The sequence below is a fragment of the Phasianus colchicus genome, chromosome 4 (assembly GCF_987193195.1).
Source record: "Phasianus colchicus chromosome 4, bPhaCol1.hap1.1, whole genome shotgun sequence".
In the NCBI taxonomy this organism is placed as follows: domain Eukaryota; kingdom Metazoa; phylum Chordata; class Aves; order Galliformes; family Phasianidae; genus Phasianus; species Phasianus colchicus.
Window position 1 is genome coordinate 53,812,650 of NC_143439.1, and position 144,179 is coordinate 53,956,828.

At 34.8% G+C, this 144,179-nt stretch overlaps 2 long non-coding RNA genes across 3 annotated transcripts; one reads left to right on the forward strand and one right to left on the reverse strand.

The window, feature by feature from the left end:
• Positions 1-14,626: 14,626 nt before the first annotated feature.
• On the reverse strand, positions 14,627-20,370 carry LOC116226032 (uncharacterized). The gene is made up of 3 exons (XR_004166207.2): positions 20,153-20,370; positions 15,978-16,182; positions 14,627-14,879 (listed from the first exon to the last, which is right to left on the reverse strand). It is a non-coding gene; the product is annotated as an uncharacterized LOC116226032 (long non-coding RNA).
• Positions 20,371-20,396: 26 nt separating this feature from the next.
• On the forward strand, positions 20,397-117,090 carry LOC149918261 (uncharacterized). 2 transcript variants are annotated; one of them, XR_016466485.1, is made up of 4 exons: positions 20,397-20,477; positions 25,136-25,182; positions 108,507-108,631; positions 116,974-117,090. It is a non-coding gene; the product is annotated as an uncharacterized LOC149918261 (long non-coding RNA). The 2 variants fall into 2 exon arrangements; XR_016466486.1 differs by lacking the exons at positions 108,507-108,631; positions 116,974-117,090 and adding an exon at positions 73,990-74,376.
• Positions 117,091-144,179: the final 27,089 nt, after the last annotated feature.

The following is a 144,179-nucleotide window of genomic DNA, read 5'->3' on the forward strand; positions in this document are numbered from 1 at the left end:
AGCTTTTGTTCTCAAGCATTTTAATAAATTTCACAGCCAACAAATCTTTCTCTTGGAATACATCTGCTAAAATGGGCACAATGATTGACATAATTATTTTTTTCTTCATGGGGAGGCTTTAACACTCTTGCGTGTAAATGCCTCCCTTTCTCCTACTATAAATATATTTCACCATTTGTGCTTCTGACAAACAGTATGTGTGCACCATCAGTAAAAGCATCTTTTTTAAAGGTCTGACATTACAAACCTAAAACTTTCTAGAATAAATTACACACATAAGCAACTATATGACACAAAAATATATGCTAAACACTCAGTGTCTTAGTAAGCTAAGGACATGAGTAATATTTTATCTGAATGACAAAATGTACAATTACACATTTTAACTTTTAAATATGTGCTGTGAAAATGAGTTGCCACATATATGGATAATTGCATTTAAATTTGAAACTAGTTAGCACTTTTGATAAGTAAGGCTCCCAAATGTTTAAGTACTGCACTGTTTTATATAAATAAGAAGAATGAGAAAAAAATGTCATTACATACATTAAACATATGCTGCAGTAAAAAAGTGATAAATTATTAAAATGTGCTTTTTTTTAGAGGAAACCAAACTTTAATTTTCTTATTTCCATAGAATTTTAGTATCATTCAGTTTACAGACACTTGAAGATGTTTGCTGACCTAAAACTTGTAGCCAGTCAAAAACTTTGAAAGATTTCTTTATTTCAGTTTCTCATACATCACAGACTGTGATGTATACTTCTGGTCAAATACTTTTGTAGGTTACATGAAAAATTCTGCTTTCTCTTCCTCTCCAAAATATACCCATCATATTCTTATCTGCTCATAAAACATTCAGTAAAGCAAACAGAATGTTCAGGTAGTAATATTCTATGTTATGTTTTATCTGGTTTGTAAAGAAGCTTTTTTATTTTGATTTATGTTTGATTGCCCCCTGCTGTTTGATAAAACTCTATTTGTTTATTTATTTATTTATAGTCAAGATCTCTGTCTATTTTCTTCATTAGTGGAAAAGATGTTGGATTTGAAACCATCTTCTGCTATGGTTATCAATACATTTAAACTATTGAGGCAAGGCAAACAATTGAAGAAAGTGCATTCAAGTGTATTTCCTGCCTTGTAAACAATATTGAAAAATGTTAATTTCATTTTCATATCCAATATATTTTTCATTTTTATTTACTATCTTGGGATAGTAAATACCTCAGATGTCCTTGAGAAATGAAAGCTTTCCTTGAATACACAGCTATTCTATTATTTCTTATTGCTCAAGAAGGATTCTCTTTTGGGTTAACCTTTTCATTTAGATCATCTCATCACTTATCTGAACAGAATTCCTCTGTTTTTCAAAACCGTTATCTAGTTGAAGTTAAAGGCATGATTTTTTTCTTCTGGATGTTATGGAGGCACCTTGTACAAGTTATAGTTGTTTGTTCACAAGGAGAAATTGAAGGGGGGGGCAGGTACAGAATACCTACAAGAGTTCTCCTGTGGTACCTGATACAACAAGTATGGAATGCGTCCATGAGCAGGAAATCCATGCACCTTGTGAAGTATTCCATTCTTTAAAGATCTTTTCTGCTAGGGAAGGCTCTGCTGTGTTTTTATGAATGACTGAGATACCTAGGTTATAATAGCCAATCTTGGCCAAAAGCTTCCAGAAATCACAAAATCACATCAGTGTTTTTGGGGGAATTGTGGGACTGCAATTATATGATTGCTTTATGAACTGACAACTTGTAGGTCTCTACCTATGCGAAGTATAGCCTGTAATATCTGGTTTATTTCAGCTGATGTACCTGGCTGAATTAAAAAATCTGGTATCTGGTTGTACCAAACTGAGAAATCATGTCTTAAATTTTCATTGAGATATCAATTCACATTGCATTTGTCAGAGATGAGCAAAGAACATGGCCAATTAATTAGCTCAAGTGATTTTGATGACATGGTCATTTGTCTGAGCCCTGAAGCTGCTTAGTAAATATGCTTACAATAGAGTAGAGACTGGTATTCCCAAGCTAGATTAGATATTCTATAGATGTGTTGCATCAGTATAGACACATATTTCTATACAAGCTAATGGCAATCATTCAATGTTTTAAGAAAGAAGTAGCTACAGATAGAGCCAAAAATGTATTTCCCTGCTTCCAATGAACAAGAATCAGAAGTGTATTTTAGTTTTGGAACAGATTAACTTCTATTAGTTTACACCCTAGAAGAATGATGAACTAGTTTAATCGCTCAAAGAATTAGTAATCCCTCACATGGCCAGCATGTATGAATGTCCAGTCTTCAAAAATGAGGAAAGAAGCTCAAGACAGCCAAAAAAAAAAAACCAACAAAAACAAATACAGTAAGCTTTTGAGGAGAAGAGAGAAGGAGAAGAATAAGTATTTTGTCTGATGGAAGACTATAGGAACATATTGGTAGTGGATGAATTATGAAGATAGATTTTGGAGAAACAGGGAGACTCAAAATTTGAGAGAGAAAGGAAAAAGCTAACCATGCATATAGAGGAGTCCCTTACATCCTTAGGAATAGAGAAATAAATCACAGTCCAACGACTAAAGCTAGAGCCATTGATAACAGTGCTATTATAAAGATAATGAATCTGTTTCTTTTTCCTGTAACCCATCGCTTCAGACATCCATGTCCTCATATTCCAGCTTTGTTTGCAAACTCACCCCACTGGATCTAAAACTCATATCCTTAAAAAGGAACTTCCACAATTTTTGGTCTCGTTTGCTTTTGCTTTGATTTTCTCTGTTTATTTAAAATATTTTTAAAATGAATTATTACCAAGGAAAAGTTTGTTTGCAACCTTGTCAGAATCTGGAGATTGTTGCTTGCAAAGCTTGAAAGGACAAATTATTTGTGTTATTTAAATAGAAAAATTTTGCTTGTTTTTACAAATCGATGTTTTTCCCTTAACATTCTCTGTGCAGCATTTATTGTTTTGACATCTCTTGACTCTTAGTTTAGAGTTCTGGAATTTATTTATGCAAGTATTTAATGGTATAGCTATTGGCACTAGAAACTTAACAAACTTGCAGAAAGCTTTCCTTTTGGTATATTTGCAATTTACAAGTGAACATCATGCTACACACCCTGAGATAGATGTGCTTTTCCATCTTTGAGATAATTTTTCAATTAATGTACCTTCTCAGTAAGTCTATGACACATTGCTCTAATCTTCCTGGACATTCTGAATCAGCTTTCACAGAATTGCACTTATATTTTTTCTTACTTTACTGGCAGAGAGACAAACAAAACTCCCTCATTTTCTCCCCTGATTCATAGGATACATATTTTTTTCAAAGAATGTTGCAATAGCTTACAGTTAATAGAATTTCCTTCTGTGTTTTCAAGAGTACAATGAAAGCAGAATGAATTTCTAGGATACAGAAAAATTATTTCTAAATCACAAATAAAGTAGAAAAATTATACTTTCAAACCTAACCATAAAATTAAAATAAATAAATAAATAAAGGTAAATAATGAGAAGAAGAAATCCTCAAGCCTTGTTTTTCAATGAAACCTAGGCATTAAGACTTACAAAGACCAGAACTTGGAATTATAGACCATCTACTAGTGAAGAAATGTACCCGCCATGATTTTTAAATATTCAAAACTAATTGCCTTCCAGATTATTTCTTTTGTCTAGGTCTTCCCAGGTTTGGTCATGCCATGATCCCATATCAACTGGAATACAGTTTAACGATCTAATACAGTCCTTGATAAACTCTTTTTCTGGAAAAAATGAAGAAATTAAATATATGGAAACCCATATGTTTTTTAATTTTAATTTTTTTAAGCACCATCTGATAAAAACCAATAAGAAATGTGTTAGAAATGTTTAAATCTTTCAAAACATGTTAGAAATGTGTAAATCTTTCAAAACATATTAGATTTCCTGTCTGATTTTCTTCCCTAGTCATTTCACATCTTTCCTATTTTCTTAGGAAAGATCTATTTGTGTCATTTTAACATTCTAATATTTCTTTTTTGCCTTTAGTAAGGCTTTGAGTCTGTTTGAAGAGCTGTATATCTTATCTTTACATGCTAACTTGCTGTTACTGTTTTAATTAATTCTATTTGATAGTGTAAGAATCAGAGAACTTTCCCTTCAACAGCTATATAGAAACTAGAGAGATCCGATATTTGTTAAATCTGAGGCAAAACTGTGTAGGCTTACTATCCATTCACAATTCACAACACTATGAAGATTACAGATTAATTTTGTAGATATAAAGGAATATAAGCAACAATTTTCTTTGATAGTAGCTGAAAATACTCATTTTCTAACATACCCTCTTGAATGAAGTAGAAAAGCTTCCTAGTTTCTATAGAAATGGAAGAGTTAATTGGTAAAGTAGATTCTGTATTTGTTTCATTTCTTTCAGCTACATTTTGCATTAAGCATGAGGTTCAATAATCTCTGACAAAGCCAATTGTTACAGGATATTGGGTTGCTTGTGGAAACAATAACAAAGGCTGTTTTTGGAATGCAACTTGGTAGAATATTTAATTATCAAAATAATTGCACAAGAATGCTCTTTATGTACTTATGAGACATAAGGCCATATCTAGAATATTTATAAGCATACATAACCTATTCTCCAAGCATAAAATACATACAAATATTTGTGTTATATAAATGTGTCAAAAAAGCTTGATGCTGTACAATGATAACACCGTAGTCTAGGCATGTTATATTTGGTATTGCCAATTAGAAATTTTTGTAGTTTATTCCTATTATTTATAGTAGAAAATTTAGGCATTTCATTAAGACAAACAGATGTCAAAACAGCTCACCATAGTGATAAGTTTGACATAGTAGGCTGAGAATACACTCGAGCCAAGTCTGAAAGAGGTCTGTGTTAACATTGGTTAATTTACACCTTTATTTGATAAGTAGAACTTTAATATAATTAGGGATGTGTCAGTGCAAAAGAGTTTTCAAATTAAAATTTCACAAGACCAGAAAAATATGCCAGTTGGAATATACCAATGAGTATATCTTCAGAAGATCTCTATTTTATTTAGGTGAAAAATCCAGTACACCTTGATATCTTGATAAAATGAGACAAAAAGCAAACACGCAATATTATTTTGGCTTTCTAAAAATTTGGCTCTAATCTCCTAAGAAAACTGGGCAATTATTGAGAAATAGTTTAGGTTTTAACAGATCATAATATATTCAACAATATGGAAAAAAAAAAGAACCAGAGAAAATACATTGTTAGTAGTGATATTAAAGAGAAATAATCACATAAAATCCCACAGAAAGTTGAATAGAGTAATATTTTATTTCTAAAATGGATTCAAGCCTGTGGTTAACCATAAGTTATACTTATGCAGGAGAAAAATAATCAGCCTTCTCTGCATACTAGGAAAAAAAAAATATTGCATGATCTATTTGTCTATTTTGTGCTTGCCTCCAGATATTTCAGTTCTCCAAAAGAGAAACTATTTCCATTTGTAGAAATTAAAAAATGTATATTATTCCAAACTCAATATTGCCTTCTCCATATGCTTTTTTTTATTATTATTCTATTTTATTTGTTTCTCTCTCTTTTTTTTTTTTCTTTATTTTTTTTCCTCACCTATGTGAGAAAAGTAGGAATATGAGCAGTAGGAATATGACCCAGTACATGAAAGACAGAGCTGTTGGAGAGGGTCCAGAGGAGAGCCATGAAGATGATCAGGGGACTGGAGCCTACAAACTACAAAGGGAGTTTGTAGGCTCCCTTTAGGCACCTCCCATACGAAGACAGGCTGAAGGAGCTGGGTTTGTTCAGCCTGGAGAAAAGAAGGCTGAGGGGTGACCTCATTGCAGCATTTCAGTGCCTAAAGGGAGCCTACAAACAGGAGGGGAATCAACTCTTTGAAAGGGTAGATAACAGCAGGACAGGGGGAAATGATTTTACATTGAAGGAGGAAGATTTAGGTTGGATGTTCTTTAGGTTAGGGGGAAGTTCTTTACAGAGAGAGTGATGAGGTGCTGGAACAGGCTGCCCAGAGAGGTTGTGGATGCCCCGTCCATGGAGGTGTTCAAGGCCAGACTGGATGGGGCCCAGAGCATCCTGGTCTAGTATTAAATGGGGAAGTGGTGGCCTTGCATGTGGCGGGGGGGGGGGGGGGGGGTTGGAGATTCATGATCCTTGAGGTCCCTTCCAACCCTGGCCATTCTGTGATTCTGTGAGCAGCAAAAAAACTGAAATAAACCAGTCCCAACTCAAAAGACAAAAATTTTGAGGGAGAATGATTCCTTACTTAGGGATAGTCTTCACTGGATGACAAGTAGATATTCCAGATTTTCAAATTTAACTCAGTGAGTTTGGTTTTAAACTAAATTCAAGGTTAAGGTTTAAAAGTCCATATTAACAAGATTAGTGTTTAAACCTTTGCTAGACTCTCTTTGTAATATTTTCAGCAGTGGAAAATGTGAGTTCTGGCAATATTTGAATCAGAATGCTCTGTCAAGTCTAGCCATGAAGCTAGAAGATGGAAGTCTTTTCAGAAATCTCTGCTTCTTTAAGGTTTACATGTTTTGGTTTTTTTTTCCTAAGTTTCTCTTCTGTGTTGTTTGTTTATGCATTTGACAGAGGTTATGTCTCAATCTTGGGTAGAATTTTGTTATTGATGTTTATTTTGGATTGGAGTGGAACCCTGATTGATCTCTTTCTCTGGAAAGTGTACTAAACAGACAGCCATATTGTGTGTGCCAAAAAAAGGAAGGATATTTGCATACTTTACATATATATGTATAGGTATATATATGTATGTGTGTGTGTAAGATCTGTATGTATGTAGATCTGAAGATATATTATAGATATATATAGGTATTTTCCTGTGCGTGTAGACTCATGTAAAGTAATGGAAACATGGTTTCTATATAAATATAATAAAGCATGTAATAAATAATGAGAAAGCCAGGCAGCTGAATAGTGTTTCTCATTATGTTCACCATTCAATGCATAATTCTAACATGCATTTCTGTATGGTGTCAAAGGTCTACCCTTAGTGGAGAAATATTATTTTATTCATGAGATTCTCTTTTAGCATTATATTATGTGAAGTTTTTCTATATCTTCTCTGCATTATAAAATAATATTGATACAGAAACTGGCACAAGCTTTTTGCAAACTCATTGCAAGAGTGAGAATTAGGCTTCATGAATGTCTAATTCCTATGTCTTTATTCTTCAAACTGCTAGTTGCACAAATCACTGGTTATACTCATTGGTTACATTTGCTATTATTCAAGAAAATTTCTCTTAGTATTCATCTAGGCAAAGATAACATAGATAGGATTTGCTAAAGTTTTTTTTTTTTTTTAGATTACTTGACTAGCAAAGATACTGGGACACTGTTTTCTTTCTATTTGATGTTAGCAACTGAAGGTGTTTGTTAGTTAGCTTTTGTATACTCTACATTCCATATGCAACTTTTTAGCTTCCAAAGCAAAACTTCCAGTACTTACAAAGTCATGTTGCCTGTATCTTATTTTATTCTTCTCTAGAATTTTCTGAGCATTAATTCCTGATACGATTCCAAAAAAACAAATTCTGTGATATTCGCTTCCTTTTTTTTTATGAATCTGATTGGTTGTACCTAGATGGAAACAAAACATCCGCCATGTCTTTAACTCACTCCTTTTTTTGCAGGGAGTCAAAACAACCAAAGGAAGGCAAAAATACTCAGAGATCAAGATAATGATATTTTAATAGCAAAAGTAAAATCACTTTCCTGGAAAGTGGGACCTCAGCATCCATAATAATTAGGAAGAAAAATGCTGTAATCTTCCACGTTTCCTCCTTTCCCAAAGCTGTTATTGCTGAGAATTAGATCATATGGTATGGAATATTCATCTGCTCAGTTTGAGTGAGATAACTTGTCTGTATCCTCTCCCAGCTTCTTGATGATCCTCAACCTTCTTTCTCTAAGAATGAAAGAGAAAAAGCAAGCACCATAGCAGTTCTACAATAGCCAATACCCTACTGTGCTATTACCACAATTTTAGCCAGAAATGCACAGCACTATACAGACTACTATGAAGAAAGTACAATAAACAATAAAATCCATGACTAAATGTGATATGATATTCTACATTCCCAGAGACAGTGTTCCATTCACAGGAATTATCTTTAGGGTGTCATTTAAAATGGAAATGTGATGAGTCAGTCAAGATATTTATATTTAGAATCATAAAATCAGCCACTAGGAGATATTTTTCAAAATGGTAAAAGCAAGCAAAGACATTCTTTAAGTTTTGTTAGTTTAATATTAAAAAATTGATATATTTTCAAAGTTGCTGGTGATTCTCATAACAATAAATACTTACACTTACATGCTGCAGAATTGGTTCATACTTTTATTGTCGATATGCACAAAATTAGGGAAGTTACATTATTTTTTGTTAAGTGTGCTTAATAATTCAAATTTTAATCGTTTCATTGTTGTTTGCTGTTTGTTTTATTGTGAGATATGGAGATTTACTCAACCTTTAGAATAAGGAGAACACTTAATTACTATGTTGGATTATACATTTTTCATCATATCACAATAATTTGAAGTCTCACAGTTCTTAGAATTAAACTGATTTTAGCAGCTGGTCCAGTTTTTAAGTGTAGTTTTTGCTTAAGAATACTTTCAAGGTGCTGTCAACAAATATGAAGTATGAAAAATGACTTAAGGTAATAGTTGATAACAGTTGAACCTTTGATCTTCTGATGCTGTAGCACTGAAGGCCAATACAATTTCTGAGTTACTAAATTTCTAATCCCTTTACATGAAGATGAAAAGTAGGAATTCTGAAAGTCTATTCCCTCTGTACATTAAATTAATGAGACTGGTATGAGATCTGAAATCTTCAGAAACTGATGAGGAAACTTAGATAAAAGAATTATAGTAATTTGAAGTGAAGCAAATCATGTGTTATAGTAAGAAACCAAAGTATTTATTTTACATATAGGTGACTTGATCAACAGCTACTAGTACCTATAATAACCAAAGACTGCTGACAGCATGCTGGCTTTTAACCTACAAGAAAATAATTTGACAATACAACATTTTAAACATATTTAAATAGTATCTGCTAAATGAGAAAATATTGTAATTAGTCACTGAAAGAGCTTATCTGGGAATCAGTAGAATATACCATATTAGAAGACCTTACATCAGGATGTAGTGTAGCTGAGACAGGTGTTATAAGAAGGGCATGATACCAAAATTACTTGACATGGGTCAACAGTCTGCATAATTCAGGTCACAATTCCACAATTCTGACCACAGCAGATCTTTTTATCCTTGGAATCTCTAAATACGTGAAAACATTAATATTCCACCTGCTGTAAAGGACTTTAGCTTACATAGTTTCAATGCACTAAACAACGATTTGTTTTACTTCCAGTTTTCAAGTTTTGCAGTACTACAGCATTATTTTTCCAATGTTTTTGAAAAGAAAAAATTGTAGGTGACAATAAAATCCCACAACATTATATTCATTGACATTCTGAAGCTAGCCATGCCATTCCACTTCGTATCATATGTAATACACATACAGAGTGGTCTTCTCATAATACTTATACAGATCTCATTTGAATATATCACCATCTAATAGTCTCGTGTATTTTTCCCATTGACTTGGTGCAGCTCTCAGTGCTTTTTGAGTTCTTCATAAACCAACTCACCCAGAAAACATAATCAAATATACTAGTCCTAAATGACAGTTTGGCTGCATACCAAAAGTATATTTTCACCTTTTGCCATGGTGATATATTTTTATATTTGATTTCACATACAATCCATTTGATTTCCTCTAGTAAGTAACAATTGAAGTCACCTTAAGTTTCCATATGAAAGACAAACAAGCAGTTTTCACTGGAGAACATAACAGAAAAGGAAAAAGAAAAAAATAGATAGGCTGCATATTCAGGCCTAAACAAGCTCAGTCTGTTGTTGACCTTACCTTGGAAATAAAAAGCTAGAAAAAGCAACTCCAAAATCGTGTCAGAGTAGGGAGTTTTTGAGGAGCAGGCTCTCTAGAACTTGTGATATGCATTTGAATTTCCTGTATCCCTATACATAAGGCATGCCTACATGCATATCTTCAAACAATTGTTTTTCTTCCTAATATGCCTGATACATGTTCAGTTGATTACATGTGAGCCAGCTTTTTGCTGGAAGATACTTAAAATACCTTAAGGAAATACACAAGTGAGCTGGTACATCCTATGCCTACTGTTCAGCTTGATATTTTTTTAGTTGGGCCAAACTAGTTTTGGACTGGTTCTGGCTCATAGCACATCTAACTTGGAAGTATAACAGCCAGTTTCTTTGTTGTATTGCTTAGTCAGGAAGCTCATAATACAAGACTGGTACACATTATCTCAGTATGATTCTATGATGGCTCCTAGTATAATAATTAGGAGAAATTTCACTATGCAAATGTGGGATTTCAAATTCTAATGAAATTTGTTATTGATGGATCACTCTGAAATTCAAAACCAGGAGGTGCTCTAGAAATGTCAAGTGGTATTTTTATTCTCACATAGAAATGCTGAGGCTAATAAACAATACTTAAGCTACTTAATATGAATATCTATTGTGGTTAAAGAAAATCAATGTAATTGCTCAACCATTTTCAGACCTGTGTCCTGAGATATGTTGACCCAGTAATGATCTTCTGGATGAAACTAACTGTTTGATATTGTATATAAACGTGGGAAAGCATTACAACGTACTCTTGGCTTAAAAACACCCTGTATTCTAAACATGGACAAAACACAGAAAGTTAACCAATCCTACATATGCTTGTATATAATAACAAAAAACAAACAAACAAACAAAAAAACCCAAAGAAAAATCAAAAATTTGTAACAGTATGTAAAAAAAAAAAAAAAAAAAAAGTGGGGACCACCATTCTTTTTAGAGAGAATGTTTTGTTTTGTTTTCAATTGATATATTTGACCACCTAGTCTCTTTAGGGAAAAATTTCAAATGAATAAAAAGAATAGGAGAAATCAACATACATTTCCTTACCACACATAGCCATAAATGTTAGAGAATTTATGCTGTTGTTGCTAAACTTACAATGGTATGTTCTGCTAAAGCATTCCCAGAATATTTTAGACCTTCATTACAGTTATCTCTGTAGGAGTATGTAGAAAGTGAGTGTCCTCTCCTTTAAGAGTATCTGGTCAGGGATAATAAGAAAAGGATGCAGCAATGGGAACCAAACATGAACAGCTGCACTAATTGATAAAGAAAGAGATGAAATCTGTGAATATTGATTTAAGCAAGGTCGTCTGATTGAATATTTCTGGATCAGAATGATAAGAAGAAAAGAAGGGGGAACAGTAAGCAAAAACACTAAGACACTGACCTGATATAGCAAAAATTGAGGCATTGACAAGAAACAAACCTCCCTGTCACTGAGTCAGTGAGCTATCAAAGTACAGGTGCTGCTTCCAGGAAGATCAATCTGGACTTTGCAGCTACGATTATGAACCAGGGATGTCCTGGACTGAGAAGAAACTGCAGAGCTCTACAAACCCACGGAGGTATGAAGGAGAAAGTGTCATAGAGTTGTTTGAGTTGGAAGGAACTTTTAAAGGTTATTTACTCCAACTCTCCTGCAATGAACAGGGACATCTACAGCTAGATCAGATTACTCAGAGCTTGATCCAGACTGCCCTTGAATGTCCCTAGGGCTAAGGCATCTCTGTTCCAATGTTTCACTACCCTTACTGTAAAAAGCTTTTTCCTTATATATAATCTTAATGCCCTGTTGTATCTGCCAGTCTGAGGGGAAGAAAGGGACTCGACTCTGTCTGTTTTGTGTGACTGCTGTACATATGAAGCACATGGTTGGGGCAGTCTACATCAGTGACCGCTGTAGGTCTCTGGGATGCGCTCACATTGAGCTCAAAGTATTTTACTTATTAAGGTCAGCTTAATGCTCAAGTCCAAATCTTTTGTTTATTTATGCTGAGTGAACATAGAAACATTTTGAAGCATTTAAGGGAAGTTATTCTCAGAGTGCCATGAGACACCTCAAAGATTTTGCACCAAAGTTATCTTTTAGAAAAGAATAAAAAAGATCACTTGTTCTATGTCAATTCACATCTCACCAGAGATCTCTTCCTAACTTTGTAGGAAATTCTGTTAGTTGATGTTTGTATGGGAACTGCTGAGTCACGGCATGAACCTCTGATTAGTCACAGAATCACAGAATCACAGAATCACAGAATGACCTGGGTTGGAGGGGACCTCAAGGATCATGTAGTTCCAACCCCCCTGCCTAGCAGGGCCACCAAACATACACCTTTACTAGATCAGGTTGCCCAGAGCCTCGTCCAACCTGGTCTTGAACACCTCCAAGGACGGGGCATCCACAACATCCCTGGGCAGCCTGTTCCAGGACCTAACCACCCTCCTAGTAAAAAACTTCCCCCTAACATCCAACCTAAATCTTCCCTCTTTTAACTTAAAACCATTTCCCCGTGTCCTGCTATTATCAGCCCTTATGAAGAGTTTACTCCCCTCCTGGGAGTAAGTTCCCTTCAGATATTGAAAGGCTGCAATGAGGTCGCCCCGCAACCTTCTCTTCTCCAGGCTGAACAAACCCAACTCCCTCAGCCTGTCCTCATAGGGGAGGTGCTCCAGCCCCCTGATCATCTTCGTGGCCCTCCTCTGGACCCTTTCCAAAATCTCCATGTCTTTTTTGTACTGAGGGCTCCACACCTGAACACAGTACTCCAGATGGGGCCTCACAAGAGCAGAGTAGAGAGGGACAATCACCTCCCTATCCCTGCTGAGTCACCTGAGGCGAGCAATGAGTCAGCCCTGGGAGCACAGGTGAAAGCAATTCACCTGTGCTGCAGGAAGGGGTGGAGCCTGGCTCTACCTCTCCTAGACCCATTTAAGAGCTGACTAGCAGGGGGGAAGGAGCTCTCTCTTTGGAAAATCCACTCCAGTGGAGTTTTCTGAGTGAGCCCATGACATGGGTAAGCCTCCTATTTATTCTCTTTGTCTTGCTGTGCCTAACTCTCTTGCTTATTTCATTATTATAACATCTTAATATTATTAAATTATATAATATTGCTTTATATAATTTTCATTGATTATCCAGTGTTAAATAGGCAAGTCTTCTGAACTTCTTTCTGGAAGTATCTGAACTTTATGTGGTGTAGGAAAAAAAGAAGAAATTTTAATTAGCATGGATATAGAAGCCAAGAATGAGTGGGCTATAGCACATTTTCTCATTAAGAAAATGAGCTATGGTATGCTTATTTCTTAGACTTACAGAACTTTATGCAATATTACTTCCTTTGTTATCCATTCGCCAACTTAATATCAAGTTATTTGTCACCTATATGCAGAAGACACTCATGACACGGGTTTTTGAGGTGTGCATAGAAAACTTAGTAAGTTCCCTTGAACACTGAAAAGGGAACTTTCAATGCAGAGAAGAAAGTCTAAAAAGAAAAGCTTAAAAGGATGAAATATTTAACAGTTCCCTTTGACTTTCAAACAAAATGTAAAACCATAAAATTTGTAGTCATTACTGTCTTTCAGGAGAATAGTAGTAGAACAGCTCTGAATGACTGATTTATAATCTCTCTTGAGTTTAAACTAAAAGTGGCCAAGTTATAAAATTGGTTGGACTTGAGAGAGGAATATGATTTGGAATATGGTACTGTTAGTATAGTTCTATTGAGGTATTAACTGTATGCCACTTTGATAGTTTAATAGAAGATCTATCGCTTACATCCTTCTGGAAAAAGGGTTGTTGTTCAAGCAAATTCTGACTTAATTTAGCAATTTAAGATGCAGTTATATGGTTTATCTTATTAAGGAGAAGAGACTGGATTAATATAATGTTCCTTTACTTTTCCTAAATTTCAAATTTGATTCTTTGTCTGAGATTCAAGGCTATTTGTCAAAAAAAACTACTCCACTGTAGATTAGATGGTTTTCTGAAGTGCAAGCAGGGCATTTTTTTGATGTGATTATTAAAATCCATGTTTCCTCAAACATCCTGGAAAATTAGTATGTCTCATGGGGCTTCAAGTTGAGGCAGGTCTAAATCCTAGTGATCTAGCATCACTTCAGTTTTTTAGATTCCATTTTGATCATTTCACTTATTGAGAGTCAGCTATTTTATAGTGTTACACAAGTAGGGCTCAGACTGTCTATAACTCTTTGAAAAGTATCTCAACTTCTTGAGGGTTTATTTAATCATTAATGATTCATATTATTCTTCAAGGGAATCCTCGTTTCCCATGTTAACAAAGAACTTTGAACTGATGCTAATTAATATAGCAAAGACAACATATTATGACCTGAATTTGGTTAAAGTCTGAAGGCTTCGTAAGCAGTGTGTTAAAAGAAATGAGTTACTGGGGCGGACATGCTGTGATGATGCACACTGTGCAGAATATATCACTTGTGGCTTCAAGACTGTGTTAAAAGTTATTGAAAGCCTGGTCAAGGTGAAAACGAGTACTAGAGAAGTATTTACTGAAATAAGAATATCTTCATAGCATTTTATGTATGTTACACGTACGTGTTTTATTAACATATACTATTTTTTAATCTTTGTATGTATATTATATATATCTACATAAATACACAAAATTTCATTTTAATTAATCTTCTGAAGCAATACTTTTCCACAGAGCAATACACTAATGGTCTGTAAGTAGACTGCTCTGTTGCTGCCTGTTATGCAGCTAATAGGTGGTTTGGCTGCGCAGTCTTCTGTGTACCACAGTTGTTTTCTCTGTGCTTGGGCTGTCTTGTAATTGCCAGAACTCAGTTGACTGAGAGGCTTCATCCAAGATTTTCCTAAAAAAAAAAAAAGGTGAATTATCCCAGGTGCACTTAAGGATACAATGCCAAGTCTTCTATCACAATTTGCAGTCATTAAGTTTAACAGGCAGGCAGATACCTGTACATCTTAATACTAAATATTAGATACATCCAAAAAGAAAAACTTAACATGAACCAGCAGTGTTGCAGTCCAGAAGGCCAACAGTATCCCTGGATGCATTAAAGGAAAGGTGAACTTCAGGGGGAGAAAAGGGATTGTCTCCCCTTTGATCTGCCCCTGTGAGGCCCATCTGGAATATTGTCTCCAGGCCTGGGGCCCCAGTACAAGAAGTTGTGGAGCTCTTGGAGTGGAAGTGGATCCAGATGAATGCCACAGCGATGATCAAAGGGCTGGAGTAGCTCTCCTATGAAAAAGGCTGAGGGTGTGATTCTATGAAAACTGGAACTTACACATTTGGATTTCTAGTTCTAAGAATCTCTGAAGCATATGACTAGGAATTATCGTAATTGAACAAATTTAGTGATGTTTTCCCTTGATATGTTCCTGATTGGTCTTTTGAAACAGCTCTAGTGCTAACTTTTTGAAAGGCTTATACTGTATTTAATATTAGAAGCTAATAGTTAATGTTATTAGATTATTAGCAAAATGAACTATACATTTCAGTTTAGGAAAGCAAATGCTCCCAGGATAAATATTGTTTCTGTTAAAGCCCATTCATGTGACCCTTTGTTGTATGAAGTACTTGTTATGCCTTAAAGGAGGAGGAACAGATAAAAATGTTCACTGTGTCTATCTCATCTACGATGAAAAGCAGAGGCAAAAGCTAAATAGTGCTGAATTCATTTGCAGCGTTTTCTGTGTCTCTATGGAGTATTCTTAATGCAATGATAGCTCAGTTTCAGCAAGGTGATAGGTCAGATGAGAATATTATTCTTTATAAAAATAAAGACCCAAGTGCATGATCTTAAGGAAAGGCTGTTAGCATATTATAATTAGTTAAAAACAACAAATAAATATCTTCTTAATACCATAAAGAGGAACTTTTTTCCACCAGGAAGTGTGAAAGAATAGCTTAAAGAAAGAAAAAGACTTAAATTCTGTCATTTTTTTACCTCCACTGCTTCCCTTCATAAAGGAAAAACTGTATTGATCATTGACGTTCTTCTCTCAAGAGATGCTTGAAATGACTGTGTCCTTGCTATCACTTCTAATTTGATGTCTAATTAAAAGCCACATATTCATTCTTTACTTGCTTCTATTTACAATAGTTTTAGTGGTCAGCATCCAGCACATTAAAGTTCTTCATATTTCAAAAAACTAATGAGGAAAAAAAAAAAAGAACAATTAAGCTTTAAAAAAAAAAAAATCAACACTTGCCCTCTGAGAAACAGTGACAAAAATAAGTGGGAATATCTGCAAGAAGTGGAATAGTAGAACTTCAAATTAAATGAATTTGGATAAATTGGTACTATGCCCATGATGCTTCATTAATAGAAAATATAAACAAGCACTTCCACTGTTTTTCCAGAGTCTTTTCAGGTCAAATATTGCCACCCATCACCGCATACCTTGCATTGGATAAATGTGACAAGATATGGTTGAGGTTCAATAAGGCCAAGTGCAGTGTGCTGCACTTAGGTCAGGGCAATCCCAGGTATTTATACAAACTGGGGGAAGATCTCCTTGAGAGCAGCCCTGTGGAGAAGGACTTGGAGGTTCTGGTGGATGAGAAGCTGGACATGAGCCAGTAGTGCGTGGTTGCAGCCTGGAAGGCTAACTGTATTCTGGGCTGCATTAAAAAAGGGGTGGCCAGCTGGGAGAGGGAGGTGATTTTCCCCCTCTACTTGGCTCTTGTGAGGCCCCATCCAGAGTACTGTGTCAAGGTCTGGGGCCCCCAGTATAGGAAGGATGTGGAGCTCTTGGAGTGGGTCCAGAGGAGAACCACTAAGATGATCAGAGGGCTGGAGCACTTCTCCTATGAAGAAAGATTGAGGGAACAGGATTTCTTTCTCTTAGAGAAGAGAAGGCTCCAGGGTGACCTCACTGAGGCCTTCCAGTACTTGAAGGAAGCGTATAAACAGGAGGGGCAATGGCTGTTTACAAGGGTGGATAGTGATAGGACAAGGGGGAGTGGTTTTTAACTGAGACAGAGGACGTTTAGGTTAGATATTAGGAGGAAGTTTTTCACACAGAGAGTGGTGACGCACTGGAATGCGTTGCCTAAGGAGGTTGTGGATGCCCCATCCCTGGAGGCATTCAAGGCTAAGCTGGATATGGCTCTGGGCAGCCTGGTCTAGTGGTTGGTGACCTTGCACATAGCGAGGGGTTGAAACTAGATGATCAGGCCATTCTCTGATTCTATGATTCCATGATTTAGGCAGCAGTGGGTCTGCATGTATTAGTCGGTGAGAAGGAAGCAGAAGCTGTCTCATTTTCCTTTTCTGTCTGTGTAAATAGTTTTTATCTCAACCCACAAGTTCTATTTTGTTTCCAGTTCTCTCCCTCACTCCATCTGGGGTGGGGATTGAGCTAATGGCTGTGTGGTGTTCAGCTGACTGCTGGGTTAAACCACAACAGTCCTTTCAGTACGCAACATGAAGCCATTCTCCCCAGCCGCTGTGTAGAGCACATTTTTTACAACTTAAGTCTGCTGTGTTGCCCCTCACAATGATGACATCAATATATTGCAGGTGTCCAGGTGCTTTCCCCTGTTTTAATCTAGTCTGGATCAGCCTTTGGCAAATTATAGGACTGTGTATTCACTCCCTGGGGCAGTCAATTCCAGGTGTACTGGACAGCCCTCCCAAATGAAAGCCTGTGGTCTGCACTCTGCTTCCAGAGGGATTGAGAAAAATGCTTTGGCAATATTAGTTGTGGCACACCACTAGGAGCCTCTGGTAGAAAGCACCAGGGAAGACTTTGTGCTAGGGTTTTGGAGTTGGGAATACAACAAAGTCCATATATATATATATATAAGATATAATGTCACCATATGAAGGGATTCCAGCTGGTTCAGAAGTGGCTGGTACCAAAGCACAGCTTCACTTGGCACAATGAATGCCTGTGCTGGCCTGGATGTTCAAAGGGAGGGTCCCTTTCACGCATCGTATAACTGACTCTAACATGAAGTAAGTGGTTTGCACTTGTGGATTACACAATGAGCTTGAATAGGAAACCCCAGTTGCCCAGGAATCTTGCAAGTGATCATAGACTGGCTTGAAGGCAAAGATTTTGGAATACCGCCAGAGGAGGAAGTGACAAGTTCTAAAAGGGTTGCATTGACTACCGACCAAACTACCAATGAGTAAAGAGAAATATGCCCTGTTTACTGATGGGTCCTGTCTTATTGTGGGAAAGCTTAAGAGCTGGAAGGCTACTGTCTGGAGTCTGATACGAGTTATAGAAGCTGCTGAATGAGAAGGTGAATCAAGCCAATTTGCAGGGATGAAGGATATCCAGCTGGTTTTAGATATGCTTTCCTGTGTAACTTACTGTGGGGTACCTGTTTCAGCTTAGAGATTGTACTAGATAACCTCCAGAGGTCCCTACAGTTCTGTGATTCTGTAATCCAAACAACCGGCAGGTGGATCAGGCTGCTACAATTGAAGTGGTTTAGGTAGATCTGGACTGACAGTATAAGGGTGAATTGTTTCTACATTTATGGCCTCACAATGCTATCAAGAATGTGAAGCAACCTATAGACGGGCTTTGGATTGAGAGGCGGACTTGACCATGGATGCCACTGCATGTGTTATCAATGAATGTAAAATATGTGCTGTGACTAAGTGAGCCAAATGGATAAAGCCTCTTTGGAATCAAGAATGATAGCTGAAATATAAGTATGGGGAGGCATGACAGGTTGATTCTATCACACTTCCACAAACACCACAGCAAGCACCATGTGTTTACAGTATGGAAACAAACATCAAATGACTGGAAACATATCCTATATCCCATGCCACCACCTAAAACACTATGCTGGGCCTTGAGAAAGCTAGTCTTGTGGTGATATGACACTCCAGGAAGAACTGAATCAGACAACGGGACTCATGTTCAAAATAACCTTATAAACACTTGGGCCAAAGAGCACAGCACTGAGTAGGTATATCACATCTGCTATCATGCACCAGACTCTGAAAAAACTGAACTACTTAACTGCTAAAAAATACTCTGAGAGCAAATAGATTCTGGGACATTTAAACACTCGGACACACATTTAGAGTGGTAGCTAAAGCTACCAGGGATCTGCCAAACAAGCTGTCCCTGTTCAGTGGAAACTCTTACATACTACAGAAGATAAAGTCCCTGTAATACAAATGAAAAACATGGTGGATAGGACGCTCTGGGTTATTCTTGCCTCAGACAAAGGCAATCCCATGTGTGGATTTGCTTACTCAACGTGAGAAACACACTCAAGATAGGAATTTCTAATCAGGCAAAGATCTTTGTGGAGAGCAATTTATTCATTATTGCAATAATGGGCGCACGCCCCCTACTGACAGAGGAGAAACTGTGCGCCTGGTCAGTGAAATCCATTCCGTTATGTGCCCAGGGTCCGAAGCAGGAGATGCCTCTCCTGGTGCTTATTGGTTGAGCGTCTCAGGCTCACAATCTTACGGCACTGCTACGTTACATTTCTATACAGTGTCAGTTACCTAAACCGACTGTCTTTAGGTATGTTCTGTACTTTTTATGGCTATAGGAGGACACTTATTTTCAAAAATTAGCACACTAGTTCTGTCCTGTACCAGATTCTCTCCTACCGTATATAATCATCTTGCCTAGTACCTATGCCAATTCTGCCCAGGTCAGAACGCCCCAGTCTCAACCTTACTCCGTTCAGGAGCTTTCTTTGTGAAAGGCAACAACTTATCCTATGCTACATACAGAAATACTGGAAATTTCCACTGCAAAAGCGCAATCTACCTCACTCTCGAAAACCTTGGTGCGCTTGGTAGGTAATGCAGAAGGATGGAGATATACGGTGTGCAACTCAAGGGGCCTTGATGTTGGGTGAGAACGGCCAATAACCAATATTTAACCAGTTAAGTATAATCCAGATGATTAAACAAAAATGAATTCTGACATTTTTCTTTAAACCAGAACTGGCTCCAGCATGAAACAATCCATTGCTATGCATCTTCTCTTCTGCCCTGAAGAATCATTATGACAGACAAAGCCCAAGTCATGGACTAAATTAATTCCATAGACAATTTGAAGGAATGGCCCATAGACTACAAAAATGTTCTCTGTGTAATTAATCAGAATGTAAGGCAAAGTGAAATACCTGAGCATGATGCAAATGGTACAGAATAATAGGTGGATATCGTCCTGGTTTCAGCCAAGACAGTGCTAATAGGAAGCTATTCCTGCTGTTGATGAGCAATAAAAACACACTTAGTACTGAGGCAAACCAAGCACCCCAGCGGAGAAGAGTTGCTGCGTTTGTGGCATTGCAGCAGGGGGCAGGGCAGAGGCAGAGCCAGGACAGTTGTTCTAAGTCAGGCAAGGGGTTATTCTGTGACGTTATAAGGAAGGTCACCAAGCTGTGTAGCGTTGGCTGGTAGAGAGCCTGCTACGTGGGGATTGGCTGTCTGTTGTTTGGCAGTTTGGTGAGTAATTGCTTTGAGGATATTTGTATATAGTTAAAGTCATGTTTTTGTTTTCCTTTTCTGTCTTAGTAAATAATCTTTATCTCAACCTACAAGTTCTATTACATTTCTAATTCTCTCCCTCACCCTACTTGCTGGGTAGGAGTTGAGCAAGCAGCTGTGTGGTGCTTAAATATCTTCCAGATTATCACAACAGTAAGCCTTACATTTCTTGATTATTCCTATCAATTCCAGTGACCAGCAGAGTTCACCTCAATTAGTGTGAGCAACTGAAGAGATTCTATTGTTCCTGAAAGCCAACATCTGGAATGTGTTTATTTTAAAGAATTTCACTTCAGACTAGTTTAAATAGTTGAATACCTGTGATCGTTAGATGTCCTTCTAGAGCATATCTGTCTGTTTGTTTATTCTGAAATTAAAGGGAAAGCTCAATATACAAGAACCTTGACATGATCTTTGATAACGTCCTCCATAGAGAAGTTGTTGAAGCATAGTACAAATGAGCAGGCACTGAAGTGGTTAAAAAAAAATCAGATGAATGTCCAGGCCCTGAGGATAGTGGTCAGTGGTGCAAAGTCTTGTTAGAGGCCAGTACTGAACAGACTACCCGGGAGTTCAGTCCTGTTTAACGTCTTTGTTAACAATCTGGATGATGGGATAGAGTGCACCCTCTGTAAAAACTTGCAGGTGATACAGAACTGGTAGGAGTGGCTGATTCACAAGAGATCTGCCTGCACAGCCATTCAGAGGATCCTGACAGACTGGAGGGATAGGCTGACAAAAATCTTGTGAAGTTCATAGGAAGAAGTGCAGAGCCCTACACCTGGGGGACACAGCTGGAAAGCAGCTCTGCAGAAAAAAACAGGGGTTCTTGGTGGACACGAAGTTGAATATGAGTTGGTAATGTGCGCTTTCTACTAGGGAAACTAATACTTCTCTTGGTTGCATTAGGCAAGGTATCATTAGCAGATCAAGAGATGTAATCCTTCTCCTTTGTTCAGCACTGGTGAGGCCACACCTGGAGTGCTACAACCAGTTCTGGGCCTCCCAGTACAGGAGAGACATAGATAGACTAGAGAACATCCAGCGGAGAGCCACAAAGATGAAGAAGGAACTGGAGCATTTCTCCTGTGAGGAGAGACTGAGAGAGTTGGGACTGTTAAGCTTAGAGAAGAGGAGGCTCAGGGGAAGTCTTATCAATGTCTGTGAACACATGATGGGAGTGTGCAAGGAGGACAATGTCATGCTACTTTCAGTCATGTTCAGTGCCAGAAAGAGGAAATAGGCACAACCTGAAATACAGGAGGTTCCATCTAGGAACTTCTTTATGAAACACTTTACTATGCTTGGGAGTTGGACCAGATGACCTCCAAGGCCCCTTTCAATCAACTATTCAGTGATTCTGTTGTAGGAAACTTGCTTAAAAACTTGCTGATCTAAATTCAGAATAGGTACAGCTCAACTTTGAGAATGAATCAAACTTTATAGTTTGCTTTCTGGTGTATTCTGTATCTCTATTTTTTTTGTGATATGAAGATAATAATTGCTGTTCTTACATACCATGGGTTAGTTTGCAAGATAATACCAAAAATAGCATTGTTCATAGGATATCACAGAGGTGATATGATATTCTCCTCTCATCATTACCTAGGCAGTCTTAAAAGGCTTGAGCTTACCGCTGCAGAGACCCGTGCTCGTGTAATGACATTCTCCATGCTTTCTCATGTTTCACTTAACATTTGTTCTGTGGGCAATCTGATGTCTTTGATTACAGTGAAATTGTCATCTGTTTGAAGAGATGAATCTTTGCAACTGCAAATGGGCACTTACAAAAATACAAAATACCTCACTTTGATAGAAGACAGTAAAGTCTTTTACAGGTGAGGATGGTGAAGCACTAGAACTGGTTGCCCAGAGATGTGGCTCCATCCCTGGCGACTTTCAAGGCAAACCTAGATCAAGCCCTAGGCAACCTGATTTAGCTGTGCATATCCCTGTTCATTGCAGGGGAGTTGGACTAGACCTTTAAAGGTCCCTTCCAAGTCTAAGGATTCTTTGATTCTATGAAAGCTTTCTTTACTTGGTAGCTATGTACATATTAGATTATGAATGCAATTTTAACTGTATGAGTTTTCTTTTATTCATTCTATTATATTTTCAAGTGTTGTATTTTCTTCTTTTTCTCCTTTTAAGGGGAGTTCTCAAACACTCAGACTAAGGCTTTTTTTTTCCCTGTCAAATCTTTAAGTCTTCATTTGCAGTTAAAAATATAGAAACAAAAAAGTTATGCTGTTGAACTGATCCAACTATCCATCATCCCTCACAGTCAAATCTCACTATTTCAACTCTTACTTAACTAAATTCTTGTATTCTGTAAGCTTTATTGAATTAGTTTAGTGCTAAGTAAAATTTTTATAACATTTTTGCAAAGTATCTAGCAGTCTGCATCCAATGACCTTGTTCTGTTAACAAGAGACAATAAGTAAATATTAACAATGGATGCGGATCATGCATGGAAGACACTATTTGATACCTAAATATGCAGGAATGCTTTTTTAATGGGCAGATTTCTAAACATAATTGCTTCAGTGTTCTTACCTTATAGTTCTCTGAAGAAAGTTTATACTCTACTTCTGCTAGAGTCCCTTGAGTACCTTTTTCTTCTTTCAATTCCATCTGAATGGAAGGATTTACATACTGTTAATTTGTTGCTTGATTATTATTTTTTTTTAAGCCTTTTGATTCTCCCTGAACAATACTTCTCAAAGTAAAGAATGGAAAGAGTACAAATTGGCAGAGGTTTGGGAATCTTCTTCCAAAAATTAGACTTCGCAATAAAAGAACATAATAGAATATTGCCCTCAGGGCATAATATTCAAAATGTCATTTACTAGCATTATAAATGAATTAATTCTTTAATTAGCAACATGAAGTGTAAGAAAGAAAAGATTACATGATTAGTAACATATGATGGAAATAAAGTATGATTTTTTTTTTTCTGAATCAATATTGTTGATATATGAAAATCTGGTACTATAAGCTGTTATTTTTCTTGGATTCTGCAGCTGCAGGCTGATTAAAGCCCAGCAGGAGGAACTATAATAAACAAATACCACCTGCTGCAAGAACAGGTGTTTGTATCTTCATTTAGAAACCAAAGTAAAACAGAAGATGCCAAAGGGCTGAAGTAGATCAGTATTTGGATTGACATAATTTGTTAGTACTTGTCCTTGAACTTAAAAGCATATTATTCTGTTTTCAAGACCTTGTGATAGGGGTGGAACATGTGCTTTAAGTAATTAAGCAGCTTTCTGCATTCTGTATGCACCTGTCCATTGTCCATACTACCTGCATTCACTGAAAGTAATTGTTTCTCCATTTACCGGAGTGCAATATAGTGTCTTTGTCTGAGAACATTATAAATGCAAAAAAAAAATGCATTTAGTATTTTATTTAATTTTACAAATCTTATTAGTGATTTGTTTGATATTTGTAGTCCAAGCAAATCTAGGACCTGTTCCTTGATGGATTGTACATGTTAGCTAAAGAATTTGCATGTGTTTAAAAAACATACCACAGTAGAAATACAAGTCAAGGCTTGAAGCAGTGATTGAACATCTGTTGGGAAGGCAAGGCCAACCCAGGGGAGCTCAGGTGCATGCAATACACCTAACTGACCAGAGGGTTGGAACCTCTTTGCAGACCTCATTTAAGTGTTGGCAGTGAAGGCAAGGGTATCTTGCTGGAGATCCCTGGGTATCTCATGCTGTTCAAGGTTAAGCAGCGTCATTTCTTTGTTCACAGTTGCTGCATTAGAGCATATCTTCACCTGCTCCAGTTTATGACTTTGCTATCATGCAAATTGCTATGCTTTCTGTCATGTTACAGCATTACATGTACAAAACATTCTGCTTCTGGTACTTATCTCAGTGACAATTCTAACGCACTGAAGCAAATGAGCATTTTTTCCCAAAGTGGTGAAAAATTTATTAACTGATTTTCTTTCATGTTAACCATATCTTGATTATGATTTTTAACATGCAGAATACTTTATTGATAATAGCTTAAGCAAAAAGTTAAGTCATAGTTAACAGAGTAGCCATTTTCTCATAAAATGTCAAGCTATGTATTTGTTCTTGCAAATACACTGAAAAATGTAGAAGAGCACATCCAGATGCTTGTGATATAGCTTTAAGGAAACCTAGAATAAATTAGTCTGACTGGATTCAGTCTGTCCCCAAAAAACTACCAGGCAGTGTCTTTCATACTACAAGAAGTCTCAAGCTATGTGGTAAAATGATTTTTCTCTTCTGATACTATAATTTATCGTGGATGGCTTTAACATATTTAATGGGTAGAGATAATACTTACAGTTAGCGGGGAAATAACTCTGAAGTAATAAGTAAAGTTTCTAAGGGTTAACTTTTTTTTTCCCCTCTTTTGCAAGAGACATCACACACAAGTAAGTTCTAGAATTCCCATAATATCTAAAGCAGATGTAAAGAGTTACTACTGAGAATAAAAGCAATAACACAAAGTCACTTAAATCTGCGAACTGCCAGAAGAATGGATTATAAAAAGGAGAAGCTGAGAATGGAAAGCTGTTGGGAAGATTTCTTATATTTAAGGTGTTAAAATTACTTTTCTGTCTTATTTAGCAAGCCTGCATAGACTGAATAGGAGCCAAAGCAGCAGCCTGCCGAAGGTAGGATTACCTGGCTTTTGCTTTTCTTTTGAATTTCTGACCGTCTAGATGCTTAATAATCTTGGAGTTAAGTGATGTTTAAATCATTTCTAGAACAATATCCTGAGAGACAGTAGATAGCTTAACTTATTTTCCACAAAGGCTATAGAGTGTGTTTGACAATAGGGTAACTGAATTTCTCTTGTGCTATGGGGTACTGAAGAAAAACATCCCTCAAAGAGAGGAAATGGGCAGATCTCATTACGTGGGTAAAATCTACTTGCAATAACATTTAAATGATATTTTAAATCACATATTGTATATTAAATATAATATTTTGTTAAAAATGAAATCAGTGCATTTATAACACAACTAAATACCACTTCTAATTTTGTTCACAAAAAAATACTGGTGTTATAAATTCCTTATAATTTAACAAATGTTATAGTTAATAATGTAAGCAGTTTTCTTGGAGTGTTTTTTTGTTGCTAAATATAGTATAATCTAGGTGTCTGCAGTAACCACGTAATTGGTACATATTTCAAATCTAGAGTAATTTAGGTATCATTAATATTTCATGTTCTCGGAAATTGTGTTCATATGGATTTTATTTTGTGGTCCACTTTGTTAGAAAGTGTTGAATATAATTTTAAAAACATTAATCTAATGTTCATATTTTGGCAAATAGTGTGGAAGCCTCAACTTATGTGACCAGTTGAACGGCATTTAGTTAAATATGATAGCGTATCATGAATTCTAGAAGGGTTTCCAAAACCAAAGAATGTAGTGACTAGTAAGGTTTGTTGTTAAGGGAATTTCACTGAGAGGTTACTACAGTTGGCTGTGTGGCTAGTGTTCTAACAATATCACAGTTTTTTGTTTACTTCTAAGAAGTTTTATATATGTATACTTACCCTTCTAGCCCAGACTATTATCTTAATTAAAAATAGTTATTACTTGCTAATACTAGCTTATTGAACATTGGTCCTTCTTTTCTCTATTTGCCTCAACGATCATTATTTCCTAAGTATTGCAGGTGTATTTCTATTTAAACTTCAAGTGCCTCAAGTTTTAGCACTACATAATTATTTGTTTCATTTTCAAAATACAAGAGAAACAGTAAATCTTAAATAGATTTTTTTTGTTAATATATATAAAGCAGTAGAAATATATAAAATTTAAATATTTTTTGTTTATCATATGATATATAATTGTGGCTACATGTACATCAGATCCTACAAATGTCATTAACCAATATACCACAAAAATGTTACAGGGTTAAGCGAAAATATACTTGTAATATTAGTGAGGCTATTGCTCTAGATTTGTGCTTTCTGTGTTACATATTGAAGATAGAATTTAATCTCTTAATAGCATGTAATGCAATCAAATTGCAAGCATGATGTTTTAATTTTGCCATGGTAATGCAAAGACAATTGTTGCCCTGACTGTTATTGCTTTTCTGGAAGAACTCATTGTGGAGCTAATGATACAACATATCTTATCTTGTGCTGTGATGAGGGCTCTTGTGGAAGTTATTTTCCTGCTTGACTAATGAAAAGTTCTAATTTCTTAACACTTGGTATCTTCTAGTTCTTTGTCTTCAAACTCTTGAACATTATGCACTAGTCAAATCGTCAGTCCATACAGAGTGAAGGAATATTAGATGAAGAAGTCTCTGCTCATCATTCAATTTCCAAACTTTAATTGAGCACACACTTCTGTAGTCTACACTTTGAGAGCTCTTGAAGCATTCAGTTTATGGAAACGATCATTCGTTTATTGAGATGTATCTGCCATCTTTTGCTCATAGTAGAACAAAATGAATTGATGAATATACACACATCAGCTGTTTGCTAGGAGGAGGCTTTCTTGGTGTAATAATAGATTACTGCAGTTGAGTATGTCCTTATAATAAGTTTGGCTGCAATTAATTTGATTTTCTTTTACCAGTCCATACAGTGTTATGTTTTGTATTTGTGACTGAAACCACATTGGTAGCACATCAGTATTTTGGCTGTTTCTGAGTGGTGCTTGTAAGGCTTTCTTTCCTTCCTATTTTGCCCCTATAATACTCAACCAATGCAACTAAGCTAAAGCTGGGTGAGCAGTTGCAGGGGAACACAGCTGAGACAGCTGATGCATAATGATAAGGATATTCCATGCCATGTGATGTTACAGTCAGCAATAGCAGTTGTAGGAAAGAAGGATGTAAGGGATATGGTTATCTTCCTAGGCAACCATAAACCAATGCTGGGATTCTGCTTTCCAGGAATTGGCAGGAAATCTGCCTGGTTGTGAAAGTAATGAGTGAGTTCCTATTTTTGCCTTTTTTTTGTGTAGTCCTACCGTATTGTTATCTTAATCCACAATCTTCTATTTTTTCACAGCACTATGGGAGAGGGGAGTGTTTTGCTTGAGAATTTTAAAATCAAATGATTATTTAAATTTTGAAATATGAAACCTTTTTAAAAAACAAATTAAATTATGCTTGAACTGTTCAGTGGTTTTTAAATGTAAGTAATTGAATCATTCTACTGTTTGCTTGCAATCCTACAGGGACAAAAAAGCATCAAGCAGAGGTACTCTGAGCAGTTGCTATTATCTCTGTACCTGAAGTGGTATACTCACAGGAAGGAGTAACAGGAATAGAGTTCCTCTAATCACTTAATTGATAGTTTACCTGGTAGGATGTAAGGCTTCCAGGGAGAGCAGAAATAAGAAGATGGCAGTTATTTCATGCATTTCAGAGTGCCTCCTATATGGATGATCACTATCCTATAAAAGCCAGCAGCATTAATCCAAACAGAAGAGAAAAATAAACTGTAATAATTCTTTAATATTCTGTGTTAGCAGTAGAACAGGTCAGAGTAGCTCTAAATTATGTTAATTGTCAGTAGAATCCAAGGGACTGTATTTTCCCTATGGAAAGCTTAACTATGTTCACAGATGCTCCTTTTGTCAAGTCTGAATTTTTCTTGTGTTGGAATCTGTCCTGAAGCATTGATTGTCTTCCATTGGCTTTTTAGCATCAGTATATGTTTCCCCAAGGCTGACAAAAGCATAAAGTGACTGCAGTGGAATACTTTTAAGAGCTTGATGGATATTGCTTCCTGTTTATATGTGAAATTTGTATCAAGATCATGCTTATGCTAATAGGTAGTAGAGAATCAGTCTGAAAATCACATTGACTTCCTTCATAGATAAATTAAATATGACGTCAATACTTCGACCCAATGGAAAATTGTATTTAATCTTTTATAATCATGTTTCCTCTTCTCTACAATCAAAATTAGATTACAATAGCTAAAATTGAAGAGGCATTTTTACAAAATAGAGAATAACTACTGGTATCTGTAAGCAATGCAAACAGAAACATAATATATACAGAGTAAGGTAGATGTAGAAATATATCATTATCATGTATACCTAAAAAAATAGATAGCATAGCATTGAAATCAGTTATACAGAAAACCAATGTGCTAATGAAATAAAACAATGTTTTGGCCAAATTCAGATGTTTTTAGGTTTGTAGAAATTCAGATAGACAAGATGAGAGTTTAAGTGATCTGGTTAACTATGATTTCTGGTGGCATAAGGTGGCTGACTGGTATAGGTAATTTGGGGCCATGGTTAGTATACACTGGCCTTGTTTCTTGACTGAAATGATGTGACAAGTATGTTAAGAAACTGACTTGCAAAGATAATTTTTGACTAGGCCACTTTTGAGCATAACTTTCTTTTTTGTTGATAATTTGCTGATCATCAAAATCAATTTTGTAAGATAAAAAGATATAGTATAATATGATTGTCAACAAATGTTTTAGGAAGCAGGAAGTTATTTTCCAGGGACATTTTCTTTCTCAGCAAAACATTTACCAGCTTCTTGCTATCCTCTTTCAGTTTACCTTGAAAGAAAGGATTAATGATGTCTGTAGCATGGATGTATAAAACAGAAGCATTAACCTTTGGTGTGTTCTTGGTAAAAACAAATACTGGTTTTAGTTGCTAATATAACATTTAACATTTGTATCAAACATTACCAAATATACTTGTAAATTCTTTAATAGTTTGAATGAAAGTTCAAAGACAAAAGATTGTCAAAGTTAAATTACTGAATAACACAGTGAAACTAAGACAAATGGTAAATCTTAGATTAAAGAAGCAGGATTGTAAGAATTAGATTTGAATGCATTTTTCCAAATTAGAATCATAGTTGGAAGAGACTTCTGAAGGCCATCTAATCCAACTTCCCTGAAATGAAAAGGGATATGCACAGCTAGATCAGGTTGCCCAGGGCCTATTCAGCCTTTTCCAGAAAGTCTCCAGGGACGAGGCATCCTCTCAAATAATCATAACTTGGGTTGGAAGGGACCTCAAGGTTCATCCCCCAGTTTGTATTGGTAATGGGAGTTGCCTTGACTCAGGTGCAAAATTTTGCATTTGGATTTGTTGAGCCTCATCAGATTCACCTGGACCCACTGTTCTAGCCTGTCTAGGTCTGTAAGCCAATGCCTGTATGACTCACCTGTTGTGAGTAAAGCAGCTATCTACCCTGTTTTTCACTGCTTTTTTCATTGTCAGCTAGAAATTAACCTGACTTTATGAAATCTATCAGGTTAGCCATGTAATATTTTGTTTCTGATGAACAGAACTCAAGGAAGCAAAATAAATTGGGTGGTGAGTTTCAGCAGATCAGTCAGTGATGTGAAAGACAAGCCATGTTTCAGATGGCCATTTAGTTTATTACAAGAATGGCATGAAGGCTCTTGCTTATCACTTGTGAAAATGCATAGCTAATAGTAGCAACCATTAAAAGATTATATTTTGTAGATGAGATTTTGCTATACCAAATAGTGTTACTGTGCTCTTTATATCTGTCGTATTTTTCATGGAAATAAATAGGAGGCATTACTTCTTAAGTGACATGCATATATACGTGTTTAGAGCTGAGCAAAATTTCTTTCAAGGAAAACAGTTTTGTTTTGGATATTACTGGATATACTATCCAAGGTAATAAAGCTGTGATATATTCTGTGTTCACAATGTTGTTATTGAAATAAATGAGTGAGTAGTTTCCAAGGGAATTTTTTATGATCAGGAGAAAAGTTTTTATAAATGATCGCATGCAAAACAGTGGAAAACTATAAGCCATGTCTTTACTCTAGTCAAATATTAAATATACCTATAATATGTCCTTCCTCAAATTAATGAAGTTGGTTAAATCTCTAGTATCAAACTTCTTTTGTCCTACACAGTCTGAGAGCTAAGAAAGTGCAGGACATTTTCTGTGCAGAAAGGGATGCCTGAGCTCAAGCATGCCACTATGGGGAGAAGATGATTAAGTTTCTTATAGAACAAATCTAAAGTCTAAAGAGAAAACAGAAGACTGGATAGTTTTGATGTAAACATAGATTGTTGAAAAATGACTTTAAGCTGCTGCTGCCGCTGAAAATGTCTTTGGACACAGTATTACAAAAGTCTTTAACTTAAATATTTTTTTAAAAACAGACTGAAAACTCCTGGAGTTTGCTATCAGCATATCTTCTGTATAAATACAAGCTGCTTTATTCATCTGTCAGGTGGTTTTTGATCAATATCTGAATTGCTGAGATTCAGATATCTGAGTTTTTCATTGTCCACTTTCTTTGGCAGTGATGATCTTAGTGTAAATGGAAATAGAAAAATAGATGGGGGAAAGGGTAGCTCAGGTAGAGTCATTATTCTCCATTAACTTTTTCCAAAAGTATTTCAGAACACAGTAAGAGAACTGCTTCAGTTTAATGTTGTCCTAGAAACCTTAGTGGAAACATTGAGATGAGGCATTTCATTGAAAACTTAGGAGCTTGTGCTCCTAACTTTTTAACTGTTAAATACTTACTGATATGCCTGTTCTTGTATTAGATAGAAAGGGATGAATTAAAGCCCCATTAAAATATTGAAAAGTCTCCTAAACGTTTCAGTGAAACTTTGCTCAGACTAATAATTCATACATTGAACTGCACCAGGAATAATCTTCAGTGTAGTTGTAGAGCACCAAACCTTCAAAAAATAGGAAGTCTTGGCACTTGTGGCTAAATGGCTTTTCACTAGCATATTTCATACTTTAAAAGCCAGCGTATAATACCTTCAACTTCATTGCTGTTCTTATCCTACTGCGTTAAAATGTAAATTTTCTGAACGGCATAAAATATATTTCCAGATATAGGAAAGTCGAAAACTGATGCACAAACCTTGTATGCTGATTCTTACCCTTTCCAGTAGCATGTAATTTTCTCCTTCTGTCTATGTTGAATGAGATTTTCACAAAGTAAACATAAGTATAGGAATGCTTGTGGCAAACTCTAATATAAATATATTGTTTTCAACATGTAGAAAACATTTGTCTTAACTGGCAATTTAAACTCTTATGTAATAAATCATAACCAACTAGACTAAGATGTTTCACATCATCTTAGTTGTATTCAACCTAGTCATCTAATTTAAACATATTAATTTAAGGGGTCTCAGTAATTAAGTGGCAGAGAGGCTCTTTCAGGAGTAGTTTAATCCACTTTCCACAGAAACATGCACAGAATTGTAGGAGTTGGAAGGGACCTTTAGAGATCATTGAGTCTAAGCCCCCTGTTAAAGCAGGTATGCTACAACAGGTCACACAGGTAGGAATCCAGGAGAGTCTTGAATATCTGCACAGAAAGAGACTCCACAGCATCTCTGGGCAGCCTGTTCCATCACCCTTAGTGGAAAGAAGTTCTTCCACATGTTAATACAGAATTTCCTATGTTCAAGTTTTAGTCCACTACTGCTCCTACTGCTACACATAACCAAAAAGACCCTCATCCATTTGCTTCCCACCACCTTTACTTACAAACATTAATCAGATTCCCTTTCACTCTTGTTTTTCACCAGACTGAACACACCCAGGTTACTCAGCCTTTCCTTACCTGGAAGATGCTTCAGGCATCAAGAATTTAGAAGTATTCCTGGAATAAAATAGTCAATGAAATTAAGTAACAGTGGGCTGGAACTTAATGCACAATATTCAAGACTGCAGATTTAGCAATTGATTACAAAATAGCTTGTTTTATGTAGGATTTCATCATCTGGAAACAGAAGAGTTGAAATATCTAGTAAATTGCTAGCCACTCTCCTTGCTGCAATATGATAATAGGAAAAGTTATTTGTCCTGAAGTTTATCAGTTAAAATCTTTCCAGTATCCAAAGAAAGTCCCTATTCAGAAATCCTAACTATTTATAAATATATAAGGGCCAGGAGAGAAAGCAGTTTTCAAGAACAGTTTGTCAGTAATTTTTGCTGCAAATATGTCTATAGTTTATTTACTTCAAGGGTTGAGTCAGATGACCCCCAGAGATCTCTTCCAACCTCAACCATTCTGTGACTCTCTGGTCTTAAACTTGATTCTTTGGTCAGAATGCTTCCTTGAGTAGGAAGCATTCTTTCTATTACTTGAACAAATTTCAGTGCTTTTTGGTTTGGACTAAAAGGTGTCTCCTTACAGCCTCAGTTTCTCATTTGAATGTTAGACTACCACGAGTATATTTCCATATTTTAAACTGCTAGCTAGCATCAATGTTCATTGATGTCTTTGTAATGCAAAAATCATTAAAAAAATCTGATTATACATAATTCAGCTGTACTCTTCTTCTTAATTTTTTATTTCTCCCAGAAAGTCACCTGATTAAGTAAAATCCAAATTTTTTTAATGAGATTCTCAAAACGAGAGTTCTTCTAACAAACTTTAAGTAAACATATGTTCAGAGAGAAATACCAACCAGTATACATTTGCCTTTCTGCTCTTTTTTTTGTCTTGCTCTTTAGAGCTGATATCATATTCACAAGAACTCCAAATGTACTTTAAAGAGACTTAACATTTTTATTTGAACTCTCTTTGCTTAAGCTAGTATCTCTGCGCCTTTATAGCACAGCTTTTACAATATTTCCTGAGTGCTACTAAAATTATGTAAAATAGCTCCACTCTCTGAAATCCACTTTTAGCTTATTATGTCCTGTTTCCTTGTGAAACAATAATAGAATCATACTCAGTGATACTATATTCTACATTTTGTAGCTTGTCAAAATGGCACACAACTTTGCATGTAAAAATTATCTGATTTAAAAAATATATATATCTTTTATAATATAAAGCTTGATTATTCAATTCTGGAGGGGCAAATAAAGTCCATCTAATAGCGCTCTCAAAATATTGGAAAAAGATGCAGTCATATATGGATAACTGCTGTAAAATTAAGTACATAGAAAACATGCTTCATTGGACAGCATTTGGTAAAAGGATAGTTTTCTGATGTTGTTGTTGCTTGTTAGGATTCACAGTAGGAGGTGTTTCAAAGTATCAGGAAGCACTTCTAATTTCTAGTACAGTGTCACTGTCAGGATCTTTATTCCATAAGGCTTGGATAAGAAAGAGAGACTTTATCCCCAGTGCTCTGGAGAGAAAACCATAGTAATAATATGGGAAAGAATCAAAATGCTGTGATGTATAAGTAATAAATATTTGAGCAGTATGTCTGCTTAGGGTTCTTTTCATATGGGGAAGTCAATGCTTCTAGAATTTAATGTAATTCATATTGCAGTTGTACAAGAATAATAATTTTCATAAAATTTTAGCTTAGATTTTCCTGTAGGAAAATGGTTTTAATTGTGCTTAAAAAATTATCAAATTCAACCCACTTATTGCTACTAATTTCTTCAATTTTCTTCCTGTAAAGCTTTTCCACATTACTCTGAATCTGCATGCCTTTCCTTATGTAAAAAGAACAAATGTGTGTAACCATACATACTTATTTAAAAGGTCTGGTATAATATACTAACAACATTAGGATAGAATGGAAATGAATAGAATGCTATCATTTCCATAAACAGAAAGTAAGTTTTCACCACCACAAAAGAATACTTCTATGGTAGGTTATGTGGCACTGTACTAAATTCACTGGCACATGTAGGTGATTTCTTTTTCTTCCAAATTCATATTTTCTTCCTTCAGGTACCAGATCATCTAAATTGATCTGTAATATGAATTTCTCCTTGAATTCTATTCTGTAAGTACTCCATGCTCCACAACTTCTAAGCAATATCTTTACCATGATTTTAAAATGATTAGCTATCTTCAAAGAACCAAAAAAGCCTGTGTGTTATTAGCTACTCTTCCAGAGAAGAGGGATATATGCACCCTCTAAACTAAACTTCTTTGGGTACTTTAAAACTGCAGGGTATAAAGCCAGATGTTTTCTAGGTTTAAATACAACAACAGGTGTACATAGCAACCAAGAAGAGGCTTTCTATCATTTCAGTAATTGTTCCACTTTAGCTATTCATCTTCAGATTTACAGCTAGACTTTATTTTCTTACAGCAATCAAACACTTCCAGAATTGTAAGGTATTTTATTCTGTATGTAAGCAATTTAAAGAAGAACTTTCTCTATAGTCCTTTAGTTTTCCACCCACAGTATAGAACCAGAATGATTTTTTGAGAATGGCTATACAAAGAATGAGACTTCCAGTTTCCATGATTTCTCAATATCTGAAAAATTATTAAAAGAGGAATTTTTTTCGTAGCACATGAAATAAAACAAGAAAAACACTCCCCGTTGTCCCCTTCCAAGATTTTCAGAAAATGAGATGAGAAAAATTTGATATTTTTCCAAGAAAAAAAGTAAAGGGTGTTTCTCATAATAAGAGTGTTCATAGTGAAGCTGGATGTGGATTTGGCAACCTGATCTCTTTGTAGGGGGAGCAGAACATCTGAAAATTCTGAGGGTGACCTGTTTTAGTGCCTCAATGCCTGCATAGTACCAACACCAGCTGTACTTCTTACTTGGTAAGAAAGGTACTCCAGCCCTCTGATCATCTGTGGCCTCCTCTGGACTCACTTGAAAAGCTTTGCATCCATCTTGTACTAATGGTCCCTCACTTGGATACAGTATTCCATATAGGGCCCCTTGAAGGCAGAGTAGAGAGGAGATGATCTCCTCCCTCACCCTGCTGTCCACTCCTCTTCTGATGCAGCCCAGTATCCTTTTGGCCTTCCAGGCTGCAGGCGCACAGTGTTGTGCGTGTTAAGCTTTTCTTCCACCAGGATCTTCATGGCTTTCCTGCTCTTGAGGAGCTCTCCCGGTCTGTACAAATATATGGGATTACCTAACCAAATTGAGACACCTTGAACTTGGCCTAGTTAGATTCTTTACAAGCCTGTTCAAGTCCCTTTGGATGGCATCCCTTCCTTCTCTTGTGTCAACTGCATAGCTAAGTTTAGTGTCTTTAGTGAATCTTTTAAGGATACACTCAATTCCACTGTCTAGATCATTGATAAAGATGTTGAAGAACAGTGGTCTCAAGACAGAGCCCTGGGGGACACCACTTATTACTGGTCTCCACCTGGGTGTACAGCCATTGACAACAATCCTCTGGCTGCAACTATCTAACATACTCATAATCCATTGAATAATGAAGCCTTAAAATCTGTTTTTCCCCAATTTGCAGAGCAGGATGTGGTGAGGAACTATGCTAGAGGCCTTGCAGAAGTCCAGGTGGATTATATCTGTTACCCTTCCTTTGTCTACCAATGCTATGACTCCATAATGGAAGGCCACCAGATTGGTCAGGCACAATCTACCCTTGCTAAAGTCATACTGGCTTTCTTGGATCACCTCCTCATCTTATGTGTGCTGTAATGTATCTTCCAGGAGGACCTATTCCATGATTTTCCCAGGCATTGGTGTAGTTCTGCAGGTCTTCCTTTCTCTTTTTTGAAAATGGGTGAGATGTTTCCCTTTTTCCAGTCACTGTGGACTTTGCCTGACAGCCATAACTTACCAAATGTGATGGAGAGTGATGTGACAGTTACATCAGGCAGTTCCTTCAGGACTCTGGAATGCATGTCGTCTAGCCCCATTTACTTGTACACATTCATACTCTTCAAGTGGTCTCTGATCTGCTGTTCTCTTACACTACGATTTGCTCCCTGACCCCCACCTAAAGGTTCAGGGATGTTAAATGATGTGGGAAACCTGACTGCCAGTGAAGACTGATATAAGGAATTTGAGTACTTCAGCTTACTCCATGTCTGTTAAAGTCAGTTGTTCCTTCTTGTTTATGCAAGGGGGCACACTCTCCTTTGCCTTTCTCTTCTGACCAGTGTACCTGTAGAGCCCCTTCTTCTTATTTTTTACATCTCTCACTAAATTCAGTCCCATCTCTACCTTGGTTTTCCTGATCCTATCTCTGTATGTCTGGATGGCATGCCTGTGTCTTTCCCAGGCCACTTATCCCTGCTTCTACTGCCTATACATTTCCTTCTTTTTCCTCAGTTTGACTAGCAGGTCCTTGCTCAGCCATGCTGATTTCCTGTCTCTTCTGCTTGAAAGTTAATTTACCATTCTAATTTGTGGGATAATGTGTTTACTTCTATGAAGCACAACTGATTATATGAGTGATTGTTACTTCTACTCTTCTATTAAGTTTAACGCAAAAGTTGAAAATGTGTGATATATGAAAAAAGCCAGCAGTTCTGCTACTGATTTGTAGGTTTGTGCTAGAAATGCACAGAGGATTTGAGGGGATTCTTATGATTTGTTTCCTTTCAATTTTATAGAACAGTCATAACCCAGGGAACTTTCCTCCGGTAATTGAACTTAAAATCACTCCACAAAATCGCTCCTCTTCTGTTCAAAAATTGTAGGTCAGGACCTAATATTTTCTGCAAGACTGATAGTACTTGATATACTATTCATACCGTGGGAATCTAGCATGAAGTGGGGGTGAAATATAAACTTCTGCAATATTTGTAAGTATTAGGTAAAATCCTTTTTGTGAACATCAGACAATGATTACCTGTAACTACTGAAGTTTTCATTACTTCAGAGTGGGAGCCTGTGAGGCATAGACAACAAGATCTGAGATATAAGGGCTAAAGCATCTTTTGAACAACTGCTAAGCTGGTAGCCTCTTCACAATCCTCTGTGGTGAATTAAACTTAGGAAAATGTATTATCATCTTGTGATTTAGCAGGGATGTTGTATCCTATCTATCTTTTAATATTAACAATAAAATAATGGGCTGGATGCTTGTAGCCTTGTACATATGAAGATGCCACTGTTAGTATATGATTACAGCTTTGTATGGCTTTCCAAGGCCTTGATACTTCACAAGGTTTGTTTTTTTTTTACAAGTATTTGTCTTGGCCTCTTCAGAGCTTTTATTAACTTGTTTTACTGTATTACCTATTATCTAATAACCAGATAATTCTTATCTAATGTACTAGTTTTAATTTAGTTCGGTATAGTTAGGCGATGCAATTTTTATGTAGGCCTTACTAATACTTGCTCTATATAGAGGGAAGTATTTATCATACTAACACTGTAGAAGTGTAGAGTAGAACAAGTTTAATTTGATAGCACAAACCTTGAGAGTAATAACACACTAGTGTAAAAGAGTACAGGCATGGTACAGTTTGAAAGCAGAAGGCAAAGGATGATATAAGAGATCTCATAGTTTAAAAACTTAACACTGGTTGGTAAAAGTAATGCAAATTTAATTGATGGGTGAAAGCAATTTTTAAGATTAAGGAAGAAAGCTGGGAATAGAGAACACATTTGGCTGCAAAGTAGAATTTCAATAAAGAAATATCGAAGTGTTACTTTTTTACTTTTTCCTTTCTTAATTAGATCTGACTCAGTGTTGCTTAATAGAGTCTCAATGTATGTTTTTTTTTTTAACCTTACATGTACAACTGTGTTTCCTATTGTATGTTACCAGGTAATTTCTTCAGCTGCACTTAACTGATTTCAAAGGAGACGTGGTTATAGCAATTAAGAGTCTGATTTAGGTTAGAACTGTTGGAGGGTTTCCAGTAAAGAGCTGAATTTTGTTGTCAACAATTCCAGTTCAGCCTATCTAGGTACCAGTTAAACATCTTGGGATCTTCTTTCTTTGTAAACAGAACAATTCCCCTCTACTTTCAACTCTCACTTAAAGGAGAAATTCAGCACGTTCATAAACCCTATTCCCTGCCACCTTCTTTGTTCCTTTGCATACCACAAAAATCACCATCTAGTTTAATCACTAAACAGTTAAATCAGTTTTGACTGTGGGAATTAACAGTAGTTGGATACTTTGATATATAGTTGATACTGTCACTGTAACTAGACTAAAAATAATTATTTGGTTAGATAGTCAATACTTAACCTATCAATAAATATTTGAATTTTTAAATATTTCTCTAGCACGCAAAATTCATGATGTAATTGCTCTGGTAGCAAACCTTTGTGTCTGGTAGTTTAGATGCAGCGATGTGTTCCACTACCCGACTACTTGTTACAACATATAATTATATGAAAGCTAAGTTAATTGTATGAATAGGAAAATATGGGAAACAAGACTATTTTGGTAGGTTATTTATTTATTTCAGATTTCTTTCCTGTAACCAATTACAGATTTGGTTCTGCTGACATTTGCAACCTTTCCATTATTATCCCATTATTACTCATAAAATCCGTACAATATATAGCTATGGTGGAGCAATAAGTGTTTTCTCTGACAGTCATAGTGACAGCCACCTTTTAATTAACGTGGGAATTGGAAATAAAAACGGTAGACTCCATACAGTTGCAGTTACAATAGCTGTTTAAAAATCACACAAGCTTAAATGATATTTTTTTCTGTATAGTAGAAACACAAAGTTACTTTTAGGTATGAAACAAAGCTTTCAGCATCTAACATGTTCAGAAAACAGTTCTCATGGTTTTTTTTGGTTGAGCTTTTTTTTTATTATTATTCATGGAGATGTTATTTCCTTAAAATTATATCTTCCACCTTTAAATACAAGAAGGAAGAACAAATCAATTTTATGAAGCACTGTTAGCATACAAATATGTTTTGACAAATTGCTATCTATTTACAAGTCTTTATTTTGGAAGAAAAAGGGAAAGCTGAAAAAGAAAAATGGTATCAACTTAGCAAAATAAGAGATTTCTGAAAAATTTTCATTCCATAGTAGAATTACATTAAATGCTACACCTCTACATTGTGAATTAAAGACTTGGCTTTTTTCAGATTTTTAGATATTTTGAAAAGTTCAGTGTCTTTGTCTAAGCTTTGCCATAACTGACAACGAAGATGAATTAGAAGAAATTAACAGCATTCATATGCAGCTGGCGGAATGCTGTTTCCTTTTTGAGCACAATGGGTTGGCAGCAGCAAGAAAAAGGGGCTAGAGAAGTCTGTGTAATATAGCAAGGGAATGGACTGGTAGTTAAAAGACATAATGAACATATAAAATATAGTTGTTAGGCCATAAAATATGTTAAATATTAAAGCTTTTTTGAAGCCACAATACCCAATCTCCCTGTGGAATATTGCTTAATAAATGAATTTGCTTACTTAAATCATATAACATTTAATCTTTGGTAAAATACAGCAAAACAACACCAACTCCCAGAAGAAGCAAAGCCATATAACAGGTTCAGTCAAACTAATGGGTGATGCATCAAATGAATCCAATTAAATAGCTACTATTTAATTCTGCTGTTTCAATGCAGTCTGTTTTCTCAACATGGTACTCCACTGCACAGATGGGGCAGTTCATGTGTTTGGAAGCAGCAGCATTTGTTACTGTTGCTGAAATGGTATTTTTGTGTTTCATTTGAAACTTGTGTCATAATTCAGCAATGCTGAACCTGAGATAAATTTAAGCTTTTTTATTACTGGAACAACATGTGGGTGAGAAGTGCTTTGATATTATCACAGCTTTGTCCTTTAAACTCTGTAAAGGAATTTTCACTAATACTGTAACTTTGCACTTCTGATTTTTGAAATATATTTCCTGAAAATATTGTCTTAAAGAATTGTATTACATCCTCCCTAAAAGATCAGGCTTTGTCAGATAAATGTGGTACTTTATGAAGTGATGATGAAGAGAAAAGATGAGAAAAGCTAGCTTCACCAGTTTCTATTTTACTGTGTTTAATGATCATTTGCTGTGAGAGAAGTAACTTAAAGTATAGAAGGTAACTAACCAAGCTGGGAGAATATCTTGAATAATCTAGCATTATAACTAGTATTATGGATTAACTACCCACTTTATGAAACAATGTTGTACATGGAGATACTGATTCATTGTCCTTTGGTGGGGGGGAAGAGAGTTATTTTCTTTCAGATAAAGCTTAAGTGTTTAATGTCTTTATCAAATTTAGTAGTTTTTATTCTGAAAAGAGAGAATTCATAACAACAATGCTCATAAAATACTTCTAAAATTGTCAGAATGTGCTGCAATGAGGTCCCTCACCTGAATGGCTAATAAGCACATCCTAAAAATGTCAAAATTTAACACTGAAGATTGGAATAGCTTCAGGCAATTTGCAGCACTTTGGGAAAAGCTGAAGAGAAGCAGATGGAAATAGTTGCATATAATTACCAGTGACAAAGTCTAAATAGTCAAATAATAAACTCACCATATTTAAATAAGAATTATACCATTATCTTTCCATTTTATAACTATTAAAACTTAAATAATATAAATACTTTGGAAATATGATTTTTAATTGTTTTTTATTGGTGATTTAAAAAAAAAAAAAGTTGTATACTCTAGAAACAGACCTTATAAAGTGGTGTTCTTCCTTTTCTTTTTCATATGCACGTGTGATGAGTTGTTTGGTTTTTTTTTTGCTTTCTTCTATCTTCCATGCCTTTTTCAACTTCTAAAAATACTGAAGTAAAGATTATATATAGGAGGCATTGAATTAAAAATAATGAGGGCTTTATAATCTTGGAATAATGACCAAAAAAGGGAAAAAAAATAAAAATCAAAAGATGTGAAAATCACTATCTTGGAACATTTAGTATTAACATCAACTAGCAAGTTAATTAGATGATAAAAAATTAAAATACATTTCCTGCTTGGTGGAGAAAATGAAAATCCCATAATAGACGAACTTTCATCTTACCTGGGAATAATAAAACAGTATTAAATAAACACAGTCATGGTGGTGATAATTTTAGAATTTACACAAGTTCGTAGAGCTGGTAAATTTTACAGGGATTATTTTTTTAGTACACTTAAGATGAATAGATGTTATCTATCTTAGATGTTATCTATAAGAAAGAAAAAATAAGGCTGGAGTGCAAATATTCAACACTATTCGCTACTGCAAATTATCTGAAATCTGTTCTGAATCAGAGAGAGATTCTACACAAATATACAAAAACAAGTTTCTCAATGTAAAAATCTTTAAATTACAGTTAGTCAAAGTAAATTAAAAATCAATTAAGACAGTTTTTTTCTTTTTTTTTTGTGAACTAGATATATTTCTGTACTTCTTGTATTTCTAGTCTTCCTGCAGTTGTATTCCTTCATAATAAAGTTTTGTCTGTCCATTAGGAATTTGTGCAATTGACAGCATTTTCACAACACCTGTTTTAGTGAGAACATTTGTAACCAAGCCACTTACTAAGGGCAGTTGAAATTAATATTCTTTAAAATAAATTTTAAAAAATATATATTTTAGCTGTGAATCACTGCATTTCATCCTTCCATTTTTACAGTGAGTAAAGAGTGAGTTCAATTTTAAGGTTGTTTTTTTGCTTTTATCATTGTTTTACACTTGGCTTATGTGTGTTTTCTCTCCTTTGTCCTTTTAGTTATGAAAAACGTGTTTTGAGGTAAAAACAAATAAGATGTCTGTGTGTGGTTGTTTTTAATTCAGTCTTGTTGCAATGTCACTGGGATACTTCAGCTGCTAGGAAGCCTAGCAACTTGCAAGAAATGTCTTTATTCATTTCCAGGCCCTTTCTGGTTTGTTTATTAATGAGCATAATCATTAGCAAAAAAAAAAAAAAAAAAACCCCACAAAAAAACCCCCCAAATGATACTGGTTGTTTATTGACTGTTGAAGTACTCTGTAGCTGTACTTTTAGATTAGCCTTCAGACCATGAATTCGGTCTGTGAATTAATGGAAAACATCCAAATCTGGCATGGAATCAGTCTTCTTTATGGTGAATCTCTTTTATACAAAAACAGCCACAACTTTTCTTAAGTATTTTCTGGCAGCCAAGCAAGACTGAACAGTAAAAAAATCTAATGAGTAAGTGATGGAAATGATGATCTTCATTATAAAATCATCACCTGAGAGAGCGAGTAGTCTAACATTCTTGCAATTTCACATTCACTGCAATATGTGTAACTGAAAGTAATAGAATTTCAGAATGAACTTGAAGCTAAGTGGTGTCTTTGAACCTGCTTAATGGTTCACAAGGATACAATACCAAAGGGACTGTAATGTGTACTTCAAAGTATGGTACTTTTGGACATCATCAGGTGTTTCTCTGTTAAAATATAAGGCAACTTTTTTGAGCTGCACAAATACTTAATGCAAATATGCTAACAAATTCTCAAAAAATTGAAGTTGCAATTTAAAAAGTAGTAAGTGACTTCTGTGAATTAACTTTGCCATCTTTTGCCTGTTCCTGACAGTCTGCAATGATGCATTATTCAAAATTAGATCTTTTCTATGACCTTATTACATTACCAAAAATTCTGTCAAACAATATGTTTTTGTTCCAGCTTCAGTATGTTGGGCATATATTCAGCAATACAAAATTTTATAATAGCTGAACACCATATATTCCATATGGTTCCTCCTACATAAATACAGTGGAAATTGCAGCATGTACACTAGACAAGTAAAAAAAAGTTACGTTGCCATGAGAGGCTCTTAATCACTACATTGAGTTGCAATTAGCAAGACCCCTTTTGAAGTTTTCCTGTTTTCTGTACTCACTGATAGTCAATTATGTTAAAATCACTGCAGACTTTTGTAGTTTGTTTTCAGAAGAAACTAAGAAGCAAAGTTAACTTTCTTTAGTGTCATAATCCAAATGCACACTTACCTAAGCAACTTGTTTCACATTCTTCGTTTGCTAAATAAAATTACTTGCAAAAGTTAAAGATGTTCTAAAAAAAATTTCAAGAGATCCATGAAAGCCTATGTGACTTACATATGCATTGCATATGTGATGTCACAATGTGTGAGCTACTCACTAAATGTGAACTTATTTGTGTTTTCAGTACTTCATGCAAAGAACATGATTAATGCCACAGTCATATAACCAACATTTCTTTCAAAATATTATATGTGTTATAAGGCACAGAATTAGCATAGTACCAGGTTTTGTCTTAAGCAATTAGCAAAATGAAATACTGTATTATATGCCAAATTCTTTTTTATCCATTTAACAGAGCTCTCCAGCATCTGAATTTTGTACAACCACAGCCCTCTTCTACAGAACTGTATTTATTGAAGAACTTCACAAAATTGTAAAGAGTTCTTGTGACATGTTAGACTTCTTTGCATACATTAAATTCAGTCTGTCTCATTTGAAACCCAGAGAAAGAGTTGCAATAAAAGAACAGTTCTGCAGTTTGCTTTATGTTGGAAAAATAGCCCTGTGGTATGTGTTGACTGTTAGAGCCTTGAGTACGTCCTACCAAGGGGATTTTGCTGCCAGGACAGCTTAGAGCCAGTTCCATCCATGCCCAGGTGACCATAGGTGGCTCCTTCCCACTGGTAGCTGTGTAGAAAGGCTCCCAGGCATTCTCTAGGAAGGCTATTACCAGAGAAAATGTTGCAGAATTTACTGGTGTTCAGGCTCTGCAAGAACTAAGCTCTGCCATATTGTTGCCCAGACATGGTCACTGATCTGGGAGTGCACCAGCATCTGAATTCATGTCTTGGCTTGGAATGGCCTTGGACCCATTCTTGGGGTGATTACCACTGCCCCGAGTCTGAACCTAGCCTACTCTGCTCTGCTCTTGGTTGGGCACAGCAGACTGTGCTTGTGAGATCCTATCCTGCTGCCATAGGGCAAGTCTCTTTGTATCTTGATGTTGGCTCTCAATATGCTTTGACATTGAATATGTTAAGTTTTTCTGTGATAGAAGCAAAAATTTTTGTCAGCGTTAATATGTTCTACTGGTTTAGAAGGCCCGACAAATGATGCTATCTAAGGATGACTTATGTGTTTCAGTAGGTTTATCAAAGGCGGCTTGCATGTGATCCCATAGACTGAATTCTCTTTAGCAGTTTCTGTGCTGGGTAAACCCAATACAATTTAATCTAAAAACAAATTAAATTTGCAGAATCCAAGGTTAATCAGCAGTACTCATCAAAATGAAGTAAATGGGTGATAAAGAAATCCTGTTCAAAAGCACATTCTTATTCTGAATTGAAGTACTAATGCAGGCATGTGCAATGTGAAAAAGGTTATTGAATTTCTTGATGCATTTCTGTTGTGTATGTGCCAGTGACTTAGGGTAAGATTGTTATAGTTGGAGCCTTTAAATCTAACTAAAATTGCGTTTTTGTTAAGTGACTGTAAAGATGAAAAATACATTTGTTTTACTGAAGAAGGTTCCATATAGTCCTCAGACTATTTCTGACACTGAACATAATGACAGGACATCAGCAAGGTGAGGATAATTGCAAAGTGATTATACCTAGTTTAGTGAAGAATTGGTGCAAGCATAAATACATAAAGATTTAAGTGAGATAACAGAGTATCTGCATATGATATGCAAAGCAGATGAATTTAAGGTACCTTTTAGGAGTATTTCTTGAAGCAGATTTTTCAAAGACAACTTTTTCTCATTATGCAGAGGAATCTTTCAATGTTTTTAAAAAATATCTTCTACTATGCTTGCTCATTATTTTTGCTTTGATTTTAATACTAGTACTAGCTCACATCTGGTATGATTTCTTTTGTATGTAAGTACAGAATTCCAGCAATAATGTTGATATAATTGTTCAGAGGGGAGACCTATTAAAAGATTCATTTTACTTTCAACATGTATCAAATCAGTATAATTAGCTAGAAAGGACATAATTCTGCTTTCATTAGAGAAAAGCCTATATAGTCAAGCTGAAAATGTCTCGCAAGTGTAACAGTGTGGGATGAAAACTCCATTTCATCTCTCCATAATCTTTTTCTGTGTATATTACTATGTTAGCTATAATTGCCCATGAAAATCTTTTATTAAAAAAAAGTTTTAGTTTAACACTGTGACCTTGACATTCTAGCAAAACAAAAGTTCTTTTCATTCACTCAACATATCCAAGAGACATATTTCATAGATGATTCTTTGGCACAGGTATTTTCTCTTTTTACATGAAACTGAAAATAAAAGAACAAAAAATAACATTATAGACAAAGGTATTCCCTTCTGGTGCGCTATATAAAAGATTTTAAGTACAAGATTAATTAAGCATCTATTAAAAGAAAAAGGCATCTTCATATGTCTTCATATGTTATCACAGAAGGACTGAGTTTGAAAGAAGCCTTCAGAAGTTATCTAGTCTAAACCTTTGCTCAAGCAAGGCCACCTAGAGCTGGTTGCCCAGGTCTATACTCAGACAGCTTTTGAATATCTCTAAGAATGGAGACTTCAGAAACTCTGGGCATTCTCTTCTGGTGCTCAGTCACCTTCACAGTCAAAAAGTGTTTCCTGATGTTCAGAGGGATCCTCCTGTTTAAATCTGTGCCCATTGCTTATGGTTCTGTTACTGAGCACTACTGAAAATGTCCTGGTTTTGTTTTCCTCTGGTGGGTCTGGTTAGGATCCACTTCTTCACAGCAGCTTGCATGATGCTGTGGTTTGACTGTTGCTGAATAGTACTTGCACAGCATCAAGACTTTCTCTTCAACAACCCTCCTCTCTGCCTCTTGTGCCACCCATGCCTTCAATAGTGTGTGGTTGACGAGCAATTTGAGAGGGAACACAACTAAGACATGATCATAGTATATCAACGAAGCTACTGTTGGTGCTTATTCAAATTGACCAATGTACATTCAGTTCTTGTGTCTTTATAATTTTGTCTTAAGAAAAGATAAACTGGTGTCATTAAAATATGTTTTAATATATTCTTGTAGAGTGGAAGGAAATGAAAACAGTAATTTATATGTAGTTTAAAATGCAAAAGACAAAAATTATAGAAAGCATATTCAAAGGCTCTGACTTCAAATACTTTCTCCTTGAGAAAAATGGATTTGATTTTCCTTTACGCAAGACAATGTACTTTTTTTTGGCATAGTATTTTGTATATGCATAATTCTTCTGTCTTCCTAAATAAAACATATTTGTGACTATATCTAGAAATACTGTGTATTACAGCAGTCTTTTCTAGCTTGTAAAGCTATGTTAAAGCAAATGAAAATGAGCAGTTTGCTTTCTCCTTGTACTGTGGAAGTGTAAGTGGAAGTCTAGTCAGGAAAGCATCTTTAAAGCAATCTTAAAAAATCAATTACTATCAGAGAATGCATACATGTCTCTTCTCTATCTGCTTTAAAATTGAGAAAATTTAATAAATACAGTGAAGTGAGCAAAGGACATACTTCAGGAGAAAGTCTCGATTCCTAAGTTCATCTTCTTTGCTTTCAGCTTCTATTTTAGGATGGTGTAATTTACATACTGGGATTCTGCACTTGTGATCAAAAAGAAGGAGATTACCACTTTAAACTAAACTCTTAAGTTTTGTCTGCGTAAATCAAATCATACTTCATCCTTTATCTCATCCACAATCTTCATCTAATTTTAGGTGGCTTTGGGAAGTGCAATATACCAACCTCACATTCAAAATGAACAAATTGCTTGGGGGTTGTGTTAGGCAAAAAATAGCTTATATTGTGAGTGCTGACAGGCGCCACATAATTGTGTGTATATATGTTCAAGCCTGAACTTTTGAAATCTCAAGAATAATTTTGCTACTTTCTAGCTAGAACTGGTATGTACTAGCTGTGATTTTTTTTTTTCTAACATCAGTTCTAATCTAAATGACAAGTCCTAAAACCTCCAAATAATGTAAAATGAGACAGAATTATCAGTTGGATGTCTGATAATGTGTTGTACGTGTGTACTACTTCGAGAAATACATTGTCGTAGAGAACTGAAAAGAAGGTGATAATCTTAGCTGAATAACAGATGTGAAGATATGAGTAGAAGTGGTAGAATATCCTGGAAATCAGAAGATGCATAAGGACAAACACCACATTACATCCAGGGTCTTGATTAGTAATATCTAAACTAGTAAATGCAAGCAGCATAATTCTTTTTTTTTTTTTTTTCTTCTACGTGACTAGTAGCAGTCTCCTTGCTTGGGAAGGCTGAGCTAGGTCTAGAGAATATGATTCTGAAGAGGAGATAAGAGAGTAACAGGTCTTGTTTTATTGTAGTAAACTTCAGGTTGCAACATTCCTTTCTGCAAAGCAATTGCTGGGGCTTTTTCCATGCTAAATACAATTGTTCAGAGGAGTATTTAAGTTGTTATGTTTAGAAATACGTTATTGTAGTTGTACCCATTAACCTATTATAGTTAAACTGTAAACTGAACACATTTGGAGATGGAATTACCTAGTAGACTAGTAGTTACCAACAAGAATATTAATTACTGAATGTAGTAATGGAGTAAATCATAGCAGATATTTACCTTTGTAAATACTGAATTAATTTCTTAATTTCCCTTAGTTGATTTTATTTCTTTAAAAAAAAATAATTTAAAAGTCCTGTGGATATATATTTTTAAATTTTCTTGATTTGATGCTTTTGGGAACTTGTGAATATGATTTATCCAGATAGGTAACACAGGAGTATATGGCACTCAACAGGGAGTAGATTGCCTCAATGATAGAGTTATTACAAGCATAAAATGTCTATTAAAATCAAGTATGCTTATCTTGCCAAAGACACTTTGTACAAATTATTAATAGGGAAAGTAAAAACAGGACAAGGAAGGCTGGAAGGAAGGAAGGCACTCTAAAGTGGCCTACTAAAAGCACTTATTGAGTGAAAAGGCCAGAAATATGTCACAAAATAAGCAAAGAAAATAAAGCAAAATTATTCAAAGAAAATTGCGCAGAAAGAATTTGCTGCCTTGTGGGTACATATGACATTGAAAGTAGCATGGATGCAAGTTGATTAAGCTGCTGTCAACATATTTGGCCCCAGGAATCAGTTACTATTGATTTACAGTTTACAGTAAAGGAAAAAAGGAAGAATCTTATGAAAAGACCTGTATTCAGTATATTTCATTAACATATTCACTGCAAAGGATGAAAAAGTAAAAACCAAGGTGGAATTAATCTAAGGAAAATTCACATCAAAAACTTTGTTAGAACCAGAAGTGTTCTTTCTCTTGCAAGCCCATGAGAAAAAATGAAAGCATAAATGATACATTTTTTATTTTCTACTTTCTGTATCCTTAAGATACTAGAATATTTTTCTATGTAGGCTTTTAAAGAAGAGTATTTAATATATAAAATCATTGAGTTTCTAAAAACAAAACATAGGTGTTTCATTCTCAAGACTCTCATGTTATATTTACATAAATGTTATAAAACACAGACACTCTCTCTGGATAAGTAACTGGCTTCTCAATTGTTCAGATCAAAATACAAATATAAGTCAATTAGACTTTTTGAATATGTTGTGCCTGTTGCATGAAGAGCTTTATCTTCCAGTAATACTGTTGGAGGGTACCACAAAGCATCTTGCAAAAATATATAGATTGTGTGACAGTGGAAGTAGAAATATAGGAGCTGTAAGCAACTATAGGTCGAATAAATGGGCTATTATCTAAAAAAAAAAAAGAAAAAAAAAAGAAAAAATAAAGTTGGGATAAAAAAGTCAGAAATGTGAAGAGTTGAAAACTGATCCCTCAGTAAAATTTCATTGAGCGCATCTTATACACAATCCTAAAACAGTGTTACAAAGCCATTTCCTCCTTTTCTACAATTTATTATACAAATAAGTACATTTTTGTAGTTTAACTATGTGTATAAAGGAATTGTCTACCAACTTAAGCAAGCTGTTGTACAGCTGCCGCTCTGCTTGTCATTGATATTTGTCCATTTCATCCTTTTACCAGTGGCAGAGGTATGGATAGCACTGCATTTTCTTTTCTCTTGTTTTTTTTTTTTTTTTTCTTTTTGGACAATTAGCGTGCAAATTCTACATGGTGAAAAACTGCTAATGGCCAGGATTATTTTTCTTAATACTTTCCTAGAATATACATATTATTTTTTCTTAAAGTGTTGTAATGTTGAATACATGTTGCTTCTTCATTGTTTAGTAAGATTGTGACAAAATTCTTGTATCCCAGCACATGTAGGAAAGAAAGAAAACTTGCAATTGTCTGCTCCTGTTCTGAACATAAAGAACTATTTGAAACAGTTGAAGTTCTCTGAAAAAGGACTTGGCGGAATAATTTATAGGTCATGCAGAAGGATAAAGAATGGCATCATTGAAGGTTTTTAAAGGAAAAGGGCAAATAGCAGAGATGGAAAACATTTTGATTCTTATTTATGCCAAATCTCTCACTTCTGAGAAGTCTGTTAAGGAGTACTTTAGGGATCTAAGACCAAAATACAGTGAATTTGAAATCTTAAATCCCTAAATACTCTCATAAACAAACAAACAAATAAAACCACTTCTGATTCTGAATTTTGTCCAAGACATAGTACAGAGTCTGCCTTCCAGAAGTCCACTTCCTTCCAGAAGTGGTAGTGGTTTTGCTGGCCATAATCCTGGCTTCACCAAAAATCAAGAATTCTACCATTTCATGGTCACTCTGCCTGAAGTCAGCTCTATAGCCTGTGCTATATTAATTAAAATTAAATAAATAAATAAATGAATATTTAAATAAATTTCTCTAATGGCACCAGTCTATTAGCCACATGGATTTTCCTGTTCCTTGCAGTACTTTTTCCTAATACAGAAGAAAATGAGAAAGACACCTGTGCTCCTGCTCTTTCAATTAATCACCTCAGTGCCAAAAAGTTCTTTTTCAATAACTTCATCACTGCCAACCTGAACTACCAAAAGGGGATAATAGGAGTCACCTATGATAAGTTCTTGGCAAAGATGGTTTGTGTGGAGTTGACTGACTAACCCTGTACAACTCCCTGGATCATCATATGCAATGCTATTTCACATAACTGGCTGTCTGGAGTTACAAGTTGCATTAACAGATTTATTAAATAACATTTAGAACTTCAGGAGGCTACTAGTTTATTCTTGCAGTCTTGGTTCTGTATATTCACTGGGAAGTTTCTACTTTACTGCTAGCATCCAGAGGAAGGAATTTTTTTTTTTTTTTTTTTTTTTCTATTTCTTCTAACTCGGTAGATATTTTCTGTTGAGCTTTGTAATTCATCAGAAATTTAACAGATCTTTCAGTGTGTGAATTTTCTTTTTTTTTTTTTTTTTTTTTTTGTACAGTTACTTTGGTGAATATTTTTAGAGTAAATAGGCCTCACTCATTAATTCTTTTCAATAAACTGAATGAAACACGAGGATATGAGACCTTGGGCTTGCAAAGTAGCTTTTTATTTTGAAATATTCACACCTCTCTAAAAAGGAAGCATCAAAAAGCACTTCAAAGTTAAAGCAATGTTCTCAGTGATGTCCTTTTGGATTGTAACATTTCACATTACATCACCTTATTAAAAAACATGTTTTTTAATACAGGTATGTTCCCTCTGAACTAGCATATTGAATACGACCATAAATACAAATATAAAAGGCATTTAGATAGCTGGAGGTAAAAACAAAATAACTTATCAACTGATAAAAATCTCATATTTTGTTCTCATGGAGTGTTAGAACAGACAACAAATTATTTTGTGTAAGCAAGTAATTTTATATTTCAAATGACAAAGGAGAACAGAAAATTACTGAAAATAAGGAGTGACTTTCTGGGCAGAGTAAATTTATTTGTTTAGATTCCACTTTTAATGTATGCCAGAGATCATCTTTGCTGGGCTCTGAGGGACATATTCCTAAATAAGTGGGTTTTTAGGATTATGAGGAAGAAGTGAGTTGACTGAGAAATCTGCTTCAGAAAGGTGTAACCAACTGCATTATAAGACTGATCTTTATCATAAGGTATGCAGAGCCCAAGATTTGTGAAAATGTTGAGATTTTCATATGTTATTGTACTGCCTGTATCTCTATGGTTTTAATAGAAAGAAGAAGAAATGAGGTTGAAATTGGAAGATTTTTTCTGATATAATATAAATTCATATTAATATTAACTCATGTTATAGGACAGAAGTTTGTTCTCATGAAAATGTTTTAGTAAATAAAACAAAGATAGTCTTTTTTTAATAAGTGATGATTACAGATAAATGTAATGCTACATCTTAGGATAGAAACTTCAACTTGGCATCATTTAAATGACATAAAGAATCTAAGCTGTGTTTTCATAACCGCATTGCACATTGTTCAGGGAAGCAGCATGCCAAAAAAGCATTGCTGGGAAAAGATTTATAAGTGAAGAGAATACCACAGAAGTTAAATATAATTGGATTGTGACTGAGAGCTAAAAGAATATGGAAAGCATGAAAATGCTACATGGCTACATATTATGTCATTTTACTTTCATCCAGTTATTCCTGCATAGATGCACATCCCATCTGTGGTTTATGTACATTTTCAAGACAACTACATTTCCACTATTTTTCTTCTGATTAAATAATTCAATCTGTACCTGTAAGCAATAGACTGCTTAAAATTTGAAACTAAACAAAATGGAATTAAATGGAGCTTTTAAGTTCCATGCCAATTTAAATCTGGACTCTATATTCTTGAGTCATATAATCTGGACTCTATATTCTTGAGTCATATAATTTTATTCCTCACTTGTCTATCTCCTTCCTTCAGGGAGTGTCAACGTTTTACAGGCTGGTTCGGCCCAGATCTGTGACTAGCGGGGCGGAGGGATTTAGCAAAATCCGCGCCTCTGGAAAAAGGGAATAGGGGATCCCAAATTAATTAAAAACAGCGGCAATGATCTGAGGAGAAACAAACTAATTTACTAAATATATTATCTCAATGCAAGATAAGACACTATAATACAATATAATTAAAATTGAAGTTAATAAATCAAATATAATGAGAGAGAGAGAATGAAAGAATGAAGAAAAGAAGGTGGATAGGCCTCACCACAATGCTGAGGTGAGATGTGCAGTCCAGTTGAGCAGCAGGGAGACAAGAGGAGAGCCGACAAAGAAGAGCAGGCGAAGAAGAGCGCATCAGATGACCTTGCCAGGAGTTATATCTCCTCTCTGTGACCGCAAAGTCCCCTGGGGAATGTAGTTCTTCTCTTCCGGGCAGGTACCCATAACTTGAGCATTAATAGTTAAACTCCCAGTGCCTTACATGATGTTATGATGTGGAATACCGAAAACCAAAAATCACAAAACCATGACAAGGGAGCCAGGCTAGGGAGCTGAGCTGAAAAATAACCCAACACCAAAAAATAATGTGATTACTCTTAATATGAGTAATTCCTGAGCCAGGTTGCTGCATACTCACATGAATGTTGTTGCTAGCAGAATATGAAGGGCCACAATAATGGGAAAGAGAAGGATCACTGGAAAGGTAGTACTCTAGCTCTTCTGTTGGATTAGTATTAAGTGCCGTAGAGCCATACTGTACATCTTTACTGCCTGAAACTTTGGTTTGTTTGTTTGTTTGTTTGTTTGTTTGTTTGTTTTATTTTTTCTCTTTATTATTTCTGATATTATTTCTTGCTAGTTTGAATTTTTTTCACCTCTTGTAAAAGTGCTTGCTAGTACTCTGATCTGAGCATTAATCTGCTCAGTCTCAAGGGGTCGTAAACGAAGTTGTATGCTTTTCTAATTTGCTACTTTCATATCTGTATACCTATGCAAACACCACACCATTTCTTTTCAAATAGTGATCCAAAGAGTACTACAGAGCAGTCTTCCTACTATCCTACTATCATCTACTTCCTACTATCATCTCTATATTCTTTGTAGCTATTCATTCTAAAAACACAGCTAGCATTCTTTCCTTTTGGACATATAGCTACATAGGAAGCTGTGGAAGTAGTACCATGTATTTATTTCCATGAAAACTGCAACAGATACAAAGAGCACAATTTGAACATTATTTGATATAGCATATTCTGAGCTACAAAAAGTTATTACAACAGTGTGAACCACAGTCATTACCATTAGCTATGTGTTTTTGCCAGTGAAGAATAAGAGCCTGTATGTTGCACTTCTAATAGACTGCATGGCTATCTGGAATGTAGCTTATCTTTTATTTCACTGTCTCTGCAGTAGAAATGCAGCATTTATCTTTCCTCCTTGATTTCTGTCCATCAGAAGCAAAATATTACATTGCTAACCTATTAGATTTCATAAAATTAGATTAATGTATTGCTGACAATGAAGGAAGCAAGAAAAACCAGACTAGATATAACAGCTTTACTCACAACAGGTGAGCCATATAGGGGTTACCTTCCAACCTCTCCATAAATTAGAAAAAAGTATTCAAGTCTAATTCTTAAAATCCTGCTTCTTTATTACATGATTTTCAGGAAATCACTTCAAGAAGCTTTCTTTTTTTGAAGTTCTTAATCTATAAGTCACCATTTATCCTAGCAAGTCAGTTTCTTAATGTAATATTTGCCACATACATCGTTTCAGTCAAGAAAGAAAGGTCACTGTAAACTACCATCACCCCAGTTTAGTTATCTAGACCCATCAGCTTCCTATGCACTTCCATAGCAGACTGCCCTCTGCTGCCATCTGTTGTATGGCAACAAAATATAATGGAATATTGGTGGGATGGTTCAGCCTCTACTACCATACCACCACCATCTGCCTCTGACATATCTGGGCGTTAGAACTTGATGATCCTTGAGTCCCTTCCAAACCAAGCCATTCTATGATCATGGGCCAACATAATAAAATAGGAAGTGTTACTTTTAGAGCAGACCTCATAGTTTTTAATCTGATGTAGAAGTCAGGCAATTTTAAACTTGTAGATCCTCCAAAAATTATCCTTTTGATGTGGCAAATACACTTATTCTTTCTACAGCTTCTTTATTTTTCCCCATAGCGTATATTAAATATTAGCCTGATACATCCATATTACCACTGTAAATGATTCAGCTTACTCTAGGAATTCAAACAACTTATTTTTTTCCAGCTGAATAAAGTTATAATTCTAAAGAATACTGTAAAGGAGCACAGTATTTTTGCATTTCAAAACAACAGTGGTGACAGCAATGAAAAATATTTCACCATTCACTTTTTTTTTTTTTTTTGTAAATTCAGTAATGGCTTTAATGTTGATGGTAGTGTCACCTGTTATTGTCAATAAGCTTTAACATCTTGTAATATTTTCCCACAGGCTCAAAAAATAGTTATTCTATATATCTCTATCTGTATATCTGTAAAAATCATTCCCAGCTTCATAGGTATATGATATTTTTTGGAAAACTGAAGGCATTTTTTTAGCCTTTTCATTAGAGAAAACTATTTTATTCAAACTTCCTTACTGTTTAATAGCTTTCTGAACTTCAGATTAATTTCAACAGATACTAAATGGAATTACAGGAAAAAATAGAAGAAAACTACCACTTGTGTGCAGATACACAACTTAGGCATCCCCTGTGAGGGTACAAATTTGCATACTTCTTTTAGTATCAGCTCTCTGTTCAAAAGTAGACATTCTCATCATCTGATTAGTTTTTACGTGGCTATTGAGTGAAGAGCTGGCTAGGTGACTAAATATGTGAAGTCATAGTTCTTGCCTCCATCATTCAAAAGCAACATGGTTTTCTTTTCTGCATTAATGCTGAATATATAAAGTTGCTGAAATATTTGGATTAGTCCTATGAAAACAATAGTGCTTTTGAAAAAACACTTGAATTTGGTATAATGTAGAAGCTTCAACTTTTAGAAGCCTTACTACCTAACAGGTAGAGAATATGTGAATGTTAGTTCTCTTGAAGCTCTGCATAAATTCTAGCTATATTTTACTTTAAGTATCACAGCATAGTGTTTACAGTCCTTTTGTTTTTGATTTCCCTCATATCACATATATATAAATCAGCACGCTTACCTTTGAAACTGCTGGGAGTTCATATATGGTCATATTTTTTAAGCATATTTTTCCTACAGAAAGTACTTTTATTTTAAAACTAATAAACACTACCTAGATATATCTTAATATTAAAACATTGCATAATTTCTTTGAGGTAAATGTATGTATTTGCTGCTTTCAATTCTTGCCCAAAGCAACGAACCATATAAGGAACCAACTGAAATTTTTTCAGCTTTGAGAAGATACTGGTTAGGACTATTAATTGATCTTCCAATAGCTCAAAGGCTGAAAAGTTATTACTCCTCTTTTAAGAAACAGTTTCCAAAAAAAGAAAAAGTATGTCACTTCTCTTCGACCCCTACAGAATAGTGAAAGGTGAATTGTGAATTGTTGTAATTATGTTGAAATTCTGTTTATTTAAAAAAAAAAAAAAAAAAAAAAAAAAAAAAAGTAAAGTATGTAAGTATGGGCAATTAAGGAAAAAAGACAAAGAAATGACACCTACTTAGTAAAAATCTCTCCTACTACTTGGTTGGATAAACTGTAAAAATAGCTCTAAAATTAATAAAAAATGAAATAAGAGGTAGTTTGCTGGATGATAATAAAAGGAAGAGGCTGAAGGTTAGTATAGAAATAAATCAATCTACTAATTTCAAAATATTTGTATGACCTCTTGTTTAAGAATTGTGTATATAGAATTATATGTTAATATAAACATAAGCAATTTTTTGATAAAATCCAATTACAGATTTTGGGAAAATGTTACATTTCATACTTTTATATTGACTGTCATACTAATGAAAGCAAAGCATTATGTTACTGGTGATATCTGTGATGAAAGCATGAGACTGAAATAGTCTTTTCACAAATACAGGTCTATTTACCACTAAAATCAATTTCCTAGTGGGTATGCAGCAGGTATTACTTTTATTTTCAGATGCTTCATCACCTTTAATATGCAACTGGAAATTCTGTTTGCTTCCCAAATCTGCTGAATAATAGAAATTCATTGTGCCTGATAGCATACTTGGAATTATTTGGCTGTAACTAATTCTTTCTTTTTGTCTTAAAATCATATAATCATTTGGGTTGGAAATTCCTTGAAGTATCAAGTACAAATATGAATTTATCTGGAATTCAAGGAAAAAGAAAATCCAGAACATGCTTGGAGAAACAAATTCAGAATTAAGATATTGTGGATTCAGAGATGCAGATTCTGCACAAGCATTTTCTGTGGTCATCCATTCTTACTGATCTGTTACTACTCAAATGCAAAATAGTGTCCTATTTGCTGTTTTTATGAGTTGTAGTATGTAGTGAAGTTCAGGTATGTATCACTTAAGGAATTTGGTATTTGCTGAGCTGATTTTCGGGTTTTTTGGTTGGTTGGTTGGTTGGTTTTTTAATATGTACATCATAGTAAGAGTCAATGAGTCCTGGAACAGATATACTGTTTAAAGGAACTAATTAATTAAAGAAGGTTGAATAGAACAGCATGGAACAAAAAAAATTTAAAGTACTTTTTTTCCTCCCTGTTTCTGCATGGTAGTGACTAATGTTTATTAAGTCCCCACAGTGAGATCTTGAGAGATTTTTCTCAGGATTTCATGCTGTTTTAAAAGGAAACACTGGCTTGTGTTAAAGTCAACTCCTGCTGAGATACATTAACTGCACCATGTTATCAGCTGATAATGGTACTATTAACACATAACCCACTGTGTTTATTTGTGAATTAGGATGTTTCCTTGTTAATGGAATTGAACCATTTTCATTGAAATGGTAAGACATGGGCATTTGGAAGAGGCATGGGGAACACAACTTTGTTTGTTTGTTTGTTTTCCTTGTGGATATTCTCTCTTTAACTCCAGGAAGTACATTCACTTTTATTCTGTTGTTTTGCTTTGAGAATTCACTGAGACTGCTTAAAAGGTATAATTTTTACTATGAAAGAAACATACAGAAATATTCCATGTTGGAGAATAATTATCACACTATAAATTCTGAACGTTCCAAAAAGGCAATTAGCTAATACTAAAGTAAAAGGTGGCACCTAGACTGCATATATATATATTTTTTCCCATAGAGAGATGGTTCTGGCCATACTTGAGCATAGCAGGAAGACTTGTGACCAAAAGTTGTGGCTTACGTATTAAGATCTTACATGTTATCAGTGCTGGATTATGTTTCTAGTTCTTTTATGAATAGTCTTCAAGCTCTCAGGCTTCTTCCTTAATCTCTGTTTTACTCAGCAACTCATTTGTATTATGGGTGTAATCAGTCTGTCATAATTGCCAGGCTCACCTATAATTTTTTTTTTTTAACAGTTTTTTAATTCAGGCTCCCCCTGTCTTGTATGTTTGGATAATAAAAATTACATCTCTGTACAAGATTCTAAAAGCATCTACAATGAAAACAAACTAAAAAGGAGTCTCGTTTTCATTACAGTCAGTGATGCTTGAATATCCAAATTTTCCTGGGAGTCCTAACCTAATCTTGACTCTTCTCACAGTGAAATAGAGATATGGAAACTGTCTTTATACATTTCAGGGAACTTTAGTTGAAAATTTATTGTTTCTTTTTCTTTTTCTTTTTTTTTTTCCAAGTCCTAAATAATTATTTATTTTTCCTGGAATACACAGTAAGAATACAAAAGAAGACCGTCTTTCTTCCAAGTGCCTATTTTATATTCTTAATGAGCTCTGCTGCAGTCTCTGCAGTTCCAGCTAGTGCTAAATACAAACTGTTGTTACAGGAAATTGATTATTGAGAATGAAGCTCTGTTAAAGTTTATAGACATACAAACTTTGAGCTGTGAAGCTCTACATTGTTTTACAGACTCTATGTATTGCCTACTTAATTTCCCTGTTAAGGACAACGACATGCTTTTTAAACATCTTGTAATTAATCTTTTAATATAAATAGTCCTTTGTATATGTAGATACAGATACATTGCATATACAGTCTACATGAAATACATGCACCGCTTATCTTACAATAGATATATTCTGCCTGGTGCTTTTACTGATATTGCTGTTATATGCAGGCCACTGGGGAAACACCTTGCAAGAAAGTACTCTCTGAGTTTCTCAGAGGGCCCTTGTGCAATATTGATATCTGGTGTAGGGAGAAAAGTTGCACTTCTACATAGAGATTCTTTTTTTTTTTTTTTTTTTTCCCCCCTTTCAAACCAATTTGTGTAAGATAAATTAGGTTAGCATAAGTGTAATTGCACCAAGGTATTGTAAAACACCTATGTGCACATCTGTAAGGTTTTATAGCAGCAAAATAATATTGCATCAACTATTTCAAAATGGGTTACTGATATCTATTCTAAGCACTTGGAATAGATGTTACTTTTTGTTGAGGCTTTATAACACCACCCCAAATGGATTTTAAATAGCATCTGTAGATAACTACATTTGGGAAAAAATCTGAAGTTAGAACTGCTGTTACAACTATTCTTAGAACTCAAGGTCCCTGAAAGCTGTGGAACATTATCTTTTAGGTAAAGTTAAAAGTAGATAACTCAGAGCTCAAAGTGTAATTAGGAAAATGGCCCAGAATGAGAGATGTCATGGGTGAGAGTAATAAAAAAATCTGGTGAATGATCAAATATGCTTAAACTCAAGCAGTAGTAATTTCACTAAGATTATACTACTTCACTGTATATCTTTTATTTTTTGTACACTGTGATACTCTGGAAAGAACAAACAAACAAACATGGTTCTTCATGGTAACTAATAATTGAAATCTAGAGCATCGTAATTTCGTTTCTGGGGTTTTGCTGATTAACTTGTAAATGGTATAATTTCTTCTTTGGATGCTTCAAATGAAAATTCATTATCAATTTGGGAAAAGTGAAATAGGAGTTATTGATTTTTTTTATTCCTATCTCTCATTATTTTTATTTTTAATTTTTATTGTATGTGGTTTATTAAATTTAACTGTATCTATGTATGAAATGTTGTTGTTGTTGTTTGATTTGTTTGCAATGAATATATTAGTTATGTGTTTTCCCCAATAAATCTATGTAGGATAATTACATTTTAAGAACAGTGTCTTCTGAGCAGAAAACAAAAAAGTGTTTTTCTCTTTGCCTTGCCAGTAGTGAAGATATGATGAGTGAAATGATGAAAAGCAATGGCATGCTTTGAATTGCAAATACAACTGATTTAGGTACATGTTTTGCAATTTTCAAGCTCTTCTAAAAAGAAAAATAAACATTGTTTTTTATGACCGTAGTGCATAATAGGGGATTTATAGGAAAAATGGGAGCCAGCTGACTAAGTTGGGTAGGTGCTTAAGTAGGATGACAAAGAATTCCTTAACATAGCTAAGGAAAAACAAATCAGTATGAGTATTTTCCGATAATCATTCTTTAAAAAAGAAAAGCATCTGAAAATTTCAAATTAAGGGTTAACATTATCTGCGTATATTTCTGTATGGCTGCTAACAAAAAGAATGGGAGGGTGAAATGTGACATGCAATCACATATAATTAGACTTTTAATTATATTATAGATGCTTTTTTTTTTTTTCTAAAACTGATAAGTATGTAATCAATGTAAGAGCAGTTCAGTCAAGCTGTGTACATGGTAAAAGGTAAGATATGGCAAAATCAGCATTGTTTTAAGATTTAAATCCATGGAAATGAATTGCTGTATAAGAATTTTTCTACAAATCATGTAAAAACAACAATTAAAATATGTATAATATATGTCATGTATAGAGAGATAGACTACTTGAATTTAAAAGTGGAAACAAAATACAATGACTATTATTATTAGTCCAGTTCCAGTGGTAAATAAACTCAGTTCAGATTTTCTAATTGGTACAAAAGCATACTCATTAATAGTTCTGTACTTCAAAGTTCTTGTCAGGTCCAAAGACAGTAACCAAATCATATACCTGTGATCTCAGGACAAAACTTTGGATCAGAGGAAAGACTAAAATCAAGCCAGTAGGTTAGATAGTGTTTTGGGGTTCAGATCTAGATAAATGGGATAAGCACCCTAGCCAGGCAAGTGTGTGATGTAGCTGCAGTGTAACTGATATGGAGTGAGCCTCAGCTGAAGGCATGCCCTGCAGACAGGGTGCCTGGAAGTTTTCCCAGTACTGATTATCTAGGACATTTCTTAGTATGATGACATCTCCTAAATCCAGAACCTATACATGTGAACACAACAAATTAAACTGTAAATAATGCATGTTGACTGTCCCCCTATTTTTGAAGTACATATTTTTGTAAATCTCTTGAAAATATGACTTGTATGGAAGAAAATAATAGTAATTAAATTTATTAAATAGATATTAATTTTACAATAATATGTCTATCAAATATTAGTAATAAGTGCCTCTTTTTGAAGTATTTTGTACTATATTTAAAACTTTTATGAATCATTGTTTATCACTGACATTGTCTATGAAGGTTATTTGTCTGATCTTTTCTGTTTTTCTTATTTTCTTTTAATAAACATCAAAGTGACCCATAGGGGATCCATGAACCCCTAAAAGTATTTGACTGCACCTGTGATTCTCTGTGGGATCTATTCCTTCACTCAGCTGAAACAGGGATGGCAAATCTTTTAGAGCTAATGATTGGCCTAAAATGCATGAGGATACTCATTTCTCTAGACAGCGCTCTAAAATTAATTCAATGTAATATCTGAGATTGTGTGTGTCATGATTTTGTGATTTTTGGTTTTCAGTATTCGACATCATAATATCATGTAGGGCACTGGGAGTTTAACTGTTAATGCTCAAGTTCTGGGTACCTGCCTGGAAGAGAAGAAGAACTACATTCCCCAGGGGACTTTGTGGTCCTTTGCAGCTTGGAGACTCTCTCACTCATTTTGTACTGTCTCTGTGAGACTCTGCCTTTCAGCTCTCAGACACTCTCTCTCAATTTCACAAACTCTCTCCCTCTCTGGGATAGTACTGAATAAGGACTGATAAGCATTAGCCAGGCCCCAAATCGTTTGTGCTTCCTTAGATCTGCCTGAGCTGCAACATTCCTGTCTCAATTATGTGTTTAAGCTCTCAGGGTCTTTCAGGTGTTCAGGAGTGAAGTTCTATGACACCAAAGATGTCCATCTCTCTAAAGTCTCTCCCAAGCTTCTCCACACTCCCTGCCACTCAGTATTCTCTGGTTTTGAGGAAGGCTTCCTCAAAATATGATAAACACAAATACTGAGTGAAATGATGAACAGTATGTTTAAGGAGATTGACAAGGTAATCAGATGAGCATTCAAAAAATGCATAAAGGATTCAAAACACAGACTGGGAACCTGCTTAAAAATCCCAAGTTCTGTAAAATTAGCAGCTCCCCCTGCAAACAGGTTCAAAAGAGAAAGCAGAATCATTTTTTTTTCTCTCTGTACAGAAAGCAGATAGCAGTGCTCAAAGTTTACAAATATCCCAGAATATTGGCAGCCCGCCTAGACTTTCAAGGTCAAGTTTTCAGTGAGCACCTGTGAAAGAGATAAACTCTCCTAAAGCAGAGAGAGATTCATTCTAAAAAGCTAAAAAGCAGCTCTTTGCCCGCATTCTCCACCAAGAATGTCAATGGTTCACGGGCTGGCTCATCCCAGTTCTGTGACTAGCGGGGCGGAGGGATTTCGCAAAATCCACACCTCTGGAAAAAGGGAATAGGGGATCCCAAATTAATTAAAAACAGCGGCAACAATCTGAGGAGAACAAACTAATTTACTAAATACAGTATCGGAATTCAAGATAACACACCATAATACAATATAATTAGAATTGATGCTAAATATAATGAGAGAGAGAATGTCCGAAAGGTGGATAGGCCTCACCAAAACGCTGAGGTGAGATGTGCAGTCCAGTTGAGCAGCAGGGAGACAGGAGAAGAGCCAATGAAGAAGAGCGCACAAAGAAGAGCGCATCAGGTGACCTTGCCTGGAGTTATATCTCCTCTCTGTGACCGCAAAGTCCCCTAGGAAATGTAGTTCTTCTCTTCTGAGCTGGTACCCAGAACTTGAGCATTAACAGTTAAACTCCCAGTGCCCTACATGATGTTATGTGGAATACCGAGAACCAAAAATCACAAAACCATGACAGGAGTTTTACAGCGAGCTTAGGACAAGGATAAGCACTCTATTTATTCTCTTTTTGGTATAATAACCTGCTTAGTCAAACTCTCTTGTTTATTTCATAATTACAACATCTGTATATTCATTGATTATACAGCATTAAAAAACTAACATCGGTCAGTGTAGCTTCATATCTCCAAGTTCAAATAAACGTAATTCATTGGAACTTCACTTCTGAGTTTGAAGAGCTGATCCTATGATAATTTTCTAGCTCTTCTAAATTAGTTTTGTTTTTCAAATTTCTAGTACAGTTATACATAAAACCCTCTTCTGAACAATCCTCATTCTTAACATGGCCCAAAGTATTTATTTACGTGCATGTTCTGCTCACGATCATTCCCGAATGTACGTGGCCTGCCAGGGTTTTGTTTTCTAAAAAAACATTACTTCTGAGCTGCGATGTTGCAAATTACTTCTGATTTATGGCCTTGACCATCTGTATGTAATTTTAATCAGCCACTATTTGCTGAGTTACTTGGAGCTTAAAAAAAATACAACAAATTACTAGTAATAAAGACATGTGGCATGTTTAGGCATATTTGAAACTTTCCTTTTGATACCATCAGTGATTTAGTATTTTCACAGGAAGCTGTGAAAAACTACTTATCTGAGGGAAAACAAAATAAAACAAAAAACAACAACAACAACAAACATTACTAAAGCAATTGACATGAGAGCATAGGTTCTAGTATAGGAGAGAATTTAGGGATAGACAAGTGGACAGGGAGATGGATTGAGAACTGGCTGATTGAAGAAGCTCAGAGGATTGTGATCAGTGGCAGAGTGCTATTGGAGGCCTGTGGCTGGCAGTCTACCTGAAGGGCCAGTAATGGGTCCAATCTAGTATAATATCTTCATCATTGACCTGGATAAAAGGATAGAGCGTACCCTCAGCATGTCTGCTTGATATACAAAGCTGGGAGGAGTGGCTGACTCTCCAGAAGGCTGTGCTGCCATTCTGTGAGACTCAGAATAGAGAGTCGGGCAGGGAAGAACTTTATGAGGTTCAACAAGCATATATGTAGGCTTCTACACCCTGGGAGGAATAATCATACACATTAATACAAGTTAGGTGATGATCTACTCAAAAGGAGCTCAGCAGAGAAGGACCTGAATGTCCTACTGGACAGCAAATTGACCATGAGACAGCAGTGTGCCCTTGTGGCCAGGAAAGCCAGTGGTTTCCTGAAGTGCACTAAAAAGAGTGTGGCCAGCTGGTTGAGGGAAGTACTCCTTCCCTCTACTCTGTCCTGGTGAGGCCACATCTGAAATATGGTATCTGGGCTCTCCAATTCAAGAAAGACAGGGAAGTACTGGAATGAGTCCAGCTTGGGGCTACAAAGATGATTAGGAGCCTGAAGCATCTCTCTTAAGAAGAAAGGCTGAGAGACCTGGGACTGTTCAGCCTGGAGAAGAAACAACTGTGAGAGGGGATCTTACTGATGCTTATAAATATCTAAAGAGCAGGAGTCAAGTGGATAGGGCCAGGCTCTTTTCAACCGTATCCAGCAACAGAAAAAGGGGTAATGGGTAGAAACTGGAACACACAAAGTTCATGAGAAGGAACTTCTTTACTTTGGGGTGATAGAGCACTCAAACAAGCTGCCCGTAAAGGAAGTGAAGTCTTCTCTGGAGATATTCAAAATCTGCCTGGATGCTTTCCTGTTTAGGGAACCTGCTTTAGCAAAGCAGATGATCTTCAGAAATCCTTCCAACCACTGCAGTTCTGTGATTCAGACCATGGGGAACGCAACTCAAATACAGAATTGAAAAACAAGGAGAAGGGGAATCAGCAGAATGGAAAGAATGAGACAGGGTACTGCAAGGATTACTGGCTGGAAGGATGGGAATGTGATGGTAGTGGTCCTGTAGAACTGTGCTACTGAATGTTATGATTTAACCCAAAAATGATTACTAAAAGTCTGTGAAGGAGATTATTGTGGTTTCACGTTAGATATCACAAGATACAGAACAATTTTAAGAAATTCAAATGCTTTTTTAGCGTACCTGTTGAATATTATAAAAACTGGATTTTTTTGTGCGGAAACAATGTGATGAAATCGAGGAAAATATGAATATTGTAATACTTGTATAGACAGAGTGGTTGCTCTTGAAATGCATAGTTTCTCTGATGTGGCTCATTGTGTTTCACATTAAGGAAGGAAGTGACGGCCAGAATATATTTTGTAAATAGATAGGTAGCAACAGTGAATCAATTTGTTGTACTTCTTGGTTGTGTATGTGCATATGTTACACTATTCATATCGTTTTACCAGCAAACTGCAGAAGTAGGCTTTTGCTTTATTTTGTTTGGGTTTTGTTTTTTTTCTTTTGTTTTGTTGTTTTTGTGTTGTCATTTTCTTTGCAAAATAGCAGAAATACAACAAAGTAACTACCAGAATTATCAGCTATTTTCAGAACCAGATCAGTAACTTTTTATCATTCTTTGGCAGTGTTAACCTGCCTCACAGTGTGATTTTTGCGTAAGACTTGTGCCTTGTATGTAACTTCCTTAATCACACTGTTGTATTTTACTGCATATACACTGTGACACTTCTGTAGAACACTGAAAATTTCCTGATGATTTGAGTTATATTCATTCTCTACTTACTGAAAATTATTTAAATAAATAACACCAAATGAGTTTGTTTTGAAGACATCATGAGTAGGGGTGTACTACTTGACTTTGTTCTTGCTAACAAGGAAAGACAGTTAAGGATGTGAAGGCTGAGGGCAGCTTGGGGTGCAGTGATCATGAGATGGTGGAATTCAAGATTTTGTATGGAAGAAGAAAAGCAGTAAGTAGGACTGCTACCTTTGACTTCAGGACAAGCAACTTTGACCTCTTCAAAGACCTACTTGGAGATATCCCATGGGCTAGAACATTAGAAAGTAAAGGAGGCCATGAGATCTGGCTGACACTTAAAAACCACTTCTTCTGCACTCAAGATTGATGCATCCCTAAAAGTAAGAAATCAGATAAAAATGGCAGGAGGCTTGTGTGGATGAGCAAGGAACTCATGGATAAACTAAAAGAAAAGAAGAAGGTCTATGAAATGTAGAAAAAGGGTCTGTCCACTTGGGAAGAATATAAGAATGTTGTCAGGGCCTGTAGGGATGCAACAAGGAAGGCTTAGGTCCTCTAAGACTTGAACCTTGCAAAGGTGATAAAGGATAATAAGAAATGTTTTTTTTAAAGTATGTCAGCAGTAAAAGGAAGATGGGGAAAGATGTGGGTCTCCTACTAAATGAGGTGGGACACTGAGAAGGTGGAAATTCTGAATTCATCCAGAGGAAAATTCAGAGGAATTCCTTCTTTTCTTCTATGCTAAGACTAGCCCTCAGAAATCTCAGACCTTGGAGGTAAGAGAGGGAGTCTAGGGAAAAGAAGACTTCTCTTCCTCCTGCCCTTGCTCATTATCAAACTAAGATCTGTCAAGTTGCCTTTGCCACCTTCTCCTCAAGTTCTTGAAAAGCCTTATCTTTGATAGCAGGCCTTTTTTTTTTTTTTTTTTTTTTGTCTTCTCTTTATGTCCTTATCCTACACATTACAGGTCTTCTAAGGGTCATGCATTTGTATAAGTCAGGAAACAGTAGTGTGTCGTGTGGACAGGGGTGCTTAACCCTATCAAATTTACTTTCTCCTCTTTCTCCTTCAATGCAGTCAGAGTTCTGTTCACTCTTTTGCAGTTTACTATATTATTCAACTGTAACTCAGCAGTCACAAGTGAAGTGACTTTTAGTATAACTAAGTTAAGTAAAAGAGAATTTTAAAGAGCTGTATGTGCTTCTTTGTGCTTTTTGCTTCATCCCTCCCACATAACAAGATAGTTGACAACCAAATCAGAATAATCTTGGATAAAACAAGAGTAACTATGAAATCGTTGCTTCAGTGTTAACAGACTATGCCCTATATTTTTATTAGGTAATCTGATGTCTGATCTCAGTGTGCTCTTTTGTTCTCATTAAATCTGATTAAATCAGATTAAATCTGAAACAATGCATTTCTGTTTCTTGCTTCAGTAATATGAATGATGACTTATAAATAGTGCCCTATGTATATGCCAGTATTACAAAAAACACATTAGAAGATGTAGAACTTGGTTTAAGGAGCTAGGAAATGAATAGAGAAAAGGATAGGAAGAAACTGTAAGCTTACTAGGTTTCTATCATAGATCAGTCAAAAACAGGGGCAGTAGGGACACGGGCAGATCTTGCATATCAGTGATTCTATTAAAAAGCTATATTTGCTGAGAACCTAATTCCGAGGTGCTACACATGTAATAATAATAGTAATGGGATTAAGTCTGACAAATTTTCGTAATTGATCAGCAAAGAAAGAGTGTGGGAGGCTAATTATACAAACCAACAGATTTCTTAGGAACCTTAAAGAACGGAATAATTCCATTGATGAGACTATTATAAAACCTGTCTTTGGACTGTTCAAACAAGAAGGAAATATCTCAACAGTTTTAAATCATCATAGTTCTGTTGAATTAATTGAGAGAATATTAGTTTATAACAGCACAGGATATGTTACTTTGTTCTGTTGCAGTTCAACATAATTATTAACAGAACTGACACCACAGATGAAGCAGTGGTAGCAAAAAACATTAATCAGATCAGATTTCTTGATGCTATCAGATTGAATTGAAGGAATAGGAAGAGATCAAGGAAAAAAATGCTTTTTTAAAATCTTTGTATGTGAACAGTCTTGGGTATTGACAAGCTGATAAATGACCCTATGACAATTCATTAGATTGTTACAGAGCTAAGTAATCATGACAACAAACTAGTGTGGAGAAAAGAAAGATAGGAGGTAACCTCATAGCTCTCTACTTTCTGAGGATGGGAAATTAAGATGGAAGTCTCTACTTCCTGTGTCCTAACCAATAACAGGATTTGTGGCAATGGCTCGAAAATGCAGCAGCAGAGTTTCAGACTGGATATCAGGAAGTTACTTTACCCATGAAGGTGGTCAGTGTCACAGAAAGAAACTACATCTCACTCATAAGAGAGAATCAGGAGTATATTTATTGATGTAAATTGATATAATAGTGATTTAACAAAGCTTAATTGTAAATAAGACAGTAACTTAGCAAGGTTTGTGATGGCAAGGTTTATTTACTGCATAGAGTGTAGGATTAAATATATTCATCCAGGAGACCCTACCATTGAGGTGCAAGGTTCAGAATGGACACCTTTGTTTTCTAAACAGTTTGTTGTCTCTTATCTTGTGAAAAAGGAAAATTAAATTTTAGATAAATAAGTTCATGAGGTTTTTTTTTTGTGTAATAAGCATATTCTTTAAGCAATTCTGTATTTTAACATTCTTAATGTGTGCTAAAAAATTAAACAATGAATTTGTGCTTTTATCATCATCTTCACTAGGGTAAAATCTGGGTGAATATTTCTTCTAATAGGATGAATTTGTTAATGGTTTTCCTCTGGATGAAGATTGATATTGGGAAGTTAAAGACAAATGTAAGCCAGCCTAAGACAAGCTGTTCTATTAGACTCATAGTGATCAGTTTTACTACTGTCTGAAGTCCAGTGCATCATGATGATTATAGGAAGAAACAGATTTGTTTTATTACAGAGGCACAAAAGTGTGTTTGCCAGATCTCTGTAGCTCAGTCACTATCTGAAAAGTCTCCAACTCTTCACATCCTGGAGCTCTGAACAACTTCTAGTGAAATTTCTTATGTAGAGATAATTACATGTTACATTAACTTGTTTTTCTAATCTCTTTCAGAAGTTCCTTCTTCATTATATTTTCTGCAAAACATTAGTCTTTAAAGTAAAAACAGACCAAAAATAACAAGAAACATAATGTCAGTGTACTAAACAAAGTAAGACTCATTCAGGAGCAGAATTTCTCCCACATGTTGCTTTTATAGAAGTTAATTCATTGTTATTCAGTGTGTTCCTAGCATATATTGAAAAGATATTGCATTGGTGCCCAATATCTTCCAAGAATTCTGTACAAAAATATTATAAGGAAAAAGATAGATGTAAGAAATTAAAAAACTGTATGGCAGAATAGCTACTAGAGAAAAATTTGAGTGAATAACTTTTAAATTTTTATGTTTGCAATTTTATCATGTTTTGCAGAATCATCCTAAAATTCACAAGGGTTGTTGTCTCCTAGATGATCATTTCCAGTGTTACAGTCACTTCTATAATTATTATAGAAGAAGAAAAAATTATTTTTATGATGATCTCACAAAATTCCTCAACTTTTTCTTCTCTTAAAAGTCTGATATGTAATGTAGTGTGTAGCTATACCTTGCATATCATCTTGTTATTAAATTGCTAATCTATACAAGATGTATTGAAAGGAAATAAAAAGGAGGCTGTTGGAGGAGGTAATGCAAATTTTTTTCAGACAGACATTAAGAATCCCAGCACATGGGGTAATTCACAGGATAGCATCCAAAAAATTGTTTTCTCCTGATTTTGCTAGTTGTAGTTATGTAGATGTTCCATGAAAAACTGTTGTGAGAGACCTGTCAGAACTAGCTTTGTTTTAAGATTGGACCCAATTCTGTGTTATTCTACTTACCTCCAATTTACATATTTCTGTTAATTCAGTATTCTCAAATCGTATTACTGTGCAGCAATTATATATAATAGAATGTACTTGTGTGCTACTAACTAGAAAGAAGAAAGAAAATCATTGTCATTTACTCATAATTCAAAATCTACTGAATATACTTACCTTGTCAATTCTGTCTTTCATACACAAATCAGTGTTTCACTCATACAGCTGAAAGATTGTTGATGACAGAAAACTTGATAATTATTTTATCATTCTCGTTTTTAAACTTAGAAAGTTAACTCCCAAGTAATCCATACATGACAAGAAAATTAAACTGAGACAGAATAAAAGTACAAGTAATATTTTCCCAAGCAATAATTTATCATCAAAATATGTATTATTTATTTTAAAAAGAATACTTTTAAAACTGTAAATTAAATGTTTATTGTCTTGAACTGCTGAGAGTGTTATGAATGAAATGTAAGTGAATATGGCTTATAAGAAAATCAAAGTGATTTGCCCACACCAATAGCAGCAATTATCATGAATATCATTTTTCATCTGTCAGCGCAAAGTGGTATATATACGAAGTGTTACACAATATCAGTACATTTAACATGACAGAGTACTTTTTCACACGAAAAATAATCCATTACAAATACCAAACCTGGGTCACAAAATAAAACACTTTAAGACAAAGCAGTAAATGAAATAATACTCTGCTGAGACATTTTTATTCTAGACTGTAAATTCCTTATACATGATTTTCTAACTACTACCATTGATATTCAGCTCTGTACACACTTCCCTGGTTGTAATCCACCAATTCATGTGGATGAGCTGATTGAGATGTCTTTCATTTATCGTGTAACTGCTCTATATGACTGTGGCTAGTCATTCACATTGCTGTCACTGCTGTTGAAATACATCATTCACCACCTCACTGAGTTCATACCTATTGTTTGGTCTCTATAAATGTTTGGCAAACATCAATGAATGTCAAAGAGTACAGCTTTTTCTTCATGGAGGAATTCAGTTTTCTTCATTCCTTTTCTTCATCCATACTTCCAAGTCAGACACCATTTTGTCAGACTGCCCCCCTGCTGCCATGTAATGGAATACTGACAAGAAATTTCAACTTCTACTGTCATATCACCAACATCTGCCTATGAGGAGGCATTATTTTTGAAGCATTGCATTTCCATCAAATTCCAGTTACATTCTGGTATGGTCAGAGAATGAAAGGCAGAAGTTCTATGATTATTTTATTACAGTCATTTATCATTATTTACAAAATGCTAAGGATAGAAAAAATACATGTAGCCTTTCTTTAATGTTCAATCTGAATAAATGTTTTAATTCCTGAATGTTTGTGTTAACCTATTTAACAGGTCACTAAAAGAACCATGCAAAATATGCTATTTTTCTGCTGTATTACACAATATTTTACTGCTGTTGTTTCATTTTTCCCAATAGAGTACTGGTATTCGTATTTTTTTCTACTTCCATAGATAGATACATTACTGTGATTTCATGTATTATCCTGGATCCCAAGAGATATGACAGTTTAGAACAGCTAATGATCTGTTTCATAATTATCTGGAACTGAATACTGTGTGTGTTGGCATATTGCAATAAATTTACATACCCAGAAGCTAGGAGGGCCATATGTTTGAGTTTTCTTCTTGGAGCTGTTTCCTGGTGGAATTTCTTACATTTTCTCTTTTATCTCAGTGTTCTTATTTTACAAGTAGATTAGACACAGTGAATTCTACCTTAGCTCACTGTATGGTCATTTTGGTCTCCATTCTAGTCTCTGTACCTTCATCACTTTCCTTATCTTGAGTTTTCAACAGAGATGACTCCTAAAGTGTGGAAAGAGATGTGGTACAGCTTTAACACATGTAGGGGTATAATAAATTAGCTTTGGTGAAGCCTGAACACTGAGCACACCTTGTGAGTTCACAAGAATGAACTGTATATAAATTAAGCCAGAAACAGAGATTCTTGTTGCAATGCAAAACCCATGTTTGAAAACTCAATGTAGGTAATGTAGGTTCTTGGAGACAGCACTTTATGATTGTTTACCAAGAGTCCAGATTTTCTGAAACAACAGCTAGGAAAGATGGAGTATGTATTATCTGAGACACTCTTTTGGTTGTCTCATTTCCTCTGCCCGAGTACTCCTGGGTAGTTCCCTGAACTTGGGATACCTGCTGCTGTTTCTCACTTTTTCTTCTCCATCCAGCTCTTCCTGTCCGGAATATTCTCCCCTTTCTTAAGAACGTTTTCACAGAATTGCCACCAGTTTGGCTGAGGGTCTCAGCTCTGTCCTGCAGTAAGGCCACTGGAACCAGCTGAATCTAGCACAGAGCAATGCATAGCCTTTCCTTACAGTGACTATACTGCAGTCGCTGAACTGACAAAATCTTACTGCATGTACCTAACAAACCTTCTAATTTAAGATTAATAAAATATAATTACTGAAATTGAAACAGATGCCTCTTGATTAGGAATAGCAGGATGTATAACATTTTTTAAGGAAAGCTGTAACAGTTAACCCAAAAATATCTTGAGTGTGTCTTACCTTATGTAGCATTGCTTGAAGTATGGATTCATTTAAACTACAAAACAATTAAAAATACTTTTAGAATTAAATGTTAATTCTTGAGTAATCATATTCAAGATATATACTATTTCTAAAGTAGTATTTGACTTTAGTCATAGAGACCAAAGAAAATTTTACGTACTTACACTTCCAAGTTTCCATTTGAGGGGAGGTATATCTACAGTCTTATTTCTCCAAAGAGAGCTTGTTTGTTGCTATTTTTCTCCTTGTAGCTTGGACCAAACAAAAAAAAATGTGAGATAGCCAATGCATTTCGCAAAAAAAGCAATTTACATTAGGATATACCTCCTGTCCAAAATAAAATACTGTAGTTTTTTATGATGGATTCAAGTATTTTCATGCCTTGAAGATACAATTTTCAATGTTCTTTGTAGTCAATATACTAGCTAATTAAAAAAAAAAAGAAGAAGGAGCAAAGGAAGCATTTCTTTCCCTAATGTAAGTACCTATCTACTGCTCAGGAAAGGGTCCATGACATCGTTACTCCAACTACAAATCACTCTTTGGGATTTAATTGTCTAACAGAAAATGTAATGTTGCTTTAGTTCATTTCCTTCAAAAATTGACTGCACAAAAGGGTTTGAACAAAGAATTACAGTGCTTGTGGTAGGATTGAGGAAATCTGGCATAAATCTGACTCAGACAGTGTCGTGAAGGCTCACATACATGGAGATGTTCTCTGGGTGTCTCTTTAAACTTTATTTGCCACTGTGCTACAAAGAGAGGAGAGACTGTGATGATGCAGGCAGGCTTAATTTCTCTCTGGAATTGTAAAGAAATTGGATTTACTATACTGATTCTATTGTAGGAAAATAACCTAGTGACCTAGGGCCATGAGAGTGTAAGGTATTTTTAGTATTATACTTGGGTAAATTTTGAAAGACATTTTGTAGCATTAGTATTCATAATATGCAAAATTTTATTTAATTTTCTATTTTTTTTCAATGAACACATGAAACACAAGTGAGGGTTTTTTGTTTGTTTGTTTTCATAGATGACTCCATATATTCCTTTGTAATGTTAAAAGGACATTACTGTAAAGGGTCATAAAAAAAAAAAAAAAAAAAAGCTATGTGTAGTGGTAAAAATAGAGCTAAAAAACAAAAAACAAAACAAAAAAAACCTTCCAAAGACATTACTTTAGGTATGCACTTTCATAAAATGAATACTTTTCTTTGGTTATAGAAAGCAAGTTTATAGGTTCTCTTACTCAGTGCAAAATGCCTTTAATACTTTTCATCTCTAAAAATTGATAAAGTTGAGCATACCTTTGAAGGAAGTCATTGTGATAAAAAAGGAATATTTGTACATCTGCATGAAGAATGTGTTTTCTGAAGCAGCAAGGCCCCTGAAATAGGTCTTGCTTTTTTGTTTCATTTTTAAAGAATTAATTAATATTTTAAACTATGAGGAAGAAGAGTATTTCTTCCATACTTTATTTACATGCTTGCAACCACTCAAAATATTCTGTTTTGAAAATAAACATTTGTATCTGTAACACTAAAGCTGTAAACAACTAAGGACTAGGACCTTCTTTCTTTGTACCTATAAAGTGTGACTACTACTTAAGAAAATTCATAAATAAATTATGTGCGTGATGTTAAATATTGACATTTTTAGTTAGTTACTCAAAGTCTTGAGTAGTACATGTGACAGAAGGTTTTCACCATCCTTAAGGAACTGCACTGCTGGGATGCATTATCCTTGATGTTCACCTACTACATTATTTGCTGGAGATGTAGACAGGCTGACAAAATATACATTTTTTTCATAAGTAGGCTTTTAAAACATTTCATCTTAACATTTACAATTTTTAATTTCTTAGCTGACATGCTTAATACAGTATGTCACCACAGACTGCAATAGTCACAGTGTGATATAGCATGCAAAGCAATAAGGTAGGTGATAATTCGTAAAATATTTCTTCCCATTTGAAAAAATGATATGGTCTTAGGTGATATCTTAGGCAAATTGCTGCTTTCAAAGAAGAGACAGCCAGAATGACTTCACCAAGGGCAAATCATTCCTGACCAATCTAGTGGCCTTCTATGATGGAGTGACCTCATCAGTCAACAAGTGAAGACAACAGAAATCATTTACCTGGATTTCTATAAGGCCTTTAGCATGGTCTCACACAAGATCTTTATCTGTAATTGGAGAGAGATGGATAGAGAGATGGATTTGAAGGACTATATGGTAGAATCATAGAATGGCTTAGATTAAAGGGACCTTAAATATCTCATAATTCCAATGCCTCTGCCATGGAGGGGGTTGCTAGTCACTAAGTCAGACTGTCCAAGGCCCCATTCAACCTGGCCTTGAATGCCTCCAGAGATGGGATGATCTCAGCTTCTCTGGTCAATCTGTTCCAGTGCCTCACCTCCCTCTGAGTAAAAGAATTCTTGCCAGCGTGTGACATAAATTTCCCCTCTTTTCATTTAAAGCAATTGTCTCTTGTTCTATTGCTATCATACCATGTAAAAAAGTCTGTCTCTGTCCTGCTTATAAGTTCCCTTTGAGTACTGGAAAGCCACAATGATATCTCCCTGAATTCTTCTCTTCTTCAAGTTAAGTAAGTCCATCTCCCTCTGCTTTTCTTCACAGGAGAGTTGCACCAGCCCTTTGATCTTGTTTGTGGCTCTCCTCTGAACCTGCTCCAGCAGCTCCACATCTTTCTTGTGCTGGACAGCCCAGGACTGGACACTATACTCCAGAGGGGGTGTCAGGAGGGCAGAACAGAGGGGGATAATTACATTCCATTCTATTCTGGCCCCCCCTCTTTTGATGCAGCCCAAGATACAGTTACTCTTCCAGGCTGCCTTCAAGTCACATATCAATGGAAGTTAAAAAAGCCTCTAGGATTATCTACCTGTCATCACCATTGTAAACTATACATGTTCACAGTTAGGCAAATATTTGTCTAGAAATCAAAATTCTTGGAAGATAAAAAATGGTAAATAGATTTTAGTGTTTAATCCTATTTTAGTGCAAATTTTCCCTTCACCATCAGAGTTTTTAGTTATCCACATGTAGATTTTAATACAATAAAAAAAATTTATAGGTTTGCACAAATGATCTCCTTCTATTTTACAGTTTTCTTTAGAAATAGAATAACTGTAATGTTCAGATGACACAAAAATAATTTGTAGTTGAAAAATTGGGTAGCTAGATGGAGATAACAAATTGATCTCTAGAATCAATTTGTTATCCTGAATCTTCCTAGAATCTAGGAAGAAATTCATAATGGATAAACTTCTTAAACTGGTCATTGTTCAAAGATGGATCCACTACCAATTTAGTAATATAGTAATTTGCTCTTAGAGTGCTAATATGTGTATTGCTGTCTCTTTCTGATAGTATCAGCTGTCAATATTTCTTACCTTCTACTTTCATTTCTGTAGTAATTTGATATTTTATTATTAGCTGCATATTTTTAAAGGATTTAGGTCCTTCACGATATTTTGTACAGGGCTTATGTTTCTCAATTCCATTGTTTTGCATAAAATCATAACTGATTCTTTTGAACTTCAGTTTCTTATTTCAGCTTTTACATATTACAGAGATCTTTAATATCTACTTACATGCAATTCTGAAGTAATCTAGAGTCTCTTTCTGCCTGAACTATTCATGCATTTTATATTAACAGTCATTGAATAAAAACAGAAATGACCTCAGGAGTCTAATGAATATTTAACTATTTTAAATAAAAAGTGAAGCGGTTTCAATAGGATAGTTTTGCTTTTACTTACGGAAAAGAAAATGAATAAGGAAAAAACAGATAAAATGCAAATGTTAATGGCAGTTGGAGTGAGATAGTGACAACTTCAAAATATGTCCAATCAGCCTAAGAAACAGACAAATGAGAGTAGAGCAACTCATAAAAGATTGTATTCACTTGAAGGTACATGGTAAAATGAAACAGAAGAAGTCAAACTAAACACTCATCGTAAAAAAGACAGAAATATGAATCTCACAATTAGGAAAACATCACTATTGAAAAACAATTTTTAAGTGTGTTTTGTGTCCAATAGTAGTAAAATAGTAGTAAAACACAGAAATAAAAGTAACAGTATATTATAAACTGTAAGGACACAAGAACTGCTAACAGAGATAAACTAGAATTCATTTGAATCAGTACTGTGCTGAGACAGGAAGCTAGAATAAGTGATTTGAGGGCATTTCTGACAATTCTTTGTAGGCTTTCCAGTATGGATTTGAATGAAAAATAATGAATAAATGTTATTGATAAATGTGCTAATTTGAGTGTCTCATATATTTCTGTTTAATAACTGTCTTAATTCATCATTTTATCAATAAAATGCAATGATATTGATATAAATTTTTAATGTTGTCACATTTGTATTTGGCAAGATAAGGGATTTAGAAAGTAGTCTTTGAACAGAGTAATTCCATGACAAGAAAATCAGATAGATCAAAAAGGCACATTTTGATAAACTCAGAGAGTCAAATAGTGTTATTAGTTAAAAAAAAAATACAACCAATGAACTCAAGAGTGATTTGAAATTTTTGTAAGTCAGAAAAGTAACATCTATTCCAACCACAGTGGAAAAAAAATGTGAACAGAACAAAATATTGAACGCATAGATGGATGCATGAATAAAAATATGTCTGACAGGTTAGTAAATATATAGAGATGTAGTCCTTGTAAGGTATGCTAAAGCAAATATCAGAAGATTCTTGCATATAAAAAAATCATTTATAAAAAGACGAGAAAAAGAAGTCAGGTCATTTAGACTATGAAGATTGCGATTAAACATGATCTTAGTCAAGTCAAATCAATATTTACTTCTCTTTGGGATAACAGGGACTGGTAGAAATTTGAATAAACGTTATTTTAAAGATGTATGTGATTCAGCTAACATTGGAGTTCTCCTTTACTACTTAATAAATATTGGCATTGAGTAACTATTTCTGATACAGAAGTTGACTAATATTAATACTCTTATGAATTTGTAATTTTCAGATAATTTAGGAGATTCTTAGTTCATTTGTAATTTCTAAATATTCTATCCTGTACAAATTGTATGTAAATAGTTATGTAGACCTGTATTTAAATAACATAAAAACTTTAAGTATTCACTTAACAAAAATATATACTTGACACAAAATTTCCAGACCTGCAGAGTTAATCATGTTCTACAAAATTTTTAGCCCAGAAGCATTACATTCATTTAATATCTTTCATTTACTATCTGAGTTTTGTAGTCCTTTATTCTGTGGGTGACAAAGTTCTCCTGTGTCTGGCCCTAACAATCTCAGTAGTATTAATTATATAAAGAACTTTTTTTCTTTATTTATTGAGTGCATAATGAGAAAAATATCAATATAAAATAGTTTGCTTATTTCCTGTTCATTTGGCATCAAATTCTATTTTTCAACTCAAAAAATGTATTACCTAATGAAAGCGAGTTTGTAATTCACAAATTTTTCTATCAAATTGTATGAGGTTATTGAGATCCTTCTACAATGTAGGGCTGTGGGGTTTGGGGGATTTTTTTTTTTCCCTCCAGAAATCTTCCTAAATACATGTAATTAATTCTCATAATTAATTAAAAAAAAAAAAAAAAAAAACACTTGAATTTGTGTTGATGATAAAAGCCTCAATTTTGTATTTTGCAGTTCTAAAATAAATTCATTACAGTGTATATGTTAACTAGTATTACTGATCCTAATTCATAAATAAAAAATTTAATTGACTAATATTTCTCTGTGCAAATATTTCTGATTAGAGAGGTGTTTTTAGTCTGAAGCAATATTTTATTTTTAAAATTTGTAGGTACTGCTAGCTGGCATGCATTTGTTTGTATTTGCCTTTTAGAAAGATTTTGTAGGATGAGATTAAATTTATCATTACAGAAATAATTTGTAATTTCTCTACAAATAAACATTAAAAAAATACATTGATTTATGCCTTTGATAATAAAACATAATGACTAATTCCGTTCAGAGATAATTCCACATTCTGAGACATTCCACAGCTCTTTATTGAAATATCATGCAGAAAATCCACTGTTTTGAAGACAAAGTTTCTTTTACATCTGTTTTAACCAGTCTTTAATAAATATATAAATTTACCAAATTTTAATAATATAGCCTTGATTTTTATTTCCTAAATACTATTAGAGACAGATTAAATGAGCAAATAAATCTTTAATCTGCCTGTGAGATTTGACTCAGTGTACTTCTTATCTACTATTTTGTGCTTATTTGCCATTCTGTGCTGAAGGTGTATTTAAAAGTAAAGCATTCCATATATCTTCTTTTTCCAGCAATGTCTGAGTTCTGTGTTCATACTGTTTAGCACTGTGCCATGTAGTGACTGAAAGGAAAGCACACCTCTGAATGCAAAAAAATTATCCAAATTTAATTCTTCAAGCATTGTTTGCTGAGAATACACTGTATATGAATGAATAGACCTTGGTTTGTTGTCATTATGTCCATATGTTGATGTTTGAATCATACTGCATTCAGCCCTTATGAGCTAGAAAAACTAATTTAAAATAATATTAAAAAAACCAAACAAACAAAAAACATAGCCATAAAAAAAAGAAGCAAAACCAACCAACAATCTCAAAGCCAAATGAGATTTATTGTCATACCTTGGAACACTCCTTAAATTCAAATTAGTGAGTCACTGTTTGCTGTGATATCTTATTTCTCTAAAATAATTATCATTCTTCTCATTTTTTTTTCTCATTCCTGCTAGAATATAGATATAGATCTGTCTTCCTGAGGTAACAAGTTTCCTTGTAGAATCCCTGAGAAAACTCTACATCACTTCTTATTTTAGATAACTCTACAACAAAATTTGGTTTAAGATAAGGAAACTTGATTTTTGAGGATTATATATTATGTCCCTTTGGGAAGTCGTTTCACGTTAACACTTAACTTTTCTCTATCTATAAAATGACAACTGTCTTTTTAAAATGTTCTGACATCTCAAGCAGAAACACCATGTAAAAGCACATCCATTACAAAGTTTTACTCCAGATGTCATATACATTTCTTTAAAATTGCATTACTATTACTTGGTTCCTGGTTTACTTTTGTGTTCTTCGTCTAAGTATTTTTTTCTGAAAGTCATTTGTGAAAATGTATTACCAAGTATTAAAACTTATATGTTTTACATGTTGTATGCTTGGACCGTTTCATCTAGAGAAATATTAGTTACCTTTGATACGTATAAAACTCTTTAGTTGTTTCTTAACAGCATTAGTCCTAATTTATGTGTCCATCTCCTTCTCTCTTAGCATTTCTGTTAGAGTTTATTAGCAGATAATTTTTGTAGCATTTTAATACATTTTGGATTTTTTTTTTCTAGAAAGATATACAAAGAGATTATCAACATTTAAAAATTACATTTTAAAAACCATATAATTCTCAATTTCTCTGCACATATATATACTGATATTTTATGTACATTTATTTAGAAATAGAATATCTGTTCAAAATGTCTTCCCTCAGTGTTGTCCTAAAAATTGTCCTGAGAAATATGTTTGAAAAATAATTGAAAAACAATAAAAAGAACTCATACTTTGTGACAGAAGGCAAAGATCAGTAAGACCTTGAATTGGTGGTTCTAAAAAAGTGAGTTCAGTGTGTGATTTTACCAGCAGACAAGAATTCTGTATCTTATTTCTCATAGAATAGTTTTCTTGTGTGTTCTATATACCTTATGTCTACCACATGTATAAAATTTGTATTAGTTCCTAAGGGGGGGAGGGGGGGAAGTAGAATTTATTGTGCTTTATCTGATTTTCATCACCTTGGAATGTAGCCCAAGAGAAAGTTTTCAAAAAGCGTATTATTGTATTACAGTATTGTGTTTCATTTCTAGTGAACAAGGCCTGAAATAAGTTAATCTGAAACACTTACCAACATGCCTAGAGTACACATCATGAAGATTTGTTAGCTGCACAATTCTTTAACTGTGTAATGTAACACTTCAATGGCCTTAAAAGAAAAAGTAAGAAAGAAAGAAACCAAAACAATAACAACACCGTCACTCAGTATCAATTGTTATATTCTATAACATTAGGAAAATTATACTCTAATGTCTGGCAATGAGCATTAGCAAATGCTCATTGTTTTCAAAACCAAATTATTGCTAGTAAATTCTATGCTATAAATGAGAAAATTAGAAGCTATAATTTTGGAAAAAAAGAAATGGTAATAAGCCATCAAGAAAAAGAAAGCCTACATCTTCAACACTTCTTTTTCCTGATGTATTTTTAATTGAATTTGCATCTTTATTGGAGAACACCAAAATTAACTGAACACAAGACATAGGATTTAGCCACATTGGAACATACATTTCTAATTAGAATTTTGCTTCATTCAGTACCAGTGAAGTGTTTTTGTCATTAATTATTCTTCCAGTATTTCCTGCAAACTTCAAAATGTAGTCTTTCCAAGTCACTAAAAAGTATGTGCTTCAGACTTGCTTCTGCTGTTTACTGTGCAGTTTCTGTTATTGTTGATTTATTTCCCTTCAAAGAATATTACTCATTTTTACAAATCTTATATATTTAGCCAAAACTTGAAAAATATAGTAACGAATTTTTCAAGACATACTCTCAGTACAGTCTGGCATACATCCAAGTGACTAGACTCTCAATAAAGAAGATAAAATGAAAAAAATCCAGAGATAGAAGATGAGGCTGAGAGTTACAGAATCACTGAATCACAGAATTGTAGAGGTTGGAAGGGACTTCTGGAGATCACCTAGTCCAACACTTCTGCTAAATCAAATTCCCTAGAGTAGTTTCCACAGGAAAGAATCCAGATGGGTTTTGAATCTCCAAAGAAGGAGACTCCACTTCCTCTCTGGGCAGTTTGTCCCAATGCTCTGTCATTCTCAAAGTCAAGAATATTCTCATATTTGTATGGAACTTTCTGTGTTCCATTTTGACCCCACTATCATTCTTGGACTGAGCACAACTGAAAAAAGCCTGTCCCCATCCACTTGACACTGGTCTTTTAAACATTTATAAATACTGATAATATCAACACTTTAGTCTTCTCCAGGCTGAACAGTCCCAGGTCTCTCAGACTTTCCTCATAAGGCAGATGTTTCAGGCCCTTTTCCATAGTTCCCTGTCTTTCTTTAACTGGATTGCCCAGAACTGGATATTATATTTCAGATGTGGCTTCACCAGGACAGAATACAGAGGGAGGATTACTTCCCTAAACCTGCTGGCCAATGCACTCCAGGTACCACTGGCCTTCCTGGTCATAAAGACATACTGCTGGTTCATAGCCAAGCTGTTGTTCACCGGGAAAACTATGTTCTTCTCTGCAGAGCTCCTTTCCAGCAAGTTGTACCCTCTCCGATACTGATAAGTGTGGTTACTCCTCCTCAGGTGTAGGACCCTACACTTGGTCCCACTGTAACCCTGCCCAACTGTCTATTTGTAGCACAACCTTCTGGTGTGTCAGCCACTCCTCCCAGCATTGTATAATATGCAGATTTGCTGAGGGTACATTCCATCCCTTCATCCGGGTCATTGATGAAGATATTGATCAAGACTGGACATAGTCCAAGCCCTGGGTAACGCCAATAGCTACAGGCCTCCAACAGGACTCTGTGTCATTGCTCACAACTTTCTGAGTTCTTCCAGTCAGACAATTCTCAGTTCACCTCACTTTCTACTCATCTATCCCACACCTTCTAAGTTTGATCATGAGGATGTTACAAGAGACAGTGTCAAAAGACCTACTGAAGTCAAGGCACACAGCATCCGCTGCTCTCTTCTCATCTACCCAGCTGGTCAGGATCTCACAGAAGACTACCAGATTGGTCAAGCATGACTTCTCCTTAGTGAGTCCATGTTGACTAGAGCTGATAATGTTCTTTTCTTCCACTTGCTTGGAGATGGCATCGAGAATAAGCTGTTCCATCCTATTCCCAGTGGCAGAGGTGAGGCTGACTGTCCTATAATTTCCTGGGCCCTCCTTCTTGTCATTTTTTGAAGACTGGAGTGGTATTGACTTTCCTCCTGTCTTCAGGAATCTCTCTTGTTTTATGAGAACTTTCAAGAGTGACTCAGAAATTGCTTCTGTTAGCTCCCTTAGCACTTATAAGTATGTCTGTCTGTGATAGTTTCAAGTTTGCCTATGTGATCTTTGACCAGATCCTTTTCAACTAGGAGGAAGTCTTCCACTAACTCTCTTTCATATCTCCAGGATTCTAAGGGGCAGTCTTAACAGTAGAGACGGAAACAAAGAAGGTGCTCAGTAACTCCACCTTCTCAGTGTCCTCCATGACCAGGGTGCTCACCACATTCAGCAGCAGGCTCACATTTTCCATAGTCTTCCTTTTGCTTTCAGTGTAATTGAAGAAGCCCTTCTTATTGTCTTTGACCTCCCTCACAAGAAATAATTCCAATTGGGCCTTAGCCTTCTTTATTGCATCTTAGCACGCCTTTACAATATTCCTATGTTCTTCCAAGTGGCCAGATCCTTTTCTCACATTCCATAAACTTTCTTCCTTTCTCTGCTGTACAAGAGTGATATTTTTATGTAGTCTTTTTGGGTAATACTGCGTAAGGCAGCTGGAAGATTTCAGGATTCTGACAGGCAGTTGCTTCAGTCCCTTGAATGTCTTTGTACAAAGTACAGAAGTTCAAAGTAAAGAAGAAATGAAATATAGAAATTTCAAATTCAGTATTTGTTTTGCACATTATTACAGATTAATTTCTATGCATGCACTTCTACTTGGCAGTTTGCACACTGTAGAACATTATATTGTAAAGCAACTTGGTGATATGTTGCAATCTAGACTTGTGTGTCACACAACTTGTAAGCCTGCAAGCACAATCGCACTGGACTGTCACAGAATGAACAGGAATAAAAAGCAGTATTTGATCAAACATTAAAGATCATGGTAACAGTGCTAATGAAAAACATTCATATTTTCTATATTGGAAAGCATTTCTAGTTTATTTCTTTGAAGATAGCACACTGAGGAAATATATTTACAATGGATTTTAGGAGGAAATATTTTATTAAGAGAGTGGTGAGACACTGGCACAGGCTGCCCAGAGAAGCTGTGGATGCTCCATTCCTGGAGATGTTCAAGGCAAAGTTGGATGTGGCCTTGGGCAGCCTGATCTAGTGGTTGGAAATCCTGACCATAGCAAGAGGTGAAACTAGTTAGTTTGAAGGTCACTTCCAACAAAAGCTGTTTTACAGTTTCACAATTCTGTCAGTCAAAAATTAATATAAGTACAAATTATATAGTTTCAGTACTTATTGTCTGAAGTGAAGAGCAACCTTTTGAGAAGAGATGTGGGAAATTCATGTAGCATATTTAATCTGTTTTAAATATCATGCATAAAAAAACTATGGCACTGCAAAAGTTAATAAAATTAATAAAATCAAGTTCTGTTTAAATCCTGGTTTTCAGTGAATCGCAGCTTCTCAAAATTCTCCATCCTGAGAGGTCATCAGAATGATGGATTGTTTACTGTTGTGTCAGCATGCTGCATTATGCAAGGAAGCACAATGTTCTTTTGTAATGGGGTGTAACAACAGGTCATCCCAAGAAAGATGCATCAAGTCAAGGAATTTAGAAAATTTATGGTTTATTGATAGTAGTGGTTGAAATATCCTCATTTCCTTTTACAAAGTGAAGAGAGTTGGAAGAGTCAAACTTAAAACCATTTTGGTTTGTGATTTTTTTTTCTCATAGAGATTTTGCATACAGGATTAGAAAAAGCAGTAATTGTTTTCTGTTCTGTATTCATATTTCAAAGATTTTTTGTATTAAATTTTCTGCTTCTTATGTTAGGATTTCATGATGATTAAAGAAAGCTTTCTGCAAATAATTTTGAACTATTCTAGCTGATCTTTTTCTGTTTTTGTAATCATTCAAAGAATAATATGTTGATGCCTGGTGTATGGATGGATTATTGTGTCAATTAATACATTGCTATTAAGGATTCATCATACAAAGTTAATCTCAAGCAATTGAGAAGGGGCAAATGGATATCAGACTATTTGTGCATGTGTGTAAATTCTGTTCTGGATTTCAAATTTAGTAAAATTCTAAAATACATCCTGTGTGAACTGTTAGATGCTAAGTCTAGATGAAAAGAAAAGAAAGTTAAGGTATAGTTGTTCTATCATAAAAATCTCATTTATCTAAGTCTTCTTATTTATCTAAAGTCTTATTTATGTTATTTATTAAAGACTTATTTAAAATTATGGTATTGCTAGTCCTACTTTGTTAAATAAAATGAATTTCTGCCCTGTGAAGCAACATGTTCATTAAAAAATAGGGCTTAACATAAATAACATCATAATCATATTTTCATTTGAAACAGTTCAAACTGAAATAGGGGACATGCACAGGCATAGATAAGAACTGTGACAAGTCCTGTGACATGTAAACATTAAACTTCACCTTTTGCCTTTTATTCTGGTTAATTCCAGTGCATTTTCCCTAACATTCAAATTTCATCCAAGTCTACATAAATAAATAATAAATATTACTAACTGATATAGAGGAATACCTTGATTTAAAGAAGCAAATATATATAATACACAATCAAGATACATAAATGTGAAACCTGTGTAATGTATATGTAAATGTACATGTAAATTAATATGAATGTAAAACCTGTATTTGGTTTTGGTTTCCTTAGTAAAGTGTTTAGATATGAAATAATAAAATGCAAGAGTCACAAATGTAAGGTCTTATGTCCTAGACAACACGTGTAATATATCACCTAAGTCATCTAGTCATTGAGGAGTTGCATTCTGTAGATTGTGAAGTCACATTGAATTTAGAAAACCTATTCTGTACTTTTCTAAACATATATGTGTAAGTGTGTAATGAAAGCAGTTTACCAATGTTTTCTTTGAACTATTAATGACATACAATCAGCTAAAAGCAATATTCCAGTCTGAGAAGTGAGACATAAAATCATAGATATTTTGATTGAATGTGTGTGTGGATGACAGTATCTGGTTTCTCGTTTCCAGAGCCATTTGGAAGTTCGAAGTGTCTTCTGGTTCTTTCTCAAGACTTATTCTCTTGCCAGAAAATAATTTAACAAATGTATTCATTAGGACAACTGAATTAGAACAAGTATAGGTTGAAGACTCACTTGAGATAAATTATTTAAAAGCTTCAGTGAATAATTGCATCCTACATTACAACAGTGGAAACACAATTCTATTTTATAACTTTTTTTTTTTTCAATCTAGATACAGCACTTGCCAGACTCTTTGTGGTTTCATAAAACACAACTTCATTATAAAAAGTACACTATACGTGCAGTGTTAATGTTTTTTTGAGACTAACCTCATATTTAATCAAGCCTTTCTTTTCCAATTTGAATTGTTTAGAAAATAAATAGCAATTTAATAGCCCTTCTATTCTCAAAGCAACAAGAGAATACCATCAAAAAGTTTAATTGGCCATGCATTGTTACTGCCTGAACATTTGTAGATATTGCAGCTTTATGCTTTATGATTAGAAAAACAGTGTAAGTTAATTTGCAGGGAAGATTAAGGCCATATTAAAAAATAAATAAATGAATAAATAAATAAATAAAACAACCAAGCAATGAAACTAAAAATATACCCTCCCCCCAGAAAATGCTAGTCTAGATTTCTTTATTTATATTTTTATTATGAAATTGAAAAACATTATACATTGGGATAAAAGGACTTAATCTTCCCCTTATTTTTTCCAAGTGATACTAAGAAAAACTCTGATATAAAAGTTCAGGATCTGTATGTGCTTTTCTTCTTTTTCATTACTTTTCACAATGAATTCTCACCTTCTGCTGAAATTGAAACCTCTGCAAAGCCATAGCAACCTTGGACATTCAGAATTGCCTAAGTCCTGTGTGTTTGTTCAGTACTGGGGAAGGAAAATACATTTTGTATTGCACACCATCATGTGCTCATAACAGTAGCAGACAATATTAATGGTTGTAAAGAGCAATACGAGGAAAAGCAGTGGCAAGACCAGCTGATAATTGAAGCAGTTTTCTTCGAGTGCGCAGGTGTTTATGTTCTAGCGAAACTGATTAAGGGAAAAGATATGATGTGTATTTTCCACTGTATGACTAATGCTATTTTTGTGTAAAATTGAAACATTATTTCTGTCTGTCTGGTATTAGAAATCAGCATTCATACTTATGACTAACTTTGAAAAGAATAATAGTTGTTATGTTTGTGGGTGGTTTTTTTTTTTAATTGAAAAATACAGGTATTCCCTTCTACATCTTTAAAATGATATGTATGTGTATATGTATATATTTCATATATATATATATATATATATATTTCCAGGACCATAAAGTCATGTAGAATGTACAAGACAGAATAATATGTTTGGCCGTCTAAAGCCTTAGAACCTCGCAGATGGGAGGACTGTTCAAGTGCTAAGATGCGCTAACTCTTCTTTGAGAAGAGTGGTGTGTAGATTGAGTTTCACATGGGAGAGAAAATGGCATATGGGTATTTTATTATACATTGTAGTATGCGCAAAGAATATATCTCCCATATTTCTCTCTCAATAAAATAGATTTAAATGGGAACAGGCAAATTATAATATAATGAGTTCAGTTTCGCTAAGCTCTGAGATGAAGTGGTCTGGCAGTTACTTATTTGCAGGAAAAATCACTGTTCACCTAAAGGAAAAGATTAATTTCCAGGCCAATGTTTTTTCATTACTAACACTGAATATAGTTTTACCACATTTCAAGAATTTTTATATGCAAAGCATACATTAAACTGATAAATGCTGTATTTCATGAAATCCAAGCCAACATACACTGTTACTGAATATGGGTTATGCTGTTTGTCTGTTCTTGATCAATCAAAGAATGTACTCTGCAGAAGATACTACTACCAACATTTCAGTAGCATAGGAATTTTTTGTTTACAAACTTAATAAGAATCCTTCTTAAGACTGTAAAGTGATTAGTAACTGAAAAATACTTGGGAAAATTAACAGGGAAAAAAGAGTTCTTAACTATTTTAAGTGTCTATATACACATGTGCAAGCTTCATTTGTTTTGCAATCTGAGAGCAATTAGGAGAGTTAACAAAGCACTGCGCAAATACACCCAGCTTTATCACTATGACTTCACACATGAAACATGGGCACGAGCAGAACAAGACAATACCTGGCTATGGAATTTAATATAGCCATCATGTTATTATTAAGGTTTGGAAGCTTTCTATCCTATTCCTTAAAAGAATAAAGTAGTAGTGTAAGTTCATTAATTGCATAGAGGAGCAGTAAAAGAGACTTTTTGATATTTGCTGCTTAGTTTTACAAATATTTGCACACAGCAGAGGAGTAATAAGATTTCAGAATCGTACTTGCTATTGTAGATAATGGATATTTTCTTGGCTGTTTTTTCCTCTGCCAATTACTGCGATTTTTTTCCCATTCTCCTATAAGCTATTCTTTGTTCTCATAGACACATCTTCCATCATTGTACTCAAATAGTAAGTCTAGTTAAATAGTTTGGCTTTCATTACATTTACAGTATGTGACTCTATAACTCATTGTTCCTTACTGGATAGCCTTCATTATGTAATGTACCTCCACGAAAAGGAATAAAATTAAAAAGACTTAAGGACAAAACAAATTTTATTGCAATGGAAGAAAAAGATAAAAAGGAAATTCTTACATATGCATTACACAACAAACTGATATATGTGGGTTAATTGCTCTTGGGAAAGAGAAAAAATATGATTTAAATTAAGAAAGTAGGATTTGCTTCAGTCTTCACAGAATTGGGTTCAAACACATAACAATGCTAGTCCTATCACAGAAATAGTATTATAGTATCCAGAATATGGAAACACATTGAAATATACTTTCCTTTAAGTCATTGAGAAACTAAACTTTAACTGAGAAACTAAAGAAACGAGAAATACATTAAAAATGTTGAAATAATCTGAACCTGTGACCATGCTTGAAAACTTCTGCATGAAAGAAATGGATACTAAAAACTAAAGAGAAAACGAAAGATTAAGAAATCACCATGGAATAATCACTCAACTTTTCACAAGGGCTGTGTAATTAAATAGCTAGAAGGCATTGAAATGGTAAAATGCATGTACTGTTGGTTTGTCAAGAACATAATGTGTCATGTCAGTCCAGTTTCCTTATCTGTGATGATAACAGGATAGTGAATGAGAGAAAAGCATAGATTATGCTATTTCCTGAGTTTAAAGTGAGGGTTTGGGGACTCAATAACATTCTCACAAACAACCTCAGGAAATATTCTTCAAATTTTATCTGCATAAATACGGTGTACAGTTGGATGAAAACCTATACTCAGTATTTTTCATTGATTCTCTGTGTATTGGAAAGATTTCAAGAATTTCAAGTGAAGTAATTCCAGAGTTTGTTCTATGACTGATTCTGTTTAATATTTTCAGTAGTGAATTATATGTTGATATACAGTGATATGTACAGATGGCATCTAAATAAAAGGGGTTATAAGTGCTTTGTAAGATCACAATTCATTGTGATCTTGAGAAAATAGAAAACTGATCTGCAATCACTAATAAAAACAAAGTATTAACTGTCACAATTGGGAAGCATAAATAAAATGTGTACAAATATGAGAAAAAAATATCTGTCTAGGCATTCAAGCTGCACAAGAAGAAAGGAAGACTGCAGGGAAGTCACAAATTAAACAAGATTTTCTGTGTTGTTATAGCAAAAAAAGGCAGTTTGTATTCCAAGATTTGCTTACATTTGAGAAGTACTTTTGTATAACATATAGAAGAAAACATTTCTGTTTCTTTTTGGTCAGATACTATTTAAATAGGACATTTTATTTAAGTTGAACATGCTGCATGTTTTTGACTTCTGATAGTGCAATTGGATATACAGTGATTAAAATTCTATTTCACTTGGAAATCCTAGCAAAACAAAGCACAGTACTAATGAGAAAAGCAAAGGTACATTAGTTCTACTGGTAAATTTTTTTTTTTTTTTTTTTTTTTTTTTTTACAAATGTGATCAACAGAAAAAGTCTGAAGGAACCAGATGTTGACCCTGAAAAAAAGAAGGGTATTGTACAGAATAAGAGAAAGAGATATATAGTAATATCCTTCCAAAATGTAAGTTGTCCTTTCAAATGGAAAAATAAAAATATTCTGTTTATCAATGACAATTTTTCATTGCAATAGTAAGAAAAAATAGTCTATTTGGTTTGTTGGTGCAGAGTGGAATAGGCTACATGGAAATACATGATTATCTTTAAATAGAATAAATTTAAGTGAAAGTTAATTAAATGCTTTCAATTGTGAATATAAGTACTCTTATACTCTTACTCTGTGGAGAATTGACAGAATGGTCACTAGAGGTCTTCTCCAAGGGCTGCCTCATTCTAGTTCTATAGTGAAGTTATATTTATTTTTTTGTTATTATATAACACCTAGAATACTAATTAACAGAAGAGGATCCCTGTTGTGAGAGTTAGTTTTGATTAATTAGACTTGCAACTACATCTGCTATAGAAATATTTTCCAATGTGAAAACTCTGAATTATTACTCTTTTCCTCAAAAAGTCACTTCATGCTTTGTAATGCGTATGTCTAAGTAGCTCAAGCAGTCCTATAGATTCAAGAAAATTGTTTTAATTTCAAAAGATATTCGTTGACATAGGGGCAAAAAGAAAATACATAGATTGTTCTGAAAGTAATGCCTCCTATTTATTTTCACGGAAACTACAACAAAGAGCACAATAACAGCATTGGATAAGTTCTTAACTTGAAAATACTGCTTTGCAATATAGCCACCACCATTAGCTCTTCAATAATACAATAATTTTGCTATGTCCTACTGGAAATGAAAAAAAAAAAATACAGTTTATTTCTTTTTAAAGCATTAATTACACACTGATAAATAGGTAAAATATTTCATAAAGAATACTGTCATCTCTAAAGACTAATTCTGTTCATGACAAAACCACATTGGAAGCTGTTAATAGAATAGAATGCATTATTTTAAAATGCAGTCATTTTCTTTAAAAAGCAAATTGATTCAATGATAGTACTATGAATAAAATACTGGTCTGATTTTAAATCATACGAGGTTTCACATTGTAAATAAAATGAAAGACTATAACATTAAGTAAGCTCTACTTAGAGTTTTATTAAACTGTAGAGGACAGACGACTGGCAGGAGGTATGTTGTTGTATGTCAGAGAACAAATTCCCTGATAGCACAGCTTTGTCACTTTTACCCATCACTCTCTATCCACAGCTTATGTTAAACGAGTGACTAAAATGTTCCCTTGGGAACAATCTGAACATTGCAAGCTTCCTTGGCAACCAAAAGTGCCTACAGCCAGCCCTGCCTATCATATTTTATAGTCTTTTTCTTTTCGTATAATCTTGCTGCTCTGAAGCCCTAGTGCAGTGCTTTTCCTGCAGGGGCATTTTGCAGTTCACAGATAACATAGGGTATTTTGCAATTCTCTGCTGTCATCTACCTCTTCTGGACTGTTTCCATTTGCAGACTTTATATATTAAATCTAATAATGTGAAATGGAAAGGGAGATTTTTGTTGTTTCTTTTTTGTCATCGATGGAAAAGAGTAAGGACTTGCTCTTTACAAGATCCTCACTGCTTCTTTCTTTCTAATTCCTTCAAAACAGTTTAGATCTTTTGTTGTCTGACCTGCTGAGTTACCTTATAATACAGATTCACAAAGATATTAATTTTATTGAAAGTGAATTGCATGAATAAAGTGAAGTGCTGTCTATCACTGCAAATATTTTGAATAACAAGATTATCTTCAGGCTTTAAGATGTCTGAGGATGTATTACAGCACATGAGAACTCCTGGTGCTGAGCCCTAGCTCATGTCTGAGCCCTAGCTCATAACCAAGCCCTTCTGAGTTTCTCAGACCTTATTTTTCATTTTTCTCCGGTCTGGGAGGCATCTCAATAAATCATCCTATGTTGAGTCTTTTATAGTTTCTTCTGTGAAACTGTTCCAGTTTATTTAAAAGGAAAAAAAAAATGCTCATGATGATCTTTTTCTTTGAAGAAATGAAAGTTTGGGAGAGTCAGTGTTGGACTTTTTCATGGGAGGAGAGTCAAGGACCTCTGAATAATTTGGAATCATATAATGTTCTGAGTTGGAGAAGACCCACTAGAATCACTGAGTGCAACTCCTGGCTCCACACAAGAGTAATTAAAAACTAATTGTCTGAGAGTGTAGTTCAGTTACTTCCTGAAGTGCTGCAGCTTGGGGCTGTAACCACTGCACTGGGGAGCCTGTTGCAGTGCCCAATCACCCTCTGGTGATGAGTCTTTTCCTAACAACCTGACTCTCCCATGAAGCAGCTCCATGCCATTCCCTTGGGTCCTGTCTCTCACAACAGAGAAAAGATGAGCACTTGCCCCCCTGAGGCTTCCTCTCAGGCTATACTTCTCAAGGCTGACTTCTCATACATTCTTGCCCTCTTTGGGCAAGCAGCATCTTTGTAGACCTCCTTTAGACATTTAGAGCTTTAAATCCTTACATTATGGTGTCCCAAAGTTCACAAAGTACCCCAGGTGAGGCTGCACCAGCACAGGGTAGAGTGGTACAATCACTTTCTGCAGCTGGCTATCTATACTTATGCTTATCATGGAAGACCTGGAAATTCCCCAGATGACTGGATTGTGGAAATACCATTCTTTAGATACCTACCTTTTACAGTTTGGAGAAAAGGAGGCTAAAAGGTGACTTTACTGCTCTCTACAACTTCCTGAGGAGAGGAAATAGAGAAGGAAGTGCTGGTATCTTCTCCCTCGCAACCATTGATAAGATGCATGGAAATGGCACACAGCTGCACCAGGGGAGATTCAAACTAGATATTAGGAAAAATTAGTTTTCTGTAAGGGTGCTCATACACAGGGGCATGCTTGTCTGTGAGGTTGTTGATGCCCAGCATCCATCGGTGTTCAAGAGGCATTTGGCCTCTTAATAACATGTTTTAAAATTTGTCTTGCCATTAAGTGGTCAGGCATCTGGACTCAATGACTTTTGTAGGCTATTTTCAACTGAACTATTATATTTCCTCTCCTCTCCTCACCCCTGCTCACCTCACCTCACCTCTCCACTTTTCAGATTAGGGATTTGAAACTTCTTAACTATGTATTTATGTATTTTATTCAGCAGAGACCAGAAATGCTCCTGAGGAGCTTTATGCTGCGTAAAGTTTATGCAAAATTTTCTGAATTACCTTTTTTTTTTTTTTTTTCTTTTAACAGAAAGTAATATTTAATCTTTTTGTCTGAAACTTTATTTTCTAAATTTCAGCCTGCAGTAAATCTTTTTAACTTTTATATCTTTTATATCTTTTATAAACATCTAAAGATAAAATTAATATGGTACATGAAAATACAGACAGATCATCAACTATAGGAACACCAAGGAACACTGCAAAACTTAGAACACAATGTTTTCCTACAGAAATGTATTCCTTATGCTCTCTGAAAAAGGTAAGGATATTCTTGTTTCTATGCTGTGCTGAAATTGCAACATTCACACTTTTAAATACATAAATGGCTCCTAGAAGGAACTTTTTTTGTGAATGATCTATGTAACAAATGGTAAAAATACCTAGCTTGTCTCTAAATATAATATGTAGGTTCTGTTTCCACTGAAATGAGTGATAAAACATTGGTTTTACACTCATGGGACTATTATTCTAGTAGGAAATTAAAAGTCCAAGATGTATATTTAAAAAAAGTTCCTTATTAACAGGGTTATGAGTGGGATTTGGAGAAATGTATGGACACTATTTTTTTTCCTACTGAAACAACCTTATAATGAAAAAATTGCTTTGGAAGGCAATTTTCCAACAGACGATTCCACCAGACTATTTGCAACAGTGAAATGCTAAAAGCATCTGTAGTCAAAAGCATGTTTATTCTACGTGTAGTTATATAAGGGTTGTGTACTTCCTTTTGCATGTATAATTATGCATATATAATTGTCAATGGTTTACAGGCTGGTTCAGCCCGGTTCCGTGTCTAGCGGGGCAGAAGGAAAAAGGGAATAGGGGACCCCAAAATAATTAGAAACAGCAGCAACGATCTGAGGAGAAACAAACTAATTTACTAAACATAGTATCGGAATGCAAGATAACACACTATAATACAATATAATTAGAATTGATGCTAATAAATATAATGAGAAAATGTCCAAAAGGTGGATAGGTCTCACTGTAACGCTGAGGTGAGATGCGCAGTCCAGTTGAGCAACAGGGAGAAGAGGGAAGAGAGCTGATGAAAAGCAGGCGAAGAAGAGCGCATGGAGGTGCCAGGAGTTGTATCTCGAGATTCTCTGTGACCGCAAAGTCCCCTGGGGAATGTAGTTCTTCTTCTCTTCCAGGCAGGTACCCAGAGCTCGAGCATTAACAGTTAAACTCCCACTGCCCCACATGATGTTATAATGTGGAATACCAAAAACCAAAAAATCACAAAACCATGACAATAATATTTATAGAAAAGTTATAAATTCGTCATTCTATACGTGTTGTGGCATATGTTTTATAGTTAATTGTTTGCACATACAAAAAGCATGTAGGTCTGGAACAGTGAACTTGGATTTTCTGTATAAACAAATCCTTTATAGTGATAATTTTTTAAAATTATTGTTAATGCTCATATTTAAAACACTGAAACTAAACTCATCAGGAAGCTGATATAATTAGAGACAGAAAATATGCAGAAGCTATTGGAATTTTTCATATTACATGTTTGACGGTGAATGTCTATACAAACAGAAGTTCTATGATATGAAGATTTTTCGTCTTAAAATGTGCAATTTCTCTTTACTTTGACTGCCATTTGCAGACTAAAAATGTGTTGTGTTATCAATTTTATTACATCTTTGTGTTAGAACGCTATTTTTAATATTCATACAACTACCTACTACAGCAGAACTTTTCATTCATATTTCAGAATGTCTTGTTGATTGTCTCTACATTTTTTTCTCAACACAAGTTTCATGGAACAACTTAAATAAGTTATGAATTAAGTAAATATTCTTCTTATTTCAGGTTCTTTACATCTCTCATGCTATCTGTACATAATTATTATGTCCAAAATTAGAAAGTGTAAACACTATATAAATTGTTGAAGAAGATTACATTCTATTTGCAGAAACATTCTGACAAGGATAGCACTGACAGACAAGCTTATGTAATTAATAGATTTGGAGAATGTTAAAGAAAATGTTAGAGAAAAGTAGTAAGGGCTTGAAATGTATTTTCATCATAGAAATATGAATGAGATTTTTAACAAAATCTTTTATTGTTAGAGAATAAAGATGTTTCTTGAAATGGATAGAATGAAATAAAAATGTTTGATGAAAAGATCTTAGATAGGGTTCAGTGCAGAAATGAAATGTTTTCTACTTGCAAGCAATGAGTAACTGCTTGGTGGTGGTGACAGCAAGAAACTGCAATTTCTGTTTCCAAAGTTATTTTTACTCTCTGGGTAATCAGTAATTCCCAGAAGAAACAGGTCTAGAATAGAAGTTTTACTAAAATCTCATTAAGAAGTACTGTAAATAAGATGTAATATTAAAAAAAAAAAAAAAAAAAAAAAAAAAAAAAAAAACTTAAAAATATTTTATCTACTGTCTTACTTTCCTTTGTACATTTGATGCATAATTTTATTGTCTAATTAGATTTTGCTTTTTTTTTTTTTTTTTTTTTTGTGTGTGTGTGTGTGTGTGTGTGTGTGTGTGTGTAAGTGATGGGAGAAAATCATAAAGTGAAAATCCTGAATCTATAATTTCTAAGCTTTTAAGCCTTCTAGCTTTTAGACAAATAATCTTTCAATTTGGAGATAATGAAGAAAAAACTCATGAAACTCAAGTGGACAAATCACTACTGTTAAGTAAAGTGATTTCTATTCAAAAAGTCTTTCTCAGACATTTTCTTTGCATGACAAGCTAGTCAGTATTTTTCATTTCACATATAGTGTTAAATTATGCTTTTTGTCTGCCTGATTTAACTTTTCTACATTCTTCCTTTCTCATCAGATGAAATGTTTTTGCCCCAAAGTACTTAGATATTCCAATAATATGTACAGTGACAGCTATAATTGTTTCTTAATATTTTAGTTTAAAATTCACTTTCCCCTTTGACCTGATGTGTTGTAATTAACTTCTGGGATTTATTAAGAAAAATAAATTGTAAAATAAGGAGATTTTAATTTGTTCCTTTCAGGTTTGGAATACCAACTGGGTCTTGAATTAATCAGAAAAGGTTTTACTAATTTCAGTTATCGGAGAATCTGGCAGTTGTTTGGATAAATTAGCTTTATTTGTCCATTTTATAACTTTCTTCAGTATAGCATTTAGACTTTGTTACATTTGATTCATAATTCTATTGTCTAATTAAATTTTGCACCCTCAGAAACCATTGTGATCACGTTATAAAAATTTTGTATTAATTTCAGAGTGGACAGTGCTTGTAAAAACAGAATTTGATTAGACTTTAATTTTGTAGAATTTGTCATGACTCCATTCTTTAATAAGTATGGCTCTTGTTTAATTTTTTAATATTGTGGTTACTGTTGTGGTTCATGAAATACCTTTGTATTTGTTAATTGCTCAGGAAATATTTTTTACAGAACCAGGAAAAAATACTAATTTATGATGACATAAGACACTTTCAGTAATATTTACTACTGTATGGGAATGGGTAGGGTCACCACAGTCCTGAGGCCAACTACTTATCATGGCAACAGTATGCTGGGAGGAGATATCTACTAAAGGAATGTGCAAGATATAAACTGATCCAAAATATAGCAAAGGTTATGTTTTGTGGATGGTTTGTTTTTCTGAGATAAACCTAAAAAATCAGGAAGTTGTCTGATTGTCAATTGGATGATGAACAGTTTGAGGTATTCCTTTATTAGATATTATCTCTGACAGAACTACAAGGGTCACTCTACTTAGATATAGTTCAGTGCTCTTAATAGCAGAATCCTTTCTTAGCATTTGGGAAGTCTTTTCTAACTAAAGTTATAATTAGCTATGTCTGCCTAAGACTTCAACATGAATGCAGGTCACTGTTGGATTAAGTAAGGCCTTATTCATTAAATGTTTTTACATATGGCATATATTTGAGGTGAGATGTTAATATCTGGGAGGACAAGGCTGCTATCTATGAGGGCCATTCTGAAAATTATGCCTCCTATTCTGGCCCATGTCAGAAGCAGATGTATAGCAGTAGAGGTTGAACCTTCCTGCCAGCATTCTGTTAAATTTTGTTGCCATGTGACCAATGGCAGCAGAGGAGCAGTTTGACAAAATGGCGTCTGACATGACCTGTGAAGTGTGTTATTGAATTCCTCCATGTGGAAAGAATGGCACCCATAGGCATTCACTGACACTTGTTGAACACAGAGACTAAACAGTGGATGTGAGCACAGTGAGGCAGTGGGTGGTGCATTTCAGCAATTTTGCACCTCAGCTAGTGCAGATTTATACAAGTGTGGCATGCAGGTTCTTCTTTGGCACTGGCAAAAATGCTCAGGTAATGGTGATAACTATGTTGAAAGATAGTGTCTTGTAGATCAGTATTTGGTTTATCAAATAGTGTTATTGTGCTCCTTGTATCTGTTGCAGTTTCCATGGAAATAAATAGGGGGTGTTACTTTCAGAATGATATCAGCAAGATCGAGATTGTGTGAAATTTGGCAGATGAATGAGGTAATCTTACATCTGGGACAGAGCAACTCTATGCACTAACACGAAGTGGCTAGAAAGCAGCTATCTGTGTCCTGGTTGACAAGAAGAAGCAATGTGTTCTTAACATAACTGCCTGCTTGAATGTATTACCAAGAAGATAACTAACTGCTGAAGGGAAATGATTTTTTCCCCTTTATTCAGCATTTGTTGGGTCAAATCTGAAACACTGTTCAGTTTTGGATCTCCCACTACAAGACATTTAAACATGGAGTGCCACTAAACTAGTCAGGCATCTGAATGTAAGAAGCTGAAGAGCTGTTTATGGTGCAAGAATAAAAACTGAGGAGAGTAACTTGTCGTGGTAGACCAGAATGCTGGGAGAATACTCTTTAAAAAACCAGCACTAGACACTGGAGTACATGGCAAAAGTACAAGAAAAAATGATAACAAAGAAAAAGCACTTCACAGTGATGATGATGAAGTACTGAAGAAGGTTGTCCAGAGAGTCTGGAGAATACATTTTCAAGACTCAATTGGATATGGCCCTAAGGAACTAGATTTAATATTAGTACAGCTTTTAACAGAATGTTGGACAAGATAATCTCCAGAGAGCAGAAACTGAATACAATTCTGTGATAAATGTCAACATTGGCTTATCCTTCATCTTCTTTACAGGCAGCTCAGAGATTTTCAGTGACATAGAACCTTTCTGTTATTATGGAAATATATGTGAATGATGTACATGCACATACTTTCTCCTTGAGGTTGTTCATGTTTAATTTGGCATTAAACATTGCACCTGGATACTGAAGAACTAAAAGTACACTTGCATGTTTGTTTTATTTCTTGAGCTAAAGGACATGTCCTTGTAACATTCTTTGAGAAATAAATGGATAAAAATGGATAGTAATTGCTAAAACAAAAACTTGTAGATCTCTGTTAATGAGAATAAAGTGCATTCACATAGGTGTATCTGAGATAAGTATATGGTACTTTTGTTTCCCTGTATAACTCTGAATAACCAAAATTGACATAAGGTCTGAACTGCACTGAGTAATTAGATCTGAAGTGAGTCATACAGATCACAAAAGTAATTCTGTTTTCTTTTTCTTTAATTTGATTTTACCAGTTATTAAACAAATGGATTTTTCACTTAATAAGCTGCAGGCGGATCTTGAATGTGCTGGACTGTAGGAAGAAAAATCATTAATAACAGACGAAATAATAAAAACCAAATGTATTATGTTGGGAAAAAAAAAAAAGATCAAACCTCACTTCTTAAGAGCAGAGTCTATATGATAAAAGCGGAGAGAGGAAAGAACCTGTCATAAAATTGTATCTGAGTAAAATCAGACAACTTTGACTAAGAGTGATTAAAGAAATATGTATTAGCGGCACTGTGTCTCATTTGTCTGGAGTAAAGTAAACCATTTCAGAAATACAATTTCTGACGGAATAGGCACTGTTAGGAAACAAACGCTATGTAATGAATGACTACAGGTTTAAAGGAATTAGGCAGATTTCCAGATGTCACATACTGCAAATGAATTATCAAACAAATGAAACCAGACAAATTCCAACTATTAATTTAACTCCTGTATGGCAGATAAGAATTAGCTCCATGTAGGCCAAAACATTTTTTTTTCTTTTAGTTTCAGTACATTAATTTGATTCGACAATGTAAATAGGGATACACAGTCAAATTGTTTTTCAAATAAGAGAGTTCAGATTTGGTTATGACTCTAAGTTTTTCTGAGCATGATTTGTATATGGTTATACATATTGTGGGTCTTACATTCAGTTTTAGTTAAGTGTATGTACAAATTGTGGTTTATTTATAATTAAATTCAGTGAACACAATAGCATAAAAATTCAACAGAAAGGCAGACGTATTTTGGTATTTATATACATAAGATTATTTCAGAAAAAAAAAAAAAAAAAAAAAAAAAGATTATATGCTTATACAAATTTTAACTATTATAATTTATGTGAACTGATCTTTATGTAACTTGAAAATTGTCAGATTCCTGTTAGTATAACAGACAAAACACTGACCAGCCTTTAATGTCTATAGACCATTCAATACTTACTTTATAAACACAGATCTTGAAATGCCTGTCTGATATAATTCTCAAAAGTCTTAAGTGAATTCCAATGGAAACGTTTTTGAAAACCCTGGAAATTGTAAGACTCCCTTAGTTTTCAATGATAGATCAGTTAACTGGGTTATTAGTATGGAAAACAAACAAACAAAGCCTCACAAAACAATAGGGTTAGCTGTACAAGTGGAGGAAATAAGATACCATGTTTCTGAAAGACTATGTTGCTAACAGCTTGAGACATTTTTCTGGTTTGCCTGCAGTACTTAGCAGAGTATAGCTTCAGCAACAAAGTACCACAGCTGAGCATTATAATACAACTCCAATGAAAGTGGACTTGTTCCTGAAGTAATCAATTTCATAATATATTTAAGCCATAAAAGAGAAAGATACTTTGAAGGAATATTGAAAGATACAGAACAATGTAAAAGGTTAAAGAACCTAAAATGTATTCAATGTTTCACAATCAGCTCAAGTTGCAGATGTGCCTGTATTTTAGTAAGTTCTTAAGTATCTTGAAGTTGAGGCTATTTTGGATTCCTTTTTTAATGGTTCAAAGCATTAAGTAAATTAAAATAGAGGGAAAAAAATGCACAATTTTTAAGTGTTAAAGTTTATTGACAAAGTAGAAACAAGAAATGATAGAAATGGGACTTTTCCTGTTAAAATACAGGCACTTGTTTTAGTTATTTATTTATCTTCCAATTTATGTTCTAAGCATTTTTCTAATGCTTTTATGACTTTATATATGTTATTTACTGGTAAAGTGTTATTACTTTATCTACTTGACTATTTTTTCTGCAAAGGCATTTAGGTAGATTCAAGACACTATTCATACGATACTGATTGAATATTTAACACTAAACACATCTTCCAGATTAAGGTATAAATTTGTTTCTTGGCTTCCAACATTTGAAAAATTCATAAAATCTTCCTATATTCTACTCAGGTTTGCCTATGGACAGGTTTTTTAATCTGCTAATGGAATATTACTTATTAGCTAAGAAATATTGCCATGTTAAGATTCTTGATGAATTTGAACTATTTGGAAGTAATGGCAATCAGGTTTGTTATTTGAGAGGGTAGGTTATCACACATTTCACACAGTGGCATTTCTGAACTAATGCTTATCTAAAAGGTGACATCTTAAACCTTTGTTGTAGCCAATTGTTTTGCATAACACTATAGTAGTAACATACAATTTTTTTTTTTCTAGTAATGCATTTTTTATATAAGACTGATTAGTAATTATTACCACTCCATCATAAGTATATATTTTCATATTTCAATGATAGCCTAATTGGGATGGTGTTAAGATTTTCTGGTATCCCCTCATGGAAGTTGTCAAATTCTTTTACAGAAAGTGTCATAATTTTTCACTTAATTGTGATTTGAAATTCTATCAAAGAGATCTAAAGTCACTGCAGTTTGTAACTGATAACAAGCATTTCAAAATATTTTAGTGGCGTTTGTTACAAGAACTTCTGTGTCTTTGGGGGAAGACTGAAACGCAAATATTTTTAGGGATATTACTGTTTGGATGTTGTGACATCCCTCCTTTGGGATCAAAAAAGAAGGCAAAAGAATGTAAAAGAAGTAGTAGGAATTCAGTAATACCTTTGAGATGCTAGACAGAATGGAAATACTATATGAATTCATCAGACGGGTTATTTACTTTCTTAAGTATGTTTGAAACCACATGAAGAGAATTTGAATTCCTACCAAGAGTAGATGAAGTTGTGGAGCAAATCCATCATACTTTTTAACAAGCGGTTTAACAAACACCAAAGTAATATTTAAAAAATCATGAACTTTTAATAGTCTTCACTGATTGTAGCAAAGCTATATGTGCTCTCTGGTATATTAAATTTGCATTATTTATTATTCAAATTCTCTGCTATCCCTTTCCAAGCAACGCAATAAAATGCTAATTAAAAAAAACACATTCGCCACTGAGGAAACTTGGGATTTGTCTACAGTTTCAACAATTAATTAACTTTTGTATGTCCTTAGGTAAATTGTGCCTCTACTCATACTGATGATCAGTACAGACAGGCATTCTCAGAGATGGGTCCCAAAAGTAAGAGTGTGTAGATGCCACTGGAAAAAAAAAAAAAAAAGTGCACCTGATTTTTAATGTTGTTGTTGTTGTTTGGTTGGTTGGGTGTTGTTTGTTTGTTTGTTTCTGTCATTGAAACAAAATTAGATGAAAAGAATGCATTGATGGCATAAGCCACCTAGAAATATTTGAGATTGAGTCACCCTTTAATTCTGACTGTTAAAACAGTGCTCAAGTGTGTCTCCATATGTAGTTTGAATTTGGACTTGCTCATCTCAGCAGAAATGTAGGGTGGGAAAGGGTTATGATTGTTATGCAAATTTTTTATTGTTGCCCTGCTTCTTTTATTTCTCGTAAACCTCTTTTTGGAACACATCCAAGTTTCTCATCCATTGCTTTTTACTAGTTTCTATATTAGGAAAATTTTATGTACTAACTAAACAGAAATATTATATGGCTACCGTGAGAGCAAGCTAAATCCTGTGTAAAGAATAGCTCTCAAAGGTATTATTAAGGGCACAGTCAAGATTGGTTTATATTTTTTTAGAATCTGTTATGCTCTGTACTTCTCCATTTTGAGGTTTATATTTTCTCTGGGGAAGTCACAGCACTTGCAGTTTAAATATATATGTGCTGTATGAAATAATCTCCAATCTAGATAGCAATCAGTCAATCTGTGTTGAAATAAGTTACTTCAGGAAAAAAAGAAATGAATGAAAAACAGTATTTTACAAAATTGCCAGTGTTTTGCAATATTAATGAGTTAAAGGTTTATCATTTTTGATTGAAGATTGAAGGTTTAAAATTTTTCCATATAAAACAAATAAAACAACAAAAAAACAGTCTCTGATTTTTCACAAGTTGGAAACTAAACATTAATTTTACTATAAAATTCTTTTAGCATTGTGTTTTTACTCATCTGTAGAGACCAAGAGATCATGTTTTTTGTTCATTTACTTCTCTGTGTGGGGGAAAAGAGAGAAAAGGTACTCAGCAAGAAGTAGGGTTGAAGAAAAAACAAAACAAAACAAGACACCGCACAACAAAAATGTAAAACCCAAAAACATGGAATGAACATATTCTGTGTTTGCTTTTACTCTCTCCCACTTTTCCTGCATTATAAGGTATTAATTGCTGTTAATGTTGCTGAAAAAAAAGTTTAAGATCTTTGCATTAAAAAAAAATATATATTTCCCCTGGTTTTGTCAAATTAGCATCTTCTAAGAAAAACATATAATATTTCTTCAGTCAGAGTTGGTAAGTAGCCAGAATATCATAACATGAACCTGTTCAAGGGAATCTTGACGTGGAATGTATGAATTACTGATAGTAGACCTATTAAAAAGCAATACATTGGTGGATTTCAAACATCCTCTCTTTTTTTTTTTTTTTCCTGATATGTCCAGTGTGATGTTTTTGTTGTGAGTTTATGCCATTTGCTAATCTTTCCCCGTTCTCTTTCTTCTCAGGATGTGTTGAATTCCATCATTTCAGATATATAGACTAATGCTGAAATTTACTTTCATATAAGAAAGTCCATTCTTGTTAAAGATTTCTGAGAAACTGCAAGAATAACCATTTTAAGGAATAATTTATTTTTCTGGTGTTTACAAGAGAAATCACACAGAATTTATCAATATGTTTAGATTTCACAGTTCAGTAAGATCAAGTGCAACAAAACTACTCTTCTGTGGATATGAAATAAAATTAAAATCCAATTAGAAATAACAAAGACTATAGCTTTTTTATTTGCTTGGATTTAAGGGAAAGAAAAGAATCTGTTTTCAGGCCACTGAATATCCTTCACGAAGAACTCAGCACAAGAGATTGAATTGAAGACTTTTGTTTAGAAGACCTCATAAATGAACAAAGGTTCAGCAGTGCATCAAGGAGGGCCAAGATCATAATTTTTCTAAATTTCCAAAATAGGAACTGTGTGATCTTAACTGCAAGGGTGGTGTAGGTCATAAAAAGAAAATCTGGTTCAAAGATGGCATTAAGATGAGGAACATAAAATTCTACTGCTTAAATGGCAACATAAATGAGATGGGAGAATTCAGTGGTGATGATAACAATAAATTTAACTCTATCTAAACCTTTTCTATTAATTGACAGTCTTCTCTTCTCTTGCCAGTGTCATCATCACGCTTATTATGTACTTATTTTGGCTGGGATAGATCTTTTTTCACAGTAACTATGTGGTGCTGTGTTTTGGATTTATGACAAAAACAGCATTGATAATCCTGTGATGTTTTAGTTGTTTCTGATCAGTCAAGAACTTGACACAGACTGAAGGTCTTTTCTGTTTCCCATTCTGCCCTGCCAGCGAGGAGGCTGGGTGTGCATGAGGGTAAGAGACAATACAGACAGGACAGCTGACCTAAGTGGACTAAGCAGATATCCCACGCCACAAGATACCATGTTCAGCAATGAAAATTCATGGTAAAGAGGGAGAGAGAGAGGGACATTTTGAGTTATGGTGTGATGAAGTCCTTGTTTCCTGGAAATGATTGCTTATGGGAGGTGGTTTTTGTTTTGCTTATGTACTCAATTTCTATTTATTAAACTGTCTTTATATCAGCCCATGGCAAATGGCAAAAAAAAATGTTACAGAATATTGGTGGGAAGATTTGCCCTCTACTACCACACAACCAACATCCCCCTCTGATGCTGTGGATCAATAAAAAAATAGCAGGCATTACTTTCTGAGCAGCCCTCATATGTGTACCTCAAACTAAATACTCAACAAAGTTATATTTGAGAAAATTCTAACTGGCCATTCCTCTTAAAGGACATTGCATTCTTAGAATTTAACTGTAGTTGCTATTTCTGTGCATAAATGCAAGTTGTACAGACATTTTTATACGGTGATAATAGTGCATAGATGATAAAAACACTTAACTGAAATCAGGCATACAAATGCTAATAAGTATTTACTTTTATTATTTGGACTTCTTTTCCAACAGCTGCCTCTCTTCCCGAACTACACCACCGATGAGTTCAATCAATGACAAGCACAAGGACAGGTCTCATTGCCCATCTTCTTCACAAAGAGACTATTCAATTCATTGACTTGCTGATAGCTTTTAGAGAAAGATGCATATATTTTTCCTTAGCAAAATGTTTTCCTCTCTTCACGAGTCCTGTCAAAGTTTCTTTTTCTATATGTGAGCTTCAGACACTTTTTGACACAGACTACAAAACTGAAGAATACAGCCATTTTCCCTGCACAATTATCACAGGAAACAGAAGGAATTTTCCTAGGAAAAAAAAAAAAAAAAAATCTCATTTAGTTTTTATTCTTCATTATTTTTGATGCTAAATAATTGAGTAGTTGAATAGGAACTGTGATCAGATCTGGGCAAAAGACCATCCTGAGGAGATGTTTCTTTTTTTTGTAGTAAGATGAAAGAGTGGCTATATCAGAGCAAGAGCAAATAAATTAAAAGATAGTATTTTTTAGCATTCAGTTATATTGCAAAAATTGATTCAATCATGTATCAGAGCTGGGTTCAATAGTATATAAACAAAGTTAAAGAACACCTTTTACTGAAAAATGGCACTCACTTCTGTTTTAGGGAACAGTTAGGCTTGGTGCAGCATCTGATGCATGGACTCAGATATGAATGATCCAAGTCGTTTATTACAAGTTCTCACATCACTTATATACCTTCTCATCCACCCCTACAACTTTCCCATCCACCTTTACATGTCAACAGAGCATTGTAGAAAACATTCTTCAACTGTTCACACAGGCGCTTATCCAATCAGAGCCATGAGACGTTCTTTCTTCTTCTAGAGGTGTCCTTGGTTCTCATGCTGTTTATCTTGCTCCACAGCTTCTACTCTGAACAGTTTTTCTTGTATTCCCACAGCTTGGGACAAAGGAGAAATGAGGATATTGATGTGATGGACAGAGAATTTGAATTGCAGTAATAGGATCATGCTTTCCATTAAACAAGGACATACCCACTTTGGCAATTATTTAGTTAAAGTCAGTTTACAGTCAGCATCAAGATAGTTCTTCATCTGACTGCTTTTTAAGAACCAGTTCTTAAAAGCACAGAAGCAGGCAATCTCATTGTGTCATAAGTCAAGTAACAGGGGGGCAGAAGACCAGCTTGACTGTACTGGCAACTCTTCTTGGAACTCAAACAGAAAAAGTGAGTATCTCTCTAAGCAAGGTCAAGCCACACAGTAAGATTACAGAGCTGCAGTTTGCATTTGCAGGAAGAAAATACAAAAGGCCAAAATTCAGCCAGAGTTAAAAGAAGCAAGTGATATTTCACATAAACAAAGAAAAAAAGAAGCTTTTTAAAATATGTTAATAGCAAGAGAAGGTCAAAGAAAATGCACAGCTGTTACTGGATGAAGCTGGTCACTTGAAAAATAAGGATGAAGAAAAGGCAAAGACACTTAATGACTTTGCTGCCTTAGTCCTTAATATTAATGATAGCCTTGGGTTGCCTAGTCCTGCAAGCTGCAGAAGTAGTGACATTCCTTTTGTGGACAACTAAAATGTAAGCAAGTACTTATTAAGTAGACCAAAGAAAACACAGGTGCGGAAAAAAAAGGGGAAGTAACAGTTGTTTTGGAGCCAAAGCAACATGGCTACTGATTACTGAATGTTTATACATCCATCGGGTCTGGTGGAACTCATCTGAGCACTGAGAGAGTTAAAGGATGACATAACAGGACCTCTCTCAATTGTCTGCCATAGGCCTTGGGAATCTAGGGAAATCCTCACTGAATGGAAGCTAACCAACTGGTGACAGGTAGCCAGTCATTAGCAGTGTTCCCCAAGGCTTAACCTGGTGTCCAGCTCTGTTCAGATGTTTATCAATGTTCAGAATGCAGGAGTTAAATGCACCCTTAGTGAGTTTCCTGATGATATTAAACTGGAAGGTGTTGTCAGCACCTTTGAGGGATGGGAAGCTTTGCAGAGGGCTCTGGGTAGATTATGATATTGGGCCATCAGCAATAGAAAGAAATCCAATAAGAACAAATGCCAGCTCCTGTATTTGGGATAGAGTACTGCCAGGCATAAATACAGATTGAGCGATGAGTAGCCCTGCAGAGCTCAATATGAGCCATCAGTGCACCCTGACAGCTGAAAGGGCATATACTGGGGCGCACTAAATACAGCTAAGTCAGGTGGTCTAAAGAGGTGATTATCGCACTGTATTTAGTAGTGGTGCAACCTCACATGGAATATTATGTACAGTTGTGGGCTCCACAATTTAAAAAGGTTGCTAAAATGCTTGAATGCATTCAGAGGAGAGCAATAAAGCTAGTAAAGGGGCCAAGAGACATGTCCTGCAAGGAATGGCTAAGGATTTGGTAAGCTTGGAGAAAAGGAGATGAAAAGGTGGCCTCATTGTTGTCAACAACTTCCTGAGAAGTCAGACAGAGATGCTTCTGGGATCTAATTCCTGGTATCTAATGACAGCATATGTGGTAACATGGCTCAATACTAGATCAGAGACATTTACTGAAAGTTAGACACTTAAGAACAGAATTCATGCCCTTCCATGCTTAAGGGGCATTTGAATAAGTGCTAATGATATGTTCTAACTTCAGTTAAAACTACCATGTCAGTAATCTGAAAGCTGGACTCAGTGATTTTTCTGTGTTCCTTCCAACTGGAACTATTCTGTTCTACTCCTATTCTGTTCTGTTCTGTCCTATTCTATTCTATTCTGTTCAAGAAAGATGGTCAATTGCTGGTTCACTTGTCCTTTTAGGAGAGACTGAGGTAACTGAGCTTGTTCAAACTGGAGAGGGAGTTTGAAAGCACCTAATAGTAAAACCTCAATACTTTCAGTACTTGGCCACTGAGCAGATAGAACAAGACTATTCACAGAAATGCATGGTGAGCAGATAGGAAAAAAAAAAAAACACATGATGAAACAATTAGTTAAGGCTGGATAAGACAGCAGGAGTAAAAGAGCAACAACTCCTTAAGAAGATGCTGCTTTGATTCATGGGGAAAAAAAAAAAAAAAAAAAAAAAAAAAAAAAAAAATTTCAAAGAAACATTACACACTAGCTGTCCATGCAGCCCTTGGGCATGGGTTGAACATGCCTGGCCTACACTAATTCAAAGTATGGTTCTCAAAGCAGACTAGCTGTTCTAAAGTGGCTTAACTAAAGCTCAGAATTCTTGCATTTCTCCTCAAATGCAGATTACTCAGATTTTAACAGATGGAGAACACAATACAGAAAAGTGTAAAGAGTTATCTAACAACAAAGCAATCAGTGAAGCAATTAACACTGAACATCAGGAGTTCTTGTCAATCTGATTCAACATTAGCATTCAGTAATTTCTCTGTGAAGCCCTAATGCCTCTTAAGAATGGTTGCACTGCCTGAAGGTCTCCTTGACTTGCATAAAAAAAAAAAAAAGAAAATGGACATTGAAAAGAAGTTGTACAAGTTGTCCAAGTAAAATCAGCAGTATTATGATTTTTTGTAGGCTAAAAATGTGCTGTTCTTGAAGTTTTCAAAAATGTTAGATATAGAAAAGCATAATAATTGTCAGTGAGTACAATAGATTAAGTATGATGATCCAAATATGAATATTGTGTAGGTGACATAAAACTTAAAGGATCTAACAAATATAGAGACCATTCTAGGGATAAATTAAAAACAAAAAAAAAAAGTTCCCATTAATACTATTAAAAAGTTGTGGATTCTTCCTATCTTTTCCTATGACGTAGTTTTTGGATTCATTTGCTTTGCTAGTTCACCATAGTCTTTCTTTTAATTACATAGACTCCCTACTGTAATCACTAAATTTTTATTTATCAACTTTATTAATTATAATGCATATTGGTAGCTTGAACAGGTCTCAGAATGTTCTGTCATAGATACTGCTTTTCAGAATCAGGACAGATCTACTCCTGGAGCCATATATAGGAGCTGCCACAGATTCAACCTTTGAAAACCTGAAAGTCCTCAGCTGTTCTTATGGTAAGCAATTGACTCATTGGATTGAGAAGTACAGTACATTCTATTCATGACAAGTTTTAATAAGAGGGACTCCATACACCTTTAAATATTGTATTACTCTGCTATCATTAATACCAGACAAGTATTCTGCCTTGTGTTTGTGATTTTGCTTTGCTATTCCTTTCTCTTTGTGTGTATGTGTGTTATTTAGTGAAGCAGCTGTGTGTAAAACTTTAAGGTCTTTATGTAACATGGAAGTGTGAAAAGTTGTGATGAGATGACTTTAAAGAATAATAAGTAAGATATTAGCTGCTTTTTAATTGTTTTTCTTTTAAGATTTATTTGAATATTTAAACTTCAACTCTGCTTATTATGTAAAGCGACTGTACTTGGGATAGTTAATTCTTCTGTGCTATCTAAAAAAGAACAGATTCCATCTTTGTAATCCTTTTTAACGCTGTTGATTTGGAAAAAGACAACTTTGACCAGTGCTTTCTAGAAGTTTAAAAGAACTAATGACATCTAGATCTTTTGTGGCTCTCATTAATATTCTGATTTGCTCTTTCTATTCTTGGTCATTCTCTGTGGCTTTCTCTGAAATCTTTAGTGTCATAGAAATTAGAACGGTAACAATTTTGTTACTAATATGGACAAGAATGATAAAAAAAAGAATACTTTTTCACCTTCAAGATGGCAGCTGGCAGTGGTCTGGTATCTGTTGTTCTCACTAATACAAAAGCTTGACTTTTTGTTATCTTTCTTTGTGCAGTTTACTGGTTTTGGCTGGGATGGAGTTAATTTTCCTCAAAGTAGTTCATATGGTGCTGTGGTTCAGATTTATGATAAAAATCTATTGATAACATTCCACTGTTTTAATTATTGCAGAACAGAGCTTACACAGAGTGAAGATCCTTACTGCTTCTCACTGCCCTGCCAGTGAGGAGCAGAGGCTGCACAAGAGATTATGAGGGAACACAACCAGGACAACTGACCCAAACTGACCAAAGGCTTATCCCACAGCACTTGAAACTGTACACTGCAATAAAAGTAAAGATGGATAAAAAAGGAGGAAGGAGGGCAGAGCACACTTTCAGAGTGATGTTGTTTGTCTTCCCAAGTAATGGTTAGATGTGGTGAACCCTGCTACCCTGGAAATAACTGCACATCTCCAGGGAGAATCAGTGGATGAATTTCTTGTTTTGCTTTGCTTTCACATGCAGCTTTTGCTTTACCTAGTAAACAGTCTTTATCTCAACCTACAGGTTCTCATACACTTTTACTTTTCTTATTCTCTCCTCAGCCCCATTGCAGTGAGCAAACAGCTGTGTAGGGTTTAGCTGCCACCTGGGGTTAAACCACAACGTGGAGGAAATACTTGCTTTCAGGCTTGCACAGGATATCATTGTTTATGGAAAACACTATTAGGTAAGTGTTTATATATTTCTCTCAACTTTTAGAAACAAGTTAACAATAATAACTGTGGTAATAACTCTGTAACACCTTTTGTCTAACTTTATACCCTTCTAAGCAGCAAATGTGTGCTTATTTTAGCGCAAGAATTTTAAACTGTAGCTATTATGTCATGAAAAGAAGGGGGGGGGGGGGGAGGAAAAAAAAAAGTAAAACAACTTATTACCATAAAATTTTATTATTTTTGTTGTTGTTATTTTAACATTACTGCCACAATTACAGAAATCTTCAAATGACCCACTATGTATCTATCCTAGGATATGTAGATTTGAAACAAAGCAGAACAGAACAGAAGGATGATAGTTATTAGGTTAAACTCTGCAGAATATGTAGGTGCAGATATGCCTTGTATCTGAAACACTGTGTTTAAGAATGGACCTAATGTAGACATGGTCTGTATTTTAAAATGTAGACATGCATTTCTAAGGAAATTTTAGTACCTAGAAATGTTAACATTGAACTCATAGAAGAATCTTTGAGAAGTTATAGCATGTAAGGACTTACAGTGGCTCTGCCAACTTATAGATTTTGGATATATGGTTACAGATGGCAGACTGGCAGCTTTAGGGATGAACAGTCTATCCCCAAAATCAATAAAGTAATGACTACATATAAGTATTGCAATTACTCAGGTTTACCTGTTCTGCAGAACAATTATCTGGCTTGAAACAACAACAAAAAAAAAATCCTGTAATTCACTAATAATAGGATATTCAGTATCCTATATGTAAGTGAAAACTTACATATATAATCATGACTATCGGGCAGACTGGCTGATGGTATTAGTCAACAGCCAGCTGAATGAGACTCAGCAGTGTGCCCATGTGGCCAAGAAGGTCAATGGCATCCTGACTTGTAAGAAAAATAGTGTAATCAGCAGGAACAGGGAGGTGATCATTCCTCTGTACTTGGCAATGATGAGGCAGCATCTGAGGTACTCTTAATAAGATGACAAAGCATGAGTTAGATAAGTGAGCAGTAAGGTAAAGTGAAAAATGGGTGAACGGGCCCAAAGGGGTGTGAACTGAGGCAATGTCTATCTGTAGGCCAGTCACTAGTGGTATAACCCCAGTGGTCAACACTGTGGCCAGTATTCTTCAACCTGAGCAGTGGGACAGAGTGTATACTTAGATAATACGCCACGTAGTTGTGCTGTCATTTAGAGAGATATCACAAGGCTGAAGAATTGGGCACAGAGGAATCTCATGAAATTTGGCAAAGGGAAACATCCTTTGCCTTGGGAGGAATAATCCCAGGTACTAGTACATGGAGTGCAGCTTTGCCAAGAAGGGTGCAGGTATCATGGTGAATGGGAAGGTAATCGTGAGTCAGTAGTGTGCCCTTGCAGCAAAGGAGGGCAAAAGCATTCTGGGCCCCTTTGGACAATTGCCAGAATTCTGAAGGAGGTAATCTTTACCCTCTACTCAGCATGGTAAGCCTTCATCTGGAGTACTGTGTTCAATTAAGGGTTCTTCAGTACAAGCAAAACATGGACTTATTACTGTGAGTGCAGCATTGAGTCAAGAAGACAGTTAAGGTTCTGTTGTCACATGACAGACTAGGAGATCTGTAGTTGTTCAGCCTTGTTAACAGATGTTTTAAGGGGGGGACTTACCAATGTGCATGGAAAAGATTGAACAAGAGGAAGTCAAGCTGCTCAGTAGTAATACAAAAGAAGACTTTGGAAATGAGTTATATTGGTGATATTCAAAAAACAACCTAATGCAGACCAGGCAGAACCTGCTCTAGCTGATCCCAACTGAACAGAGAACTTGGATTATGTGATCCCAAGAGCTACCTTCCTATTCCAACCATTTATTCTTTGATAAAATGATTTGAATTACCATGATAGAGGGTTTCTATGTTTCTGTGTTTCTTTTTTGAGCTTAAAACACCTCTACTGTTTGTAAGACCCTATTTCTGCTACAAATCTAATTCTAAATTGCTACTTCAAACTAGAATTTTCAGCTTCTGATTTGCATGTACAGGACTCCATAGACCTATTTGTCCCATATGAGTCTTTCAACAATTCTAAAGTGAGAAAACAGTTTTAACAGGATATATCTTTGCAAATAGAAATGGCTGTATTTTAGTAGATTTATCCTTATGTCATTCAGATATACTGTTGCAGTTCTCATCTTCAGCACTGATTAATGAACTAGTATGAAATATTTTTTGAGTGCAAACTTATGCAATTAAAGGTAACAGGACTATTTTTGTCAAATCAATCAGATTTGTATCTATTTAAAACTGTAAAAGCATAATCTATATACATAATTTATGATTTACAAAGACTTAATTATTAAATGATAAGATGATATGCTAACATCAGAAGAGTAATTTGTATTTGAAATACAAAAGTTTCTCTCTATGTGTCTCTAATTAGGCTGTAAAATGAAATTAACTTTTACTTGTTCATTATTTTTGCCTGTAAGTGAAAGGACGTTCTAATCTGTAGGAACAATCTTAAATGGGCTGTATGTATTCACTAAACAGAGCTGTTAAATTGCACAATACAGTAGCAAAACACAGGACCAAGTAAATTATACTGATCAGCTTTTTCAAAGTCTGTTACTTCCAATGTATTGTCTTATATACAAGGTCCCTGCTTTGTTCTAGTAATACGCTGGAAGTTCAGTGTTTCCTTTAAGAAGGTCCATGTAATTACTCAACCTCTTTTTATATTGAGTGACCTCATGAACTCTACCTACACCTAAAATTTTTAGGAGAAATGGAAAGGTGGGTTTTTCAAAGGGGCATAGTTTCCTTCAGCCAAAATAGCAATTAAATTAATGTGGCCGTTCAGCAAGTACAGTTAGCCTTATTGAGGAAAATAGTTGGCAGAGAAATAATACATTTATGCTGGGAAGATAGTACTTTGCTCTGGGAGGGAGATTTTTCTGCTGTTCTCCTTCTCTCCCCATTTTTATCATTCTTGATTCAGTTAAGAATGAAGAGGAAATATATAAATATGGTATACAAAATTAGATTTTAAGAATATTTTTTGTGTGATCATTTGCAATGGTCTTATTTATCTCTGTGCAATGTGGTTTTAAACAATGATAACTTGTAGTGAAATGAGTAGAGTTACATAGGTGTGAAACGGTTGAGATAATAAAATCACATCCTATATTTTCCAGTTTCTTAAAAGATAGCACAGAAAAAGTCATGCAGTTTCTATACAGTGACCTTGTTTCTGTATTTCTGTAAGAAATTTATTTAATAATTCTATATATTTTTAATTTAGTAATTAGATTCTTTCATAGCCCCCATGCTCATGGAATTTAGAAAAAGAAAACAAAAATAACAAATTACAAAAAGAACTTTTTCTACCTAAAAGGAGTTTGACTACCAGTGATAAAAGCAGTTGGAAGACCATGCATTTAAAAAAAAAAGAAAGACTCGTGAAAATGCAGATTTCTTGTTGGTACATTTTTCTACTTCTTTGATGGCAGAAAAGCAGATGAGAAGATAATCCCCTTCATAAGGTGCAAGTTATTTAGTTCAAAAGATAATCTGCTGGATACTGGAGTGTTCATAGTATAAGCAACCCTTTTCCTGACTTTCTATTGCTGTAGGTCTCTAATGATTCAAGGCACTTTAATAATTAGTCTCCAGGGAGCCTTAATAGAGTAGGACAACTCTTAATTAACTTAATCCCCAGTACATGAGTTGACCATGAGATATCAAACCACATTTTAGCTTGAAAGGGATGTGAACTCAGAGGAAATCTCATTTTTTAACTACAGTGGTGCTGCATTCTAAGTTTTTATCCAGAATAATGTGTTCTGTATCTAAACACATTATGCCGTACTGGTATCCTAAAGCCTTTATTTTTGGTACAATTACTAATAACTGAAGATGGCAGTTTCAGCATAATTGTATTAAGACACAATTCATAGAGCAAAATTCATATTCATTAAAATAGATGATTAAGAAGTGATTCTACTTAGTTTTTCTTATATCTCTGTTGTATTTTATTGATACTCAAATAAGAATTGGATCTTTTTAAAACAGATGGAAGATGCTGATAATATTTTTTTATTACAGCTTTCACAGCATTTTTTTAATTAGAAATATTATACATTCATAATTTGGTACTGAGAGTATTATTCCAGTATATGAATGTGCTGCAAGCATGTTTATAAAATTTTGTTTTTTTCTTTATCTTATGTTGCTTCTTATCAGGAATTGTGATGAGTATTAATAGCAACAACAACAACAAAAACTTTCAGAAAAGAAGTGGCCAGTAGCGTTCCCATTTTCATTTTTGTATTAGTATTCACATCTCCAGTAATATTTTTGACAAAGTGAGTGTTGCATAATTGAAAGCATATACCTATCTATACTTTGAAAATAAGGGAACAAAATATTTTGTTATAATTGGCATTTATAGTACTATTAATACATTTCAAACAGAAGAAGAAAAGCCACAACTATACCTCAGGAGACTATAAATTCACCTGCAGAATTTCTTTTTGCATTGGACATACCTGTTAGGAAGTGACAGTTTGCATTACTACTCCAAGAGTCATTCAGGCATCAAAATATATGAGGCTTGGCAGGGCTGAATCATCAACTAAGAAATCTGTTTCCTGCTTTAAAATAGGGACACATGAATGAAGAATTGCAATATACAGGGAGATAAGTACAAATGAAAAAAAGTGAAGAATATTCAATTTCTCTGACATAACAAGCAAGTGTGTATTTCTGTGCTATTTTCTATTGATAGTACTGTCTATTATGAGGTGAAAAAGCACGGCGTAAATTGATTTAAAAGTATCTATAGGCCAGATAAAAAAAGAAGAAACAAAACGTGAAAACCAAATAATTTCTGATTAAAGAGTATTTTGCTATAGTTAGAGTAGGAAAATCATTGTGGTTTTATGCAGATAAAATCAATAATGCATGACCACATTTGTATTGTATTATCCAATTTTCACCATATGAAATAAAAATAGTATACTCTTATTCATTTATCAGCTTATGAAAAGTGATTATTTTTTACTAATTTCTGTGCTTAGCAGCGCACATACTAAACTGAATGCCATTAGCAATCACCTGCCATATGCTATTCATTTACTTAATGTAGTCTTTTTTTGTTCTATAATTAAAGATTAATGTACATGTATAGTTGGTAGTGGAGTAATTTAATGTCTCTATTTTATTCCCTTGTGTATGATGTTTGTCTTTACTCTGGAAGAACAATTATAAAGAAATATTTCTGTAACTAAAAATGTCACTTGATGTATTTTGTGACATTTCTGCAAAAATCACCAGTAGTTTTCTACAGTTTATGCAGTTCAGCAGTGTTCATCCTTTTCTAGCTGAGGTGTATGTCTGTGTTTTATTACTAGCAATAAGGCATAGATTGCTTTTATTTTTGTTAGAACTGTAGGAGTAATAAAATTATAAGAAAATGAAGATGGATTGTCTTCTCTCTTTTGCTCAGTCAATAAAGTGATTTAATTAAAAAGTCTTAACAAAATTCTCTTCTCAGCCTTGTCAGATGTGAACACCTATACTGTACTATACATAGTTGGGTGAAATATACTGGTGGTGATAATACAGCTGGATACAAAGGAATCTGCAACTCAAATTGATTCAAGGAGATAAGGAACATTTTCACCCTGAAGTTCACTAACTTAGATCACAAATTAATCTATTTTGTTCACTTTTGATAATGAACAAATTCTGTGTAGTTTGGATTGATACCAAGATGTGTAGATTGTGGAATAATGGCCTTATTTTGAAAAAAAAAATCAGTACACTGAGAAGTTAAATTATTTGCACATTGTTACGTCAGCTTTTTAGAATATAACCTGATTTTAAAATAGAAGTAAGACACCTTCCAGGAATTCAAACGACTTGTCTGTAATACACGATTACCATATTCGTACAGCCATTATGATAATTTATGAATTCAGAGATCTCAGGTCAGTTTTCTGGCCCACTCTGTTCCATTCTTACAAAGATGTCAGATTAATTTTACACTTTTTGAAGTGAAATCTTTAGTGGGGAATGACATCTCTTCATCTCCAAAATATTTCTACGCCTGACAATCTTTCTTCTGTTTATAGCATTAATAATTTCAATAAAATCTCACTTTTTATTAATATCTAGATTATCCCAATAACTAAATAAAAACTTGGTCTCAATATATTTTCTGAAGGAAACCTTTTATTTTTTTTCCTAAATAGTTCCTTTTTCCACACACACAAAAAACAAAAACAAAAAACACCTATTTCTAAATTTAAGCTTATGTTCTTTAAACTGAGTTCATTGTGAAGAAATATATATAAATAGTTTTTATTGATGAAAGAAGTACTGAGAAGTTTCTTTTCTGTCCTTTCCCTCATCCTTTCCCTCGTCCTTTCCCTCTTCTCTCTTTCTCTTTTTCTATTTTCCCTGCCCTCCCCTGCCCTCTTTTTACCAAAGCATTGTCATGCAAGTTTAAGAAAGTATTACATTTATATGCTTATTGCTTATTGCAGGAATATATATTTCTGTATACTATTACTGGAGTTTCTGTGAGTTCAGGTGTTCAGCCTGTCCAGACATTATCTATTTAGATACTTAAAAATGCAGACATATTTCACCTTTTCTTGCTGCTACTTTATCATTTTTAAATGACAGTGCTATTAGGGATTATTCTAATCAATTTGTTGCTTTCTATTACTAGTCTAGCATATTTTAAACAAGTTTCTAAAAATCTAAAAATTTATTTTTCTACTGGGCAGCCAAACAGTAACATCTGTTATGGACCTTATCATGTAAGATATCTGGATTCAGAACAGGGTGCTAAATTAGCATTCAAAAACTGGATATGCTAATAGTCAATGATTCTTTAAGAAATCATGAAGGATGATGTTTTGTAGTAATTATGTGTTTCTCCTTAAATTTTCACCATTGGTGAAATGTAATTTCTTTTCTAGAAAACTGGTGTCAGTACTGTGCAAGACCATTTAATTCTGTACCTTAAGTCAAGGATGTCAAGACATGTAAGAGGAAGTGGAATGCCAGAGGAGATACAGGGCCAAATATCTTATTTTCCTCTCCAGCGTTGTATCTTCCAGTGGCATCATAAATCATTGTCACTGTCAGAATACTACAGTGAAGAGTGGCAGTATTTCCCAAGCTACTGTAAAACAGCACCTGGTATTTTGCATAAACTACATGGTGAATCATGATAACACAGCCATGTTATTTTACAATAACACCATAAATAACAGGTGTCTTGACCATAAATTGAAATCACCAGCAACAGCCTTATCAACAATAGTAACTCTGAGGCTAAAAAAATTTTCCTCTTTAACTGTAAAAATGTTCTTTGTATACTGTTGTTTGTTTTTTTTTGGTTCATCTTCTCTATGAAAATGAACTCAGAATAAATACTCAAAAAAGTTTATATACTTGACAACTTTTGTAGTCAAGTCTCGCTATATTTTGTGATTCAAAGATGGATGTATGTAGTGGCATTTTCCCTTACCAGTCTTATATTATTTTTTGAATCTAGCAATAGAAAACTAGCATCCAATTATGAAGTTTGATCACAAGAGAAAAATATATGTATTTCTCAGCTTTGGGCTACAATTTATTCCTGGAGCAACTAAGAGAATTTGAGGAAGAAAATGAAGAGACAGAAAACAGATGGTCCTGGACAGACGATTTCTTTTCTGCATATTTCATTATGTACTTCCTAGAGCATTAGTAATTGTTTGCAGTATCTTTATGTTCTTGTCTAGATTTCCAATAGTGGAAAAACTAGATAAAGTAGCCAGGGTATATGACATTTTCCACTATGTTTGTTAAAAGCAGTATATAATGTAACCATCCATTTTTTCAACAGAAGGTATTTTAACTATCTTCTACAAAATTTATTTCTGAATGGGCTTCTCAGAAAGCTGCTAAGAGAATTGTTAGAGCAATACCTGCCGCTTTTTTTACTGTCATTCTATTCAGTATCCCTTAAACACTTTTAAAAACTATTAAAAATTCAAGACTAAACTAAAATTAGTATATCACTCTCTGCTTTATCTGTTCTGCCATTATGTATTTTATTTCTGGTTAGCCTTTGCTTTGTCATTAGCCTTTCCAGAAAGAGTTAAAAAAGTAAAAGTATAAGGCTTTCAATTACTTAGTGCTTCAATTTGCATATTGGGAGACTTCTTTCCTCATATTGACTTTAAAGACATACATGTGTTCTTTCTGAGTGGCTAGAATATTCTTTTTCTTTTTCTTTTTTTTTTTTTTCCTTTTTTCCTTTTTTTTTTCTTTTTTTTCTTTTTTTTCTGCAGATTTAGCAAAGCCCTGCCAGGAGACATTTAATGCTGTCATCGATATTCGCTCTACTGTCAGGAATATTACACTGAGAAGAAAGACCTGGCACACAGACTTTTCCTTGAAGCTTTGATAGTACGTTGGCTGCAGCTTAACAGTGTAAAAATAGTGTTGCACTGCAAGCAAAAACAGGGAATTTTCTTCTTGTCAATTTAGAAAAGTAGTGAGGAAAAAAAATCGTCTTTAGACCACAAAGGCTTTAAAAAAAGATTAATATTTGTTTGATATATATATATGTATATAAAGATATTCTTTGAGGTTGACTGATTGCTAGAACAGGGTGCTCAGAGAGGTAGCAGTGTTTCTGTCCTTGGAGATATTCAAAAGTTGACATTTCTCTGATTAGCCTTCTCTAACAGACCTTGCTTTGTGCAAAGAGGTTGTCAGATGACCTAAGTTCCTTTCCACCTCTGCCATTTTGTGAATCTTCTATGACAGAAGATGATGCTTGAGATATTCTGTATGCCAATTTTAACAGATCACTTATGTTGATTTTCTGTACTTATGGATCAATGATTTTAAATACTGCAGGTAAGCAGAAAGAAGTGTATCTTGATTTAAAGGCAAGAGGGTAGAAACATTTCCTTTAACAATTTGACACATTTTCTTGAGAATGTTAAAGACAAGACTGAGATAGCAGGTAAGTTAAGATGAAAAATAGGCTGGCTGTATCACCTACCTAACAACTCAAAAAGAGTTGAATGTCTTATGTATTACAGGCTGAAAGTCATACGGATCACATCAATCAAAGAAGATTAGTAAACTCTTTGAGTCATTTTTTCTTGACCTACTAGCTAGCTTCAGCTACATCTTAGGATCCAAAATACACATAATTTCCCACTGCCTCCATTAAATTCAAATTTCTATTAGATACTGGTGCTTTTCTCCCCAGCAATTTCTCTTAGGGAATCAGTCAGATTTCTCAACACAGTGGTGATGTTTCCTCAGAATATGTAAGGATAGACTAGATGTGATCTCTGCTCACCAGGAAGATTCTCCTTTCTGTGCTGTACTGGAGAGATGTAGTAGTCTCAAGTTTTATACTCTTTGTTCTTATTTGCAGACTCATTTATACCGCTTAAAACACTGATATCAACTTGCTTTATGTACTGAAACTAAGTAATCTTTAGTGTTTTGCTTTTATTTTTTAGTGATTTATTAAATTAGAAATAAATTCTGAAGTCACATCCTCAACTCTTTTTACTGTTAGACTTGAAGTAAATTGTCTTTGCTCCACTGTATGTTGGTACTACCAAGAATTAGAACTTTTTATGGCTTTGAGGCAGATGATTTTTTGTAGACTTAATACCTTCTTTAAAAGAGAAATTCTGTGAACTGCAGTTGAAAAAAGAAAAACTGGCCTTCTAGTACTGGGTTTTAATTGAAGTCTCAAAAAAACATATTTCTTCTACAGCTTTATGGTATAATGTTTTATAGTGGTACTTGTTTTATGGTGAAAGACTTAATAACTTGAGAATAGATGTGAGTATTTAGTTCTTTTTGGCAATGAATTATGTAGTTACAACACTATTTAAAGTTAAATTAATTAGGTAATTGATTTTTATTTAAATGGAAGTTATTAATGTGTTTAGAAAGAACAACATGGTTGTAATATCACCATCATATTCAACTATGAAGAATTTTCACTTTTTTTAAATCTACCAAAAATAGATTAATGGTGTGACATTTCAGATTTCATGTTTATCATCCAGAAAAAGACAGCAATATCTACTGCCTGGCATGGTTCCCTCTGTAATATAGATTATTTTTATTACCATTATGCTTCTTTTAACTGGCCATTCCATTTGTATGCTTTGCAAATAATTGAGACCTTGAAGAGAAAGAACAAAAATCATGGAAATGAGATAGTAACATCACGTGCTATCTTTCAACAATTTATTATCAGAATTCATAAAATATATTAAATATAAAGGTTTTTATACAGAAAGTTGGCAACCAAGATGAGAACCAATTTAATGTAACAGATCTAGTATTTTGACAAATATTAAGGAGTGATTATGAACGTCAAGACCTTGTATTTCTCTTTTAAGCTTGTTTATAATAAACTGCATTTTCTGGGGATATTGATAACAAATAAAATATATAACGCACTTTCAGTATTTTTGCATTCATTTTGCATTATTATTATTATTATTGCTATTTTAGAAACAAGCTCCATACAGTGCATTTGTTTTATGATATTCTGGAACTTCTTATCCTTGTAGACATGATCTGACCTAATGTAATGGATAAATTAAAATGCATATCTATAATGCCTTAGAAGTTTTCAATTCTATTTTCTACAGTGGGAATGATACTAAAAATTTAGGGCCATTTTTGTGCAGATGAATGATGCTTATAGATTTTTCCCCTCCTGGGAGTCAAAAGAACTGATTTTCTGATGCAGTTCTCACCTCTTACCCCAGGACCTGGCTTTTACCTGCAGCAGGAGGGACAACTGATTGACAAAGATGGCCGCAGGGTCTTAGTCCCCTTATCTAAGTAATGCATAGTAATGCAACTTCCCAGTAAAACAGTTGGCTATCAGGCTGACATCCTGGCCCAGCCTTGGCCTGTCCCTGTCCCCACAACTCTGCCCAAACATCCAAGGCTGTGTCTGACCCTGATTGACCTCACTAGGCCTGAGACTGACACCACAGCTTCAGACCATTCCCAGGAACAGGCTCTTGCTGCCTGGTTGGGTTGGTGGAGCAAGCACATTGCTGCTGCCTCAACTCTAAGGTAACCTGTGCAACATGAGGAACAGAGAGAAAGAACATCCATGGACATCAGCAGAGAGACAACATGGCAAGACAGAGCACCTAGCAATGGATTTCTCAAGCGTGTTGAAAGCATTTGATAGAGAGTCTGATGAGCATCCTGGCCTACGTGTTCTTCTGGACCTGCTGCTTACAAACAAGGAAACTTTTTTGATGGTGCAATGTCTAATTGCCTTGTCTGCAGTGATCACAAGATAGTAAAGTTTATGATGATAAGGAAGCGGTATCTAAATAAAACTTTTGACCATTAGAAGAGGCTGTCCTGAAGGACAAAAGAACACCAAGTAAGAGATTCAGCTTTAGACAAGGGAAAAAAGAAAAGAGGTTGTAGGAATTGTCTTCCAAGGAGAATGACTGAAACACTGCTCAAGCAAACAAGAGCAGAATTGCGAAAGCCAGACACTTTCTCAATAATCCAATTGGGCTCCTGCTGAACAAAGCAAACATGAATCAGCTTATGATAAAATGAATCAGTGAATAAATGAAAAAAAGAAAAAAAAAAATAGTGCAAAAATATGCAAAAATGAATCAGTAATGAAAGCTAACTACATACTGGGCTGCTGCAGTACCAAGTGTGTAGCTTCCACGTAGCTTGAGATGATTATTTATGGTACTTAGCATTTATTGAGGCACATCTGGAATATTCTATCAGGGCTTCAGCCCACCAATGCTAGAGATATGTAAAGAAATTGAAGCAAGTCTAGTGGAGAAGTGCTATTATTGTTGACAGTTGGAGCACATGCTACACAAGAAGAGACAGAGATCTTAGCTGTTTAACTGCCTCCTTAAATTATATAAAAGAGGGTTACAAAGAGTATGAAGGCAGACTCTTCATGGAGTTGACCTCCTCTCCTCTCCGATTTGCTTTTCACTTTACTTTTCTTTTTCTTTTCAATTTTATTTTCCTTTCTTTGCTTTTTATTTTTTTATTTTTTAATAAATAAACTGTAGGTGTCACAAGTAATTTCCTGAGCACACAAAATTCATGCCCATGACCAGAGTGTTTGGCACTCTTGTATTGACAAATATTACTCATGGTCTTCTAATAGGCTTTTTCATTCAAATAATAAGATACATACTATACACTGAATGACAGCGTTAATATATTATGTTCCCAGTAAGTCATGAAAATAGCTTCACTTCAACTCTGCAATGGTATGAAAAAAACAGGAAGTTTCCAGCTATGGAAAGACCATATGTTCCATGATATAATGGATTATCATGATGATGTTTTGAGTGACGTATATTTTGATCACACAATGCTAATTGAGACCTGAATGAGAACTTCTTCCCTCAGAGATTACAGGCTGCAGTCTACATAAGGAGCCAGATCAATACAGATGTACTTGAATTGAAGCTGAGTGTACTTTCCTTTTACCCACCATCTCAAGTCCTACAGTGTTTCATTGAGGCATACTAAGTATTATCATCCAGAACTGGGCTTAGACAGTAAATCTGTTCTTATGGCATGCTATGCTGAACACCTAATGATCCATAGCTGACAATGACAGAAGACCATCAAAATCAAAATGCCTGTTATGTGTTTATAAAATTCTCCAGTGATGGTTATTGTAGGATACCATTGGGATTTCAGTACCAAGACACACATAAGCTGCATTCTGACATAATCATATTTAAACATAGAGGGAACAGTTGCTCGGTATGACATTCTTTCTTCAGTCATATTGGTTTTTAATTCTTTTGAAAATTATTTCTCCAAGATTATGAGAAGTTATTCTCTTAGATGGTGGTAGTAATAGCACTTATTTTTAAGATAGCATGATCATTTTCATTATAAGATTGTGCTTTCAGTTGTTCAGAATATCAATAAACTTCATCTATTTGGATATATATTTTCCATGGGAAGTGATTGCTTCAGATTGATTTTCTTTGTGTTTTTCTTTTTTTTTTTTTTTCTTTCTGATGTTATATAAAAAGTTCATTTATTTCTGAGAATGAAAGCAGAAAATTATATATTGTTTGTCAATGCTACATAATTGCAAACCTTTTTAAAAAAATGTAAAACAGCATCACATTTGGAGCAGTTATTTAGAAATTGATTGGGAGTAGCCTTTGTTTGAAAGATATTCCTTTAGTTTTCCATATGAAAATCTAATCTACTCAGAAATTAATCTCAGTATACAAGCTAAATATGACAGCTATGTTGCCTATGTTCACATTTTAGTGTATTATTTGTTGTAGTGTTTAGAAACAAAATAGGACTATCTGGGTGTCAAATAATGAGGGAGGAAAAAAAGGACCACTGTTAACATAACTCTTTAAAATCTGGCAAAAATAGTTATTAAGAAGACTGATAGAACATTTGAACAGATTCCAATTCATTTGTGCATTGAATAGCTCACTACCCTGAGAGAAAACCATCCTGCATCAGTGGGGGAAAATCCTTTGGTGTCAGTGAGACTTAGAGATATTAAGACAATAGCTGGATCATCAGCTTCAGTGGAATAAGATTCACTTCTTTTCAAAAAAGAATGTCTGCATTTATCCCTGAACATTTTTTTTTTTTTTAAATGAAGGATAGTGTGTTTAGCAGATTTTGATTATAACAACATTGGCTTACACTTTACAATTTTATCTTCTATCCTATGAGAAAATCTCAAAGGACAGAAAAGTATGCTATGCTCTCCCCAAAATGTACTGTTCAGCTACAATAAATCTCGAGTTTTATCAATATTAAATCAAATTAGAAAAGTCCTTTTGGTCTTCTGCACCTTGCTATAAGTGGAATAGTTTTACCCTTTTGATTCAGAAGAGTTAGAAAGAAATTCATAAAGTGGAAATTGTTGATAGATTATGTATTACCTTCACAGTTCTAACGTTTTAAATAAATTATGGGTATAGAGATTCCCTTACCTGTTTAAAATAGTAAAAGTATCTCCAATTATTCATGTTTAATGTTGCTCAGTGAATGAGGGTGAATCTTTGACCCTGCTAATGTCTCAAATGCTTTGTTAGAAATAAGATGAATGTCTAGAATTTTGGGGAGCACTTAGTTCTATATAGCAGCTGTATAAGAGTACTAAGTCAGAGGAAATAAGGAATAATTAGGCTGTTGAATCTAAAGCTTTTTTGCTAGTGGAATTCTAAACAGAAAATTTTGTATAGTGTGTATATAAGAATGCACATGCATGCCAGTGTATATAATACATCAGAGGCTTAAATGAACACTACCAAACACAACAAAAGCAGTGCAGGTAATAATATGTTATTTATTATCTAGGTAACACTAAAAGAGACTATTATTGATGTGTTTGAAAAAAAAAAAAAAAAATTGTATCCTTGTTGAAAAATTTTAAAAGTTGCTTTCTTGGGACTTTTTGTCATCTGTCTGAGATAGCAGATACACAATTCTGTGAGCATGGGGATAACCAACAAAATCTGGAGTGGGACTATGACAAAGGCAATGTATTTCACATTTTCTTTGTGTTGTGGTACACATATTGTTGCAAAGCACTTGCACAATCAGATGCTTTCTTGGCTCTTGTACATTTCTTGTTTTCTGTTCTCCTAATCATCCTGAATGTGAAGACTCTGGGTTACAGGAGCAGTATGCAAAACAGATTAATTGTCCAAATAAATAGGCAACAGGAAATTTCTGAGAGAAGAAGAAAGGAATCTTTCTGGACTGTCTCTGAGTTAAATTTTTTGCTTAAAATGTAGCTCACAAAGTAGTTTGGTAGACAGACATAGCAAACTCTGGAAGACTTCAGATCAGTTCTGTAGCTGCTACTATAGACTCCAAACTATAACGGTATCCTTCATACTGTTTTGTATTTTGGATTTAGGGTTACAGTTGCTTGTAACCTTGTGGTTTTATGTCCTTCCTTTCCTGACAGAGGGTTCTTCCATCATTTACTCTTGGATCTGATATACAAATATATGAGCCATTGTGAAATTTTATGATGATAAAAAATACATTTCTACTATTAAAAAGAATTTCTAAATTTATTGACAGAAGACAAAGCAATTAACTTGCATTCTTATTTATTTATTTTAAACCTTTTACAGTCCCTGAATTTCCTGGTTGAATTCAGAGATGAGAATGTTCTGTCCCTGTTTGGTATAACTGACAGCTTAGCTGTAAGAAAATAAAAGAAAAAAAGCTTCCACAGTATTGCTGGAACCATCAGGAAAATAAACATATGTGACTTACAGAGCTGTGAAAGTTTTCTAACACTTTTTCCTCCTAGTCCCTGTCCTGTGGTTGCACAAGACTACCAGTATGCACATACATCATATGGCATAGAAATCCCTCAGCAGCAGAAACTTTCTCTCCTGTAAACCTAAGTGGAAGGAAGAGACCTACGGTGACTCTCAATTCAGAGGGCAATTATTTTCCTAATTACAGGGTGTGATACAAATACACACCTTGATGAGGATGGGTAAAGACACGTATTCAGATTTTGAGAAATCAAGAACAATGCTATTTTTACACTTTGTCCTGCTCCATGCTTAGGCTTCTTAGTCTTTTGAATACTGATCATAAAGAATGGAAAATATGAATATATTATTTCCCCGTTATAGTATAATTTCTGTGAAATTAATTGAATAACAAGGATAAAACAGCCTCAAAGAAAATGCTAACAATCTTTGTCACTATCAACATTTTTGAACTGTGACCAGGGCCTTAGAAGACCCTGCCAAGGTCTCCTGAGATTGGTATCTGTGTAGGCTTCTGTGTGCCTATCAACACAAAATTCCATGGTGGGTATGAGAAGTGCTCTTTTACATGGGGCTCATTTCATTTTATTTTTATTTTTTTTAACTTCCTTGGAATTATGTAGCATTCATTTATCTTTTAGACAGGTTTTAAAAGTACATGAAATGTTGTGCACAAAGCCTTAGAAAGATTCTGTGCTTCTGTATATCTCTTCAGCACTATTATTCGACAAGTAATTAATGCTCTTGGTTAAATAATTGGCTGAAGGGTGAAATTGAAAGGGTTTTGTAACAGAGAAAATACCCATTGTAACTTTTAATCTATAAATGGAGAAACATAGTTAGCTACCCAAAATTGCAATGCCCAATACTTTTTGTATTTGTCATTATATTTTATGTATTTTCAAACATTATACTGTGATAAGAAGTTTTGTTTTGTTTTTTGTTTTTTGTTTTTTTTTTTTCCTTAGGATATTAATATTTATGTACTTTTATTATTGCCAGAAAGCCAAAATCTTCTTAACGGTCAGATGAGGTTGTCTGCAAATTGTAGAGCTACAACATTAGTTCATTTATTATTAATAAACCTCATAAATACTCTCACCATCCAAAATAGCCTTAAACAATTGCAGTTGAGCATGATCTGAATTCTTTTTTTCCCCAGGGAGTTCTATTTTCTGGTATATAATTAGGTATCATCAGCTGTGACGGGAAGAACTCTACTCCACCCCATTTCTCACAATAAATGACAGATTTTATAGCCTACAGCTACTAAAATATTTGACTAACTAGAAAACAAAAACAAGCAATATGGAGAGGTTATTATTTTTTTTTACAAAAATATAATTAGATTAGTTTCTTCTAAACTTTTAAAAAGTCTGCTTCTACAAAATTTGAAAGACCATTCTTGAAAGAGATGAAGTCCAGCAAAACCCCATAGCAATAATAGTTAAGGCTATTGTAAGTGACCTTGAAAAATATTTGATCTGTGAATTACACTAGCTGTTGTATATATGAAGGATCAGATTCATAAACAACTAGAGACAATATTGTCTACAGCTATACACCCTGCCCATATTTTGGAATTTTGCACTCTTCACAGAGAGCAAGCTCATAGAAAGACAATTTGTATTGCAGCTATGTTTCTTCAAAACATCAGGTTCTAAAGTTAGTCCCTTTCTATATTTTGTGTTGGATTACCTACCTATTCATAGAGGAAGCAATGAGAAACAGCACAGTAGGTTCAAGACTTACTGCATCATCCCAGGGAATCCATTCTACTTGTTAATCAGTCTCCCTAAACTCTGATCCACTTTACAGTCCAAACCCAGACACAGTATTCTTGCCGTCTCTAAGTACTCCTGTTTGTTGTGACCCCACTTCAGTGTGGGCCCCACACATTAGTTATAAATAAATAATACATTAAATCATTAGTATGGAATATTAGTTAATTATTTGTTAAACTGTTATTTTTAAAAGCATATTCATATTGTAAATAAGACAAATATTTATCATACAAGGAAAAATTAGGTCAAACAGGGCAGCAATAAAAATGGCAAAAATTGGAGATGAGAGGACAAATATATCTTGACAAAATACTGAAATAAATAGACCACATGCAATTTTGTCAGTGCAAAATAATATTTAAAGCCAAACTGATTTCTGGAAGAAAAAAAAAAGAAAAGAAAAGAAAAAAAAAGATGTAACAAGCTAAGCAGTAGAATAATATAACTTCTAACTCTGGCATTGAAATAACGTGAGTGTTCTTATTCCTGATTCATCCAGAAGATCTTATATAGTACTTGAGACAGCTGTACATAGTCCTTTGAAATAACAATTAAAATAATAGAGAAGATAATTAATCTTTTACAGGCAAATTGAACTTAATTTTATTCATGCAACAGTGGAAATGTACATTTATGAAAGCTAAAATTAGTTATCAGACATCTTCTGCACAAATTAGAAGGTACAAATAAGAAGGTGAATGGTGAATGCCATTAATAGCCCAATCTCTGAGCTGCACGATATTTCAGAATTAGTCTCTGATCCCACTGATGTACATTTTTATTTTAATTGGATCCTGTGAATATAATTCTTAAGAGACAGGATCAAAATCAGAAATGTATGTGAAACAAATCTTATATTGAGAAAAATAAAAATAAAAACTCTTTTACACAAATGACAAGTAATCAATAAGACATTGTTTTGAGATAGCACCATACTGAAGAGTACACTTAGAATTGGTCTATTCACGTCAAGATAACATGAAGATGAAGGAAAGAGAGCATAATGAGAAAAGAAGCAATAATTGAAAAAGTCAGCTGTTATTGATTTAAAATGCTGAAGAAAACTGAAAATATATATATATAAATAAATGTATAGTTTCAATTAGTGAGATTGAAAATAGAAAATGTTTAAGATATTCTCTTCACAAATAATGGACTTCTTTGGGTACAACTATAATTGTTAGTGTATTTTTCTTATCAAGAAATATGGAGTGGCAGATTCTTTAAGAGAATCAGTGACATTATTTTTCCTTGAAAAGGATAAGATCTTAAAACCAAGAGCTTAGAAGTACTCAAATTAGACTTTAATTCAAACAAATACTCTATGCATCAATTTTGACCATATACATTATTCTAACGTGACTTGGGAATAGCAGAATGAAGTATAACCCAGACTGTATTAGTGAATCAACTTCAGAAAATTCATAGGCAAACCATTAGCAAAGAAAACATCTTCAAGTCACTTTTTTTCAGTGAGAGCAGAGTTTCCTCATATATCTATTAGCTATCATTTTCCTAGGTATATTCTGTCAATCAGTGAAGTTCTTGCATACTTAAGAAAATATATTTTTAATAACACCTTAAGAAACATATTGGCATATTGTATTGTAGGAATTCAGGAAGGGAAAAGAACATGCAAAGGACACCAAAAGAAGGAAAAGTGGTTGAATGAAACCAGAAATACAAATTAAACTTAGAAAAGGCAATCCAATAAAGTCTGGTTTTCGTGGATAGGTAGGATAGGATCTCATTTCTTAGTTGCCTGGTGTTTTGCATTTTTTATAACAAAATCTGTTTCATTTGTTGAAAGAAAAAACTCACAAATGCTACATATATCAAGAACATAAAATATTGGAAGTGAACAATTGATAAATCAATGAATTGTTGGTTCCAAACAACCCTTCTCTTATTCACCTCTACACACAACAGAAGAATTAATTTTATTAAAAATGTGTCTTTGGTGTATATTCTGAGGAATATTTCAGCATTAGTTATGGCTTAAGGACTATTCATCAATCATTGTAGTCTTTATGCCACCTTCTCAGTTAAGCTGGCATAACTGCAGCTCTGTGCAGCAGGACTGAGAAATTATACAGAGAGAAAATAAACCATTTTCCGTAGTTATTTTTAACCAAGGGAAATGAAAATAAGGAGTGCCAGACATGTACAGACTGCTTGAGTCAGCACAGGCACTGAAAGAAATGTTTATGAAACCGTAGTCTTTCGTGAATTGTTCCATCACACATGTAAAAGCTTGAACTGAGAAGTAATTGGTGCACGCTCACTGGCTGCAACAAGGTTGAATCAAGAGCATGAGAGAAAAAAAGATGCTTTCATCATTTTCCTTTTTTTTTTCTTTCACTTTGGCTGTTATCAGAACCTGAAGAGAGCATTAAAGTAACAATTAGACTTAATTTAATTTTAAAATATATTCAATAGAAATTTATCCCTTCCAGCAAAGATTATGTGGAAGAAAACCAAAGACAACAGCTGAGAAACTATAGACATCATGATTAAATTAACCAATGTAGTGGAGAGCAAACAGAGCCATATTCTATGTATTCTCTAATGTATCCCTCCTCTGTTCCAAAGGTACAAATAGGTCTTGAAATATTATCTTGTATGTCCTGAAGATTTTCACAGAGCATCTTCCTACTCTCAAGAAGTGTGATTATCACATTTTGCCATGAAAAATTCAATAGTAATTTGACTTTGATGATTGGTCAGCAGGATTGTTTTTGAAAATTTTGTAAGATTATAATTTTGAACATATCTCAGCACATTTTTTTTTCTGAGTAAAATGTATGTTGAAGTCAAAAACTGAAGATAATTCTATGACTGTAGGCAGAAAAAAATATTGTTTCTTATCTTGCTAATACACCTAAAATAATTTTTAACTGATCTTTTTTTCAGTGTTTTGGCAGGCCAGGCACTTGTGCCTTGATATCTGTGTTTGTTTGGTATTTCCAGTATTGTTTGTCACTATAAATGGAATTTTAGTGCAGCATCTGATGCACGGACTCAGATATGAATGATCCAAATCATTTATTACAAGTTCTCACATCACTTATATACCTTCACAAGTTTTCTTTTTCTAGCTTTCCCTTCCACTCCTACAACTTTCCCATCCACCTTTACATGTCAACGGAGCATTCTATAAAACACTCTTCAACTGTTCACACAGGTGCATATCCAATCAGAGCTGTGAGATGTTCTTTCTTCTTCTAGAGGTGTCCTTGCTGTTTATCTTGCTCCACAGCTTCTGCTCTGAAGAGTTTTTCTTGTATTCCCACATTTTAGCACTGGGGAAAGATATGAAAACACAATATACTTGTGTGTACTGAAGTTTCCAATAGCCTATGCTGAGAATATTTCACCAAAAAAAATTGGTGAAAAATTGTAACTGAAGTTATTTAAAATCAATTGGGTACGTGCTGTCCAATGATTGAATACAAGTAACAACATAAGAAGCAAATCCAAAAATAGGCTTCACTGCCTAAAATATTCCACTATCATTAACATGAATGATTTCATCTGAGCCATTATGACATTTTCTATACAAAGCAGTGTATTTTTTCAAATGCTAATAGATCCATGATTAAGGTGGAATAGCAAATATTTTCTTTCATCTTAAATACTCCACGCACCAGAGTGCTCTCTCCTTCCAGTCAAGATTAAGTCACCAACACAAAAGCCAGTTGATTTTATCTTTAGATGTTCAAATTAAATTTCTCCTAGTGAAACAGATATACTTTTAAATAGATGAATCTATTCAATCAAAACAGGATTACACTGACCTTCAGAGTTTTGCCAAGATTTTATCCATTATGATATTCTTTATTTATTTAGTGACTAAATGTCTTGATTAAGGATTTGTTTCCACTTTGTACACATGCTAATAGAAGTCAGCTCCTGTCTCAGTGACCTCTATTTATCAAATGTAAGAAGTTATAAATGCAGGTAATACGGAATTTTTTTCAAGAAACTTGAAGATCCAACTTTTTCAAAAATATTTTCATGATGACATGTAAATACATACATTACAAAAGATAGCGGTTACAACTGAGATAGCGGTTGATAACATTGGGATAAATCACAACCTCTATAATTGCCAAGCTGTAGGATTGCTCCTTTTCATTTGGCGGAGTAATCTAGAGAAAGAGTTTACTAAAAACTGTATTGATTTTTTTATTTCTTTATAGTAAATAGAAAGTATTATTCAATCTCCTATACACTGTGTGATACTAAATAATAATAATAAAAAAAAAAAGTAGAAGAACTCCTAACCATTTCAATTTCAAGGCTATATTATAGACATCCATGATTTTCTGGAGAGGAAAAATTCTTATTATTTTGTTAAATGTATAAATTTTGAGAGTAGCTGCAATTTAAAATCTTAACTTACAAGGCTTTTCAAAGTAATTAGAAATTCTGAGCTATGAAAGACCTCAGAATATCACATCTTGTTTTGAGGCTGGAACCAGTATGTTTATACCAATCTCAACAGGAATCTATCAAGCCTACTCTCAAAAGACAGGAACTTCACAGGCAGTATAGGAAACCTTTAATAGAAAGGCTTCCCTGATATGTAACATACATATTTCTTATTGCAATTCATTATTATTTTGGTTTTTTTTGTTTGTTTGTTTGTTTTTTGTTTTGCTTTTTGTGGCAACATTGACAACAAAAGATTGTTCCTCTCCCTTCAACAATTAATATTGGAGATCTCCTATCATGTCACTCCAATGTTCTCTTTTCAAGACTGAATAAGAAAGATTTTTTATTTTTTATCTTTCAGCCTTTGCTCAGTAGCTACATTTTCTACACTTATTAACCTTTTGTTGCTTCAATCTCTCTCCTTTTATTCCTTAGTACTTAAAACTATATTCAGTAATCCCATCAGGGCCTCACAAATGCAGACTGGAGGGAAATATTTACACTGTATTTCTCAGGCCTTATTTTAAATCATCCCTTTGCTGATTATCCAACATTACCTAACATTCAATTTGCACTCAGTTATAATCCTTTGCCCCTTTTCTGCAGTATGTCTGCCTAGTAAGCCATTCAGCATGTTTCATTCTTTTTGTCTTCCTAAAGAGTTTGCATCTGTCTTTGTTATATTCCATTTTTTTCTCCAGTTGATCATGCTGAATCAAATCCTACCTTCTAAAATGTCCATAACCCTCCTGTTTAATGTTATCCATGTTACTGGTTCATCAAGTAAATGAAAAGATTGCATGATGCCGCACTCAAGTATTCCTTTCACCCTGACAGTGAACAGATGCTAAGTTGTCTCTGCTAAGTGGTTTGATTGATTTTACAGTAATTTCACTGAGAACATATTTCCATATTTTATTTCTGACAGTATCATATGGAATTGTCACATGTCAAGACAGAAAAAGTATGCAAGTGTTTCCCCATTAAACATTTAGCTATTCATGCCATCATGGAAGGATACCAGACTGGCCCGTTGTGATTTGTAACTGTGTTGTGATTTCAGTAATTCTGTTGTGGTTACTTTCATTCAGCTTGAGACTGCTCTGTGCACAGCCCTCAAGTGGATCGTTTGGAAGGTGGCAACTAAGGAAGTAAAGTCCCTCCTATTGTGAGTGAAGATTAGGTTCATAACCACCTGAGGAACCTGAACATCCATTAAGTCTAGGGATCCTGATGACATGCATCCCAGAGTCCTGAGGGAATTGGATGTTGTAGTCGCCAAGTGACTTTGAAAAGACACGGCAGGTGAAGTCGCTGGTGACTGGAAAGAAAGGCATTGTCACACCTGTTTTTAAGAAGGGATGACCCAAGGAACTGCCAACTTTCAGTGCCAGGGAAGATCATGGAGAATATTCTTATGGAAAGTATGTTAAGGCATGTGGAAGACAGGGAGGTGATAACCAGCATGGCTTTACCAAGAGGAGGTCCTGCTTGACCACACTTGAGGATTTTATGATAATGTAACTGTGTTTGTGGACAAGTGAAGAGCCACTGATGTCATCTATCGAGACTTCTGCAATGCTTTTAATGTGTTTGCCATAAAATCCCTCTCTATGAATTGGAAAAGTGTGGATTTGATGGTTGGGTTGGTCAATGGAAAGGAACTGGTTGTGAGATTGTACCCAGAGACTGGAAGTCAAGAGCTCAATGACTGAATGGACATCATTGGCAAGTGGGGTCTCTCAGGGTCCTGTGCTCTTTAACATCTCCATCAATGACATCACAGTGGAATCAAGTACATCCTCAGAAAGTTTATGGATGACAGCAAGCTGTGTGATGCAGTCAACACACCCAAGGGTTGGGATGCCATTCAGAGAGAGCTAGACAGGCACAAGTAGTGGTCACAGGTGAACTTCATGAGGGCAAATAAATCCAAGTTCAAGGTCTTGCATCTAGGTTATTGCAACCCATGCTATCAGTACAAGTTGAGGGATGTAAAGATGGAGCACAGTCCTGCTGAAAAGGACTTGGGTGTACTGAGAAACAGCAAGCTAAACGTGAACCAGCAGTTTGCCCTCACAGCTCAGAAAGTCAGCTGTATCCTGGGCTGCAACAAAAGAAGGATGGCCAGCAGGCCAAGTAAGAGGTGGTCTTGCTCCTCTGCTCTGTACTGATAAGACCTCATCTGGAGTGCTGTGTCCGGGTGTGGAATCCTTAGTACAGGAGAGATGTAATCTGTTAGAGCTCAGCCAGAGAAGGGCCACAAAGACGATCCAAGGGGTGGAACACCTCCTCTACAAGGACAGGGTAGAAGAGTTGGAGCTGTTCAGCCAGGAGAAGAGAAGGCTCCAGGGAGACCTAATAGCAGCATTTAAATATCTACCAGGGGGCTGTAAGAAGGAAGGGGACAGACTCTTTAGCAGTGTCTATTGTGATAGGACATGGGGCAATAGTTTCAAAGTAAAAGAGGGAAGATTTAGATAGGACATAAGGAAGAAGTTCTTACAGTAAGAGCAGTTAAAGACTGGGACAGGTTACCCAGAGAGATGGTGTATGCCTCATCCTTGAAGACATTTAAGGTCAGGCTGGATAGAGCTCTATGCAACCTGATCTAGCTGTAGGTGTTCCTGTTCACTGCAGGGAAGTTGGACTAGATGACCCATAAAGGTCCCTTCTAATTCAAAAGATTCTATGGTTCTACCATTTTCTAGGCATTGACAAATAACTGATTAATTATTTATTCCAGTATCATTCTGTGTTTGAGCTAGTCAGATGATACATAATACTCCCCTGTTTTAGTTTACAAGTTGCATTTTTCCATTAAGTGTTCTTTCAGCCTTTATCTATTCTGTAAAGTTCTCAAAGGTGACTGCTAATGGTTCAGAGAGGATTTTAGTTCATAAATACTATAGAGAAAATTGTCGTTAAGTTGTAGTTGTTTGAACAGATATGATTCATCTAAGAACTTTTGTGTCTGTTAATCAATTCTGCCTTATAGTTCTAGCACTTAGTAATATTAATTATATTAAACTTCTAGTCATAATTAACCTTTACTGTGAAGAATGAATTAAAAATACAGTGAAGGTCTTGTGTTTCATTATGTCAACTGTTATTTGTTCTTTTCTGTGAAGTAACAAGCTTCTGCTTTCTTTCATCTTTTTCTATTTTTTTTTTTTCAAGGAATTTGTTTAAATGAACCTTTTCATACATATTTATTTATTTATTTATTTATTTATTTATTTATTTATTTATTTATTTATAGAAGTTGCTTCTGCTACATTTTAGCCGTAGTTTGTTTTTGCACACTATCAGTGTTAGAGTGACGGAGTGCTTTCCCTGGACTGGAATCCAAAAGAGTTAAGAATGAGTCCTGCTAAAAGCAATAGGAATTTCAACATTTATGGCAATGAAGAAAGGATTTCATGCTAAAATGATGAGGTTTTGACAGAGCCCTCATGGCACTGCAGTGCCATGCACAGAGTACCCAGATCAGCACCAGAACAAAGGGCAACATAGCCATCTCTGTGCAGCAGTCCACCTGGCTAATTAAGCCTCCTTCTCAGTGGGAAACTCTGATTCATAGTTTATCAGTGTCATGCTGACATGGCTGTTCCATTTCCAGGATGAGACTACTGTCTGCATGGAGCTACTCTATCATAATTTTTTTTTTTTCCAGAGAAATGTATCTAAATTTATTCAGAGCTAATCTGTAAAAGCAGTTCCATTGAGTACAATACCATCATCAAATTCCAAAAGAACACTTATGACCTTAAAAGAAATCTTATTAAAAAGCATTACTGTAATTAGTAATAGAGGGTATATAGTGTTTCATTACACACTATTTTTTTTCTTTGTGGACAATACAAAGACTAAAATCAGTACTCAAGAACTACACAGACACAAAGTTCTATTAAAATTTATATTTAATATTTTCTGCCAGTGGGATATTCCACTTCAATCATTATATTTTACTTTCTCTTTATGCAGTTGATCATGTGACAGTAAGTACTTCAATAGCATATTTTCGTAAAATTAGAGCTTCCATGAAATTGGTCTTACTGAAAAATAAAATTTAAGCCTTAACTTTTGAGTGACTCCACAACAAAAAACAAAAGATATATATTAGAGGCCTGTAAAACTTTCTCATTCTTGTAACATTTTGAAATAAATGAAAGTTTGAGACAGACAGAAGCAACTGAGAAAGATTATGCACTCATTAAAATTTAAGAATTTCTAGTCAGCTCTGATTAAATATATCCATTCAGGCCGGTTTCTTTCTTGAATTATTTTAATCCCTAATTTTTCCTCTTTGTGAAAAGAATCAGAGTACACACATTAAAGAATATAAAATTCAGGCCGTCTACATAAGGCACATTTTACAGGTCCACATTTCAGCAAGAATCACTGAGAAGCATCATGGTTCTTGGCCTCTCTGTTGTTGAGGAAAAGAAGTATGTACAATCTTACATACTACAAACAGAATCTTCTCTAAATATTCAAGTAACACTATAAATTCTTTTATGATAGTAATATTTAAATACAAATCTTTCTATTCACTTTACCTTGACATTACTTGGAATTAGTTATACATATGAAGTCCAACTCAATAGTTGTTATGAATTGGCAATACCCCTGTGGCTTCAAGCTAAATACAGTCATGACAATTGCAGTTGCCCTAATAAGAACAGAAAATAACCAGAATTGGTATGATTTATCACTATAGCACTGTTGTGTAAAACATGGCACCCAAGAGTTAATAAAAACATGAAAGAATAAAATTTCTCCTCCAAAATTCTAATAACTACAGGGCTTCAGTGCAGCTAATATCTATTTATCTTTTCATTTTGTCTTTATCCCTATCAACCTGCAAACAGCATCAGAATGCTATACATATACATGATGGATTATTGCTATTATGCTCATGAAAATGGCAGGCATGAAGTATGAGAACAGAGTTCAGCTAGCAAGTATGATATAAATTATGTATAAGTAGCTTTTAGTGTCAAGCACTTTGAAAAGTTCAGTAAGTGAAGTAAATCAGCTAACCCTATGTCACCACAGGACTATTTCCTTTAAAAGTGTATGCTAAGCATTTTTCAATATGCTTAAAAAGTGTATGAAAGTAACTCATTTTAATTATGTAAGCAGGACACTGCTCTAGACATAGAAGGAGAAAGTATGCAGGACCATTGTAAGGCCTGAGGACCTAATTACCATTGAAGTCTGATTTAAGATCTAACTGAGATTTTATGGCTTGAACTATTGGGGTAGTTCTCATCTTTTTCTGTACTGTTACTATTATATTGCAAAAACATGGTTTGGGTGATTCCCTTCAGCTTGAATTTTGAGGGTATAAAACATGACATAGGATGTGGATCTATAAATATTTTTTTCTATCTTCAATCAACCCATATTCATACACATTCATGTTGCATTTTGCATGCTTCAGATTCCATGGACTACATGGAAGGTAGGGTGTTACAGATTTACAACTGTATGGGAAGTCAGAGCTGTTTGCTCCCTTTTGTAGTTGTACCAACCCTTCTATCTAACACATGGTTCTCTTACACTACTACTACTAATAAGTAGTACTAAGAGACTTGGTAGGTCAGGTAAATGATTAGACTTAGAGATCTTAAAGGTTGTTTCCAATCTACACAATTCTATGATTCTACTACTTCTACTAAGATCACTTTATTTTCCCCAGGTTATTTAAAAGCATCCAGGGGAGATTTTGAAAAATTATGTGAGTCTAGGTATATCCATTATCAAAAAATGAACAGAATTGCATTGTTTGTTTTGGGGTTATCCTTGACTTGGTATATGTGTAGGAAATTACAATATTTTACTTACCTTAATTCTTGATTATATAAGGAGGCAGACTAGCATATTGCTAACATTCAATCTTACAATTCTCATGCTGTTTGAAAGTCAAAGTTTTTCTTTTTCTCTAACATATTCATAGACATGGGCACACCAGCACACATACACACACATAGAGCCTGATGGAATTAAAGAAATATATGTGGCTCAACATCTTGTGCAAGATCATGAAACTACATAGGAAAGTATTTTCTCTTTTGAAGATTTGAAAGAACCATTCTTACAGAAAAGGGAAAAGGTTTCTAATGTTAGTGATCTTGCCCCTTTCATGTTTTAAAAAGACGAAAGGAAAGTTCCTCTTTCATCAGCCTGAGGTAGAAAAATAGTGGCTTTCCCAACTCTAAATATTTAAAGAAGCCCACATAAAAGTTGAAAAAGATTTGAGCTGTTTCTTTGTGGGACTAAATTCCTGAGGGTATAGGAAGACATACATTGATATTTACCTGCTACAGTACTTTGTTTCTTCTATTATAAATGCATCACCAGGGTATTGATACAGTTTTGTAGATTTTGCAATATCCTGCATTTATATACTTTCAAAGAAATCTATAAGTTTGAATAGAAAGATTTTTAATACTCCTTCCTGTGTGACTGTACATATGGAGAAATCAGAAGTGAAAGGCCACTGAGATGATCCTTTATACTTTTTTATTGATAGATTTCAGGGTCAACCTGAGACATGCAAGATAAGTCTTATTGCTCAAGAGATTCTATTAGTGGTTTTCAGTGTTTATGAAGTGGGGTGAAGATAGCTGAATTTACAGTCTAGTTCATGTTTGATCTGAAATCCTTCAAAGTGAATGTCCCACAGTTTAGTGGAGACTTTTTAGTTGAAATTAAATCATGGGGAAAAAAAAAAAAAAAAAAAAAAAAAAAAGATTTGTTTACAATTCATAGGCAAGATATTAGTTTCAATATAGAATTTTTTCATCCAACCAACTTCAATTTTTTTAGACAACAATGCATTTTCAGAACACTTTTAAGCATAATCATTTTCTAGATATAATAATAGTTTTTTTTGTCTTAAGTTGCGTATCTACTCTTTTCGTGTCAATGTTTTCTTAATTCTCAGAATATTTGCTACTTGTAATAAAAGGTTGTTTACTGGTGGAAGACAGAGTAACCTTCACTTATTTATGTGTAGCATAGCATTATTTTTTTGCTGTACCTGAAGGCCTCAGAAATTATTGGATGTCCTTTGTATAAAGTACTGCACAAGTGCATGGAAGGATACAAGTGAACGTGCTGGTTCATAAGCTAGTTGGTAGCCCTCCATTCTTTGGGCAGACATGACTATTAGCCCTGTCTGTGGCACCCTTGCGTGTCTTCAGCAAGTGATGGACTTTTAAGGCTGGATTCTCAGCTGGCACAGCTGAGAAAATGGAAACAAAGCTATGTTTTTATTCCCTGACTTGAGAATGAGCCAGGGGCAATCTAATCTGTAGTGCAATTTACAGCATTCTGTCTGTGTAAGAAGCTACTTCAGCAGCTGAGGAACATAAGAGCCTAAGGTCATTCTCCACTTCTCCCAAAAGAGCTTGTATGCTAGGGTTAGAAAGTGAACAGCATTAAGCTTTTCTTCTGCTTTTTCAGCTGGAATGTCTAAAAACAGCTGGAACAGAACTGATGATGTTGTGACACCATTTAGTTTCATTATCATGAGAAAGTAATCAGAGAAACAAAAGAATGCTTTATTTTTGTCATTGAATATTTTCATTAGTGCGTACACTTCATTTTCTGGTTATTCTACACACATTCGTTAACTAATAAAATACAAAAGTCTGATTTCACTGATTGTTTAAAAAATACTTCAAATGTTTTGCCTTATATTTACAAAACATTTTCCTTGCTTGCTCCTATGTGACAATTTGGGGAATCTGTTTCCAGACAGCTTATGATTTCTTGTTGATAACAGGGAACTTTCTGAGGGCTTGCATGAGGAGGCTGTTTCCATTCTCCATGTAGGAATTTCATTTTCTTTTCTTTTAAATCACAATGGCATAAATGCCACAGAAATGTAAAGCAGAAACTTTTTCAGTTCAGAAAATATCCTTACTTCACTATGAAAATGCTCATAGGAAAAACAGTCCACCTTCTGAAAAATCAAATTGCACACAGCCTCTTAAAGGGGGAAGAGTATGTTTTGAACCACAATTATGCCAATGGTAGTAAGTCATGTATTTTAGAGAACTGGAGAAAAGGTCTCCCAGAAGTTACATTATAATCAAGGAGCCTACGGTTAAACTCAGAGCAGAAGGCAGAGAGTACAAACAGTAAAGGAAATGATATCACTTGTTCAGATGATGGATATGCTTTCCAGAGGAGCACTATGCCACATGAGAGAATCTAAGCTTAAGAGTAGAGGAGCTTATGAGACAGAAATTTAATGACCTTGTCTATATCTTCAGATTTGATTTGCCAGCTGAAGTTGAGAGTTGCCAGTTCAGGAACTCTTATGACATCAGCTATCATTGATCCTAAGGTGTCACACATTAACATATTCACAGAAGATAAATTCTGGAAAAGTCTAGGAATAAGCTACTGAAATGTAGCTAAGGTCAATGCCTCAAGAGCTAACAAAAAACTGATCAGAGTTCTTAAGAACAAAACACTCCTAATTCTAGAGGCAGTCTTTCAAAGACAGGATTTTTAAAGCATCTGAAGTTCAACTCCATTGAAATCCTGCTTAACAACCTCAGCTGTGAAACTGATAGTATCGCATGCTGAAGTCAGTTGGAATATTCGAAAGTCTAAAGATACACCTGCAGGCATTCTCTTGCAGCTGTGGAGAATAAAGTATAAAAGGCTTTTGACCACACTTTTTCTTTCTTTACCACACCTGTGCTTAACTTTTCACATTTAAATATCATGGTCACTCTAATTTGGAGACAGAAGAATTGTTTTCTGCAGAGCTTTTTCTTTATCTTGTTAAGATAAAAACAACAATTAACTTTTCTCAGAATTTCATTACTATTTGTTCTGAAAACTAGAGTTGATGTAGATTCTGTACTTGGAGCAATTCTGTAGAAGTGAATCTCTGAAGACTACAGTAATGAGGAAGATCATGGAGAGAGGATACGTGAGGAGCAAATTTAAGTTGGTCTTGCTGCTCTGCTGAGCAAAAAGCAGGTGCACGTGAGAGTTTGGAGATGATACTCTGTTATAAGGAGAAGCTAAATGTTGTCAGTACAAGTCTGGGGGGAAAAGAAAAGCATAATAATAATGCTATGGTGAGGAATGAATGTCACAGCTACTACTGTAAGTCTGACTCTGTGCCCTGAGAAATAGCAAAAATATGTCAGTGCCACTTTGCTGCTGTTTTTACAATGTAGAAATGCGTGTATTGCTGGTACTAGCACTATGCAAAACAGTTCAAAGATAATGCAAGTCTGAAGAGTGAATCTTTTATGCAAACAATTGAACTAATTCCCATTGCTAAACAGTATGGTGCTTTCATGTGTCAAACTCTTCTTTTCTCTGGTTTATAATAGTCACATGTGCCAAAGTCTCTTGTTATTTCAGTACTCAATGGCACATTCTAACAGTTCTATTTTACTGAGGCTATATGGTTCTTATAACCATGTCAATTTATCTCACTGGAGTATCATTTCAAAAGAAGACACTTTGTTTTGTGTTGTTTTAAATTAAATGTATTTACACAAATATACAAGTATATTAATGTAATATCTTCTCACAATAGGCTGTTTTATTTTCTGTCACCTATCAAAATTCCTAAAATTTACTAACAGTAAAAATAGATCAGATGATCCAAAACTTAAAAAATAAATAGAAAACATCATAGAATCACAAGGTTGGAAACGGCCTATAAGATCATCTAGTCCAACTGTCTTCTCATTACCACTGCTACCTCAAGCTACTAAACCAGATCTCTCAGCACCTCATCCAGGTGCTTCTTGAACACTGCCAGAGATGGTGACTCCACCACCTCCCTGGGCAGCCCATTCCAGTGCCTGACCACTATCTGAGAGAAAAAGTTTTTCCTCATGTCTAATCTAAACCTTCTCTGATACAACTTGCTGCCATTTCCCTAGGTCCTGTTTGTTGCCCTTCTCTGGACATGCTCCAGGGCTTCAATGGGTGAGGGGCCCAAAACTGAACATGATATTCAAGGTGCAGCCTCACCAGTGCTGAATAGAAAGGGAGGATCACTTCTTTGCTTCTGCTGGCCACGCTATTTCTAATGCAGGCCAGAATGCCATTGGCCCTCTTGGCCACCTGGGCACACTGTCGGCTCATGTTCAGCCGAGCATCAACCAACACGCCCAGGTCCCTTTCCTCTTCACAATCATCCAGCCACTTGTCTCCAAGCCTGTAACATTGCGTGGGATTGTTGTGGCCAAAATGCAGGACCAGACACTTGGCCTTGTTGAACCTCATCCCATTCACCTCACCCCAGCAATCCAGCTTATCTAGATCCCTCTGAAGAGCCTCCGTACCCTCAGGCAGATCAACACTACCTCCTAACTTGGTGTCACTTGCAAACTTACTGAGGGTACATTCAATCCCCTCATCTAGGTCATCAATAAAGATATTAAGCAAACATGGGGCTCTATGTGGTGAAAAATAGTAGCCCAGAATTCCTGAATCCCACAGATATTTGAATGCATTGTATTGAATGCTGGTGTATTTGACACAGATTCTGTCAGCTTCTAGTAATGTTGGGTAATGTGAAATGCTGTTGATTTAAAAAGCTTTCTTTTCTACAAGGTAAATGCTACTTAATAATTTTAAATTAAAAAAAAAAAAAAAGAAATCAACCTAACTTCTTCTGATCTTACAGCAGAGAAAAAATTCTAATATTCCCAGACTGTTTATGTTGTTACAAAAAAATTTACATGCTTACTATGGACGACTGTATTAAGTGATTCTAAATCTGTGAAGTTTATGTTCCTTCCTATCTGGGTATGAAAATGGTAGTGATATGGAAGTATTATTGCTGTAATGAACTAAAAAGGGTGTTGTGTTTTGTTTGTACTTTTTTTTTTCCTTTTGTTGCCTTCTTCTCTGACAAAAACAATGGTGGAAATGTTTGACTTACAACAGAATATCACTACATTCAGACTCCAGTTGGTGCGCATCCAAGCAAACAGAAAGTCTCTATATTCATAGTTTAAAACAAAGATTTTATTTCCAATCATTACTTGGCAGTTCTGAGTAGGTTCTTGTATAATTTCAAGGATTAAGAAAGATCTGTGGTTACTGTACTGGCTGCTGTCTATTGTGCTGTAGCAAAACCTCCATGCTACACTAAATGGTACTCATTAAAGTGAAAACTGAAGCAAACAGCCTGCATCAGCTCATGAAATGCTACTGTGTGCCCTTAGTGAGTTTCATTCAAATCAGTGACAACAGTGATTTACCTATTGTGAAATTTGTCTTCCCTAAAACATATCTAATATTGTTCACATACACCCTTTTTGTCATAGCAAAACAAATACAGTGTTAATATTTCTGATTGGGTGACTTACTTACAGCATCTGTTATTCAGGCAATATTTGTAAAGCTACCAGTGAGAACTTTATTGCAGAGAACAGAACCTGTGAAATATGTCAGAGTCTCACAGAATTTACAGAAGCCAGAACTGTTTGGTGCACATCTTTTAGGCCTTTGCTGCTTATGCTTCTGGGATTTTATGTTAGGTTCATAATCGGCAATAAATAGTACATTGCATGTTTTCACTAATAACCACAACAATCATCATTGCAAAACCAAACAGAGTAGTTACAAGACTGTCTTGCTCCAATTCATAGGAGGGAGATGAGGATCTTTTAATATCCGTATACCCGGCGTGAGATTAAGAAACAACAGTTCAAATGTTAGTCCAACCAGTTTATTATAAATCCGTATCAGGGAGACGGGGAAGGGAAGGAGGGCGATAGAAAAGATAGGAAAGAAGCAAGAATGCTGTAAAGCGGGCATAGTCACCACCAGGATCCAGCAGCGGTCCCGTTGCACGGCGTTTCGAAGGTCCGAGGCAGAAGCAGCGGGGGGGCAGAGCAGCAGCGTGGCTGCCTTGGGCAGCAAGCAGGCAGCAGGAGGCAGTCGCAGAGCCAACCTGGGGGGAAGCAGCAGGACTCAGGTAGCAGGCCCAGGAGAGTCCGTCAGCATGCAGGCATTCTGTAGTGAGGAATCTGATGGCAGACACCTTTGTTCTTCTTCAGCATTGTGGTAGAGCGCAGAGCAAGTCCAGGAGGGAGAGAGGCAGGTTGTGAAGCTTCTCATGGCAGAAACCTCTTCTTCTTCAGGAGGAATCTGTTGCCAGAAAACCTCAACCTCATGACTGTAGGTCCCTATTTTATCCTTCTTCTCTTTCTCCCTACATGACATCTCTGGGTGCTTGAACAAGAGTCATGTGAGTACCCCCTGAGATGGCCATCTTCCTCAAGATAAGCCCACACAAAAGACCGCCATTAAGCTGCAGCTTATCTCTCTCTCGTTGCCCCTGGCCTTGTCCACCTGCGACCCTCAGACAAAGGATTTCACAACCCTTGCCCTGGACTTGTCCATCAAAGTTCTCCAGACAAAGGATTTGTCAACCCCTGCCCAGGACTTGCCTGGACTTGTTCATCTGTGTCCCCAGCAAACTTTGAGACAATGATGTTAACAGAATAATATCTTACAAAGGCATGTAACAATGTAGATAGAAGTGGCTTGACCCTATATCGCCGTATGTTTTTTCCAAGGTGTAATGATCCATCAGGCAATTTGAAGAAAGCCCATAAAGTCTGGAGTCCCTGATAATTATTCCAGAATTTTCAGACTGTATCTAGTAATAAGGCTGCATTAGCAATAGCACATTTTCCTTTTATTTTATATGCTTGCTCTATCCTTTCTATTTTAAGAATTATCTCTTTGAACTCTAGATCAAATTCAATAGCTGTCCAATAGCTGGACTGCATTTAAAAGGAACTAATATTACTTCAGCAAAGAGTAAACTGAGAAAGCTGTTGACTGACAAGCCACTTCCAGTGATGCACTAAGTGCACTTCTAGAGCATGACAGAGGTGTTAGTTGTCCTAAGTTTACAGCAGATCAATGCACAGGAAAACAGAACATTTGTTCTATAAAGAAGCCCATGTACTGAAGTGTAGCAGAAATGATAAATCACAGATTGAAACAGTGATTGAGCACCTGGTGGGAAGGCAGGGCCAACCCAAAGGAGCTCAGGTGCATGCAATGAACCTGAGTGACTGGAAGGGGTGGAACCAGTATCGCGTTCTCCCCAGACATCATGTAAGGGTTAGCAGGGAGAAGCAAGGAAATCCCAGTGTACTTGAGGCCTTCTAAGGGTAAACAGATTATTTTTTATTTTTTATTTTTATTTTTTCTTTGTCCATTGCTACCACATTTGAGCAAATCCTTGCTTTCTGTAGCCTAGGACTTTGCTACTATGCTGTCATTGCTGTGCTTTCCATTGCCTTACAGTGTTACAAGAATTCCACTCCATTTTTTCTGGATCCATCAGAATTGGTAATGATCTTGCATGAATTAACATAACTTGTTTTGGAAATTCCTATCTGAGAAGGATGATATAGGCACCTGCAGGTCTTGTACCACAGGTGATACAAAGTAATAAGTCCAAAAGCAACTGGTTGGTTCAAGTAGAGATGTGAATATGTTCCTCTTACAGAAAAACAAAATTTAACTTTTCTTATATTCTGTTCTCTAAGGCTGAAACAATTGAAACTTATTCTTTGCTGATGTACACAGATGATCAGTGAGTAAATATGCCTTGTTACTTTTTTGTTTTCATCATTCATAGAATCATAGAACGGTTTGGGTTGGAAGGTACTTTTAAGATCATCCAGTTCCAACCCCTTTGCTAGAAGCAGAGACAACCTCTCTCTAGACCAGGTAACTCAAAGCCCCATCCAGCCTGGCCTTGAATGTTTCCAGGGAGGGAGCATTCACTACGCCACTGGGCAGCCTGTTCCAGTATCTCACTACCCTCACACTAAAGAATTTCTTCCTATGTAAAAAATGCTCCCATACTAAAGAAAAATGTTTCGTTCTTTAGCCCTATGTTTTCCTGTCCTGCATTCCCCCGTTAATATGAACAGTATAGTTTTTAAGGCT